Source organism: Thamnophis sirtalis, unplaced genomic scaffold (genome assembly GCF_051295495.1).
Source record: "Thamnophis sirtalis isolate CommonGarterSnake01/CBP01778 unplaced genomic scaffold, rThaSir2_p1.2 scaffold_11, whole genome shotgun sequence".
In the NCBI taxonomy this organism is placed as follows: domain Eukaryota; kingdom Metazoa; phylum Chordata; class Lepidosauria; order Squamata; family Natricidae; genus Thamnophis; species Thamnophis sirtalis.
In genome coordinates, this window is record NW_028261391.1 from 34,198,651 (window position 1) to 34,328,967 (window position 130,317).

At 36.7% G+C, this 130,317-nt stretch overlaps 1 protein-coding gene across 1 annotated transcript; it reads right to left on the reverse strand.

The window, feature by feature from the left end:
* Positions 1-50,677: 50,677 nt before the first annotated feature.
* PXYLP1 (2-phosphoxylose phosphatase 1) lies at positions 50,678-100,607 on the reverse strand. Its single transcript, XM_087725495.1, has 6 exons — positions 100,322-100,607; positions 86,141-86,267; positions 77,082-77,243; positions 75,067-75,193; positions 57,591-57,730; positions 50,678-53,099 (listed from the first exon to the last, which is right to left on the reverse strand). The coding sequence occupies exons 2-6, from the start codon at positions 86,217-86,219 to the stop codon at positions 52,168-52,170; spliced, it is 1,440 nt and encodes a 479-aa protein (XP_087581621.1). The 5' UTR covers positions 86,220-86,267; positions 100,322-100,607; the 3' UTR covers positions 50,678-52,167.
* Between the last annotated feature and the right edge of the window lie 29,710 nt (positions 100,608-130,317).

A 130,317-nucleotide genomic window follows, 5' to 3' on the forward strand; every position in this document is an offset into this window, starting at 1 on the left:
TAAGGCGGCCAAGGTTCATAAACACCCTGTGCTGTTCAGTTGTGTTTTCAGTGGTCTATAGAATCGATGCCTATTCTTGTCCCAGCTACATCTTTTTTTCAAATTGGGAAGTGTAGTCTACTAGATAGATTTATAATCATGAAAATAAATAAAAAACAACACTTAAGAATATTTTCAAGAGAATAGGCTCAAAAGATTTTTTTAAATTCTCAAAAGAATTAAAAACAAACCAGAAGCTTTTGCTTCAGCAAAAAATGCTTTCATAATTTGCAAAGCAGCATATTTTTTTAATTTATTCAATGTATATTTCACCCATCTCACTATCAAGTCTGGGCTAATAAATACAATATTAATTTAAAATTTAAAAAAGCAAATACAAGTTTGCTTCTGGAAACATAAATAATTTGTAGACATTGGGCTTCATTTCTATATTTTTTTCAAGAGCTGAGTTGGCTTTGAAGAAGATAGTGGGGAGGGGGGAGAAAGCTGGAGATTGTATGGGTAGATTACAGACAACTGGCCAGGAAATCTATGATCCCATTCATTTCATGCAACTTCTCCATTCCAGCTTCTATGGTATGTGTAATATCAAGTATTTTCATGCAATTCCATTTTAAGATATAGAATTCAAGGCTCTAATTTGTTAAGTCTTTGAAAAGTGCCTTTGTTTACTTCTCAATTAAAGAAATGTCTCTTAGTTTTCAGACAGCTAAAGCAATTTATACTGTTGTTGTTTTTTAAAAGAAAAAACTCTCCTGAGAAATTACCATCAAGGAAACAATCAGCCTATATAGAAGCAGAAAAAGACAACTTTTACTTGTTTTAGCAGAACATCATGGCTCATAAAAATCATATATATTTTGCTTTTAGTGGGCCAGTGAAAGGACTGGTTTTTGTGACTCTATTGAGTCTGTTGTTTTAATTTTAATTTGATACGCTATTTAAAAAGAAAAGAAAGAAAGGTCTAAACTAAAAGTTTAACACTATCAACCATCTATAATAACATTTTCACAAGTAACATTTTAGGACAATCAGAGTGATTTGCCTCAAATAAGATCAATGGTTAATGAAATGAAATAATGAAATGAAATGAAATTTCATTTGATTTAGCTAAACTGAATAAAGAACAGAAACTGACCATTTAAATAATTTTCAACGCATTTTCTTTTGTATTCATACTCTTCTATTACAATATTTCTTGTATTTAATTGGTCATGGACCACCAAAATATGTATTGCAGTTTTCTTTTTTACTTTGGCCATTATCATAGATTCATCGAGCTTTATTGACCTTGGCATGAAGGAAGTTACATGAAAGCGAAGGAAGCGTTTATATTTTACTGCTTCCAACCATGTACATTATCCTAAATTATAGAAAGATAGCCTCAGTAAAAGCTGAAAGAGAGAAGCTAAAAATATCAGATGACACTTTATGTAACGCACCTCTTCCCCAAATTAAATTATTTTCACTGAGAGTGTTATTAGGTTATTTCAAGAGGCTTTAATATCTGGCCTAGACATGATATTAAGCAAAGCATTTTGTTAAGTCACTATTCATCTTCACTAATGGCCTTAGCCTATGATTCTTTTTCAGATGGATGCACTATTCATATTGTGATAAGTGAGATGCCTTGGACCTGCTGGGACAAGCAAAACCATCAGGTTTAAAATATAGTTACAAAAGACAAAATAAAAATAAAGTTGAACTGGAAATCTATTGATTAAAACCTACCAGAACTACCTTTAAAGAATGTAGACTGTAAACATTTTAGGTAAATAAACACTTTTTGAATTTATATGACAAACTTTTGAATAACAGTATAACCATGGTGGCACAGTGATTAGAATGCAATATTGCAATATCCTGCAATATCCTGACTGGCTCAAGGTTAACTCATCTTTCCAAGATCGATAAAATGAGGACCCATATTGTTGGAGCTGAGTCTGTAAACTGCTTATAGAGAACTTTAAAGCAGTGTGAAGAGTTACCGTATTTTCACGCATATAACCCGTGGGCAATGTGCGTTTTTACCTACCCCGCATGCCCCCCACGGGGTATAAAAGTGGGCATGCGGGGGCATACGAAAAATATTTTACATGAATATTTTCACATCAATATAAAACGTTGTCCAACTGTTGTGCGCGCTTAGAAACCCGTCTTCATGAATGGAACTTCCCCTCCTCCTCCCTTGTGTGGGCGAGCTCATTCCGTTCATCACCGGGGTCCTTTTTCTCATCGGTGGGGGGGCGGAGGCGGCGCAAAATGGTTTCTTCTCCACGGCGCAGTGTTGTTTTTCCTGGAACTGCACCGGCCGTGTAAAAGGGCTGCGCACGGCCGGAGCCCCTCGGGTTCCGCTTGAGATCATCTCGAAGCAACGCTCCCTTCGCGTCGCTTCTCCTCCTCCTCCTTTTCCTGGGGTGGGCGGGAGCGGCGAGAAAACGGGAGCCGCTGTGCAGTTTGCAGCAATGGCAGAGCTAGAGGAGGGGGAGGGACGCAGCTCGGGCCGTGTAAAAGGGCTGCACATGGCCTGCGCGCCTCGGGTTCCGCTTGAGATCATCTCGAAGCAACGCTCCCTTCGCGCCACTTCTCCTCCTCCTCCTTTTCCTGGGGCGGGCGGGAACAGCGAGAAAATGGGGGCCGCTGTGCAGTTTGCAGCAATGGCAGAGCTAGAGGAGAGGGAGGGACGCAGCTCGGGTCAGAGCGGGCTCCCTTCACTTTGCCTCCAGCAGATGGTCATCGTTCCTCGCTAGCTGGTCAGACCGCCGCTGCGGGTTATATAAGAAGGCGGGGTGTATAAAAACTTTTTGGCATAAATCTTGAAAGCCTGCGGGTTATTTGCGTGGGCGGGTTATTTGCGTGGGCGGGATATATGCGTGAAAATACGGTATTTAAATTTTATGTATGTGCTATTGCTATTCTATAATATTATTTATATTAATATAGTACAAGCCTAGTGCCATCTGTGGACAGCTATTGCTTTGTTATCTCTTCAACTTTGCTGCTTCTACCTTCTGTCTCACCTGATGTTGAGTTGGTTTTGATGATAAATACTTATAGATGAAAAATGGGATCCTTTGTCCCCTGTTTCTCTGCACATAATGAATGTCTATTAAAGATTAAAAATGGAGAGGAAGACAAAGATAAAAATTAGGATCTCCTGCTGAAATGACCATCATGAGTTGAACATCATGGTAAAGAGAAACATACCAAAGAATTTGACCTTAGTATCACAGTAATTTTAGTATTAGTGACAGAGCTGCAAGCTGTCGCATTTCAAGTTTATTTTTCAGCAACTATATTGCACAAATTTATCAAATGACTAGTTCTGGTCACAAGAAAGCAGAAAATGCAGACAATGAGATCCTGTAATGGACAGTTCCTTGGTGAAAGGTTAGTACACAGAGTCTTAAAAGGTTATTCCCTGTCATCCTGCTGATTTGTATCTGGCTTCATCAATGGTGTGTACACTATGTGTGTGTGCGCGTGTGTATTTATTCAGGATTTGATTCATTTCAAGTTCACAATCTGACATCTGACCACAAATCAATTTACTCTGCTTGAAATTCAATTTGGGGGGGAAAAAAACCAAATTCAGCCATTGACTACAAAGGGAAATGCCTGTGGCTGCTTCAGCTTGAAGTAAAATGGGTCAAAACAGCAGGGATGGTGGCCCCTTTAGAGAACATTAACCTTGCCTAAGTTTTAATCAGACACTTTCAAGAGTTTTGCCACAATAGATTTCCCCCTGCACCTCATTTAAGGTAAAGATAGCAGCAGGGATGAAGAAAGGACAGCACAGCAGCTTTCAAATTGTCTGCCAAAGAATCTAAGTTACAGAAATGACCTACTTCAACATAAAAAGGAAAACTTTCAAAAGCTATGTTTAAAAAATGTCTTACTTTACCACCTGCTTTTCTGCAGAACCAGGCTTTGGCTGACACTGAAGAAGGTTAATTGTGAGATGATCTCTGATCACATGATTTCATGGGGTTCCAGGAAAGCTAGCATGCTTACTTGGCTCCTCCTGAAAAAGAAGACCTAAACATGGGCTTTGAAGGGATATCCAAGTGTGCAAGACATATTAGGAAAGGTTAACATTTTCCTGGACATGACTTAGTCATGTCAGGATTGTAGTTTATCTGCAATGCTCTCATCTCAGATGCAGTTAGGATGAGGTAGCAGAAATAAATTGGCACAGCAAAGTTCAATGTCACAGAAGTAGATTGGCTACCAGTAAAGAAACTAACACTGAGATTTGTGGCATTTGTAGCATTTTCTATCCTGTTGTTAACCAAGACATTGACTGCTGCATGATACCTTATCTGCTTGTGTTTTAAAACTCTCCTCATCCAAAATCTTACAAGGGATGCGAAAGCTGACCTGGAATACAGATCTAAAATCTGAGTGGTAATTGAGGGTAGGCAGCTTCTGTCAAGGATGTGTTCATTTAGATGTGAAGTGCCACTAGATGTAACACATAGTAGGCACGATGGAGTGACTAATGCCAGAGACATTTGAAATTTCATGTTTTGAAAATAGATAGACCTATTTGTAGACTTGAGACAAGGACTAGGTAAAATGCTGCTGTACTAGCTGCATTGTACCAGCCCTCTTGTTTTATAGTGGCCTTCTGCCCAGTTCACGCAATACTGTAATTAGATTGGTAATGGAATTTTCCACATGTATAATATTGGAAGACTTCAACCTGCCTTTCCTAGTCATGGATTGTAAAGTGGCTTGGGAATTCATGTTTATCATGGTTACCATAGAATTATCTTAGAACGTCGAGGACCTGACATTTCTGTGAGATTACATATTAGATCTGGCTTTTGCCTCACAGCAAAGGTAGCATGAACTGGTTTGGAGAATACTGACACCGCACCTGTCGTTTGTCACATCAGCCTGATTGCTGTGGATTTTTTTTTCATGCTACTTACCCCTGCAGCGAGACTGTATCTATTAAGCTATCTGATGGACAAAATTAGTTCTCAGAGGAAGTTTGGAGAAATACCTAAGGATCTATGTGATAGTTTGGTCTAGTCAGGTTTCAAGCTAGTAATAAGAGGCATTGAACATACTTGTGGAAAACCTAAGATGGACCAGGATGCAGGAAGTAAATCTGTCCTGGCCTTTCTTGACTTCTCAGTTTTTCCAATACTATTGATCATTATATTTTTCTGGATATATTTCAGGGGTAAAAGTGAAAAGCACAATGCAGTGGTTCTTTTTCTTCCTATACTGCTGGTTCTGATTGGAGGGATATGCTTTTGCTTCCTGGGTGCAATAGATAATAAACATTTAGAGGAAAAATAACTGTATTCTAACAGTAAAAGCTTTTGCTGTCCATTGTCACAATAACTTTCTACAGTCAAGATCCTTCAGGGACAGGCATTAAAATAATTTCCTTCTACATATCCTATATAATGATATTGATGACATAAATATATTTCCTTTTAATTCTAATTCAACTTCGAATGCCAATTAGCTCTCATTGATAAGAACTCTGCATTAATAATAGCAGTATAACAGAAGAGACCTTGGAGATCTTCTAGTCCAACACCTTATTCCATCAGGAGACCCTATACTCATAATGGCAAATCTATGGCACATGTGCCACAGGTGGCATGAAGAGCCCTCTTGGGGCATGCAAGCCATTGCCCAACCTCAGCTGCACTGCGCATGGGGACACGCCTGCTGATGCATGGGGGAAGAGTCACATGCAGGAGGCATGCATGCATTCATGGGTGGAGGGAAGGGGGATTGCCTGTGCATGCAGGGGGATGCAGGACATTCCTATGGACTGTTTTTCATCCCAGGAGGCTGCAGGGAGACCTGCTAGGCCAAAAATGGGGTGCAAGGGGTTGTGCGTACATGCGTGGGGGAAGTGCGGGGAAGTTCACGCATGCACTGAATTATAGGTATGGGCACCCAATGCAAAAAGGTTAACAATCACTGCCCTATACCATTCCGGAAATATGGCTGTCCTATCTCAAAACCTCCAGTGATGGGGAACCCACAACTTCCAGAGCCATTCCACTAATTAATTGTTTTCTATGTCAGGAATTTTTTCCTTAATTCTACATATGATCCCTCTTTGATAAGTTTCTAACTGTTACCTCTTGTCCTACTCTCCAAATGTGTTTTGTAGAATAGGTTGAATCCTTTCTCTTTGTAGAAGCCCTTTAGACAAGATACACACTTTAACTCTATCAATACACGTGGCTCAGATAACACATTTTGTAACTAACAAAGGTGTTTGCTACTCATACAGCAGATTTAAATGTGCTTTGCTGATAAAGGATTGACTCAGAAAAATATCAAAATACAGAGCTAAAATTTAAAAACAACTGATTCAGAGAAACAACAGCCAGAAGAAACTACAACCCAGGAAGAGCAAAGCTAAACAGTAGAAATTATCAGTTACAAAAGTTTAACATGCATATGCTGATCTCTGAGGATGACCTATAGGAAGTAATTAAACAGATAATCCAGCAAAAATTCCTGAATTTGGGAGAAGATGGCTAATTGAGCTGCAGCATCTATAGAGCATTACCAGCTCATAAAAAGGAAAAATACAGCTGGAGGAAGGATGAGATATTTACGGAGAGTGCATGAGTAGACTGATTTTAATACTAAGCTGAATCAACTCCAGAAATACAAGAACACTTGAATTTGGTAATATCCACTGTAGAATAAGCATGAGAAAGGAAAGGAAAGGTAGTAATGTAGCTACTTTATTATAGTGTTCCTTGCCAGAAGTGTACACATCCCTTGCAGACAAGTTTTGAACATAAGCTCATGCTAGACTATGAGGTTATCTGCACTGCCTGGTTGCCCCTTCATCAGAACAAGCAAACAATGGTTTCCGGAAGGCAGAAAGAGATAATTTTGTCCTGTGTTAATCTCCACTCACTTCCAAGTGACCTCAGGGCACAGTTCCCAGCTCTGCTTCTAAATCTAAAGTGTTAGATTGCTTTGAGCACTTCTGTCCATTTGGGCTACACTATTCCAGTTTGTTGTTCAGCAACCTATTTGTTACTTTCCAAAGAAAAATTCTCCCTTCAAATGAGTCAGTGCTTGCTTATCATTAGTTCTAGCCCTTCTTAGATCTTTGCTTTACTTGGACTATTGCACTACCACTGTCAGTACATTGCCCTTTAAGTCTTTTTTTTAATTATTATTTTTCCTTCCACATTTTATCCTCTTTCTCTGTGTGCTTTGCTATTATTTTTAATAACTGTAGTTCTATGCAGAAAAGCACTTAATCAATTGCAGTCCAGGTATCAATGACGGGAGAAAAAGTTTAAGTAGTTTCTTTGTATCTTTATTTTGAAGTTGCCAGTGGATCAGAGGTGGTTAGGTTTGGTGGTAGAGGTGTGTGTTTTACCTTCAAAAGTTGCATAACATAAAGTTAGAAAATATGCCAAAATATTCAACCATCAACTGTGGTTCACAGAATGCTGTATTTTAAAGCACAGAGCAAGATGGTGGAAAGTTGCAAGCAACTTATTCAGATAATTTTATTTATGACCCAGTTGGTCAAGACCATCTAGTATGTGATTACCGGTATCTCAGAACTGGTATGTGTTACTTATAAGGAGTCCAGCACCATTTACTGGACCAGAATAGTACCATTGCTGGACTGATGTTAAATCACCCAGTTTAGTTCAGATTCACTAAAGTGGACGGAAAAGGCTGAGTTCCATGTGGTGAACATAATTTATAACTTCTACTTTTCTCCTATTTCTCCTATTTGATTCTGAATTAGATATCATCCTGGTTGGACTGCTACAACATGCTTAGCCAAGTTAAAGTTCTAGTGGTTACCTACACATAACATGTTAAATTTGGTTAGTTTTAACTTTGATATGCTTTGATTTTTGGTTGCTTTTCATATTTCAGCATACTTTGCAAATGTATAGAAATTGATTAATCCAGTATCTAGGCAGTTGTTTTGCCAAGTGACAGAGCAGTGATCAAGTGCCCCGGGAATTGGTCCTTTTGGATCCAGAGACAATAAGTACACCAATAAATAAAGAAACTTTAAGTACAACAACAGTAGTGTTGTGTCAAATTAGCTAATGTATAATCATCTTTCTTATTTTCTTTACCGTCTCCTAAACTGAGTCATAGAATTCTGTAATCGATTCTCTCAGCTTAGTTTATGTCACCATGCTATTATTAGATAAATGAACTAGGTGTGGGCCATGGGCTCAGGAAATTTATCACTTTTGTAGTGCCTGGATGTCCTAAGTCTAAAAAAGTAACTTTTATTTTTCACAATTCTTTTAGCCAGTAGCACAGCACTGTAAATTAATACAACTCCTCAGAGAGGTACAGAGGAGATTTCAAGCATCTTGAGACTCTGACTTTATCTCTATTTCTTTGGCACAACTGTGTTTGTTTCTTTTTTAATTTGGCAGCAGTGAGACTGAATGCTACTGAGATGAGAGGTGAGTCATCCACATCACACCTTTTTCCAGGTAATTAGCTGCAGCATCAAAGGTTGACTCTGCAGGGATCTTCAGGTAACCATGCAGATTGGGATACCTGCAGGTATTTCCCCCCCATGTCCTGATATGAAATTTCTGCTTTCACCTAGCTGTTTTCAAAAGCTGTTTTGAAGAATCATATCTATATATAATCTCAGTACCAAGAGAAATTGAGTTGTTATTTTTCCAGGTAATTATTTTGCCATATTTATTACTTAAACTGCTTCAAAAACACATGCTCTAAAATGCTGTGTTTCAACAGTAACTTGCTTGACAGCTTTTGTGATGGGGGAGGGGGAATTCAGAAGGTTTGTTGTTTTTTTTCCTTTAACAACACTGCTCTGACAGCCACAGAAGCTGCTTGACAAGTTTGATAGCTCTATTTATGATGCTGTGTTATCCTGCAACAGTCAGAATAGGATTTTTGCTAGACTGACTAGATAGGAATGAGAAAGACAGAAAGAACTCTTGGCATCTTTCTTATTTCTTTCAGACCAAAGACAATAAATAGGATAATTCTTACAGTATCTCAGATTTCCAGAACACACTTGCAAATATAAACTCTGAACCATTTTCTTGATGATGTTCATACCTCAGTAGTTACTTTATCAATGAGGTATCATGGACCACCATGATATTCAGATGGCAAACATACAAGAGGGGAAAAAGCAAGTAGAAACCGTGTTGGCTCAATGATTATGAGCTGTGCAGTGATTAGAATACAGTACTGCAAGCTACTTCTGCTGGCTGCAATTTGGCAGTTCAAATCTCACCAGGCTCAAGATTAACTCAGCCTTCCATCCTTCCAAGGTCAGTAAAATGCCCAGATTGTTGGGGGGGCAATATGCTGACTTTGTAAACATCTTAGAAAAGGCTATAAAACACTGTAAAGTGGTATATAAGTCTAAGTGCTATTGTTATTAGCAGTATTGAAGGCTAATTCTGTCCACTGCCAGGAGTTTGATCTTATATTTTTTCATTTGAAAATTGTATTAGTTTATCAGAATAAAAATACAAAGAAAATAAAACTAATGGGAAACAGGAAGGAAAAGGGAGAAGTAAAGAGGTTGGATGAGGAAAGGAAAATTCCTTCTGTTAGTAAGCTGAAAAAAGGCAATTCAGAAAGAAAAATATGTCTGTGTCAGTCATCCACCATGTTCACAAGAAATCCCCTAGCGCTTTGATCCTGACTAGCTCAAGGTTGAGTCAGCCTTCCATCCTGAGGTTAGTAAATTAAAAATCCAGATTGTTGGGGGCAATATGCTGACATTTGAAAACTGATCAGAGACAGCTGTAAACCACTATGGAACAATATATAAGTCTAAGTGTCATTGCTATTGCTATTGAAATACAATAGCTGGAGGTTTAATTATGAAGAGGTCATTGGATAGATTCTGTCAGGAAGCATCATTATGGGGGAGACTCTCAAAGAGATATAGTGATGGAACAGAACAGAAATTAATGTTAATATGCCCTGTTTTGAAAATTAAAGTCACTATGGACACAGTTATCCACAGGAACTAACAATTTCATCCAAATGAAATCACAAGGTTGGGGGCCTTATTTATTTTTTAAATTATAATAGCTCTGTTTTGGGGCTTAATGTATTATTGTCATATCTTTCCACTTCCCGAAGAGCGGGAAACCATTCTGTTACTTTCAGTGAAAGAAATCAGAAGGACTTCAGAAGTCACAGAAAGGATTAGGGGCCACCTGCAGTGTTACAACTCTGAATTACCCAACCCTTTTTTATACTGTAGCTACTTTGACTTGTTCAGAAAGAAGTAAGATGCTGATTAGTCCTCTGAGAGAGAAAAGGGCAGAAATCCAAATGTGGCCATAATCCTGTGGGAAAATAACTAAGCAAGCCATCACTTGTCATGTGCTATTCCACTTTATAAACTACCGCAGCAGCTGGAATACTAGTTTAACTTCAAAGAATAAACAGAGAAAGAAGAATAATGATGGTAAAGCACTGATATCATGATATATTATATGGCTGCAAAACTCACATATAGAAAAAGAAAGAAGTCTTGCTTCATAGTTGTTGCAGATATTATTTCAACTTGGCTAGTCTTAAAATGGCTTAACCAAAATCAGCAGTAATAATTTACTGTACTCGCAGCATTTTAGCATTCTTTTCATGTGAAATAATTTTAGCACCAGACATAAGTATCTGATATAAACCACAATTGAATACTGTACAGCATTATATGACACTGTGTAGATATTGTTATTTGTGTGGTGATGTCATTTACTTTCTCTTGCCCACTCTTGCAGATGCTCATATTTTACAAAAGATTTACATCAGAAATTTAGCCCATATAGTTACAAGAAGCAATGGCCTTGAACAAAGAATAAAGCAGTATTTTAGGTAGCTATACACTGAAAAGCTTTTCAAATGTTTGCTTTCAAATGAGAAAACAACTCATTGTAAGACACATACACCCCAAAATGGGAGGGGGTGGAAGTGTCATATGATAATTAAAATAATTTGATACCCATAAGACTCATTATGTTCTATTATTAGCTCTTCCTTCCATGAGATGGAAATGCATAATTTAATGCAAATCTGATAGTTCAATAGAACCTTAAATACCATCTACAAATTCCATCTAGTGATGACATAGAAAACTCCCATTCTCAATAAATGGCTTCCACTTCACCACAGTAGCAGATGTTTTTATGATGAGTGGCAAGCTGCATTGCTTCTGTTCAGCTCAGCCACAGTGCTGAATCTGCTCTTATCACTGTATACAAAAATGCTTGTGAGTTCAATTGGACCCACTTATTGTAAATATTGCAGATATTTATGCAGATATTTGCAACTAAAGTAGGAAGGAATAATTTCCCCAATATCTCTGTTTCCAATTGCTAGGTATATATTGAGATAGATGATAGATAGATAGATAGATAGATAGATAGATAGATAGATAGATAGATAGATAGATAGATAGATAGATAGATAGATAGATAGATACATACATACATACATACATACATACATACATACATACATACATACATACATAAACTATTTATTTAATGACCAACATTATTTTCTGGTTTTGCTGATATAAAGATAAAGGTTCCCCTTGCACATATGTGCTAGTTGTTCCTGACTCTAGTGAGAGGTGCTCATCTTGGTTTCAAAGCTGAAGACCTAGCGCTGTCTGAAAATGTCTCCGTGGTCATGTGGCCAGCATGACTAAATGCTGAACGTGGATGGAATACTGTCACCTTCCCACCAAAGGTGGTACCTATTTTTCCATTTGCATTTTTACATGCTTTTGAACTGCTAGGTTAACAGAAGCTGGGACAAGTAATGGGAGCTCACTCCATTATGCGGTGCTAGGGATTCGAACCACCAAACTGCTGACCTTTCTGATCGACAAGCTGAATGTTTTAGCCCCTGGCCACTGCGTCCCTATTTGCTGATATAAAGACTTCTCCAAATTGAGTACCCTCTGGATGTATTTCACTTTCCCAAATTTCATCACTGCATGATTTTTGTGAGAAACTTTGAAGGTTAAAATATATGTACTTTCATAAAACAGGGAAATAAATGTTGAAAGAACAAAAAACCTAATGGATTGATTGTGATCAATATGAATTTTGCTCACAAAATAATTATTTTACAAAAAACAGAGTATATACTGGTATTTACCTGCAACCTGAATATCTGCATAGAATCTGTTTTTTGTGAAATAATTATTATGTGTGTTAAATTCATATTGATTACAATCAATCTACTCTGGGTTTTTTTATCTCAAATTTGTTTCCTTATTTATGAAAGCTTTTGAGTCTGTTTTGAGTCCTTATTGACTCACTCAAATTATAAATCACCATATTTGCAATAAGCTATATCTCTGGAAAGCAATACATGGACTTTCGTTAAAGAACATCAGCTGTATCCCACCAATTTCCAAAACCAAAATATTTGTAAAGCATTGTCTTTACTATTGTTACTATGATAAGTATTAGGATAATGATAACTTGATAATTTTGTAATGTCACATAACATTCACTCAATAGAAAATAGAAAGTCTTTAACAGCTGTCAAAGAATAATTAAATTTCAAATAGTATTTGCTTTTTTAAAAAAAAGAAAATGTAAGTGGAGTTTGTAGTAATAGAACATAGTAATAGAATAAGAAGATACCTGTTGAAGAGTTACAATTCCACATTCTGATTTTACTTGTGTGTGAAAATTATTGTTATAAATATTGACTTTTGGGTATATAGTTTTCTGAAAATGAAAAGTGTCTAACACATTGCTTTCCAAATCTGGATTAATTACACATAATTTGGTAAAATATGTTTTTCTTGGGTAATGATATATGAACCCATTACTCAATCACAATAGGACCATTTAAATAAGGACTTTCTAATGTTGTTTTAGGTTATGAAGAGAAAAAATTGGGAAGCAATGATCTAACAATTTCTGCTTGGAATGGGTTCAAATGAAAAGCGGGGTTAAAATAGTTATTTACATGCATATGTATTGTTTCTGTACTGTTCATCTTCAAACTAATCAATGAAAAGGTTACCCCATTTAGATATTTTGGAAGTTTTACTCTTAACATATTCAGAGAGCACCATATTGAAAAGCCTGATCTACAATCCAACATAAATATTCAGAAGAGGTTGTTGTTGCTTGTGCCAAACCAACATTGTGACCCTATCTCAAAAGAGTCAAATACTAAGTTATGAAGCCAATTCAAATGACCATACTACATACTATAACAGAGACAATTATATTGTCATCAGTTTCATCACACACCTAGATCATTAGTAGCTTTGTTCTTGGTTTTTTAAAAAAAATCTACTTATCAAAGGAAATGAAGATATATTGCTTCCTGTCTTGTTGACATCAAAAGCCTAACAAACTGTAATAACATTTGGCAAGACACAGTCTCAGAGTTTTACCATCCTTCCTCTGGAATAGAATTTTAAATGTGTGAAGAAAGCTGATCTGTCCAGGAAATTAGTATCTCTTTTAACTTAGCATTTCAACATATCTTCACTTACCTTTGGATTCTGTGATGCAGCTACCAGTTTGGTGCCAGGTTTAGACTAAGACAATTTATTACCTGTGGTGAAAAACAAGTGGCAATCCTTCCTTTAAATGCATTGAAGTTAACCACATTGTTTATTTGTTTCTTTCTTTATTTTTTGTACAGCTCGACTTTCAGCAACTTTAGTAAAACCCTTTTTTTAAAAAAAATACAATAAATAAGAAACAAATATAAAAAATAAAAGGTAGCAAAAATAACAGAACCTGGACAGGAATAAAAAGAAAGAAACCTACACAATCCAAAGGAGCTCAACTCAATGTTGTTAAAGTCCTGGGGGGAAAAAACTAGCTATTCAAGTACTTTAGAATGCCAACAGGGTGCAGGGATCCAACTGAATCTCAGAGGATTCATTCCAGAAGACAGATGGAAGCCTTCTTGCAGGATCCTGATAAATGGGATTGTTTTATTTAAGGAACTCAGAGTGCACTAAACCCACCAGATTGAATTAGGTAGGCAGATATTATGGGAGATAGGTTGATTGAATCTTAATCAAGCTTTTCATGGGTCATTGATTTAGGATATTGTTGTGACCTTTCAACATTTTAAAAGCATGCAGCCAAAGTTCAACTACAAAACTGCCAAATTTTTAACGACATAATTTCTTAGGATTTTAAAATAATTTTAAACTTTGGAATTAGAATTGCTTCTCTCTTGGAGGCCTTGTCCCATTCCCAACCCCAATGCAAACTGACATGCAGTGGATTACCCCAAACCTCCCAGTCATGTTCTTCTGATTTCATTACAATGTCTTTGGAGAGCTTCACCACAGCTCTTCATAAGATTGGCAATATGAATTTCAGTATCTGACCACCTGTAATATCTGTTTAGGAGGCTCAGTAGCAGTGCATGTGGCCCATATGATAGCTTTATTTTCCAGGTATCATCCCTGCTTCCAGAATTTCAACATCTGCTGAGTGAAAAGAAAATGTTTCATTCCACCTTGTGGGAGGGCTAATTCTGTCTGGTCCTCTCTGACCACATTCCAAACCTCTGTCTCTAAGGAGTTTCAGGAAAAATTGCTGGTAGGTAAATGCAAGCATTAAACACCTATTCCTGTTAGAAAAGGGGTGCTGGAGATTGGTTTCATTGAGCCTGAACACTGAAGTGAGATCCAGGGAAGTACTTCTGTGCCAGAATAAATATGTCTGTATCTGAGCAGAGTTAACTGTTACTGAAAGAAATATAAAAATGTTCCAGATTTTGTTTTTGCTTTAAAAAAATACTACTGTACCAAAAGCCATGCCCTGCATAAATACAGCTTTTTATTTCAGAAGTCAGTTATATGTAATCTATCCAATCTAACAGAGTGGAAACAGTTCAGCTTCAGTGAGAAATTGTTTAATTCATTTCTCTACGTGACTACGGCAGCTCTTTAGAAAAGAAGAATGAAAGAAGAAGCTGCTACATCTAGAACAGACCAGGGGTCCATCTTAACTCAGCACTGGAAATCAAATTAAAGTCTTTGTAGTCATGGTCTTTCCCAGTCTTACCTAACACTAGGTTAGGGTGAAAGTAGGATCTTCTCCAAAAAAGCAATATATAATATTACTGAATTATGTTTCTCAGCTCCAAAACATTACAGAAAGATTAAGGTAATACTTCTAATCAATGGCACTCTAGAAGCTTTGTGAAAAGACCAATTTTACCATTTTTTTTAGCTGAGGCTTCTATCCCACTTTACTTTAAAAACTGCAACTTAAAGAAAGTGAATTATTTGATTTTGTAAGTCAAAGGGATTCAACAAAATGATTCTGTCATGGTTCCAAATAACATCCAAAATTAAATCAGAATCCAAGGCAAAGTATTGCTCAAAGTTCCAATTTATTAAGAGAGTCATGTTGGGACATCTGTGAAAACCGAATCTGAAAGCTTCCCGGTTTTCCCAACCCAGATGAAAGCTCAAGATCCTGCCCCCCCCCCCACTCATCACATGGCCCAATCTTCCACTGCTATGTTGCAGCTTCCACCCATCCAGTTCTAGCCAGGTGCAGAGCTGTAGAGACAAAGGATGATCTTGGCTTCTAGAAAGGAATTTTATTTTGACAACATCACATTCTACTCCTTACTATTCCCCCTCCCAATTTCCCCCTAATGAAACAGCATAGTAGAATAGAATATTAGTGTGTCAGGCCAAAGATCCCAAAAGGAACCAGCTGCAGGCCTGACAGATTCCTACCTAGGAAATAAATTAGAATGTGAGAGTTGAACCACATCTTTTCTCTTCTGAACTTTTTGTCTTGGCTTTTCATTGACTATACATAATAAAAGAAAAATGGAATGTCCCTTCTCTGCAGAAGAGATCTTCCCTCAAATTTTTCCATTGGTCTATGAATTCTGTGGCTTTTTTTATTGGTCCTTATTTCCAATCCTATCCAGCTAGATTCAGATTAGCAGTGCAGTACAGAATAACTTGTTTATAGTGGAAGGGAGTTGGAGTAGAATCATACCTTCAGTTTTGAAATTCTATCATAGTGACTATGATAGCATTTTGTTTGGGTTCCCCCCCCCCCCAAAAAAAAACATTCTCCCTGACCTTTTTTCCTCTTAGTGAACCCGAAGTCAATTTTTAAAGTGAGAACTATTTGGTGTTTTCCTTTGGGAAAAACCGAAGAAAAAATCTTTCTAAGAATACTTAAAATAAAGATGTACTATAGAAACCAGTGTGTAGAAATAAAGCTCAGTGACACACTGCAAAATAAATTCAAATCTTTAGCTTCCATTAGCTCAGATAAGAGAGAAATTCCAGGATTTTGGCAGCTGCTTTCCTGCCCCTCCCCCCTAATCCCACCCCATCTTTATCTTCCGCAGTCTCTTTTATCTAAATTATTAAAATTTAAGAAACAACATTTCTTAAGACATTTTAGTGACAATCTAGGAAGTTATGTCTATTCTAAACTGATCGGGGGGGAAATGACCTTTTGGAGTTCCAATCTAAGAAATATTGCAAATAGTAGGATACTTGTATCTTTTGTAAATTTGTATTATCCTATTCCTTTTCTAAATTCCATGAAATTTCCAGATTTCAACTTTGTTAATCCCTCTAGAGATTTTAAAAAGACAGTTAATGTTACTTATGATTTCACCTTTTCCATTCTACTTTGCTAAACAGACTAATAAAGTTAATTTTAATGAAGTATGTTATTTATTTCATTTTAAAGATTTATAGAATGTTCATTTCTGGGTTGACTTCTTTTCTCAGATGATCTCATTCTGCCATCTACTGTTGTGCAAAAAAATAACAACATGCTTAAATGAATGTTCCATTTTTTTTAAAATTAGAAGATTATAATTAAGTGTCCAATGTAAAAAAAAAACTTTTTCTTTGTTGAACTTGGAGCAAGTTTAAATCAAGCATGTAGCATTTCATTCCTTGTGTTTTTTTTAAAGAAATTTCATCTTTAAGTCTCCAAAAATGCTTTTTCTTTTCTTATTTATATATCATGGTAACCTGTTATGGAGAATGCCCATTCATAAAAAATCATGTAGGTGTTAAAGTTTTCATTTTTGCAATGCTATGCACAAACCAAAAACAAAAACAAAAAATTGTGTTTCAGGCAATTTGGAAAGAATTAGATCTCGCCAACAGTAATGATGTATTTAAACTGATTCTGTTGGGCATGGGCATGGCTACTTTTCATATGGAAACTAAGTAAGTAAATAATTTCTTGTTTTTAAGTATTTGCTGATAGTAAAACTTCTCATATTGTCTTCTAAGTTCTTCTTACAATAGCTATTGTCTAACTAGATCTTCCTGCCATAATTTTTATTGCTACCATAATTAGAATTTTGCTAATAATTGCCATGTTTTGTTCCAATTCAGAAGAATAGTTGGAACAATCATATCATAAATATGTGAAAAGTTCAAATGCAGGAAAAGCATGAAACTACAATAAGCAAGGATGTTTGTTTCCTTTTTTTCATCAGACTGTTCTGAAAATAAGGGGAGCCTAGGACACAACATTCTTTCTCCTCTTGCTGTTTTTGAAAATGATTTGTATCAGATAAACAAAAGGTATCATGCTATTTAAAAATACGATACATGCACTGCCTATTTTAAGGTTTGAGAGCATGTATGATGTGTTAACACTGAACATCTGCTGTAACTCCTCCACTCTTATGTAGGCAAGCATGACTACTCTCTAAATTCAAAATGACTCATCGTGTGTTTACCCAGTGCTTTAAAAATGTGATTCATGTAGAGACTATAGAGCATCTGCACATTGTGTGCAGCCAAAATCTAGCAAGGAGCTTACTGGACCAGTATATAACAAAATTGCAAAAAAGAAAGATAAAATTGAGCCCCAAATAATTCTGTGGATATGACATTTTGAATTACTACAAGATCTGAACTATCAACAAGCTATTGTTGATTATACTCACATGAAGATGGTTGTACATACTCTTCATTACTATTGATATCTTGAAACTGAAAGACGTCTAGGAAATGAAGAGCCTTCCCTTAAATGCTTCCCCAGTCATTTTGCATGAGGTGCAAACTAGCCTCTCCCCACTTTATTTATTTAGACATGCACCATGTGTACATGGAAATTTTCTCTAGTTTTCTCACCATAATCCTAAAACGCTATCTTGGGTTGCTATCATTATGTTTTAAAAAGCCTAACCATATAATAGTAACCATTTGGTCTAGTGATTAAGGAAACCAGCTATAAACTGGTTTACATAAAACTGGGATAGTGTGATTTCTAGTCCCATCTTAAACCTGAAAGCCAGCTTGGTGACTTTGGACCCATCACATTTCTCAGCCCAAGCCAACCCACTTAATAGGGTTGCTGTGGGGAAAATAGGAGTAGGAAAAAGTATTGCAAATGTTACTGACTTATTTATAAAAATAATAAATGTGTGATAAAAAATAAACACATAATAATAAATAACATACAATTTCTTAAATACACTAAATAAGTATACTGACCTCTGTTTTCAGAAATTGCAGGATTTTGCCAGCTTGTGGAAAGCATGAGAATCAGGGCCATTCTTGCAATAGAAGACAGGCTGTTCCATAGGAAAAGCTCTCCCATAGAAAATGTCCACTATCACACACACACACACACACACACACACACACATGCTAATGTTTCCTGGTATATAGAGACAATTAGTTTGTGCATCCAGGCTGCCTGGCAGAAAAAATATCTGAGAAAAATTAGAAGCCTGGGTATCCAGGCTTCTAATTCTAGACATAGAACTAGATCAGCAACTTGAACGATGCTCAGAAATATCCCTGCAAGTAGTCTTTCCATACCAGCTGAAGTTTCTGAATGATTTTCATTGGCAGCCCCATGTGGAAGAAACTGCTCAAAATCCAGTCACAAATACTTGTTTTTTAAAATATTTATTTATTCATCAAATATATACAGAATAATTTAAATAAATCAATTTATATCCTTCTTCCCCAACCTAATTCCTAATTCAGACCAATTTGAAATATTGAGATAAATAAATATCTATCTGGGACTGGATATTAAAAAAAACTATAGAATTCAAAGATATCTGCATTACATTCCAAATTTAGCCCAGAATTTCAAGAAAATTTATCCAATATTTCAGTGAAATAGAGGACATGATGAAACCAACCATATCATAGTTCTAGAATTAACTCTCAATAAAAATTTTAAACAGTGTCCTACAACAGTTCCCAATAGACATTTAAAAAATGTATCAAATTTAATTCTATCTGTGAAATATTCAGAAGGCACTTGTTTTCTATTTACCTCTTGATAAATAATATATTCTTCCTGCCTTCCAAATTGCCATGACACAATATATTTCAATTTCAGAACAAGACCATCAACTAATCTAAAATGAATCCAAATATTCGATTCAGTTGAGAAAGACACAAAGCTCAGATGTCTTCAGCTTGTTCAAATATGGGAGATTAGATACACAGTGGTAGCTAATAACTTTTCATCACTGTCTCCTTTGGAATTCATGACAGTTATTTCTAGTAATCTGGTGAAATTCAAGAAAACTAAGAAAGTAAATATAATTGAATAATGGAATTATTGTTGTGGAATTATACTAGAAATGAATATAGTAACAGCTATTGACTTTAAAGAGTAAAGATAAAAGTATATTTTTCACCACGGCAGAAAGAATCATAATTGAATTTTATTGCTGTTCTTGATACCTTTTTTATTGTTTTAACATCACATCACTTCTTATAAATGACAGAATATGAATCTTCAAATAAAATTTGAAGAGAATAGATATAAACAATGACTTTCAGGGATAAGAGCTTGTCTCTTCAGCGTTATTTTGTTTTTGTTTTAATAGAAATATGGTTTATATGACTACAAATGTAAGGTCCATTTTTAGGCGGTGATTGATAAACTGACTGACAAGCCTTAGTCAACAACCTGTAGTTTGTCCATTTAATTGAAGTCCCTAATGTAGAGATGGCTTAATCTACTCAAGATATGCTAGAAGTAATCCAAGCACTTGATATCTGGTTCCAAATCTTTATTCAGAGACATATGAATATATTCTATCAATGAACAAAATAAAGTTCTGTAGCCCCATAGATTGACTACAGTTAGCAATTTATTTGTCTTTTGATTGCTTGTTTGCCTGCCTGCTGCTAGATTAGAATGCAATTTCTAAGAAAACTAGATGTGTAGAGGAATACAAAGAGTACTGAATTACAATAAAATTGCAGCATTGATTTTAGAACTATACTTTGGTTTTTCCAAATACATTTCTTTAATGTTATTGTTTTAGAACAAAATGTACACAAAAATCCTACAATGTAAACCTTCTAAACCAAATTTTCCAGTAGATTGAAAGGGATTAGTGCAAAAAGGAGGAATCTTTGTAAGAAAATATGTTTCTTATTTTTGAATCTGTAGGAACTGATTATGTGCATTGAGACAGAACTGATATCATTAAATAATAAGCTAGATCAATTATCTAACAATATTTTTGTAGCATACCAAACAGTGTTAGTGGAGACTCAGAACTGGAGATAGAGAGATGCCCTAAAATGAAAACCCTGTTCCACTTTGATATCTTTAATTATGCAATTGCTGAATCACTCATGACTAAATCAAGCAGCACTGAATGTTATGTATTTCTCCAAACAAATTGGTTTTGATCTGTTTTTTGTCTTAAGACTGAAGCAGAAGTCTGAATTAAATTACCATTTTCACATGTAGTAGAAAGAACAAGAGAACAGAAAAAAGGCAAAGAAAAACCCTACTCCACACTTTCGATTAAAACAATAAAGTTGTTTTCCTTTTGCCAACAATAGCAAAATGTTACCCTGTTGTGATATTGCCTCTTTTTAGGAAGTCATGCCACAATAGCTGTGAAATAAAATTAAAAAGTGTATTTTTGTTTCTTAACTACATACTCATGAAATGAATTTGAGCCTTTTCTCCTACCCATTTCCCTCTTAATGGCTCTATGCCATCACCTTACAATGGATCAAACAAATATGGAATGACATTTGACCTATTTAAACATGCACTAATCACTTCAAGTATGCTAACTTTAACTACTGTTATCTATTGGGAAAAACATGTCAAAATATTAATGACATAGAAACCTTGCTAAAAATGCCACTATTCACCTGCTCATACTTTTTTCTTCCCATTCAACAGTCCCACATTTTACAAAATTCATTATACAGATTTCATTAATTGTATTAGTTTTGAAACTGGCAGCCGCTCAGCTCTGGCAGTTTTTCCATTCTAAGCATATGCTTCTTCTGGCTTTTTCTGTACAGAACTACCTGGTCTGGCCTATTAAATTTCTTTATATATGAAAGGTTTGAGTTTTTGCTTTGTCTTTTGCTTAAAGTATTTATGCATGAACTCAGATTATTTTTAAAAGTATAATTAGTTCAGCAAAAGATTTTTAAAAGCATCACATTTTAGAGACTAATGCAGATTTTAGAAGAAATAATCACTATAGACAATTACGATAAAAGCAACAAAATCTTATACAATCTTAAAGACTAATACATATATCATGTTGTCAACTTGTATGCACTAGACATCATTTTATCAGAGACCAAATGCCATCCTAGGAGTGCTGCCTACGTGCAGATATAATTTTCCATGCATATTGTCAAACCCAGTCTATTCATATAGGCGTAATGGGATATTTAAAAATATAAAACAGTTATAAGTAATGAGAACATACAGAAATGAAAAATAAAATTATGAGATTGTAATTACATTAAAGTTTACATGTATCTAAAATCAATTTAGCAACTATTTATGAAGGGTTAGCTTTAATCCTGTTGAGGGAAACAAATACCTCTATTTTTGTTAAGATACTTTTTGCATGTACCGTGATTAAAACCCATTATTTTGTTTAAGGCCAAATACCCTTTCTTTTAGAATTATAGGACAAGTCCACATATTCTTTTCAGATATAAGATCCACTGGTTCATTTAGACTCTTTCCCCAGTGAAGATAGTGTTACAAACTGAAACATTCAGCCTATCCTCTAAATGATTTTTCTTTCCAGCTTTTATTTGAAATATCTGATTTCTTTCTGTTTTTCAGGTTATTTTTCAACTGAGATGCCCCTGATCACATACCGTCAGCCCATTTAAGCTCAGTGCTGTTACACATCCTCAGACCTAGAACACTCTTGGGAGATGTCAGTTCTTTGTAAAATTATTGTTGCTTTAGATCAACTTCCTTATATTTCTGTTCTGTAATAAATCCTTGGTGCCCTTCTTTGCCACTCTTGAGATAGAAGAGGTTAATAGTACAGCCAAGAGTGTATTGATAAAACTGAGTTTTACAAAGGCTGGAATGGAAAGAAAAGCTGGCATAAAATAATATGGTGAAAGTAAGAAAGGCATTTTTGTAGACAAACTATATTTTGAAGATATTTAGCACTGGATATAGATTCAATTCGGACATATTCTAATCTTTCACATAAAGCAATTGATGACTAAATGTTTCTTAACCAAACATTCACTTAACTTTTGATGGTACCTAACCATTAAACATAACCAATATTGTACAGGCAGAGAAAACTTTCAACTTTCAAGATATGAAACCAGCCAATGCTTCCTTCACACACAGACAAAACCCTGGATAAATGGCCATTGTGGAAACTATTTAGTCAGAACACAGTGTTGTGTATTTTGACAATGTGCAACATGGCAACCTATTAGAAATATCTCTTGTGACCCGAAAACATATTGCTGAAAAATTTGAAGACTAGTGTCATGACAGCAGAGACACAATTCTGCTGGACAAATCTTATGTTTTGTTTAGATTGACAGAATAATAGAATGAAGTGGAAGTACTATAGACTTCAGTGCAGTATTTGATAAATATAGCCATATCTGTCTTCTTCTATACCAGATAGATGCATCATTGACCAAACAACTGCCCCCACCTATCATCTTTAATGGATCTATGTTTACAGGGCAGGAGGGATGTAGTAGGGCTACCCAAAGTTCTGTCCTAGCCTCAGTGCCCTTCACGTTTCATAAATGACTCAGATGAGAGGATAGAAATAATTTTTTGTAGGTGACAAATTTGTAGATGTAGATGGTAACCTCTCAGAACATACTGTAGGTCCAACTTCAAAAGGATACACTTGGAAACCAGGTTCCATACAGCAATATGAGGTTCAATTGTGAAAAATAAAAATTATACCCTTTGAACTTTGAACCAAAATCAGATGCATCAGCATTAGATATGTGGCACCTGGATTGGCAGCAATGCTTTTGAGAATGATCTAGGTGTCTTGTAAACTACAAATTATGTATGAATGCTGCCACTCTCCAAAAAAGCTAATGAAATATGAAACTGTATCAACAGTTGTATAGTGTCAAGCTTATAATAAATAATAATTCTGCTCTATCTTGACCTGGTTAGACAGTATCTGGAATATGATGTACATTTATTGTTGCCACAATGCAAGTATGATTTTAAAAAATGGTAGGGCTTTAAGGCAGAGCAACAAAGAGGTTAAGTGCTTGACAACTGAAGCCTACCAAGAACAGTAAAAGGAACTGGCTATCAAAGACTAAAGCAACAAAAGCTAAGGAGAGGCATTATAGCATTTTTCTGATTCTTTTGAACGCTTGTCACTGGATATGCATTTACTCTCCGAACCTTGAGGATAGTAGATGGTGAGAACCAATAGATGGAAATTTTACAGAAGAAAATCAAAACTTAAAAGAGGAATTTCTTGACTATGAGAGCTATTAAATATTGGATCCTTGGAACAGTGTGAAATTCAATTTTTTTAACTACCGGTTCTGTGGGCGTGGCTTGGTGGTCTGGCAGGGGAGAGATAACTCAAAATCCCCATTCCCTTCCCACCCCTAGGGGAAGGATATTGCAAAATCTCCATTCCCACCCCACTCTGGGGCCAGCCAGACGTGGTATTTGCCAGTTCTCTGAACTACTCAAAATTTCCGCTACCAGTTCTCCAGAACCTGTCAGAACTTTCTGAATTTCACTCCTGCCTTGGAGTCATGAGTCACTAGATGATGAGTTATCCCTAGATATTTTCTGACAGGATAGCCATTTGTCTGGAATAGTCTGAGCATTTGTATCTTAGGTAAAGACCTCCACAGTCCTTTCTAACCCTGTAATTTTATGAATAGAGGAACAGTTGTTTTATTGGGGAGATGGGCAACATATACATTAAACAAACAAATATTCTGATATATTGTTGTATTTTCACCTGTGTGAATTTAGGTTTGGTTTTGGTTTTGTCTGCTTTTATTCATTGTGTTTCATTTTTTGGAAAAGTTTTGAAAACTTAAAACCACTTGAAATAATTTAGTTCAATTGATGGCTACCTGTTGCTATAACTTACCAAGGATTTATTAATTTACTATTTTTTCAGACATCAGGCATGCTATATAAGAATAAAACCCAAAAAATGTAAAGGAAAATATATTCCTGATTTCTCTGCTTAGTCAGCCAATTTTTTCATAATCATTTACTCAGTAAAAATCTGAGTTCCATTTACAATTTAATATAATTTTCTAATCAAAAATGAAAACATTCTTCTGTGATAATGTTAAAATTAATGTTCTTTTCCATTCTTTCAGGGATTTATCATTTGTTTTAAATCATTTAGCCAATGCTATCCAGAACAGTTCTGTCAGTTAATTCACTTAATCCTGGTTATACAAAAACTAATGCAGGGAATGATTTTTCTCTTTCTAAATCTTTATCCTTGGTCAAATTATAGTTTTATATCATTGTCTTACATAGCCCAATAATGTGTTTTTCAATGTGTAGTCCTTAAAAATGTAATTTACTAGATATAATCCAGATGCACACTAAATGTATATGGCAGGAAATTCTTTGCAGTCCTGTTTCGCATGTACTATTAGTTTATAATTACTGCTATTCATCTTATTTTTTACTATCAAGGTTTCCCTTTTTTTCACAGAGTATTTTACAGGTGTGTAGATTAAGCTAAAGCCAGGTAGTTGTTAAGTTCTCTGATCAACATGAGCTCTATCTTGCATTATATATAACTATAGTAGATACCAAAGAGAACTACTTCTCAAAACAACTACCAAAACAAGCAAGTACTGGACATTTTTATTAATCTATATATTTTAATAATGTGTTTTCTTCTGGGGCATTTGGATAATATACTATATGTTAGACTGTGAAGCATAAATAACTAGACTCAATTTTAGTGCTTCATGCTTAAGACTTTTTCTGGAAAAAACCTATCTCTTTGAAGAAGAATTCTGGAAAAGGAAAGGAAAGATAAGAGGAAAAGCAACAGCAGAGTGAATTGAGTCAATTATAATTTCAATGGGTGTAACATTTGAAGACATGAAGGACCAGGTTAGGGTCAGATTATCATAAAGGAAATCTATGTAGCACTAGGAGTCAACAGTGACCTGATGACACATAATCAATCAATTCTCATCAGATCTAATTGGATCAATGGTCAGGGAAAATGGATTATAGTTCAACAAATAGTGTTGTCTTCCTGGAAGGCACCCAAACAGACAAGAGTGTGAGAGACCACAGTAAAAGCCAAAAAATATGCCATGAGAATATGTCATCACAAATAGTATATGTAGCTCAATGAAATGAATGCTATTATGCTGTGATTTTTTTAAAGAGTGTACAGTATATGAATAATATGACATGACAAAATACACCATATTCTTATTCTGATTGAATAATCTATGTTCTATGTTCTAAGTCTCTAGTAGACTAAAGGACTGGCTTGTGTAATTGTATCATTACTTAATTATATAATGAAGGCTGACCTAGAAATAAATATTTCTAACTTATTGCAGGTGTACGTAACACAAACATAGGCTATAGACATATTACCTTTAAATGACAGCTAGTTTTGTTACTGCATGCTAGAAGAAATGTGTCATAGCTTAGGCTCTTTTGCACATGTATGATGAATTAAAATGCAAATAGTTCTTCTATTAAATATTTTTAATTTCATTTTAATCAAGTGGTTGTAAATGAGTACTAACAACTACTCAACTATTAGACTCAGAAAGATTTTTCCAGTGAAGCATAATATGTTTACATAACTCACAATTTTGCAATCATTTCAGTATATTATTATCTTGATGTCAATTCTTTTTAAACCTAATCCAATATTTTAATAAGAAAATTCATCTTACTTGAAAATCAAAATAGGTACCAGAACATAAACAGAGGAAGAATTAATATTAAGGCAACATATTAGTGCAAAGTCAACATATAAAGTGCACAAAATATAATTTGAACCCAATTGCTTTGGGCTTGACTGAGAACTCTGAATTGATTGCAGGGCCATGAAAGTTCTTCAAAATATGATTTGCAATATGTGAAAGTATGAATAAAGCTCCTGGGTTCAAATTAACAAATCAAACACTTTTGCCCATGATTTCATAAATTGCTTAAGCTTTATAAATTCTTCCCCAATACACAGGCATGCTATATAGAAAGCAGCATACAAAGCCGCTGTAGGAGAATATAAAAAGGTAGGGCTGATTTAATGATTCAAGGAGAAATGCTATGAGTATATTCCTACCATTGCGAATATTTTGCTAGTTTTGTATTTTGCTCATCCTTTCTCATTCTACTCTTCTATTAATCACACATTGCTATCTAGGAACACTATAGGAACTCATCTATTTTTTATTTTTAAACATGCAGACTTGATTTAATCTTCTCAAGCCAATAGGTATTTTAGAATACAATAATCCTTGTCTTTCACATTGCTTCAAACGTGTAGTTCTAAGTTCAATAAATTATATACAAAATTATGCGTTCCTGCACTGTTCTGGCTGCTCATCTGTAAAAACATGCAGATTTTGAAAAAGTTGTGTCAATGTTCTGTCTGGGCTTTTTTTTTTTAAGAAAAAAAATAAGATGCTAAAATTTGGTTTAATTTGTTTATTATTTGGAGAGGGGAGGGGAGAAGAGGAGAGGGGAAGGGAGGGCACGGGATGGGACAGGACAGGAGAGAAGGATGTTTGGAATAAGCTGATAGCAGTTGTCAATATGATGATCAAAAGATTGCTTATCAGTAAGGGAGAAGTAGAACAAAGGAAACATGAGATGGTTTTCCTGAAGCACTCTGCCCAGCTGGGATTCCTTTCTTTACAGCTCATAGGGAGGCAAAAACTGTGGGAAGGATGAGAGATGGAAAAGATTCTAGGTATTACTAAATAAATTCATAAAGAAAGAGAGGGAGTAAGCTTTATCAACTTCGAAATTGCCCAGTATCTGGAAAGGGATGAAGGGTTAAAAAGCTAAAAAGAAGAGAAGCAAATTGGAAACACAACCCAAAACAGGGATAAGACAGTCAGAAAAAGCTGGAATTTGCAGTGACCACTTTGCCAAAGAGGAGAGAGTTGGTTTAAGTATCTGCTTAAGGGTGCATTGTACCTTTAAGGAGATTGCTCTATTATGTGAGGGAAAGAAAAGGCCATAGTTCTCAGCAGGCTTCTCTGCAGGATACAGAGAGATTCATGTCATTGAGTTTAAGAGCTTACATTAAAGTTACCACTTTTCCAGTCTGCTACTGTCTATATATCTGAATGGTTATTTTTCTCTAACGCCAATAGTGAAGTCCTAAGTTTTTCATACCAGAGGTTTAGTACTGAGTGTCCCAGAATGGATACAGCCCTGCTCCCAGAAGATTTGATATCTTTGGCTTTTTGAAATAAATTACACAGGAGCTGAATTAAATCCTGCTTAAGAGAACTTTTGGGGAAATAGCTCCTTGCTTCTTAAAACCAGTTTCTGTGATATGTTGACCAAACATTAACAAAAATCATCCATCCATATCTGAAAACTTTGAGCTGGCACAAAGAAAAGTTAATGAGAACTTATATCCAGAGGTGGGCTGCTCCCTGTTCGGACCAGTTCGCCTGAACCAGTTATTCCGATTCTGCATGGTTCAGAGAACCAGGAAATTGGCCCACCAGCTGGTCCTGCCCCACCTGTTTTTCACACTGTTTGGGGGCCATTTTCAGGCTGTTTCTCTGGCCAAAATAAGCCTAAAGATGGCTCAAAAGATGCCCCAAAAACAAGCCATTTGGGGACCATTTCTAGGCCATTTTCAAGTTATTTTTACAGCCCAAATCAATCTAAAAATGCCTGAAAGCAGCCTGAAAAGTAGGCTGAAAATGGGTTGAAAAATGGCCAAAAAACAACTTCAAAATAGCCATTTTAGGGCTGTTTTCCAGCTTTTGGGGGGCCAAAATCACCTACTGCTCTGCATCACACGCAGATTTGCAATAGCAAAAGATGGCACGATATATCGTAATATGTCACGTGACACAATTGAGTTTGACACCTGCGATTTATGGGATTCTGTCCTTATTTTTGATATTATCAGCAAGAAAACACGACGGCTTTGGAATTAGAAAAAAAAATCATTCGCCTGACAAAATGTATTGCATATAAATGATAGAGTGAAATCAATGTTCGCTTATAATTCATCTTATTTTTCCTGTAGGATTATGATGTTGCTCATACTGAGCTCACTTCATGCCAAGTTATCATGGGTCCTTCTGACATAAATAATAAAATGCATAATAAATAATATGTGTTTATCATTTAGTAAATGGCCTCAATGCTGAGGAAGTAGTCAATCAGCAGCAGCTATCACCTATCTTTCAATTGTTCTTTTTTTTTTTAAGTTGAAGCTCTGAATCTAGAAGAAAGTAGGTTATTTTGAATAATGAAATATAATACAGCTTTCTGCTCTCCTGACTGCTGTGCCAAATGAAACATGAAGCATAATCTGTGAGAAGGTTTTTACTCTGCTGATCCTGTGATGGAGACTGCAGCAGATTCTTTTAGCCATTCGCAACAGCACTATATTAGAAAACGGGGAATGGAGGATGTCACCTATCTGCATTATAAGAATCACAAGCATTATGAAGAGGAAGGTGCCTGTGTAAGGGGCAGAGGTTTGCAAAAAGTGTAATGAAGCATGAAGGGGGTCTAAATTGCCATTTGGACACTCTGAATCCAGAAATATATCACAAAAACAATGAGTACACATATGGGCTCATAAAATGAGCTACATGTAATAATGTATCTCTTTTTCTGTTTTTCTTAGTTATCTCAGAATCCATATGCTATTGATTCATTGTTTCATTTCCCTTTGTAAGCTTGCAATGAATTATTACAAAGAAACAGGTGTGCAATTAAACTAGGTGACCTTATCATTTAGTGGGTAGTAAGTCCAAAGAGAGAGGACACTATTTTATGTGTTGACACTGTAATATTTTTGTTTAACTCTATCTCTTGGGAATTGCAGATTGATTATTTCATACACTGATTTCAAAATCCTGTGGGGGGGGGGGTAGATATAGAGATAGATTGTGTGTGTGTGTGTGTTGTGTGTCAGAGGTGGTTTCCTACCAGTTCGCACCTATTCGGTAGAACCGGTTCGTCAAATCTACCGAACCAGTTAGAAGAGGTTCCACCAGTGGACCCGGAAAGCAGGCCACACCTACAGAAGAGGTTCCAAAAACTTTTGAAACCTACCACTGGTCCTTGGATATGATTATTCTACACTGTCATGCTCATATTTATAAAACTCAGTGACTCTGTGAAATGTAAGGATGACTACTGTGTTTGTGGTGCAATCAGAACATTGCGTGTGTTGAAGTTGTTTTAACGCAAACCAAAGATGCCTTTTAAAAATCAAGTTTGCATCATATTCTTATGCATGCCAGTGCTTTGTGTGAGGTTATTTAAGGTGGTTCTGACAAGTGTCGTCGGCATCTTCATATCCAGACACATGGGTGGCAAGCCACTCCCATTCGGTCACATGGGCGGCAAGCCACTCCCACAAAGGAGGCCACACACACAGAGTAGGTTTGAACAATTTTTGAGACCTACCACTGGTGTGTGTGTGTGTGTGTGTGTGTGTTTGTGTAGGTAGGTAGGTAGGTAGGTAGGTAGGTAGGTAGGTAGGTAGGTAGGTAGGTGGATGAATGTATGGATGATTGATAGATAGATAGATAGATAGATAGATAGATAGATAGATAGATAGATAGATAGATAGATAGATAATGCCAAATATAAGATGCAAAATATATAAAGTAAATTCTACTGACATTATATCTTGATGCACCCTGAAATAATAAAAATATATCCAGTTTTATTATGTGAAAGAAAGATATTTTGGCACATAACTGAGGAAGTAGGACAAAATCACTACCCCCTTTTTTGGCTTATCAACTGTTAATAGATTGATAATTCCCAGTGCTAAGCTATTGATTTAAAAAAGAAAAGTATTGACTTGTAGTTTTTTCAATGGACAAATAAGCTTGTTTTAAAAATGAAAAAAAAAAAAACCTCAACAGCAACTTTTCAGAGAAACTTCACACTTCAGGAAAAGATGGGTAGCATCTGGAGGCAGACAAGATTAATTTGTTTTTAGTGGATAATATAATACTTATCTTTTCTAGTTAGGCAAATTTTATAGTAATGAGCAAGGAAACATTGTGTATCAAGAATATTGTTTAAATTTACCTACCCTCAAGAAGTAGGTACAGTTCATTGGCTGATAGTCACTAGTCACTGTTCTCTCAACACAGTCTTTCTCAAAGAGTTGCAAGAGAAAATTTGTAGAAGATTTAAAAGCTACTAAATGGACTCCCTGGAGAAAAGAATTAATAAAGGAGGCATAGGAAGACAAGGCATTACATTAAAAAGAATAGCAGGGAAAGCAGATAATAACAAGCCCTAGCAATGGCTAAGAGCAGGAAAGTTGAAAAAAGAGGGGCTAATGCTGGCTGCACCAAACCTTAAGAACAAATGTATACATAGCCGGAAATGAGAATGCAGCAACAAATAGCAAGTACCACCTCTGCAAAGAAGCTGAAGAAACAGTGGGCCACCTGGTTAGCTGATGGAAATAGATTGCACAGACTGACTACAAACAATGGCATGACAAAGTAGCAGCCAACATCAGCTGTCCTTTGCATTCAAAGATCTGCAAGAAAAATCATTTGCCTGCAAGCAAGAACTTGTGAGATCTTAAATTAGAGAAAGTCATAGAAAATCAAGATACTATAGTGCTCTGATACTTTAGTCTTTCAAATGGAAAGACCTGACAAGTAACATTTGGATGGTAGACATCTCAAACTCAACAATTGTCAATAGGAAAGACAGAATTCTGAATAATGGACATTGCAATACCTGGAGATAACAGAATAGAAGAGAAACAACTGGAGAAGATAACAAAATAAAAAGATCTACATGAATGATTGTAGCAAAAGAAAGCAAAGATAGTACCAATAGTCATAGGAACTTGGATGAAATCCCAACATCTGGCGCACCACTTTAACACCATCAGCATTAATAAATTCACCATCAGTCAATTGCAAAAGGGAGTTTTACTTGGAATAGTTTACATCCAATGAACACACACACACACACACACACACACACACACACACACACACACATATGGAAATATGTTTTCATAGACAATCTCAATCATACATACATACATACATACATACATACATACATACATACATACATACATCAAATATTGACTTTCACTTATCTCAGATCCTTGGAAAGAATTAAAAAGATGGACAAAAATACCAGTCTGGACATCTGACTGACTATGAGATATTAACATCCCATGTAATTAATAGATAACAACTCTAACTAAAAAAACAAAAAATATTACTTAAAATGCCAAAGTGATTAAAAATCTTCTAACTCATGACAAGCAAATTCCCTTGGAGTAGAATTCCAGAATTAGGAGACTAACACTAAAAAAGACCTATTCTCTTTGATCCATCTAAATCATTAACATGTTTAAATGACATTATACTGCAGTGAGAATGACTTTCTCCAACTGAATTATTTCCATATATTAGATTAAGCATCCTTCCCCATATATAGATATAGTCTGCCTACAATCATCTCCTTTGGTACTTTCTAATCTTCCTGTTCCTTTGTAGCAGCCATTTTGTGAAAAGTAAATTCCTTCCCTAATGATAGGCCAAAAAAACATGGCATGCTTTCAAATTCCAAATATATTTACCAATCAAAAGGGCTAGATGATTTTAGTAAATAGAAATTCTCAGTATGTGGTATACTGGTGAGTAAGTAAGTAAGATCTTTATTATGGTCAAAGACTAGCAATATACATTAGTTTTTACACTATATTAAAAAATACTAACATTAAAATATAATTAAAAAGTATTGACATTCAAAGTGGATAATAACATAATGGTCCAAAGATTCTTAAAGGTATGTCCAGATAATTGGTACAAGATGGTACTATACTTCTGTAACCAATTTTTTTCTTATGGACATTGCAGCAGCACAGAACTTTGCCACTGCATACATGGTAACCAGGTTAGTGTCCTGGAGGAGAAAGCCTAGATAAAAATTGTCTGCCCTTCCTGGCAATCTCTCTAATAAGGGGAGAATATGTGCAGACCTACAAGCTCTATATAGCTCGCAGTGTAATAGTACGTGTGAATTATCTTCCACTTCTCCTTTACGGTATACTGGTGAATTTTCCTTAGTTATCAAATAATTAGGCAAAAAGAAATAATAATACAGTGTATTATTGGCCTATAATATGCCAACAACTACACCTACTATGGTAGTTTTTCTCTTTGGTTAATACCTAGTGTCTGATAGTTAGATGTACATTGGGCTAGAGAAATTACAAAACAAAAACAGATCAGAGTGACTGAATAATAGGACGATATAATATAAACGATAGTCTAAAGGGAGAAAACAACTCTGCTAGGATCACTAGGAATTTTCATTTTAGGGATTTTTGTACTTCTATATCTATTTTAGAATTTAGTCATGAGAGTCGTATGATATTGATTCAATTTGAAAATACATACTGAGCAGGGAATTAAAATTTGATTTATGTTAACCATCTGCACCTAAATGTTGTGCCTAGTAGAATCTTTTTTTTTAATGTGCCCAAAGAAAGCATTTTCGACAAAAGGACTATTCTGAGCTTCTGATTCCTCAGAAAGGGGAGATCACAAGATGAATGACGGAAAATAACCATACTTAACAATCAGAAGATCCTTGGGAAATGTTTTTTTAAAGGATTATTTTATAGTTTTTGAAATAATCACAGTGCTATTCCATAAGATCAGGATATATTTTTGTATCTAAAATCCAGCATCTTATTATCGTTGTTGTTGTTGTTGTTGTTGTTATGTGGTTAATCTTTGGTGAGTTCACAACCTTTGGGGCTGGTTGGTAGATCAACAGCTCGAGTCCTAACCAAGGACCTAGGAACTGTTAAGGTAACGTCAGAGAATATAAGCTGTTCCAAGTAGGGTGGTTTTTTGTAGAATCAGAATGTTCAAGTCTGATAAATTTAAAATTTCCAAATAGCGAGGTAGCCATTTAGGTATTGCTCCAAGGGCTCCAATTACAATCAGGACAACACATAATTTCTTTTTCCACAGTCACTCAACTTCAATTTGCAAGTCCCGGTACTTTGTGATTTTTTCTTGCTGTTTATGTTCAATTCATGCATCTCCAGGTATTGCAATGTCAATGAACTGTACTTTTTTCTTTTCAACTATTGTTATGTCAAGTGTGTTGTAGGCCAAGTGCCTGTCAGTCTGGATTCTGAAGTCCCACAAGAGCTTGATTTTCTCATTCTCTAAAACCTTCTAAACCTGATGTTCCCAGTGGTTTTTGCTGTACTCAAATCCATATTATTATTGTTGTTGTTGTAGTTATTGTTGTTGTTATATCATAATAATATGATATAATAAGGTAATTTTATTACAACAAATGTTTTATAAAGAATATATATACTCATGCACACAAAATACGTAAATAAAGAAAACACCTTTAAAATGAAAGACTACATAATGGGACAACTGATATAGGGAAATTATATTTCAATTGTACTTTTGATTCTTCTACCACTCAATAGCAATCTAATCCTGAATTTAATGGACGTAATCAAAATTGTTGGTGGGGAAGGTATTGGTATATGAGTTCAAATTCCTTAAATGCATGTTACTATGGCTTGATTGCTTAATTTTTCTTGCATATGATGTTTTGAGGTAAACAACTTTATTTTATGTCAAATCCTGGGGAAGTGACTGGTGGGGACAGGAAGGTAATCAGGAAAGAATAACATGCTATTTAAAATCACAAGTCTTCATAAATGCCTCTTTTTATTTATTTCAAGGTTGCTGGAACAGCTGGAAATTTGTGCCTCCAATTTGGCACTAGCAGCAGTATAATTTTGAACATCAGCAAGCCTTCTAACCTCATCTTTTTTCAGACATTTTTTTACAGAGGGAGAAATCAAAAGTACACTTTTTCCTCTAGAGCAAATGTTATTGGTGTCATAAAGTGTGTGTAAAATAAAACAGAAAAGCAGGCACTGGGGTTTTTATATACAGATGAATCACTCATGTTTAAGGTCAATGGATGCCTCTGAGAGAACATTATCATACACTCCACATAATACACCATTACATTCAGGGACAGGAGGTTGGGCTGAATGAGTGCAAACAGCTCTTCATAAAAGGCAGCATTATCACTACAGTAATGAATTGACTGATGAACTTTCATCTGACTTGCCAACCACAGAAACAGAAATTATTCTATTCAACAGAGCTTATGATCCATATACAATGATTATGCCAAGGCCAGTCATATTGGACAGAGTTTGTTTTTGTTTTTTAAAGAACTGACTTATAATTTATGGCTATATTTTAACCATGAATAGACTTTTGAATTATTGTAAAAGACAAGGTATCAATAGCTATGCAGGGGAGAAAATGTTACTATCTCCCATTATTGCAGCCCTACTAATCAGATGGTGGAAGTGGATTTTTTGATGTCAGGTCTAATTGGATTACAGCTATTTGCTTTATGCCAAAACAAAATGAGGCTAGTCCTATACAAGGACTATGCTCCATTCTATAAATGACTATGTGCCATGGACACATAGATCCAATGTTCTTTTTCACAGTGTCACCAACCTTCTCACATTATCAAACTAAATATTATTAACTTCTTCTCAAACACAGTTCAGGTTGGAACTGCAGAATTATATCAGTGCTATGAATAGTATTTGCTCAATATACTTTTGTAGTTTACCTTTTCCTATGCAGAGGTGGTCTGGGCATACATTCACAAGTGTTTCGCTGGTTGTGAGCATGTGTGTGCATCCGTGTGTGCGAGCTTTGCTCGCACACACCCCTTTGGGAGTAAAACAGAGCTTCAAAAAAGCAGGTAATCAACTCAGGCAGCTTCAATGAGTAAAGCAAGGGTGATGCAAAACTCCATTGGGCAAAGAGGGTGGAGGGAATGAACCAGAAAGTTAGTTATAAATGGATAGCTTAGCACAAGGATGAGTGGGCGGGCCCAGCCAGCGATCAAAGCTAAGGATTCACCTGAACCCGCGTGACTACCACTGTCCCTATGCTAAGGAGTGGGTAAAAAAATTAAAGTAAAGCTTAAAAGGCTTTTTCCCATTCGCTAGATGTGCTTTCAATGCACAGAGAGAAATTCCTAGAGAAATATGCTAATATTATAAGTTCATAAATTTTAAAGATGAAATTATATGAATCAGTGAAACCAGAGATCAAGATTGACTCTAGATTCATTTACCAACAACATAGATTTGTTTTGGGGAGTTGCATTCTTTTTTAGTTCAGAGTATCTTAGGCTGCTCACTGATGTCTATGTGTATTTATTTGTGATCAGTTTTTTTGACATACATGGATTATTACAACTTATAGAAGAGTGTACAAAAAGTGATTATACAAATTACAATTACAAGATTACAATCACCTTTCTGCAGTGAATTTGTGATCAGCGTAACACAGATATAATTATAATTAAATAGTATTTCTTGTTGCTTTGTTTCTTCATTCTTTTTTATTTTTTCCAGAAATGGAAAATAGATTTAAAAAGAATAAGAAAATTATATTGGTAATCTTTGAATATATTATGCTTAGCTCATCAAGTCATTCCTTTCAAGATATCAACTATAATGATTCCATGGAAACTTCAGATTGACATATTAACAGAGTTGGAAGGGACCTTGCAGGTTATCTAGTCCAACCCCCTGCCCAAGCAGAGACTCTTACATCTGCCTCTACCTAAGATTGAACTCACCACTTCTTGATTGTGAGGCAATAGCTCCCCCTCTAGGCCACGGCAGGTAATTCTTTATTATATTTTGGATGATATTTACTTATTTACTGTATGGTTATATTACTGTTATATTAGCTAGGAAACTACAATGCTAAAGCAGAGTAGTAGTTTGGCTGCCTGTTTACCAGTTCTGCTAGGTACATGCATGCACACTTCTTAAGGCATGCCACAGGAGGGTGAGCTAGCTTTGCACCAGAAAGATGAAAGTTTCTTGCAGCAGCATCGAAAGCTTTCTTTCTCCAGTGAAGCAATAGACATCGCAACCAGAAAGATTCAATGCCAACAAAATTCTAACTGCTGTGTGAAATGCCAGCTCATCTCTCCATCAAAGTGGTATCTATTTATCTACTAGCATATAACATGCTTTCAAACTGCTAGGGGACAGAGGCTGAGCCATGTGATGGGAGCTCACACCTCCACGCAAAGCTAGAACTTGAACTAGTGGACCAGAGACTACTTCCAGCATCATTAAGCCTCCTAGCCACCACACCTGATTTTGGATGCTATATCTGCTTCAATATAAGAACCATACAATTAAAAGAAAGGGAGAAACAGGGAAAAAGAGATTATCTATTTATTGCAATGTTTTAGTTAAATGACACAGAACATAAAGAATTTAAAGGAAAATTATAAAATTGAAAGAAACTTTTCACTTGCTGCAAATAAGATAGTGTGCTGTTTGTAGCAGTTTAAACTACTGCCTCTTTTGTCTGATAGAAGCACACAAAGACTAATATTTATTTCTGCCCTGGATAATAATGTCTGATTATCTGATTCTTAACAATGGAAAAGAGATGTAGGTGAATATTAACATGCTTAGAGTTAGGGTTAAATTTATTTTGAGAGCACAACTATATTTGTACCATTTTAGAATGTCCTTATTAATCAGGGCTTTAATTATTGATGTTAGATTTCTGCTTCGAAATTAATGGTCAGCCTTGACGGGCTTCATTCAACATGCAGTTTAACTTACAATTATTCAGGCCAGGTAACTACTAAAAGGCGCAAAGCACAGAATCATGCTTCCTTCTGATCAAAAGCATTAGATTCCTTAGAGGTTTAACTAGACTTTGCTCTCTGTGTACCTTCAGGCATAGATGGAAAAGAAAGGAAGGGGGACAGGGCTGTCAGCTGCTCTAGGAAGTAACTCTTTATCTGAACATTGTTAGCATTGCTAGAGGCCAATTTTAAAAAGTTATCATCTCCTTCTCCAGCCATAGCCTAATTCATTGCCTAGGGATCAAATGTGCTCAGAAACAAACACTGCCATATGTTTTAGTCCCGCTGACAGAGCTTAATTATTTAGGTATTGCTTAATCCATTTTTGGCTGTTTGTTTCTACAATTATTTCTGTAGAAATACTTCTCAGATTACTACAGGAGACAACATTCGCAAATTATATATAAAAACATTATAAATAATATTACATCCACAATCACTAAACAGAAAAGATAATACTGACAATAGAACACATATTGAGACTAAAAGTTACAAGGCTTGGGGAATCCAGACACCGTTTATACAATGCTGGAAAACACTAGATCTATGATGGCAAACCTATGGCACGCGTGCCCGAAATAGCACAAGAGCCATCATGCCTGGCATGCGTGGCAGTGTCTGCTCCTCTTCTGGGTTTCTGTCACGCATGCACATGCAATGATTAGTTGGGCTTTGTGCATGCGGCAGTGACAGAAATAGGAACAGCTGCTCTTCCATTTTCCAGCATGTGATGGCCAGCTGATCGTCATGCACGCATGCATGCCAGTAACCAAAAAACTACCTGACTGGTGTGCATGCATATGCCGGAAACCATAAGTTCTATTCCAGCAGATACAGGTCCCCTGTGCAGCTCCTCTTCTGGGTTGCAGCCCGACGAGCATGCATGCTCCCTTTCCAGCACTCGATGACAAAAAGTTTCATCACCACTGCACTAGAAGATTAACAACTGCAGTGCAGCCTTGCCAATAATGGATCATAGGACAAAACACTGTTTAATATAGTATTTTATTCCTTACTCGAAAAGGGGGATGGAGGAAGATGCCAGACGTAGAGCTGGTTTCTAAAAAGGGTGACTTGTATTATTAGTATGTCAATGTAGCCTCTTTTGTTCTGATATACATCATCCATGCCATTAGTACTACCCCAGTGAATCACATCCAAGGTCAGAGCAGGTGTTCATAGCAGGATCCCTTACCTTCAGGTTGTACCTACTGCATTCATGTGATTGCTAACAACCTGAATCTTTGTAATTAGATCATCAGCCGACCTTAATTGACTGAACCAAGGAATAACTTTATTAAGCCCAATATGTTCCATTATTTAGCCACGGCACCCTAATTAAAACAAACTGCTATGTTTGTTCCCTCTCCCTCCCCCCCACCCCCCACCGCTCCTGCAACTTTAAACTCAAGGTACCACCTGCAGAAGTAACACTTTCAGGCAAAATCTGAATACCTAGAAGAATTAATACATAGTATTTTTTATTTCCATTTCATTCTATACAATCACATGTTTACTGTGCATAACCGGGGCATATAACATTGAGTAATAAATACAGCCTTCACTTATATAGAAAATGCCCCCTACAATACAAACCGAATATACCACCTTGGCCCACCATACACCCTCTTTCAACCCCCTCCAACTTTCATTCTTCCTTCTTACGTACCCCTCTACTACCTACTTCCCCTCCCCCTCTATCAATCCCTCTCTTCATCCATTCCCTCCCTTCCTTCTCCTCCTCCTCTCTCTCACCCTCTCCACCCTCCTTCTTCTTTCACTCAACTCCTCCCTTCGGTGTACTTCTATTGCCTTCCAATATATTCAGCTTGTTCTATTTTAACACTAACATTAAAAAGCCACAGTATACAAGTGCAATCATGTACTTTAGAATTTAACACATATTATATTTTCCTCCTCCCCCTAGAACCCCACCTCCCTTCCCTCCCCCCGACTTCCCAGAGCCCATACACGGTATAACTTTTTAACAATCACAGTCTAGAATGTCTCTACATTGAGCTCAGCTTCTTACTGTTACCCAAATTTTAAACAGTTTAAGTTATTACTGATGTTAAGCATAAGCTATCTGGAGTTTCTTAGTCCCATATTTACTTTGTGTATAATCAATCCATTTTTTCCAGTCTCGTTTATATCTCTCGTTTGAATGTTCTTTGAGATATGCTGAAATTTTTGCCATTTCGGCTAAGTTTATAATACCTAGAAGAATTAGAGTTGAGTGGATAATCAAGTTCTGAAAATCAAATTGAAAATGATAACATAAATCGTGCTATCACCACACTGGGTGCCTTATCAAAAAATCTTGCATGGCGCTTAGAAAATATGCACATTGACAAAGTTTCCATCTGACATTTACAAAAGACAAAGAAAGCACAGATAGAGCCAATACTAATAAGTGTCTTGGGTGCAATTCCAAAACATCTGGGGTAACACTTGAACACTATCAGCATTGACAAATCCAGTCTAAATATCTGGCTTACTATGTGACCATCCATAGTAATAAATCTAAATATCTAAGCAAAGTGACATCTATATATGCCACTTACATGGCATTGCCAAATGGTGTCTAAAGAAAGACAGGAAAAAGAAGATCTCTATTTATTTCTTATACATGGACAGCACTACCACATGAACGTAGATTCTCCACATGTGAATACGTGCGCTGAATAGCTGCTGCTGGATACAATATTGTACTCTCTTTGAAATATCCAAAAAGCCAACAAGTTTCCTACTCCTGTGTCAAACAATAGCTGAATTTTAGCAGATCAGAGATATTTTAATCATTAAGAACAAATGGCATATGCAAAATAATTTAGATGGTTTCAGAACATTGCTTCAGGTTTGCAAATGAAGTGAGAAGAAAAGGCAGAATTATTTTTTGACCTATGCAATTTACTAATTTATTCATTTACTTAATCTGTATATACAGATCTTTTAAAATATTTAGGCCACAAATTTGTTACATCTTTGTTGACATAGAGTTGCTCTTTTCCTGCAGTTTTAAATAGCTCAATATTTTTAGCCTTGTGTAGTTCTTTAAATTCAAATGTAAAAGTTACTTCAAAGCTTTGTTCGATAGTAATGTACTATCTGTTGGAAAATCACTTCTTAAAGCCAGTGGTATATTTTTCCTACTTTCATATAGTTGCTTTCCACAGCAGGAATGCAATGCTGTTAAAAAGAAATGTTTGCTTTAAAAGACATGCGTGCTGACAGGTGTTAGGTGTACTTAGAATGTATGCTCCAAAGCACCTTTTCCCTTGGCATCTGAGTTGCTGTACAGTTCCAGTATTTCATCAGTGCTTAGTACTTTCTTACTTGACAGATGGTCTATTGCTTGTTGTATCTTTCTTTATAGCAGTGTCAGTTTATAAACATATTTTCTTTGTGAAAATCTTTCTGTCATTCTATAATTCTAAGAAATGGTTTTGCTATAGTCTTTCTAACTTTTAAAAACTTCGTGTACCTCTGACAAATCTTTTCTTTGGGGTATTACTACAGGAATACAGGTATATGTTTCTCAATGATTTATCTGATCTTTTTAAAGCAATGTTTATTTTACTTTTCTTCATACTTTGTTCTGTTTTGGGGGATTCTGGATTGTAATATCCTTCTTTATTCTCACTTGCTTGACATTGAAATTTTGAATTCAGTTATTCAGTGTCATTCTTATCCAAGACTTTCATCTTCATCTACCTTTGACTATTATAATAGCTGGTTCTGAAAGCTTAAATCTTTTTCTCTGAAATAGGGGAAAGTTCTTTCTTGCTCTAAATGTCACAATATCTCTTACTTTTTCAGGTATTTCCATCTGTTCTCTTTGTCTTTCATATAAGTTTAGTATACCAAATTTGTTAATTCCATTGGTAAATGAAAGTGATAATTGCTCCCTAACTCAAATGTTCTGACATACCTGCTTAGTTCGACTTCCAAAATTTAACCCGTATATTTCATATGATCTGTTTCAATCTATAGTTGGAAATGTCCAGACTGACTGCATTGTAAATCTTCATGTACTGACTGACATTGTTATTGATTTGATTGCACTGTTGTCTATACCCAGGTGTTGTGTCTGTGTGTTTACTATTGAAACAATTGCGCACTGAATCATATTCCTCTCAAAACTCTTATCTCCCAATCCATGTCTTCTTGCAATTCCAATCTCACATTTTTACATACCTATCATTAAAAACTTACATTAACATCTAGTTTGGCATTGAAACTGTTTGACTAAAACATTTTTGTTCTTTATATGAACTACATATCAAAATCTGTATAGACTATCTGTAAATATTGTGGGGGGGTTTCATGAGTTAGAGTGCTAAGGAGTAGTCTGGTATCTTATTTTAATGTGTAAATTGTTTGAGTGTATGTATGTGTGTTTCTTTTAACCTCAGATAGACAAAATGGCCATAGGATGGTCATAACTTTTACATAACCTTAAAACATTGTTGAAATAGACAGTATCCAGGATAATTCGATGAAGATTTCAATTAAGATTGGTTTGGAATGTACATTCATTGTGATAATCACCAAATAAGCATTCAATGCTGCATTGGTTATCTCAATACAAATTTTCCCTCTCCTTTTCTTAACAATCATAAATCTTTTCAATAGATGTAATTGATCACTCATGAATGCAAAAATACATCTCAAATTTATATCCAAACATTCCTTTTAATATGAGCTTTACTAAGTTACCCCAGTTACCAGTGTACAGGAAATCTATCTCAATCTTTTTGGGAAACAGGAAAAGAAAGAATGAAAAATAACAAATTCATATTCCCTTGATTTCTCCCAAAATATATTTATAGCAGGAAACCGTGAAGAAAAATGCAGACCTAAATCCCTTTGAGGACAGTTAGGCTGGAAAGAAATGTGAAGACTGCCTAATTCTGTGTTTCTGTTTTGACAGATGAACAGTTTGAATACAGCAGTCTGTGACTTGCTTTTCATTTCTTTAGGAAACTTTGAAGAAAATGAATATATGTCTTGGCAATAGGTTGTCACAAAGGAATCTTAGCTAAACTACAGTAAGAAGGAAAGTTATGAAGGACCAAAAAAAATCTCATTATCTTACCCAAAATCTAATAGCATACAACTGGAGAATATACTGCTATTTTATGCAGCTTTTGTTTTAAAATAAGATCTAACCTTGCAAAATAAACTATACCATAACATATCCACTGACAATAAATCATTATTAAAACATTCTTAGATTAAATATCAAGGAGAAATAAAACAAACATTAAGGAAAATACTCTAAATAGCAGATTGCCAATCAAAAGTAACTTACACTTATTATATAATTGTACCTTTGTGGCTTTTTCATTATGACCATTATTTAGAAAGACTACTGTAAAAAAGATGGGAAAGTGAGAGAATGGTGAATATCCACAGGGGAAAAAATCTGTACTTAAGATTAGAAGTAAACAGGCAGTTAGTCTGTAGAGATTCTCAGTATCCATGTCATGGTTGTCCTAAAGGTGCTTTTTCAGGAAGCAACTTAGTGGTGGGATTCAATTTTTTTTTACTATCAGTTCTGTGGGTAGGCAGAGGCTTGGTAGGCGTGGAAGGGGAAGGATACTGGAAAATCCCCATTCCCTCCCCACTTCACCTCCCCAGCTCCGTTCTCCTATTCAAGGCAACAAAAGAATATCAGTTGGGAGGCAGTAGGGGTGCGCCAGCCAATTTACTGGTTCTACGAACTACTCAAATTTTCCACTACTGTTCTCCAGAACCTGTCAGAACTGACTAAATACCATCTCTGATGCAACTGGACTTTCTGTTTTTTTTTTTTTTAAGCCATTTCACTTCTCATGAGGTGGCGCCGTGGTTAAATGCAGCACTGCAGTCTACTTCAGCTGACTGCAATTCTGCAGTTCGGGTGTTCAAATCTCACCGGCTCAGGGTTGACTCAGCCTTCCATCCTTCCAAGGTGGGTAAAATGAGGACCCGGATTGTTGTTGGGGGCAATATGCTGACTCTGTAAACCACTTAGAGAGGGCTGAAAGTCCTATGAAGTGGTATATAAGTCTAACTGCTATTGCTATTGCTATTCATCCAAGAAGCTTCTTCAGATCTGACTCTCTAAAAGGATGCAGATTACTAGCTGTCTGCAAGGAATATACATCTTTATATTCCCGCTATCCTGTCAGACCTGAAGAAGCTTCTTGGATGAAAAGTGAAACATTTTCAAAAGAAAAAAAAAATAAGAAAGTCCAGTTGCTTTCTGAAAAAGTACCTTTGGGATAGGCAGTTAATGGTCATGTATGAAAACAATAGAAGTAAACCAATTACAAATTCTAGGTTTATTCATGAAGAATCAGTTTCAATGAGAACAACATTGAGTATATTTGCAATATTATACTTCAAACTATTTTTGAGTTTCCAAAAGCATACTTCCTTTGAAAGGGATCTTATAAAGGCAGTATGTGATGGAAGCAAGAATGGCTTCCAACACTAGAAATATAACAATAAGCATAGTGAATGGCACTGGTGCAAATTAAACCTAGTTTGTTTTCTTTTCTTTTTCTCATGTTTTTAATTTTTTTGGCTTACTATTTCTTAACTCTTTTCTATGTTGCCTACACTGAAAGTAAATGTGTTGTGGGTTCTTTTTTCTTACACCCTGCCTTTAATTTATTTCATATTTTCTACTTTTGCTTTTTTTGGATTTTCCATAACAATCGCATAATATTATCTAAAAGAAACATGTGTACATATTGTTATTATCACCAACATCTGGAATGACAGATAGGGATAGACTTCATCTTTTTGAATATTTAACTTCTTGTTCTTGAAGGATATGACAATGAAGACAACACATCTTTTCAAGTTAATTGAGAGGAAATGATGTACTTTAGATTCAAAAGTAGAAAAAGTTATATATACGCAACATGCATATAGCCGAGTACAGAATTTATACACATGTTTGCCGTCCATACTGAAAGCTTGGAATACATCTGGTATTGTTTTTGTTCGCTTTCATCCAAGAAAGATTTCTGTCTCTTAGTGTTTCTGTTTCTCAATTAATCTTCATATAAAGCTATGAGAATAATTCAAGTTTGACTTGTTTTATGGTAAAATTTATTTCTTCAGTGATGCTCTATAGAAAAGAAAGAAAGAAAACGATTAACATATTTTGCTTCAAGGACAACTATTTTAAGCAGAACATTTTTCAAATGAGTTAATCCATGTTTGACATTTGCAAATTATCCACAAGGAGATTTTGACTTAATAGGTTTGTTTATTTGCAAATATTCACTGTGACAGATGTTAGCCCTAGGCATCTCTGCATACAGCTCATTGTTTTCCTAGCTATGGATTGATACTGTTTCTAATTGGTGCTTTTTGTGAACTAAATCTTAAGGAAGAACCACTTTTGCATGTGCTGTAATTTGGTGCCCAAGGGGTACCAGATTTCTTAAAAATCTTCATGAGAAATAAATATATGGCTGAGTAATTACTAGCTGCCATTTTATGTGCATCAGAGTCTAGTCAATACATGCACTTTTGAAGCAGCATCTTCACAATATTTGACCAGAAGATATCTTTTGCTAATGTTAGATTACATTGATCCAAGATCATGAGCCACGGAGGCGCAGTGGTTAGAGGGCAGTACTGCAGGCTACTTCTGTTGACTGCCAGCTGCCTCCAATTTGGCAGTTCAAATCTCACCAGGTTTAAGATTAATTCAGCCTTCCATCCTTCCGAAGTGGGTAAAATGAAGACACAGATTGTTGGAGCAATATGAGAACTTTGTAAACCACTTAGAGACGGCTATAAAGCACTGTAAAGCAACATATAAGAGCTGTTGCTATTTGAGGCAACAGACTCATCAGTCTGCTTCTAGGAGGAGATGGCATGTAACCCTGGGCCAAGCTTAATCTAGTTTCAGAAGAGATATCGCTTGGATAAATTGTATCTCTATAAATTTCAGTTAAAAGCAGTGCACTGATTTTCAGAATATCTTATATATACATGCTTTCTAGTTATAAACTGTGTTACTATAAAAATATGTTTTCATTGAAAAAAAGGACTATATACTACTATTTAATTTGCAGTCAGTGGTCTGCTTATGTCTACTATTTCCAAGCTAAGAGACTGGTAATGGAATGGAAGTATCTTGAGAGAGGGGTCAACCCTGTGCCTGTGGCTGCTATTGGATTGAAGCAATAGCCACCTTGTCAATTTTGGACCATGTCTATTTAAAGAGTTCACATCTGCAAGTTATTGAGCTTTTGAATAGATGGTGGATAGACATGAAGGTGGGGTATTGTTATTTATTTTCCACAGGGTAGGACACAGGGATGTAGGGGTGAGACAGGGTTGTAAGGATGCTCCTTGGCTACCTTACTGTATAAAAGTCCTCATAAACTCCCTTTCTCCCCTGCTGAGTGAAAGTAGAATAGTTAGGAGATGGGGTGATATAGGCTGGATGTGTTCAGTGGCTTGGAGAACTGCATAATTAGTATTGCTGATTAAGAGGCAATGCTGGCAGCGAGTCAGAAGTATCCTCAAAGTTGGTACCAGCAGCTACGGTAGGTATAGTTATAGATTTGGTCTGTCAGGTGGTGCCTTTAATCTAGAAGGATAAATATGTGGTCAAGGAAGTTTAGGACTGAGGAGTCAGCAGGTAAGCTTATTTATGGTCATTTAACATTTCTTGTTATGTCATGTTGTGTATTTGTCAAATTAAGAGAAATGAAATAGAAAGTACAGGTGTGACAGAAAGTGAGCTGAACTTGGGGAATGGAGTAATTGGTTTGTTCCTGAAAATGGAAAGAGTGGAATATTGAAAGAGGAATTAAATGGACAGGAAATCTATTCCAAAGGTCAAGATATAGAAGAAGATAAAATTAAAGAATCTATGGATTTAAAGAAAGAAATTCTATTAGCAAAAGCATTGATAACACTGCTGACAATCAAAGATAACCTGAATAAGAAAACAGAAAGAGGGCATAAAGATTATATGAGAGATCTTATAAGCAAGGAGTTGCCAAGAGAAGTCCATACAAAGCTGATTAAGATGATTAGAGGATTGGTACCACAAATAGCAGAAGATATGAGATTGTTTTGTTATTGGAAAGATACAGTTTGATAGATGGAAGAATATAACTTAAAACTAGTTAAACTTAGTGAAATTTAGTGATAATAGATATAGTTAAATAAATAATTGATATTGATAATAATGTATGTGTAGTGTTATGATAATAATTGGATCTGAATATTGAATGGTACCCATGAAAGGAAGATTAGAAATCCTTTAGGTTTATATACAAAGATTAATAAAAAGAACTAAGTTAGATACAGTTAAGTTTTGATTATTAGGGGAAAAATGTTATGATACAGGATATAGTCAATTAAAGGAGGGATAATGATGACAGCTTATATATGTATATATGTCTGGGTACAACATAAGGAAACTGCATGAAAATTGCAAACAGTGATTTGGAAAGGAGCATTAGAAAATTTTTGTTATTAAATATTATGAATGTTTAGCTAAAATAGGACCTAAGGGTTCAGTGTTATTGGAGGATTTTAGAAATATTAAATGAAATGCCAGTATGTGGTTATGTATTAAATCTTGGAATATTTTATGATGAAGGACGTTTAAACAATTATAGTCAAATAAAAATGGAGGTACGATAAGTGTAACATGTATAAATATCTGAGTTAAAATACTTGAGTTAATATGAATTATGCTTGATGACTGTGGAAGAGATGCACAAAAGCCTTTTTGTAACCAACTGATACACTTTTTACAGTACGTAAAGAAGGAAGATTTTATGTGTTATGTTTGTTTTGAAAATAAAAAATAAAAAAAATTATAAGAAAAATATAGTGAAGAGTAGTTGCTATTTTATAAACAAGATTTATATTTATTTTTGATTTTCTATTTTTAATTTTCCTTCTTCTCCTTCACTTTCTTCCAAAAGGAAATCATGGAATTTATTTAAAAAACAAAAAAATTAACTAGAACTATTTAATAATTGTAAATATTGTGCATGTTAGTCTTTTGAAATAAGATATTAAAAAGTGAAAAGTAAGGTATTAAAAAGCAGAAAAGAGTTTCATGGCATCTTAAGTCGTAACCCATCCTTTGCCATATAAAAGCTTACCTAATAATAAATTTGGTTAGTCTTTAAAGTAGAGATGTTCTTTATAATAAATATGATGGTTGACCACTAGAGGGGAATCTTAGCCTTTGCAGTTTCAGAATGAATATTCAGTACATTTCAGCAACAATGTTACCTTTACTTTTTTTTAAAAAAAATAATCTTTTTTTGAAGTTTAAAAACACTTTTAAACAATGCATTTGAGCCAGGAAGTGTTATGTGAAACTGAAATATGCTTAACACAAAACAGTGAAAATAGCATGACTTTCCTTGGTCTGTAATTTTTGAATTGTTAACTTTATTTCTGCCTTAATTTGAATATTTTTAAAATCTACATAAAAACTCCTGAATGCATCTAGCACCAACATTCACAAATACTGCTGTGTTTTTTATATGCATTTGTCCTAAAGCATACATTTTAGAAATACATTGTTATAAATATTGTACTGAATCTGAAATTATTTTCACCAATATAAAGTTTATTGAGACCTCTGGGAAATGTGAATATTAAAAGCAAAATGCCTTTTATGTTATATATTAATATATATTATATAAGTGCAAATTACAATTTAAAGCAGGTTGATATTCAGTCTTCTTAGTAGAAAATAAGTTTCTCTGTTTAGGTCAAATAAGAAAATAAGTTTCTCTGTTTAGGTCAATATGGAAATTGCTAACTCAATCTCCATATTCTTTTCATAGCTTGATATGCATTAAAACATATGGAAATTACTAAATTCCTCTAAATATTTGAAAATTACAAAATATATGAAAACATTTGCATTTTGGTTTCAAAGTGGTATATTTTTATTCAACAGAATCTCTCTAAAAGTCAATATAATCAGTATACTTTATTTTTTTCAAAAAAGCCATGTCCTATTTCCATGGTCCTTATAGTATTGTGAATTTCTATCCATTTACAAATAACATTTTTGCAATTGCTATCCAATTTATTTCAATAATTTTAAGTTGCGTCTTCTTGCAGCTTCCATGGTAGTTAATGTTAAGACAAGTAAGTTTATTTTACAAAATCTTTTGATATGAAAAATATAGTCTTCTTCAAATTGAGTTCAAATCCTGATGACTGTTAAGAACGCATACATGGGATTTTTTTTGCAACAAACTGAAAGTAGTTTGGCACTGTCTTCTTCAAGGATATCTTATCTATCACTCATCTGCATAGGTTATATGATCCTAGATATTCCTAGTAGTCTCCCAGCTAAGTATTAATTAGGTCTAACAGAGGTCTTTATTAAATCAGGCGGTCTCGAATTTGATTCATCTTGAATCACATTGTTTTTTTAAAAAATCATTGAAATAATTCTAAACTATTTTATATACATACAGTACACGTACTTTGGATCACAACGCATATGCAAATGTATTTTTTATGAAAATATATATAGTTCAAGATGTGAACTAATTAACATAGGAAATGAGTAAAACGAATAGTATTTCTATACTGTTAGAAATTATATCATCCTTCTGTTTTTAATTGCAATATAGGTTCATCTCTTTGCTTTGTTATTTTGTCAAACCTGAACAGATCTTGAGTATAAGCACATAAAGTAAATAAAGAAGGTATTCCAGCAGAAATCCTACTCAAACATTATAAAACAAAACAAAAATCACTAGGTGAGCAGTAGTGAGAAGTTCTTCCAAAGCCAAGGTTTTATTATCAGTGAAGAGACAGAACAATCATCTGCACTTCATAAAAACTATGTTACCAGGATTTAAGATTTCATAGAAAACTTCAATAATTCAGACAATTGTCCTGTACATTGGTGAATTACTATTCAGTGACATCATAGCACAAACTCTGGTATATTACTATGTGCTAAGTTCTGCCATTTTCATATACCTATTTAGGCATAGACTAACCTAATTCTCCTTCTTTCCTGATGTTGTTATAAAGTTTTGTTAAACAGTAAAGTTCTCTCTCTAGGATCCCCTCCCACTATTCAATCAGAAATAGGATTGTCAATGAGACTTTTGTGGTGGAATATTGGTTTGTTTTGTAAGTTTCCAATTTATATATCACTCTGAATTAAAATCAGAAAGTATCTAATTTCCTGTAATTCAGGCTATATATCTTTAGCAGGTTGACTATACCATAACCAATCATGTCAATGTTTCATTCTCCAGATGTATTTAGTGCATTACTGGGTCACATAGAATTATTCACAATCTTTGAATCGCTTCAGTAGCTGGTTTTCTCTCTAATGGTACCCCACAGTCACTATTTGAATTAATTCCAACTCTATGCATGTATAATCTGTGCTGCTTGTAGCTTTTGCTCATGTAATATCTATATGCAACATTTGATTTGACTTATATTTTAAAAGTTATTCTAGTTTCATGGTACCTATCTGAATTTGAATCAATGTACTTACTTCCAAGTATCTTCCCAAGAATCTTAAGTGCACTGGAAGTCCTGCACAGAGGTTCAAGTTAGAAATTCATAAAGGAAATACAGATCCCTGGACATCTCAATAATAATTTCTAAAAGACATGTACATTCCTTCCTTTTACCTTTGAGAAACCCAAGTGAAATTTCTCTATGTTATTCTTTTAGATGAATTATAAATAGCTTCAACTTTCTAACTTTTTAATTTGTGTCATTTTATGCATTATGAGAATTTAAAGCAGGAAATATTCAGGTATGTTTGCCACGAGTGAAATAGGGCTTGGAGAGGAGGAATTTTCAATTTTCTGCAATTTGCTTGAAAAGCTTTATATGACATGAATGATATACATTTTATGAAATGTGAATTATAAATTCTATGAAATGTCAAACAGTTTTTATTTGTTTTATTTTTCTATCTGTCACTCTTGATTCCTAGCAACTACCTAAACAAGTCTTTGCAGTTTTCACGGCAACAGTTCAAGAAGTAGTTTGACACTGTTGTCTTTCCAGGAACGAAATAACGTAACTAGTCCAGTCACTCAGATGGCTTCATGCCTAAGGTAGGTAGAATCAGTCTTCAACTTCTAATCCAAAACCTTTAACCATTAGATCAAATTATATTTTTAAGTATGTTTAGTGTTGTAATAAAAGACGTATAGTTTGATGGGTCATTTTCTGCAGGCTGTTAGTTACCTAACTGCCACAAATCTTGGTAATAATCACATTTGGAACTTTTTATGCAGTTACACTTTTTCTTAAAATGCATATTAAATTAAGTACAAATAGAGTAGGTTACACACCTATAGGGATAGAATGAACATGTAATATTCCTGCAAAAGAATCAATATTTTTACTTAAAAAACAAAAAAACCCAGCACTACTACATAAAGAAAGAACGACTTAAAGAAGCATTAAAGAACGACAACCACTAAAAATTCTTCAAAATTTTATTTATAGAAACATCTAAACGGATCGTCAAAATGATGCCAAAAAGCGAGTAAAGCTTGAATAGAAATCACAGTTTTAACTGCTAGCACCATTTTATCTTAAAACATACACTAAATTATGATTCTGGGTATATACAAGCTACTTAAAATACAAAATGTAGCATTACTATAGTTTTAAAAAACATTGTACTGTATGATGAAAACATTTTGAAATGGAATTGTTCATTTTCGCATTATGAATTTCTCAAGTTAGATTATTCATAAGATTTTTCTGCATGGATCTAAGTACCTAGAGTAAAAGATAGTTTGAAACACTAGTTTTGTCATTCTTTTACAAAGAAAGTAGAAAACAGTTATGTCACTATAATGTAAAAAAGGTGTTTTACTTTATAAAATGTATTCCCTAGTCTATAAAAGTACTAATGGGACTACAAAATTAAGCATTGTGTTAAGTTGTCTTTTGGTCATATGCAGCCAAATGGTAAACACATTGTTGTTGTTTTTTACAGCATAAATTATTTCAACATATAGATTCTAAAGAAGTGGAATAAAGATGTAAAAACTTTTTTCTCCATGTCTATCCCCTCTATATTTTCTTTTGAATCCTTTTCTAGCATCTGGCACAACTTGTAATTAGTGTTCAAAGTACACATAAAGTGCTAAAAGTGCAAAAACAGTGTTTTTCTTTCAATATAATCTGCGGGTTGTTTTGTATATGGCATGATGATTTCTAACGAAAATTGCTTCCATATGTTTGGGATTCTAGAAGGCGGCTGCAATATTGTAAATGGAGTCTTATGTAGCTTCTGTGTAAGTTGATCCACATTGGTCATGTACAAGATATTTTTAACAATGCTGGTGCTCCTCAACAAGTCACTGATTACAGGCATTGAGATTGTCCACATGTTCAATAGAGTAGCTTTGAAATAATACTGCCCCATCTTGAACAATCTTTACTCAATCTATAGTGTAAGTGAAACACATAGCTTAAGATCAAGTGTATCCAGAACCTGATGTGCAAAGAACATTTGAATCAAACACCTTTTTCTTTTTTCTAATGGCTGCTTTTTTTTAACTCTTTAAAAATAACAGATTATAAGTACGGGCTGGTGAAATGAAGAAATACTTTCTGCTTTGACATCTACTGGGGTTATTAATATTTGCTTTCATGTTTAAATCTTTGCAGTAGAATACTAAGTAATCAGAATATATGCATTTAGTTACTCAAGTAATATCTGTTTTACATCAATTATGCAACAAATCATGTTGATCATAAAGAAAATAGCTTTTATACTGCTGGGTTAATAGTGGGATATGGCATTTTAAATTAATCTAGAATGAATTTTGGCAAAATTAAAATAATTTCAAGCTATATGCATTTGCACTTAGGCATACGAGACTTTGACAATATCAAACTTCCTCAAAGACAAACTTTTAACAATGCAAAATGAAATACTTTATTCCTCTTCCGTTTAGAACGGTCTTCTCCGACATGCATCATAGTAACTAGTGGTATTAAAAGGTGAAAACATGTCCTGCTTAACAAAATGGACAAATTTCTCTAAAGGACACATTATCATGCCAAAATGCTTGTTAAGATCCCGGCAGAAGGAAGTTTGGAATGTAACATCAATCCCATTGTAAAGGATACGAATAAAGTTTTCGTTATATTTTTTTTCATCTTTCCATAACTCAAAGACTAGTCTAGCAGCAAACCTTGGAAACTTGGCCCCAGTGATGCCTAAGGCACTAAGAACAGGTGACAACGTAACATCATGAGCAGAGTAAAGCACAAATAATTCTTCTTTCTTGCCTTCTGCAATCCTTAGCATCCGATTGACTGTTTGGTTCAGGATTGGATGAGTTGCTAGTAGTGCATACAAGTAATAGTATTTCTTTTTTTGCCTCTCCTTTTCATCTTCAAGTTGATGTTTCTTGATTACTTTAAAGTGCTCGATGTCTATGCAACCATTCTTAGTACAGGGAAAGCTAGCATTATGGCAGAAGTGGCACAACATAGAATCAATGGGATTAGAAGCTCTTAACTGCCGGGTGGGAATGCCAACTATTCTGGCCATATCTGCATATGTCTTTTCCAAATCTATTTTTTTCACTCTGAGACTATACTGGCGACGTTGCTCTTCCTCCAAGTAATGGTTTCTTCTCTGGCATTCACAGTGTCCAGAACAAAAAATTGTGCTCCATTGGTTCCTAAAATTAATTTTCTTCCAATCAAAGTCTGGCAGAAAAGAATAGAGCAATGCTAGTCCACTTTGTAGAGTCCGACTCTTTCCAGTGGTCTCCAAATACAGATGTTTATTTGTCCAATCAATTGGTAACAAGTTATGCTTCTTTATATATATGTCACGTAACAGTTGTCCATTTTGTAGGTGTTGTACAATCCCTTTAAAAAGAAAGAAACAAGGTAAGCCTTCTTTCAAGTAAAATCTAGGAAACTTTAGCCATGTCATTTATTTACTTTTGTTTAATAGTAATAGCACTTAGACTTATATATCGCTTCACGGTGCTTTAAATCCCTCTCTAAGCGGTTTACACAATCAGCATATTGCCCTCAACAATCTAGGTCCTCATTTTACCAACTTCGGAAGGATAGAAGGCTGAGTCAACCTTGAGCCTGCTGAGATTTGATCTGCCAAACTGCTGGCAGCTAGTAATCAGTAGAAGTAGCCTGCAGTACTGCATTCTAACCATTGCACCACCATGGTTAATAATTTACATAACAATAAGTCCTAAAGAGATATCAAATAAACATAAGCTTCTTCTGGTGCTGTTGCTAGCTGACTGGAAAAGAGTAAGCTTTTGCACATGTAGAAGCTTCCTTACATTATTAGAGATGCTAGATGAGGCTTCATGGTAAAGTGAATTAAAGCAATGCAGATGCTTCCTTTTTAAAAAGTGGTGTGCATTTATGGCGTGGTTTTAAACTCACATAGCATTAAGGCATAATATTTAAGGTGCTAGTAACCAGGAAACCAAGAAACTGTTCCAGCCCCACCTTAGGCATAAAAGACAGCTGAGTAACTTTGGGACAGTCACTCTTTCTCAGCCCCTCGCTTATGGAACTAGATGTTACCGAGAAAATAGGAAGAGGAAAGAATATTACATATATTTGCCATGTTTGGTTACTTAAAACTTAGATAAAAATCAGGTAGGTAGATAGGTAGATAGTTGTGTGGCAAAATAAGATGTACATAATGAGTAAAAGTATATTATTTTCTTGTCAATATGCCTCCCATTCCCTCCCTCCCAAAATCCATGAAAATTATTACACAGAAGTTGTTTCCCATCAAATGAGTATAATAATAATATATAAAAAGATAATGTAGATTTATGTTTTTTGAGAATTTTCACAAGAAACTGAGAAATCCCAGAACCTCTGATCAGGTAGAAAGTAGAAAATTGATACCGATAGTATAACAAACTTTGTGCTAAATGAAGCCTTTTCCTAACAAAAAGACTAATTAAGCATTTTTCCTCAAAGAAAAGCCCCGATCTGAAACTAACTGACTTTGTTTGACAGAATGGCAGGCATGCACCAAAATGGTCATGGTGGGGTTTTTTGAAGAATGCCACATTTGCCAGAAAATGCCTTAATGCTCATTTTTGCCTTTTCCATTGTACTTTATAAAAATTGCTAGGGACGCTCTGGGCTGCATTTAATGAACCACTCATGCCTTAAGCCCACCCAGTTCTGCAGTGGTGGGTTGCTCTTACTGTAACTACAGGTAAGCTGATTGCACGCTCACGCGTTCTGTTCACACACACGCCTGACTTGCACTGTGCACTTGCGCAGGCACCGCACGCTGTGTGCACATGCACACTTTGCCCTTTGCAATAAAAACAGGTATAGAGCATGGGTGGGGGTGAGCCAAAAGAGGCACTGTACTGGTATGCTCTCAGCTGCTCCGGGCCACTAACGGTAAGGCTGTACCGGGCCGTACCCACAGCAATCCACCTTTGCAGTTCTTGCAGAACCTTAGGACATAGACTATCTTGGTATGTTCCTGTTTGCAGATTTATTAACAAAACTCCTATATAGTTTATTATAGAATGATTATCAAAACATCCAACACTATTTCTTTTTTCTTGTTTTATATAGCAACATTATTTTCTTTTACTTTCTTTCCTTTTAGCTTATCCTACTCTCCGCTCCGACTCTTCTGTTAATCTTCCTTTAAACTTTCTACATTTATTTATTTCTGTCTCCCTTATAATAAAGGAGACAATTAACATTTATGTAGATTTTAGCAGAATGCAAGTAATGTACCATTTCAACACAGGATGCTTGCATTAGCCATCATCAGAGGTAAAAACACTTCTGAAATTTACGCAACACTAATTAACAAGCACCAAACCCACCATTTATTATTCTGAAGAATAACAAAATGAACCTTCAGGTTACATAACCATATAATCAACACTTAGATATAAATAATATTTTAGGAACTATTGAAAGACTAATTTATTTTGACAAATTATGAAGTAAAATTTCAATTATTTTATTTCTTCACAAATGATTACTACAGCAGCTTAGCTCTAAAGGCAATTCTGTTTTAAAAAAATATAGTCCAGAAAAACACAAAGACTCACCAAAATCACAATGTATTAATCAATGTAACAATAACAATACATTTATAAAAATATGAAAAAAATTACTGATGGAAACCCAAGTTCTAAGATAAATCCAAATTTTTCTGATAATGTCAGGCCAAAACAACATAGTCCAAAGGAGGCCATACTAGTGCTCCCTACTTATTGTTTATTTATATTTATAGCAAGTACAGCTAGGGGAAAGGAGAGAGCTAATGCTATTTGTAAACTGTAGTACAATAAAAACAGCTCATTATTTTAAAGAACTTTGCTAAGAAAACTACAATTAAGTGAACCTCACCAAAGTCTAATATCTATTAGACTTTTAGGCTATCAATTAGACTATTATGCTATTCCGGAACGGGCCAGGGAAGCCAATCTTTGCCGCTTGTCCACAATCTTTAAACCATAGCGCTAATATTAAATCTGAGTGTAGGAGAGTCCAAGAAGTCCAAATTGCATTTCCTGAGTGACCAGTCAATAAGCCAATTCTGACACATTTCTCTAGGGTCAAAACTGAGTCAAAAACTGGGCCAGAGAAAGAGGTAATGGGGTGTTGCTGCAGGAAGAACACTGAGCAGAAAGGACAAGTCAACCCATTCTTGACTCTCCCACAAACACACTGAAGAATTAAGGGAACCCCACCAAAGTCTAATGTCTTTAAAGCATGAATTTAGGAATTTAGGAATTTATTGGGATTTATATGCCGCCCTTTTCCCTGAGGGGACTCAGGGCGGCTTACAACCACAAGGAAGGGGAGGTGCAAGGTCAAAACAAAACAATATGTGAACAACAGAAAAGTAATAAAAACCCAACTTTCATTCAGCAGTCAAACACTCGGGCGGGTAATTAGGAGCCTATCCCCAGGCCTGCTGGGAGAGCCAGATCTTGAGGGCTGCGCGGAAGGTCTGGATAGTGGTGAGGGTGCGGATCTCCATGGGGAGCTCGTTCCACAGGGTCGGGGCAGCAACAGAAAAGGCTCTCCTCCGCGTGGTCGCCAGTCGGTATTGACTGGCAGATGGAATTCGGAGGAGGCCCAGTCTGTGCGATCTAATTGGTCGATTTAGGGAGGTAATCGGCAGAAGGCGGTCTCTCAAGTACCCAGATCCACTACCATGGAGCGCTTTAAAGATGGTCATCAGTATCCTGAAGCGCACCCGGAGACCAACAGGTAGCCAGTGCAGCTCGCGGAGGACAGGTGTAACGTGGGCGAACCGTGGTGCGCCCACTATCACTCGCGCGGCTGCATTTTGGACTAACTGTAGTCGCCGGATGCACTTCAGGGGCAACCCCATGTAGAGCCCATTGCAGTATTCCAGTCTAGAGATCACAAGGGCTCGAGTGACTGCTGTGAGAGCCCCCCGATCTAAGTAGGGCCGCAACTGGCGGACCAGGCGAACCTGGGCAAATGCCCCCCTGGTCACAGCCGACAGCTGGTGATCAAAAGTCAGCTGTGGATCCAGGAGGACTCCTAAGTTGCGGACCCTATCTGAGGGGTATAGAATTTGACCCCCCAGCCTAAGCGTTGGTGTAGTAGCCAAATTATTGGGGGGGAAACACAACAGCCACTCGGTCTTATCCGGGTTGAGTACCAGTTTGTTAGCACTCATCCAGTTCTTAACGGCCTCCAGACCCTGGTTCATCACGTCCACCGCTTCATTGAGTTGGCACGGGGCGGACAGATACAATTGTGTATCGTCCGCATATTGGTGGTATTTTATCCCGTGCCTCCGAATGATCTCGCCCAGCGGTTTCATGTATATGTTAAATAGTAGGGGTGATAGGACCGAACCCTGGGGTACCCCACATGTTAGGGGCCTCAGGGACGATCTCTGCCCCCCAACTAACACCGACTGTTAGTAACGAGCAGACGATCTCTGCCCCCCAACTAACACCGACTGTTAGAAAATTTGATGCTGTTAACTTTTTCTCTTAAATCCCTTTTTCCTTTAGCATTGTATTTGTAGATTACAAACCAAATGGAAGGTTTGTCTTTTTTTATATATCAGTAACTTTCAACTGACCAGTCAAATACAAAATGGCTTAAAAATGGATACCATGCTAGTTTTAAAGAGTTATTCAGACAAGGAAGGAGAAATGAGAATTTCTTACAGAAACTATATTATGCTGGGGATCAATATGCTCCCGAAAAGGCATTTAAAATATTTTTGAAGTCTTTTCAAAAACTTTTAAGAAAAAAAATAAAAGCATCTCCTCCATACTGATTTTTTGGGGGGGTGGGGGGGGGTGGGAATGAAAATAAAAACCAGTTTTACATAGTTACCTGTCTGTGTAAGTTCTCCCATTTCACACAGAGAATGGCTTGGGTATCGAGGCAGGCTGTTCAAAGATCCATCCATTTGGGCTTCTGATCCTTTAGACATATGGCTAATAAAAGCTTCAAGCAAAGGATGGGAAGGCTTTCTAAAAGAGATTAACCAAAACAGCTATTTAAGGGTATAAAAGAAACTGTAAAGATTAATGTGTTCTAATTAAGAGACTTCAGAGAATTTCATGACAAAAGCATACTTTCTACTAAAAAAAAATACTCTTTATGAAAATGAAATACAGAACCATGTAGATGAACACCTGTGCACCTAAATAACTTTGATATTCATATTTTTTAATCTATTAATTTGTAGGGAATTTTAAAATACTTTAAAAAAGTAAACTTTATGTTATAAAATAAGAAAAGTTATATAGTTCTAGTGCTGTACATTCAAAAGTTAATTTTTTTAAAAAAATAATTTAATTTACATGTCATCTTATTTTAAAGTTTTGAAATTACAAGAAACACTTAAAACAAGTAGGTCTAGTGTTTAGTTTTTTATCTGAATTTTTAAAATACTTACTGTATACCACAAGGTGGTGCCAAACTGCTTTCATTTAACTTCAGATACTATTACACATAATTACAATTTAAATAAATCATTTACTTAACTAAAAAGTGGTTTCAGTTTTGCTTTATTACCATATTGGCCAAGAACTCATGTATATTGAACAACCATAAAATATAACCATGCAAAATGATTTAAACAATACTGAAATAAACATATACAGGTGAAACTCGAAAAATTAGGATATCGTGCAAAAGTTCATTTATTTCAGTAATGCAACTTAAAAGGTGAAACTAATATTTGAGATAGACTCGTTACATGCAAAGCAAGATAGTTCAAGCTATGATTTGTCATAATTGTGATAATTATGGCTTACAGCTCATGAAAACTTCAAATCCACAATCTCAGAAAATTAGAATATTACATGCAATCAATAAAACAAGGATTTTATTGTACATAGAACAATATCAGATCTCTAAAAAGTATATGCATGCATATGTACTCAGTACTTGGTTTGGGCCCCTTTTGCAACAATTACTGCCTCAATGTGGCATGACATGGAAGCTATCAGCCTGTGGCACTGCTGAGGTGTTATGGAAGACCAGGATGCTTCAATAGCGGCATTCAGCTCTTCTACATTGTTCGGTCTCATGTCTCTCATCTTTCTCTTGGCAATGCCCCATAGATTCTCTATGGGGTTCAGGTCAGGCGAGTTTTCTGGCCAATCAAGCACAGTAATCCCATGGTTATTGAACCAGGTTTTAGTGCTTTTGGCAGTATGGGCAGGTGCCAAGTCCTGATGGAAAATCAAGTCAGCATCCCCATAAAGATCGTCTGTGGAAGGAAGCATGAAGTGCTCCAAAATCTCCTGGTAGACTGCTGAGTTGACCCTGGATTTAATGAAGCACAGTGGACCAACACCAACAGATGACATAGCTCCCCAAATCATCACAGACTGTGGAAACTTCACACTGGACTTCAAGCATCTTACAGTTTGTGTCTCTCCAGTCATTCTCCATACTCTAGGTCCTTGGTTTCCAAATGAGATGCAAAAGTTGTTTCATCAGAAAAGAGGACTTTGGACCATTGAGCAACAGACCAGGTCTGTTTTTCTTTAGCCCAGGTAAGACGCTTCTGAAGTTGTTTGTTTTTCAGGAGTGGCTTGACAAGAGGAATACGACATTTGAAGCCCATGTCCAGGATCCGTCTGTGTGTGGTGGCTCTTGATGCACTGACTCCAGCCTCAGTCCACTCCTTGTGAAAGTCCCCAACACTTTTGAATGGCCTTTTCCTGACAATCCTCTCCAGGCTGCGGTCATCCCTGCTGCTTGTGCACCTTTTTCTTCCACACTTTTCCCTTCCACATAACTTTCTATTAATGTGCTTCGATACAGCACTTTGGGAACATACAACTTCTTTTGCAATTACCTTTTGAGGCTTTCTCTCCTTATGGAGGGTGTCAATGATGGTTTTCTGCACAACTGTCAGGTCAGCAGTCTTTCCCATGATTGTGATTCCTACTGAAACAGACTGAGAGACCATTTAAAGGCTCAGGAACCCTTTGCAGGTGTTATGACTTAATTAGCTGATTAGAGTGGGACACTTTGAGCCTAGAATATTGCACCTTTTCACAACATTCTAATTTTCTGAGATTGTGGATTTGGGGTTTTCATGAACTGTAAGCCATAATCATCAGAATTATGACAAATCACAGCTTGAACTATCTTGCTTTGCATGTAATGAGTCTATCTCATATATTAGTTTCACCTTTTAAGTTGCATTACTGAAATAAATGAACTTTTGCACGATATTCTAATTTTTTGATTTTCACCTGTATGTTAGCCTTATTAAAATGGTTTCTAGACGCTAAAGAAAAGTATTTTGCAAACATATATACCATATTGGGCTCCTGGCAACTAAAAATTAATATTTATAAAATGTGTCAGAGTTGCCAGGTATTTTCACTATTACCGGTTGGTTTAACCTTATTTAACATATATTTATTTATTTCATCTATAGGCCACCCAACTTTTAAATGCCTCTTTAGTTTTACAACTAAAAAACAAACCCAACCTATAAAAATATAAAGTAATATTATGCATTTAAGAATATATGCTCTAATGATTCATCGTCCCCCGACTGATATACGCAAAGCTTCTCTATGGATGAGCAATTTCTTAATGTTTATAAGATAGCTGATGGAAGAGCATTCAAGCAGGCTGGAAAAGGCCTGATGACACAGGTAGTCCTAAATTTGCAACCATTCATTTAATAATCATCCAAGGTTACAACAGCACTGAAAAAGTGACTTATGACTGTCCCCATGGTCATATGATCACAATTCAGGTGCTTGGCAATTGGCATGTATTTACAACAGTTAACAGTATCATGACATCAGATAATCACCATTTAAGACCTTCCCAGCTGGATTCACTTATGACTTCATGAGTCACAACCTCAGTGATTCACACAAATGATAAAAAGATCATAAAATCAGGTGTGACTTGTTCAACAACTGCTTCCCATAGAACAGAAGTTCAGACCCAATTGTGATTGTAAGTCAAAGACTACCTGCGTTTAGAATAACACACAGCTTTAGGTAAATTGCAGGGTAGTATCTTGAATGTTTGCTACTAGATCAATAAAACCTGATAGTTTGACCAGGTTCCTTTGTAATTCTATATCCCCAATCTACTACTTAGTCACCACTTTGATTTTATTGTTGAAGCAAGGATCTTGGAAACTATTCACAGGAAAGGCCACAGGTGTGCAATTTGTTTATAACATTTCTCCACTACTTGAATCTATAGTATACCTGTCTGAAACAATTACTAAGAAAAGCATCATAGTCATCAAGCTGAGCCTTAGCCAGTGAAAAATATTATTTGCCAGACTTCGGCTTCTATCCTAAGGAGAGAAGCTTCTAATCTCAGCAATATAGTGGAAAACACATCTGGATATCTACGAAAAGGCTATTTTAAAGCTACCGTATACGTAGTATAAGATGCACCAGAGTATAAGACGCAGCAAAGTTTTGAAGAGGAAAATAAAAAATAAGGTTTTGCCCTCTGCAATCCTCCCCAAAATGATATTTACAGTTTACACAGTTTACACTTTGTGTCCCACTGGCTAACAAGAATGGAACGTATGGGTTCAAACGGTGATTTGTCAGCGCCCGCAGGACAAGCAAAAGATCCCATGAAGGAAACCTGTGAATTACAGGCGGATGCAGATTGGCGGTGCCCTTGATGAAGCTTTTCACCCGACGATGCTGTGTCAACGATACCGATGAATGTCTCATCAAAATGGTAGCGAGAGCTGCAACCTGGCGACGAAGTGTACTGGGGGATAACCCTTTATCCAACCCTTACAGCAAAAAGTCTAGCAGTTGCGGAATGGTCACCAGGACGGTGTCTACATTATGTGCCCTGCACCAAGTAGCAAAGGCGGCCCAAGTGGCGTCGTAAATCCTAGTCGTGGATGGATGGTGCGGATGACCTTGTCTGAAAAATTGCCCTTCTTCAGGAGTTTCCCTCAAGTGCCTGACAGCCAGCTGGAGCCAACTGGGATTTGGATGAACTATTGCCCCCTGACTGAGGGAGAGAAGCTCCTGAGGTGTCTTCCATGGTCTGCAAATGGAAAGGCTGATCAAGTCCGCGTACCAGGATCTCTTGGGCCATGTCCGCCTGCCAGTGTGGAGCCACAGCAGATGGAGTGAAGTAACATTGGAAGCTAATGCCTGGGAGGCGTTGATGGAAGCATCAGCTGAATATTTGACAGGTGCGATTATTTTATTGAGATCATGCTTCCATCTTGAACCCTCCTTGGGAGGATTCAACTTCAACTGCTAAAGCCAAAACAATGAGGTCTTAGTAAAGAAGGATGCCGAGGTGGATGCCCTAATTGACCAGGCAGCCACCTGGTAGGTTTTCTGGCATGCCTTCTCCGCTTTCTTATCTTCGGCCTTAAGGCCTTCGAGAAGGTCAGTTAGTAGGGCAGAGTGGGAGGTTAGAGAAATAACCAGGGCATCTACCCATGACAGCTTCAATAAATCCTCTAGGTTGCTTTCAACCGAATAGAGGTTTTAATCAGCCCCACTGCAATTTGTTAGTAAACCAGGCTGCGCCCACTGGCGCTAAACAACGTTCATGAACAGCTCTGGTACAGGCACCAGTTCCTGCACAGGAACGTTCTCCTTGAAGAGCCACTCCTTCATATCCTGAGATCCATAGGTAGTTGCTGTTCCCTGGCTGGGAGTGCCTAATTCAGTGAAAGTCTTAGCTTTGCACAGGATTGATTTGAAAAGAGAGGAAGAGAACAAGTCAGTGAAGGCAGGTTTGTCAGGGGAAGGATTTTCATCCTCTGATAACTCCTTTTCCCCTATATCATCCTCCTCGAAGACAGATTCCTCTGTGGTGATGGAAGTGCCCAGAGAGGGGTCCCTGAGCCCAGTCCCATGGTTGGCCTTCTGGGGCAGTTTGGTAGAAGAACCTTTGAGAGCTGCGAGCCTCTTGTGGAAGCCAGCCTCAATGCCCCTTTCAATGGCCTGCTCTATGACCTTTTGCATTGCAGGAGACAGATCGGGCTCTTGAACTTCGGTGGATCCTTGCACCGCCTGCAACTCCTCTGTCCTGATGCCCTGAGGGCTCCTATTCTTCCTCATCAATGGAAAAAGCGAAGGGGCATAGCTCCTCCTGCAAGGAGGAGGATTCTGTGTAACCCAGGGAAGCTGCAGGAGAGGAGCCCTGGGATCCTTCATCCACCAGGGAAGGAGAAACGTCCCTTCGAAGAGAGGGATGGGTATGGGCCACCTGTGGATGTGGTAAGGGACTTGAACCCCGGGATTGGTGCCCAGAAGAAAGAGGCAGTCTCTTTCAAAGATTTTTTCCAAAGACCTATGCCTGCGGGCCTCAGCCTTAGACAAGGCCTTGCCCCCTCTGGGATTGGGTGTTCCCTTTCCCTTGGTGTCCTTACTGCCACCCTCCCTGTCAGGGGGCTGTGGCCTACTGCGTTTAGACGCGGATTCAATCTGCTTCTCTGGTGCTTTTAGATTACTGTCAGCCATGGTGTTAACAGGCAGCAGAATGGGAGGCGAACTTGCTTCTTGTGGCGGAAGGCGACTTCACAGATGAGCAGTAGGACATTGGCACCGGTGCGAGCTGCAAGCTCCGCTGCACCCTTCAGATAGTCCTACGGGACAGGAGTATGACCAGTGGGGCCAAAGATCTCCTAAGCCGCTCTGCGATGGTCTTCTGTGGGGAGGAGGCCTTGCCAGAGCCCTGAATGAAGGCTAAGCACTCCTCAGAGGCGATCTCCACTCTGTGAGGCAAAGTGCGGCAAATGGAAAACGGTCCGGCTGAAAAGCACGCGAAAAACCATTCCAACATGGCGGCCATGATCTTTGGGTAATGAGGGAGCTGTCAAAGGCAAGCAAAAGCCTCCGATGTCTCCGGTACAAACAGTCAATTGAATAGACAGCTGGGGGAAAGGAAGCCTCCTACCGCCCCCGCACCTGCCAGCAGCAGCTGGATAAGCACTCCAGCAACAGCAAGCTCTGCGGAGAAAAGCGGACCCGCAAAGCCCCGAAGTCTTCACATTCACTTTCAACACAAGAGAAGCAGGAAAGAAACTGCTAGCTAACTACAGAAAAAAAACAATTACAAAAATAACAAACTCTATACTAATTAAGAAGAATTCCAGTCTATTCGCACAAAAACTGAAGAACTCTCCAAAACATGTCTGAACTGGGCTGGACGGAGTTTTTAAACTGACCTCAATGAGGTCCTTGGGCGACTAGACTAAATTTAACCCTTGCTTGGACTCTCCAAACAGTGCACAGAAGAACAGGGCCATTCATTAAAAGGGGGGGGGGCATGGATAGCCTTTAGGAAGCTTATAGAGTTCTCCTGGGGGCTGGGGGGGGGGGTAAAATTGAGCAAAAAATGGGTCATTTTTTGCTCATTTCTGCCCTCCCCAGCCCCCAGCAGCTTTCTAAAAGCTTCCTACAAGCTATCCACGGCCATTTTGGTGAAGGGGGAGCAGGGTTTTGGGAGGCAAAAAATGCTGTATTCAGTGTATAAGACGCACCCAGATTTTCAGCCTCTTTTTTTGAGATAAGAGGTGCATCTTATACTCCGAAAAATACGGTAACTTGTTTTATCAGGCTGTTGGAAAGTGGCCCTAATTTTACCCCATAAAGAGTTGAGAAAATTTGAAGCAAAAAACTTAATTGCAACAGCAATATAGTTCATTCCTTTTTTCTAGGGGCATTTGAAAAAAAATCTGTCATAATTTTTGCGGTTATAAAGGAAACATTATTTAGTTGTCCTAAATTATGTGATCAACTGCTGACAAGCAAAGTTAATGGAGAAACCAGAATCAATTAACCACCATGTGACCAACTTATCAACTGCAGTGATTCATTTAACTGTGATAAGAAAGGTCGTAAAATGGGGCAAAAACATTACTTAACAAATGTCTCATTTAACAACAGAAAAATGGGATTCAATTGTGGTCGTAAGTCAAGGACTACCTGTATTTGAAATCAATGACTTCTCTGCTTGGTTGACTATATACTATTCCTCAAAAATAGAAATGAAACCAATCTAATGTAGTAGTCCAAATATATAAACCAAGTCCTGACTGATATTGCAGTCAGCAATATCAAAAGTTTCTAACAGATCCAGCAAGATTAACAGTCACATGATTTCCTATCTGTTAACAAAGTGATCCATACATGTAATCAAATTTCACTTTGTCTCCAAACTAGGTCTAAGAATAAAGAAACATTTTGCACTTCATATCAAGCTCCATCCAAGTAAAGTTGTAACTGCATTCTTAGCCAGAAAAATGTCAGAGATAATTTGAAACAAATAGGAATATAACAAACTTTATTTTCTTCTCATTGTTTATACACAACATTTCAGAATTTGTTATGCATTTGACTATAATTCATCGCTTGTAAGAATATTCTTCAATGTTCTTTATAAAATATCTGCTCACACAAATCATACTGCATAATCTGTATACTTTTGTATGAAGTACAATAAAACAACAAGAATTTACAACAAATTTTCTAAAAACTATATTAAAAACAACTGAAAAGGCTTTTTAATTTCCAATTAAATATTACATTAAAATGTATTTTTTTAAAAAACCTGAAGCTCTTTTAAGAAGCACTTCATTATTATGTATATCCTAAACACTAGCATTTACAATTCATGAAAAACCAGTACTGCTTTGGTTAGAAAGCATTCTGATTATGTCTCAATAAATCTAAGCTAATGCTAACATACATATAGTCATGAAAAACTACTCCTCAAAGGCAATATGTGGAAGCATTTGTACTTCAAGAAATTATTCCTGCACTCCCATATTCTAGAAGTTTCATTAGGCATGCTAGTATTCACAAGAAAAGAATAGAGTTGAAGAAATGCAAAGAAAGAAATGCAAAGCAGCTAAAAGTACATTCATTGGTTAATTACGTTTCCATTAAAAAAAAACATATTAAGAATCTTTCTTTTGAATGGCCAATTAACAGTATCCAGGCAACAGTGTGGAGATTGATGATGCTATCTACGCACAATGAGAAAAGTATTTTGTTAGTTTGCTTGAGCCTCCAGAAAGACTCTTCAGTTTTAAATTCCATAAAATAGGATAATGTGAAAGTTATTAAATATGCAATCTTACCCTTTAATTCATAAATATATAACTTGAGAGGTAACCAAAGTGCCCCTAAGTTGAATCTGACTTCTGACTCCTATTTATCCTATGTAGATAAATATATTCTGATGTATCGCCATCCTGATATATCATCGACCATGGTATCCTACTGCAACGACTCGAGGGGTTGGGAATGGGGGGCACCGTTTTACGGTGGTTCTCCTCCTACCTGTCGGATCGGTCGCAGTTTGTGTTGACAGGAGGGCAGAGATCGACCCCGAGGCGCGTCACTTGTGGGGTGCCCCAGGGGTCGGTTCTCTCACCCTTCCTGTTCAACATATATATGAAACCACTGGGTGAGATCATCTGTGGTTTTGGGGTACGGTATCATCAATATGCTGATGATACCCAACTTTTCATCTCTACCCCAAACCACCCAAACGATGCCCTCGACGTGATGTCCCGATGCCTGGAGGCAGTGCGGATCTGGATGGGGCGGAACAGGCTCAAGCTCAATCCCTCCAAGACGGAGTGGATGTGGTTTCCATCATCCCGATTTGTGCATCGTGTTCCATCGTTGATGATAGGGGGAGAAATTTTAGCCCCCTCAGAGAGGGCCCGCAATCTGGGCATCCTCCTGGATACGCGGCTTAGTTTAGAAGAACACCTGACGGCTGTGACCAGGGGGGCTTTTTACCAGGTTTGCCTGGTATGTCAGTTGCGCCCCTTTTTGGATCGGGATGTTTGTGCAGTCACTCATGCCCTTGTCCTTTCTTGTCTGGACTATTGTAACACTCTCTACATGGGGCTGCCCTTGAAGAGCACCCGGAAACTTCAATTGGTCCAGAATGCGGCTGCACGGGTTGTCATGGGGATACCCAGGTACTCCCATGTTACACTCCTTTTAGGCGGCCTGCACTGGTTGCCGGTTGTCTTCCGGGTGCGATTCAAGGTACTAATTATGACCTTTAAAGCGCTCCATGGCTTAGGCCCAGGGTACCTGCGAGACCACCTACTGCCATCGGTAGCCTCCCATCATCCAGTGCGATCCCACAGAGTTGGCCTCCTCAGGGTTCCATCAGCCAGACAGTGTCGACTGGTGACCCCCAGGGGGAGAGCCTTCTCTGTGGGAGCGCCTTACCTCTGGAATGAGCTGCCCCTGGAGCTTTGTATAATCCCCGACTTCCAGTCCTTCCGACGCGCCCTAAAAAGTTGGCTTTTCCAGCAAGCCAGACTGGCCTGAACAAAACAAATCAAAGTATTGATTATTGTTAATTTTAATTTTAATTCTTTTAAAAAAATGTGTCATTGTTAATTTTAATTGGGTTTGGGGATATCCTATTTAATTTCTTTTTAACTTTTGTAGTATGTGTTTCTTTTAATGTTGTATGCCGCCCTGAGTCCTTGGGAGAAAGGCGGCATATATATCGAATAAACCTCTAAACCTCTAACCTCTGATATATCTCCAGCAGAAATCTACAGATGTTCTGAAGTCATTCCAATTATCACTTTTATCCTCATATTCACTGGTCACCTGTCTTTCTATTTCTTACAATTTTGCCAAACACAAAGTTTGCTTTTTTTTTTTTTTTTGGTTCATAATTCTTTGCATTACATGTCCCCAGTTTGTGAAGTTCTGCTTTTTTGATGAAATCCTATTCTAGTCTTTATTTAAAACAGAATGGATTGACTGGTGTCTCTTGAAGTCCACTTGTTTTCTTAGTTATTATTTCCAAGGTCATAATCCAAAGGTATCTATCTTCGCTCTGTCTTTTCTTTCGTACTCACTGTTCAGTTTTTAAAGCCATTCATTACTGGCAAAAACAGTGTTTCAAGTATTCTGGCTGTGTTGTCATAGAAATAGATAACATGATCTTGTCTAAGTTCATTATTATTTTCCTCCCTAAAATTAAACTCCTTTTTACTTCTCTAGCATACTATGCATCTTCATTTATTTTTGAGGGTCAGAGAATAAAACTTTATATTATTTCAGTTCACTTCATCGCTGTCCATTGTTATCTGTGGTATTTAGCATTCTTACCAATTATGAATCTTTTTCTAATTTAAGAACTCCACAGATGTCTGTGTGCTTGAAGTCTTTGATCTATATGAGTTATATGTAACCTTGAAACTTCCAACAATTCTAGGCAGCACACAACTATCAAAACATGGTAATTACAATATATTTTTAAAAGGAAAATGAATAAAAGATTACAAGAACAACAAGCTAAATGAAATAAAATACTCTCCCTCTCTCTCTTCTCCTAGATGAACGTAATAACAAACCCAAAACCTATTGTCAGACCTTTTTCATTGCTCTACCAGGTGCTCCCAAAATGCATATCCCCCCAAATTCCTTAAATAATCTATCCACCCCCTGTACCAAACCTGGAGCTGTAATGTCTGCTGACTATCCTGTCCTTTTTCCTACAACATACATTAATTAAAAGTTGATATAGTCAATCCAACCAATGCTGCTCTGCAAACCAACTAAACCAGTGATAGCTAACCTTTTTCCCAAAAATGTGAGCGTGCGCATGCAATAGCACACAAGCATGCAGACACCCATAATGTAAAACATGCCCCCACATGCACGCACAATCCCCCCCATATGCATCGCACTGCTCACCTCCAAGCTAAACTTTCTATTTCCGCCGGGGAAGGGCGTTTTCGCACTGCCCAGGCTCCAGGAAAGCTTCTGGAGCTTGAGGAGGGCAACAAAGGGGCCCAATGGACCTACCGGAAGTTCAGAAATGATCCATTTCTGGCTTCCAGAGGGTCTCCGTTTTCACCTCCCCTGCTCCCAAGCCTCTGGAGCCTTGGGAAACATCCAGAAACAGATCATTTCTGAACTTCCGGTAGGCCCATTGGTCCGTTTTTCACCCTCCCCTGGCTCCAGAGGCTTTCTTGAAGCCTCGAAGGGCAAAAACAGCCTCCCCTGGCCCTCTAAAAGGCTGAAAATCAGCTGGCCGGCACACGCATGTGCGCTGGAGCTGACAGTTCACGTGCCAGTAGATATGGCTTCATGTGCCACCTGTGGCATGCATGCCATAGGTTTGCCATCACGGAACTAGACCATTTAATCAGTATCCACTAGGAGCACACTTCCATCATAAAATCAGGAATTTTCTGCCCAGTAAACTTTATCCCACAAAAGCTCCTCATATTCCAGGAGAGAGTTAAGCTTTTCCCTTTCCTCATTTTATGCTTCTCATCCACTTGTTAGTCAAATCCTCGCTGAATTCATCCACAGGACTGTCAAGTGTTTATCACACAAGGTTTTCCACCTTGAAAAAAAAATTCTCAGAATCTTGGAAATTACTAGTTACTGTATAACGAATTATTGGTGATAGTGGACTGAATTAGGAAAAGTAGACACAATTTCTAAATAATTAATAACCAGTGAATGCAATCCAAACCCTAGGAATTTTACTTTCTCTCTCTCTTTTTTTTTTTTGTGCCTTTCCGCTTCCCCCAACATTGGCAATGATAAAGGAAGTTGCTGTCTTCTTCTGGTTTCCTTTCTCAGCTTATTCTATTCTCACCAACTCCAAAACTTTCTCTTCCATGTTGATGGAGAAAGTAGAGTAAAAGAAGTCATATACAATATATAAATGGCAAAAATAAGAGCAAGCATACTATCTAAAGTTGGGGAAACTGATGTATGTACACCCATAAGTTAGCATAGAGCTTGTGGAAAAAAAAATTTTAAAAGGGAAAATGGTTGTTTCTACCTACTTTGTTAAATGAAAATGACAATCTGTTATGTAAGGAGAAACTCTTCGGAGTGTAATGTATTTAAGAAATGTGTATGGTAGGACTTCCTGGGGGCGTGGCCTGTTGCCGAGGAGGGCTCCACCGAGCTCCTCAGAGATCTGGTTTGTATATCTAAATAAGATCATAGATAGCACCCCTTTTTGGCTAAGAAAGGGGCAGGGAGTAGCTCCGTAGACTAGGGTCTATTCGTAAGCCACAGCCTTTTTCTTTTTTTTTTGGCTGTGGAAAGAGATTAGATCCAGCCGGAGCGGAGCTTTTATCTCCAGCCAGTTCTTCTCAGCTGCCTTTTTTTTTTTTGGCAGCCCCAGACAGGCTAGCCCCCCCCCCCCAGGACAAAACAAAGTTTTTTCAAGCTAGAATTGATACGGGAGGGTCCCACCCCTGTGAGATTTATGCTTTTATTACTATCTTAAATACCAGCACCATTCGTCTTAGAGACTTCTTTGTCTAAATAGACCTCAAAATGGCGATTTCTCTCCGTGGATGATTGATACTGGATGTACTTAGCCGGTTTTATCTTCCTGCAGACCGCTCCTTAACAAAATAAACTCTTCTTCTTTGGAAATAGAGGGGAGCGAAGCGCTGCTTACTTGTTTATTTATTATGGCACCCAGGTCAAAGAAGCGTCTTGCTACAAATGTGTCTAAAGAATTTAAAGAATTTTTACTGGAAACACAGCCTTTGTCTCCTATGCCCTCTACTGGAGAATTTTTAACACAGGAATATCTCTTTAAAATGTTTAATGCCTTTAAGCAAGAAATTAAGGAATTTGTATTGGAACTATATGATGATTTAAAATCTAAAGTTAATGAAATGAAGGCGAATACGTTTGCAGCCGTGTCTGCCCTGTCAGATTACTCTGCTGAAATAGAGAACAAATTGGAAAGTCTGGAGAAGGCTAATTTTAATTTGACTACCAATATTCAAATTTTACAACAAAAAATTAGAGATAACGAAGAACAGCTTATGATGATAAATTTTAATAGGAAGGCATTTGCAATAAGAGTCAGAGGATTCCGTGAAAAGGAGCAAGAGAATTTGAAACAGACCTTTGCTGAAGCCTTCAGCCATGCGCTGGGGAGCCCGGGACTTAACTTTGATTGGCAGATTCGGAAAATCTATCGCCAGAACTCATTGATAGCGGAACAGCGACAGCTCCCGAGGGACATAATTATACATTTCTCTACAAAAGAATCTAGAAATGCGATTGTGCAAAAGTTTCATAATAACAGTTTCCGAGTTGACGGCCAGGACCTGATTGTTTTCAAAGATATTCCTTTTCAGATGCTGAAAGCAAGAAGGGACTACACCTTTTTAACTAAGGAGCTTAGGAGTCAACAGATTCGATACAGATGGGAGGCCCCTGCCGGTATCACGGTTACATTTGAGAATCAAAGATTTCGTCTTAACTCTGTTTCGGAGGCTCAAGATTTCTATTGTAGGATTCTGAAGGCGGGACTTCCTGACGCGCTTGGAAGAGAGGAGAGACAAGCGGAAGGAGAAGGCAAGCGGCTGGCCATGTGGCTGCAAGATGGAGGGGGTAGCCCCTCCTCCCTCGGAGAAGCAGAAAAACGGAGATCGAGAATTTAGACATTTCAAAATGCTTGCTAAAGTTGAGGACTGAATGGGGGTTTGAGACCTCTCTCCGGTAGAAAAAGCGGACTAATTTTTATCAGAAGGGAAAGCTGGGTGAAACTACTTTGAGCTAGATTCTAAATTAACGTTAGCATAAATTTGATAGAGGTAAACATCAGACAAGCAAGGGATGAGGGTAAAATTTACGTTGTTTAAAGCTTATTAGAACAGAAAGCCGGTTGGGATTATCTTAAGATAAGTGTAAAAAGAATGCGGAATGATTTATGTTGTTTAAACTTTGTTAGAAGGGACTACTTTAAAATAGAAGGTTAACTGACTCTTGCTGAAAGTATTATTTGAATATGTGGAATGATCCATGCTATTTAACTTTTATTTGAAGGGAAAGTTGGTTGAAATCGCTCTGAGTTACATTTTAAACAAATGCTAGTATAAATTTGATAGTGGTAAATATCAGACAAGTAAGGGATGAGGGTAAAATGCATGTGGAATGAACTACGTTATTTAAATCCTATTAGAAGAGGAAGTCGGTTGGAATTATCTTAAGATAGAAATTGATTCCTGTGTAAAGTAATATTTGATCTACGCTGCTTAATTTTACTAAGAAGGGGAAGCTTGGCTAGATTATTTTGAATTACTGTTTGAAAAGGGGGTAAAGAAAGATCATTTACGCTGTTTAAATTTTACTAGAAGGGAAAGTTTGATTACTTGTCTGTAAAGTTATATTTGAATATATGGCATGAACCACGTTGCTTAAATTTTATCGGAAGGGATCATGAGGTTTAGGAAGAGGAACGGGAGAATCTACAGAAGGTTGGGGTAAATAGCAAAGAAGTAAGAGACGAGAATAAAATATAGATAGAATGATTTATACTATTTAAGCATAGATAAAGATGGGGGGCTGAGATCAACACAAAGAGTGGTTTCTTTTTTTTTCTTTTTTTTCTTTTTTTTCTTTTCTCTTTTCTTTTCTCCCTTTTTTTTTCTTTCTCTGTTTTTTTTTTCTTTTGATATATTACTTTTATTTTTTAATCCATATGTATACAAGATATTTTAGACAGAAGGTAGTGCCAGGTGTGGGCCCTGGGAAGTCGGGAGGATTAGGGATGGGGATTTGTGGGGTGGGGGGGTGTTAACATAGTCTTAATAAGAACAAGAATGTATTTATATATGGTGGTTCCTTTTTTTTTCTTTTTTCTTTTTTTTTTCTTTTTTTCCTTGGTTCATTTTACTTTTATCAGATCAAACAACACTCGAATAAAGGCATACACCAAGGAGGGAGGTAGAGGGAAAGAAGAGGGAGGAGTAAGGAAGGAGTAAGGGGAATGTAAGGAGGGTGTCCGGGGAGTAAGGGGAGAAGGAAGGTTTGAGGGGAAAGGGAAGTAGGAGGGGAGTGTTAGAGGGAGAAAGGAAAGTTGGAGGGGGTAGATGGGGTGTATGGAGGATGGAAGGGTTAGGTGGGGTTGTGAATGATGAGTTGTGTTTCCTTTTTATTTGTTCGTTTTATTCCCTTTTTCTTTTTTTTTCTTTTCTTATAGTAAATACCCTGTATATAAATGATTGCAAATGGAATGTGAAAATTGAATAAAATATATTTAAAAAAAAAAAAAGAAATGTGTATGGTATAAAACATGAGATAAGGTCAAGAACAAATGGTGCTGAATTAATGTGGACTGACTGCAAATATGACTAAAACAAAACAAAACTGTAAGTGGTCGGCACATACATAGAATAAAGATCAAATTAAAAACAAATAAAAATAAGTAAAGGGTTAAAAGCAAGTCATTTGCTGTTGTACAGGAAAGCCTCAAAAAAGTGGGATATAAATGAATACATGAAGCAGTGTATAGATATAGTGACTGAAAGGATATCATGCAAGGGACAAAGTAAATGTTGTAGATTTCTATCCCTTTTTTCTGCTTTGCATAACATAGCTTATTCTGCATGATAAGCATATAAGTATGAATGAAAAAAGGTTAATGAATGAACAAAGAAAACACTGCCAAAATATCCAAACTCACTTAACATACAATACTTTTAGAATGGCTAAATGTTTCATAAACCACAGGTTACATGGACAGCACTCATCTAATCTTGCACAACTGCACTGTCAGAATAGCAACTGCATGGGGATAACAGCTAAATTAGGGGATATAAACTCAATCTTGTTTTGTAACTAGCTTTACATAGAACAAAAGAATTTTGTATAAATAATAGCTACAGTTTAAGTCTCTACAGTGTGGTTTGCTGCTTTGGCTTTGTTACTTTTCAACTTCATAGAAGAATTAAAATAGTGATTTAATCAATATTATCAAAGAATGCCTTTGACAACTTTGGACTTTTTTCTAGTACTATTGTACCAGATATTTTTAGAACTATAGTTGTCATGTCCTATAAAATGTCCAAATGGCTTTGAATTATCTCTCTTTAATTAATATTTCATTCCCTAAAGTAAGTTCATTAAAAATCCAATCAGTGCAATTAACAACTTATTCATCACTTATCTTATTACAAAATGTAATTGCTTACTAGAGCCAATTCAATTTACTTCTATTCAAGGCTATTCTAGAAAAATGCATTATGCATGACTCACTTCAGCACAGTAGCGTTCTATTTGAGAAAATGTGTTTATCACAAAAGGTTACTGAGTTCTGGTTCTCTGTTAAATGATTTTAGTTTACAATTGTATGGAAAAGTTGAGATGCTTGTGAATTCTGACTCATTGATTGAAACAGAAGGGACAGAAACAGACACAATATTTATATGTTACAGAGTTAAACACAACATTCTTCAAATTTTAATGCATTCTATTTATGAACAGTTATTTATAGATTCAAGGTAAGAAAACAGTATAAATATGTCAGGTGCAATGTTTGGGCTTTCTTTCAATCAGTACTTGGTATTATCTCCTTTGACATAAATAATAGCTTCTATTATCAGATAAGAATATTTATATTCTTGCCTTTGTAATTATTTTCCCACTCTTCCTTGCAGAATCCTTCTAGTTTGGAAATAATCTTAGTTTATTTGCAATTGTCATTCTGCTGAAATATCCAGCTTCTTTATAACTTGAAATGAATATTTTTCTACAGAATTGGCATAATATACTACCTTAAAAATGAAAAAGTCTAGTAAAATGGATGAGTAAACGAATGATTAAATGATTGGCTTTTATCTCTTAAAACAACCTTTTTACTTTTTTAATTTTTACTTTTTAATGTGTTATTCTTCATCAACTTCTCTTATATTCACTCTTATATTCAATGTAATAATGCAACCTCTTTTAACCATTTATGAAAATCTAAGATGTTGCAATTGATAATACAGATATTTTTTTTCTTTTCCTCTTCAGTACTGCATCTTTAAATTGTAAGCCTAATTGTAAGCTCATCTCTACTTATGTATAAAATAACTAGAATATAAAACCAGTATAATATGATTAAGTACTAACAAATCATCCGCTCAACAACACGTGCTTTTAGCGCTGATTGGAGGAAAACCAGAAAAGCAGCTTTCTGCTTTCCAATCAGCTGAAATTCCAGTGCTTTCAGTAAAGGATTAAAATGTTTTCTACAGCTGTGAGTCACCTCTGTTAAAAATTCTACCAATTTTGGAGTAAGTGGCAGAAAAGAGATTAATGACAGAAAGCGAAAGGAAGATAAGAATATAAGATTATCAATATTGTGTAAATAAAAGTCTAGTATTGTGTGAACAAATATGCAGAACACTATAGAGGTGAAGCATGAAAGAATCCTTTTAGAAAAAGTTTGTAGGTCTGAGCTTTGATGACATTCTATTAAAAATTATTATGAATTTTGATCAGGGACTAACATTATTTGTGCAGAAATAAAATATAAAAAGCATTAATATACGGTAATACCGAAATGTTACCTGTTAGGCATTAATGTACAGTCAATGTCTGGCCGTTTTGTTCTGGGAATGGCATACAGAGGATATCGGTCTCCATGGCGAATTAGTACATGAACAGATATCAGTTTAAAATAGTGAGGTCCATGACCTATAAGAAAAAGAGCAAGAATAGACTCATAATGGGGAACCCTTTTAGAATTCCAATTGCACTCCAAAAATTTATAATACATTTACACCTTTAGTTAAACATACAACATTGGCACTGAACAATTGAAACAGTTGAGATCGTTTTCCACAAAAGGTGACTAAAGGTGGATTATAAAACTCTTTGTGTGAGAGACATATTGCAAACAAGGGAGATGAAATGACTCAGTAGGTATTTAAGCTAGATCAAGAACTCTCCAAATAAACTCTTCTGAGTAGGTTTGACAGTATGATAGAGAAATAACTGCTGCACTCTTATACTCACTCACTGGATACAATTCGCTCTAAGTTCAGTCAGTAGGATTTGGAACCTTTTTTTAACTTTTTTTAGCCATTTCATGAACATGAACTGGCATCCTTCTTTTGCTGCCAAGTCCCCATAATATTGCCTTCATCTTTTTCCCAACCTATTCCTCAGTTTTACTTAGCATTTTCCTCCTATGGCAGCCAACAAGCTGCCATAGGAGGAAAGGGCCATTCAGTCCCGAATACAAGAAAGTTATTTCAAACGAGGTTCTCCCCCTAAAATGATCAGGTCTCCAAACTGATCCCAAATAGCAGTTGACAAGCATGTGTAGTGGGGAGATATAAGAATTTTATTTATATATGGGTTATAATATGAAAATAATGATCTGTATTAGATGATTATATATAGAATAGGAATTGCTCATGGTTTGGCATATTTATGCTTTAATTTTTTTCTGTTGCATTTATTTTCACTTATTTCTTTAAACATCTGTTATTGTTCTTGTTTGTTTTTTTTGGATAATGTTTTAATTCTTGTGTTTTATTTCTTTTGCTTTTCTTATTATTATTTTAAAAGCAATAAAACTATTTTTTTTAAGTATTTGTGGTGGTGCTGTGTATGGTGAAGGAGAGAGAGAACCTTTTTCTCTGTGGTTTCAAGCACAATGACTCCAGGATGCCTGTCAGCTTCATCAACTTTGATTATCATATAAAAAGCAGCTAATAAGGGTACTGGGTATTGAAATAGCATGCATTTCATGCAAGCCCTACTTATATTCTTTCTGTCAGCTGCGCTTCAGAGTGTCAATAATTTGGGCTGATGCAGGTCATTGCTCTGCATGAAAAGCTCCTTTTCCCTGCCATCTTCTTTCTTTTGCACCAGACAGCTGGTGCCCGGGAAAAGAGAGGGGGATGGGTGAAAGGAGGAGGGGGTGAATTCTGACAAGCCAATGGACAGAGCTATTGATTGGTTGCCTGGTGATACTGAGAAGATCCTCTGGCTGTAAGACAGAACAGAGGTAATTGGTAGTGATGATGGGGCAGCAAAATGTATACCCATTTTACTTTTCGGCTGGACCAGACATTTTAACTGATTTAGGGGGGGAAACCCTGCTTCGAACACAGGGAACAACAATGGAAAAGTTTTGGAGTAATCAAATAGGAAATCAAATAACCTACTTCCCATGACTGCATGGAACATCTGTATGAGGTACAGATCTAATGGAAACTACTGCTGTACTACGTATAAATAATAGTGCTAATTGGGCTATTTTTAAAAAAATCCATTTTCTAATTCTTGCAGCTCAGATTCAGAAGCTGCATGCTTTTCTATAAAAACCATTCATTCTACTTAAAGCCTCTAAGGATTTTAAATGCAAAGCATGACTAGATCAGTCCTGTGGGGGAGGGACAAAATTATATTTGAGCAGCTGTTCCAGTTTAAGCTAGTAGGTAATGTCTTTACTTTTATGTTAAATGCTGCTTTCTGTTTGGAATTTGAGAGCATTCTATTAGCAAGGTTTCAGAACTGCAATAGAATTAAGCAAATAAATGTGAAGAGCAATCAATAACAAAATTGCAGTTACCTTCCATACTGCGTTCAGAGATGCTGGGAACATTACAATAAAACTGGGCTTCATAAATAGGATCAATAGCAGGTGGCTCTGTTAGTGGATTAGGCATTATTCTCTTTCGATTCTTGGAATGCAGACCATCATCTTTAATTGGCTTAACAGGAATCAAATGTACTAAAATATAAATAACCAACATCAATTGATAGTGATTAGTCTAATGCTAAATTATTTATTTGCATAATTCAAAATTCAAAATGCATAAATAAATATGGAATAAATATGGAAATAGGAAATAGACTTCCATAATTTTCTTATACTAGACTTCTGGTATAAAATCTATTTCTACATCACATTAATTAATGATTTCTTAGTAGGTGGTATGTAATATAATTATACAGTTTCCCCAAAAATATGACAGGGTCTTATATTTTTTTGATCCATGAAATATGGCCTTGGCCTTATTAAAGGAGAAGGCTTACTATTTTTGGGTTGCTGGGTGGCTGTTCCCTTTTGACCGGGGTCCCGAAGAGCCAGGCACAGCCTCAGGGTCGGATGGCCATGTTGCACTGTCGTAGCAGCAACACAGCAGCCATGAGGTGGCCATGTTTGTGAGCAGCCGCCCGACAACCCCCCTTTCCAGCCGGGGACAGTGCCGCTGACCGATCTAGCGGTACCCGGAAGGCACCAAGCAATGCGAGCGCCTGTTTACCGCTTTCCGCCTCCTGCGGCTCAGCGCCTTTGGAATGCTCCTAGTCAATGGGGCTCTGCATGGCTGGAGAGGCTTTTCCGCTCCCCACTCGCACGACTCGCAGGCTCATGATGCCCTTGACTAACTCTACAGTACCTGCAGAGCCAGGGCATCTTCGCTGCTTGGGGTTTGTTTGTTTTTTTGGCTTTCAAAACATGGCGGATGGATGCCGCTTTGGAAGTATGCTCTATGGTTGTATGCTCTGCAGCCCACAACCATGCAGCCCACAACTCTCTCCAGCCATGCAGAGCCCCATTCACTCTAGGAGCATTCGGAAGGTGCCCAGCTGCAGGAGGCGGAGAGCGGCAAAAAGGCACTCGCGTTGCTTGGTGCCTTCTGGGTACCACTAGATCGGTCAGCGGCACTGTGCTCGGCTGGAAAGGGGGGTTGCTGGGTGGCTGCTTGCGAGCATGGCCCCCTCATGGCTGCTGTGTTGCTGCTGCGACATTGCAACACAACCATTCGACCCTGAAGCTGGGCCCAGGTCTTCAGGAGCCTGGTCGTAAGGGAGCAGCCGCCCGGCAACCCCCACTTCAGCTGGGCACAGCACTGCTGACCAACCTAGCGATACTCCGAAAACACCAAGCACCATGAGTGCCTTTGCCCCCACCTCATTCCCACGGCTTGGCGCCTTCAGGATACCACTAGGTAGGCGAGCGGTGCTCTGCCTGGCTGGAGGGGGTGATTGTATAGGGGGCTTATTTTCAGGGGTGGACTTATATTTTTGCCCACGAAAAAAATGTGGCAAGGCTTTAGTTTCAGGACAGGTTGTATTTTCAGTGATACATGGTATAATTTTGCTGATGGAATGGTATTCATTAGTAAAACAATTTCTATCTTTTCATTATGCATTGCTTTGATCTTTATAACAGATGCAGACAGTGTAAGAGAAATAGTATCCAAACAAAATCCTGTTGACAAAAGGAACCAGTAAAATAAAATCACAAGGTTTTAATTAAAAGCATAAGCAATAAATAAATTGTTTAGGGCTCTAATATTGCTATTTTATGTAGAGTGAATTATGTTTTCTTAGAAAATATAGTTTTCAATGACAATCCATGTCAGCTTCCTTAAATATGTTTAAATACTGCCTAAAAAAGAAAATCCTTTGAAATAAATGTTTTTTCCAGGATTATCTTTACTACCTACAGCATATTCTATATACAACATAATATGAAGTAAGATAAATATGCCCATCTCCTAGTTTAGCCTAATAAATATTCTTCTTTGAGTAACTATTACTACTGAAAACAGCATTTTGTCATAGATTTTATATTTATCCTATTTTTGCCCACTTTACATGATTATGCATCCAATATGTGTACTACTGCTTTCAGTATAATCACTTTTGGAAAACAAAAGGAACAATATAAAATAAAGATAGAATCTCTTGAATTGTACTATATCTGTTCATCTTTTTTATCCATTCAGAAGGCTCATTTTTGTTTTAATTAAGAATACAGTTATTAGAATAGCAAATACTATTAATACTAAAATAACTAAAAGGAAGATACAGAGGAAAAATAATAAATATTTACCCCAAAAAATCAGACATGGAAGCAAATCCATTCTTTTTTTTCTTTCAACTTTTAAACGTTGACTGTATTTTTTTCTGAATATCAGCCTTAAACACAGTAGGTCCTTTCAGTATTGCACAACCAAACTATTTGAAAGCACTTTTACAAACTCAAGAAACCACATAGCAAACTTTCTTTAAAGGATCCATGGTAAATTTTCATTGGCTTTCAAGATAAAATAGATATACTAGAAAAGTTCTGCCAAGAATGAAAAAATAAATGTTAACTCATTCATCAGCAGTTATTTAGAAAAAGTGATGCTAAAATATTTTCCAACAGGATTATTCTCTTATGTGTAAACAGAGAAAAAAAGTGTACTGTTTGGCTCTAATTCTGGACTACCTCTTTTGCTAAGCTATGAAATTGAGCAATGTCACAGAAAGGCATGCTCAGACTATTATACTGAGCATGATGATGAGTATAGGAAATTTTCTGGAATGAACTATGTGGAAATGTAGTCTGCTGTTTCCCAATCTGGCATCATATATTAGATGTATTTGATTGGGGTAAATCAGCTTTTCCCAAACTCGTACTTTTCATGTTTGGAAGGTACAACGTTGGGGAATAGTGGGCTAAAAAGGGGGTACTCCCTTTTTGACTACTCAGCTCACTGAATCATTGCTCATATTCTTTCCATAAATCTGATAGAAATGAACATGGGCATTTGGAAAAGTAGCATTGTTTCTAACAGGAGACAATATCTTAAGAATTACCTAAATTGTTACTGAGTGGTTCTTTAAGTACATGTCAAATTTCCGTTACTTCCATTATCCTATGAAGAAGAAAAAGTGCCATAGAAAGAACAGACTAAGTGCAACAGAAGAGATAAGGAACAAGACAAATTATGCAATAACTGATATAGCATGAGAAGAAAAAGCTTTGGAAATATAACAGAGGCAGGCAAACATGGTATATTTATGCATTCTAACATCTGCACTCAAATTTCACAGATTTTTTTTTTACAGTAAAAAAAATCCAGGAAATCTATTATTGCTTATTTCAAAATGTGTTTCTTGAGTTATCAAAGTCTCCCCCCCCCCCCCAGATTAAAATAAGGTATTGTTGTTATATTTCATATTAAATCTATTCATGGAAATATAAAAATCCACAAGCAGGACTCTCAATCCTCAACATGTATTAACAAGAAAACTAACAAACAACAGAAAACTCCAAATCACATTCCAGCCATTCCTTTTAATAACCTCTATAACATTTGTCCTAGGGTCTACGTTGATTGTACATTATACAATGATACCAGTTAACAATCACAGGGTTTCACGTTTAAAATTGTCCTTTTCAATGAACTTATGTCTGTACCAGTGAAATTGACTAGTAAGATTGAAAAATAATTATATAGCTCTAAGTCTAAGACTCTCATTAAACATTTGAAAAGCTTAAAAATGATGAATCTACTGCAACAATATTAGTAAACTGGAATATTTTGTACTTTGAGAACTAATATTATTTTCCTGTTTACCCTGGTGCAAGAAAAGAGTACTAGTTCTTGATTAAATTGGATTCAAAAACCCTTCAAACCACTGGCTTTTAAGACTGAATTATTACCTATTGGACCACAGCTGTGTTTCATTTATGAGTACAACAGTAAGTATTGATTTTAGTCTGCGAACAGAGGTGTCTGAAATGGCCTAAGGTAAACAGCATTAAGGTTTGACTTTTAAAGGCCTTCAACTATAACATATTTGGCAGTGTTTCCAAAGAAACAATACCTGTAACCTTGTCATCTGTTGTCTTAGGGTGATCTTTCTCCCTTGGGAAAAGAACTTGTCACTATGAACTCCTCAAGGGAATATGCCCACACTGTATGTGCACACACCTCACATTCCTTCCAGAATAAGAAATGTTATGTAGAGCACAAAAAGAAATAAGAAATAGTAAGCTAAAGAAAAGGAAACATAGCTATATCTAGTTTACAACGACACTATTAATACCTTTCTAGCCTTGAAAATCTTTACTTCCTCTACATCCCATATATTCAAAAACTGCTTTTGTGTCCTTTAAAATTCTCATCTTTGCCTTTGAGAATTGAATCTCGATCAAATCACATCTTTCTAGGTTGGTTCCGACTTACTCACTTTGCCTTCATGTATTAGTTTTGTTATTTGTCCTCTTTAATTTTCTCTATATAATCAAAGTACCTCAATGCTATCAAAGCTTTCAGAAAATCCAAACAAATAATTATAGTAACAAAGTGTCTGTTTCAGTACTAATAATGTTTCTTCAGATTTATTTTTTCCTCTATGAACATCATCATACCACCTAGATTACAATGGCTCCTAAACCTAAATTAGTATATAATCTTTCACCTGAATAATGACAAAAAGTTCCTTTATACGCCTTTTGTCAAGAGCTTAATTTTGTCCTGAACAGATGCTTTATATTATGAGGAATGCATGATGGTATATACATGAAGAAATCTAAACATTTATTCAAAAGTTAAATAATTCCATTCTTTGTGGACAAAAAAAAATCACCCCAGACATTAAAACAATCCAAATGATTTAATCACACCCTCTCCCCCCGTCTCCCTCTCTCTCGCACAGACAGATACACATACACACAAAAGTCATAGGTAACAATATTTGAGTTTATATACTTATTTTGTGCATAACTCTTACGTTTGCAAGGATGGCACGTATTTTACAATAACTTAAAAGCACATATATACATTACAACTCAATCATGCTATCTTATCTAATACAGGCTTCTTAAAATTAATATGTAATGGACATTTAAACAAAAGACTATTAATTTTTTTAATAGATAAGTATCAGCTGAACTAATTCATAAATTAACATTCCCAAAAGAATAGCCCATGTTATAAGAATATTTTGCTATGAGTAAAAGTTATTGCTACCCTGTTTCCCTGAAAATAAGACTTCCCCGGATAAATAAGCCCAATTGGGCTTTTGAGCGCATGGACTAAAATAAGCCCTCTCCCGAAAATAAGCCCTCCCTGAAAATATTGCAACACAGCAGCAGCCATGAGGTGATCACGCTCGCCCACCTCCTGAACTTAAAAAATAATAAGACCTCCCCTAAAATAAATGGATCAAAAAAAATAAAATAAGAGCCTGTCTTATTTTTGGGAAAACAGGGTAGTTATTCTGAAACACTACTTTCCTCTTGTCTTGAAGAGAGCTCTGCAATATGCCACTTGACATTTTAATCCAGTTTAATAGAAGTCACTAAAGTATATTTGTTTGGTACAATGGTAAAATCACGTGCATATCCTTATAATATTTGCATGTATACAACCCACATTTTACCATCTTCACTATACCCTTTTATATGGTTCATTGAACAGTACTTTATCAAAAGGAGACCCAATTCTTTTGAACAACTTTTCCTTGATAAATTCATGCTGGCTTCTGCCAAACAATGCATTCTTTACTAAATGCTCACAAACCACCCGCTTAATAGCCTGTACTAGAAGTTTGCAAAGGACTGATACTAAGCTGACATCTGTTTTTTATCCAGGTCCTTTTTTATTCTCCTCTTTTTGAAGATAGGAACATGCACCCTACACCAATCATTTGGCACTATATGGTTTCTCAAAGCACTCCACAATGGTATCTATTAGTTTCTTCAAGGTCTTCAGACATTTCTGAAACCTTAAATTTATTCATGGTAGTAAGACTCTCCTCACCATGTATTCACTTGGGTTACCACTCCCTCTTTCTTCAGCTGAGCTTTTCTCTGTCACTATCTTATTATTTTCTCCAAGAAGCAAACCCATGTCTTCATCATCCCCACCTACCCATCCCCACCTACCCATCATTATTAATACGATAGCCAAAATAAGCTCTCTTTTTTGCATTTACTTTCTTTTGTTGCGCTTCTGTTTTGCCAACTTTCTACGGATATTAGCTATAGATTTTTACATGTAGAATTTTTTATGTATCGTGCACATTGAAATTAGGTCTCCATTTTTGTTTATTCAAATTTTCCATTTTGTGTACTTTGAAGCACAAACTGATGTGTTATGTAGAGAACAAAAAGAAATAAGAAATAGTAAGCTAAAGAAAAGGAAACATAGCTATATCTAGTTTACAACGACACTATTAATAACTTTCTAACCTTGAAAATCTTTACTTCGTCTACATCCCATATATTTATAAACTGCTTTTGTGTCCTTTAAAACTCTCATCTTTGCCTTTGAGAATTGAATCTCGATCAAATCACAACTTTCTAGGTTGGTTCAGACTTACTCACTTTTCCTTCATGTATTAGTTTTGTTATTTGTCCTCTTTAATTTTCTCTATATAATCAAAGTACCTCAATGCTATCAAAGCTTTCAAACAAATAATTATAGTAACGAAGTGTCTGTTTCGGTACTAATAATGTTTCTTCAGATTTATTTTTTCCTCTATGAACATCATCATACACCTAGATTACAACGGCTCCTAAACCTAAAATAGTATATAATCTTTCATCTGAATAATGACAAAAAGCTCCTTTCTTTATACGTTTATAAGTCGACTTTTGTCAAGAGATTCTTCCAAAGTTTCCAACTGTTTAGCCTCTTCAATCTGATCCACCTGATTGATTAAGATTAGGCCTAGAAAAGCTTTGTGTCTACTTCAATATTTTGGAAAATAAAACAGTCTGAAAGAACACTTGAAAAATGTATGGGGCTATGCAGTTGGGGCTATACCAACTAACCAAGATGGTTTTTCAACAGCTGTCTTTTGGTATTAAGCCATTGAATTGAACAACTAACTTAGAGCCTAAAAAGCACCACCACCATCAGCCACCCTAAGCAGCCCTCCCATTGTATGTTGGAAACTTTCAACTGGTCACTTTTATGACTGGTTGCAGCATTCTGCAGTCATGTGACTACAATTTGACACCTTTTTTTGCTAGTTTCTGGCATTCAAATAAATGGATTCCCTTAATGATCACTTTTATTTAATGACCACCTTGTTCATTTAACAACCACAGCACTTCCAGTCATATGTATGCTTCAATTTATATCCATAACAACATTATTATATTTATTATATTTCTGGTTCCAATTGTAGTAGTAAGTTGAGGGCTACCTGCAAAATTCTAATAGCATATTCCACTATTATGCCATAGATTAGGGAAGTGGCAACCTACTCCCATAAAGGTTTGTGGTTTAAATTTCAATCTAGAACAGGCTTGTTAATGACAATGACTGATCAGCTGAAGGACGCTCCTGATTGGCTGAGCGTTTGACAGCCGGAGTGGAATAATGGAGCGTCCTTACTTCGGCACATTGGCGAAACCACAGACACAACAGTATTTGCTTGATATCTATCAAAATGCTATGATTTATTTACATTATAGAAATATAAACAAAAGTTCATTTTACCAATCATTTAGCATGAATAATTTTTAAACAACATCCCTTATCTCACAAATGTTTCTCATTAGTTGACATTAAAGCCAAAACTTCTGAAGGAAAGACACAACCTCAATAGAAAAAGCAAGCTTTCCGGGTACGACCTATTAAGATGCTGAACAGACTGAAAGAACTATAGCTACAATCAAATTTTAAGTACATAACTTTCTACCCGAACCTGGCATCAAGACCATATGTTTGTGTCAGAACCCTAGTTGTTTCCAGATGTATGAGAATGTTATGTTAGATAAAGGTTAAATAGTGTTATTATGTGACAAGATGATTGGCAGAAGTGTTGTGTAAACAGACTAAAAATAGTGGGGTGGCCAAGATTTGTTCCCTGTGAAAGTATGGATAGTTTTCAAGTCTTTTTATCTTTGCACTTATATTTAAGAGCTACATGACAGCATCAGTGACATCATCTATCAGCATGGGATCAAGTATCAGTAGTGTGCTGGTGATAGGTATATGTTTTTGCCTCAAGACCATCCAAGAGTTGCCATCAAGATATTTTCCCAGTGCCTCAAAGTTGTATAGGGAAGAGCAGATTTTGGCTATTGGTTCTATCAAAGTTGAGTGGCTATGAATTTGGGCTATTCATATGTAATGATCTTCCATTGCTAACTATGATGTGGTAACAGTCTGTGGAATGTAAAGACGATGACATTGAGATACCTGTTATCAAAGCATTGAGGAGAAAAACACTGCTTAAGCTCAAACAATGAAAAAGGAATTAGGTTATGTGCAAACACTGCAGATAGACACAGCTATACAAACACATTCACATTAGTGAGAGAAAAGGAATAGGTAAAACATGAAACAACGTCAGCCTTAAGAGATAGATTAGACCAAGAAATCAACTGTACATCAAGATTAAAATATTGATTACGATTGGATTTTGTAACAGAACCTTGCAAATCTAATTATGCTAATCTCTTTCCTTTTTTAAAATTATGTTCATGTGTTTGAGAATTAGTCTGATGCTCATGTTATAATTATTCAAAAATTTTAATATGATAAAACTAATAGTTAATTTGCATTTGTTTTTCAAATCTATTCATATGAAATAAACAAAATATTTTGCAGAAAGTAAGGGGGGAAAGAATTATCTTTCCTCATTTGTCATTACACATCAAACAGATCAATCATTTTCAGCCCGCACAGTCATAATTAATATCAGTTTCTTTGAAATATGTTCAAAATTATGTCATCTGTGTCATTTAAAAAGCAGAAAACGAGTCCTCATGTTGTACACACAATCATTCTGACATTTTGATTTTACTTCCTACACATACATTAAAATTCAATAAAAAGAACATGGTATTTACAGATCTTAGCTATGATATAAAATTATACTTACAGAATTGGAGGCTAAGGCTCAAAAAGGCTAATAAGGCAGCTAAAGCCAACAGAAACAGAAAACGATTTCGGAAAAACATTATTCTTCTTTCCACTACTTCTTCATGGTTTTACCTCCAGCATACTCCCTGCAAACATAAATATAAAATATTAATTTAAAATAGTTCTAATATAATAGTCATACTTATGAAAAATATATAAAAATCTTAAGAATTCTTCAGGAAACTTCCCTACATGTTGCTATGTTTTATAATTTTCTTAATAATATTTGCAAGGTATCTTTGTTACCTGGAATGTTACGCTTCATTATTAATAAATGCTTTATTAAAGCATATTAAAATGTAAAGCATTATTAAAAATTAAAATTTAATAAAGGTGACATTAGCATGGTATTCATGCTTCCTTTTGAAGTAGAGGAAACTGAGTTTTCTTTTCAATCAAAGACATTTCTTTTTTACTTGCAAAAACTACCTTAAATCATAAAATAAACAATAGGGGTTATATTCTAGACCAGGGGGTGTTAAACTCAAGGCCTGGGGGCAGAATCCGGCTCGTAGGGTGCCTAGATCTGATTCGGAGAGCCACTCCGGAAACAGCCCATTTTCACTGGTAGAGCTCTCGAGCCACCACAGGCACCCCTGACACAAGTGACATATAGCTGGTCACTCCCACCCTGCCTCCTGAGGTCAAACACAATGCTGATGTGATGAATGAAATCGAGTTTGACGCCCCTGTTCTAGACGAACTTGAAACACTTGCAAGTATAAAGATACAAACTTAACTGGGAAAGGAGGTGATGTAACCCCAGGGGTGGGTTTCAACCGGTTCGCGGCGGTCCCCGCAAACCGGTTGGTCGGCGAACCCGGAAGTAAGTAACTTCCGGGAACGGCAAAGGGCCCACCCACCCGCCCGCACTCCTTACCGGTCTTTGAAGGCTTCTGCGCTTCCACGCAGGTGCATGGCACATACAGCCCCTGCGCGATTCTCCGCAAGCAGCTGGATGGCACATACAGCGCCTGCGTGAGTCTCCGCGAGCAGCTGGAGCATCGCGCAGGGGCTAAGACGCATGCGTGAACTGTGCGCGTGCACAAGGACGCCGCCGGCCCCATTCCAACCGAACTGATTGGAACGGGATTAGCAACCCACCCCTGTATAACCCATACATTTGCCACCATATTGGCAAATACCAAGTATTTATTACTTTCTCACACATCATATATATAGAATGTATGCATCATTTGTTTCTGTACCCTATATAATGTCTTATCCTTCATGAATAAATGCTTTTCGCTTTCTCTGAAGTACTGGTGATATGTGTTGTGAGGCTGGGGGAAGCGGTGAAAAAGCCACTTTGCAAAAGTAAACTCAAGAACTGATTTTTTTAATCAGTTCCACACTAAACTCTGCTGCCTAAATTTTAAAGACAACACAATGAGAACTGCAGGAAGGAACTGAACAATAAAAATGTTATGCATAATGGTTATCATAATGGTACATTTAAAGTGACAATAAACATTTTATTCTATTCTATTTGTATAAATATTTGCAAATATACGTATTTAACTATTGAGTTCTTTCAACATTTTTCCAAATCATTCTAACTACATGAACCTGAACATTAACAACCATACAATGAGTGCAAAACATACATTTTTGTTAAAACAGATAGGTGAAACTTTATTTAAGTCTGTTATAAGGAAGTTTTCCAGAAGAGAAAAACCTACAAAAACAGATTATGTAATTATCCAAATGTACAAATTTAAAGAAGATAATATTACTAGAGAAATTCAATTATGTGATTGAACAGTTTACACAAATGATTTTCAACTTGATACCTTCTAATATATGTTAGCTGGATAATACAGAATTTTAAATGCAATACATGCTGACAGCAACAATTTGGAAAACACTAAATTATAAAAAGAAGAGTGGTTATTTTTTCAAGCATATTGTGGGGGAAGATGAGGAAATATGAAGAATATTATATATTCAATATATGAAGAATGCAAGTCTATGATCTTTAGAAAAATATATCAAGATGCATCAATGCTCATCATCCCTCATCACTTGTAATTAAAAGCTTCCTCTATCCCAACCTAGTAATTGTAAACTAGAGGTATAAAAAGGAACTCACAAGGATGGCAGGCACTTCTTCAAGTGAACTGGTCTCATGAAGCTAAGTGGGTGGCCCTAACAAAGGTTGTCTTTTGCTACTTACACATATACGTGTATGCACAAACTCCTCTTCAGCTGCTACAAGAAAACTAAACACACATGTAAAAACACTTCTTCCCTCACACACAGAATCAGAAATGCTTTCTCAAGCACAATATGGCTCCTTTAATACTTCATCCATTTTACAAAGTTGCTACTTTTAACACTTTTTAATTGAAACAACAGCCTAGATCCATGATGGCGAACCTGTGGCACGCGGAGACATTTGTCAGGGCATGAAAGGTATTGCCCTGTCAGCTGGCCAGTGCGCATGTGTGCGCTGGCTAGCTGACTTCGGCCTTCTTTTGAAGCCATTTTTCTTCACTGAAGCCTCCAAAGTGCAAAAAAACGGCCCTACAGGCAAATCGGAAATTCAGGAACGGACTTCCGGTTTGCTTGTAGGACCATTTTTCTCCCTTCGGAGCCATCAAGAGGCTTCCCTGAAGGCTCCGAAGGGTGAAAAACAGCCCTATGGGGAATCCAAAAGTTCGGTAATGGTGACTTCCAGTTTGTCCGTAGGGTCGCATTTTACCTCCGAAGCCTTCAAGGACCTTCATGAAGCCTCCTGAAGGCGAAAAATGAACCTAAGGATAAACCGGAAGTCACCATTCATGAACGTCCAGATTCCCCAGAGGGCTGTTATTTTCCCTCCGGAAGGGGTTTGCCAGGCGGCTGCTCGTGAGCGTGGTTACCTCATGGCTGCTGTGTTACGCTGCTGCACCCCTGAGGATGTGCCTGGCTGTTTGGGAGCCCGCTCGCAAGAGAGCAGCCACCCAGCAACCCCAAAACAATAAGCCTTCCCCTGATAATAACGCCCAAGCCATATTTTGGTGGTCAAGAGGAAATAAGAAAATAAGACTCTGTCTTATTTTTGGAGAAACATGGTATGTTCTCCTAGACTGAAGTACACAGGCGTGGAAAATTACTATGCTAATTAACAACTCCCACTTTCAATCATGTAAAAACAGTATTTGACATTTCCAAAGAGCCCATTCATTGTACAACCTCTTTATAATATCAACTGCTGGTCTCGAACAAAAGTTAAACACATTATTACAGTGAATCATTGCAATAACTTTAATTAGTTCCAAAATAATCATTTTTTCAGTCTACCTTCTGAAATAATTATACTTATCAGGGATGAGAGCTCAAAATGTGTTTCCAGGATTATTGGAGTGTAAAAAGATGATGCTAGTGCACTACTATGTACTGAAACTCTTTTGGAAAGTACACACAATTGTTTTATATACATAGTACCTAAAAAAATATTTTAAAAACTTTAGGAAGGATTCAGACAGCTCCTGAATTCTCCACCCTCATGACAGGCAAGTATGATAAACAATGTACAGTAATCTTTTGCTGACACAGTAGGACTGTTTTATTTCATAAGCTTATATAGTGGGGTAGGAAAGAAAAGTGAAATATGACCAGATAACATTTTTTTCCAGGATGCTCTCATATATACTAGTCTGATTACTAAAGGGGAAAATGTAGAAGTAATACAAAAAAAGTTATCACAGTCCAAGCATGAATATGAAGACTAATTCAAATATTTGATTCGTAAAATGTGCATTATTGTTAGTATGAAGCGACACGATATGTAAAATTGTAGCCCCATTGCCAGTCTAGATGCCAGCAGAATCTGAATTTGATGAGACATCTTGTTTCAAGCATGGACTTTAGCACATATCCTCTCCTCCCCTTTTTAAAGAGAGAAAAACAGATATGTTTCTTTAAAGCTCCAAAGCAAAATTCTGGAGAAAGGGTGCGAAAGCTTGCTGGTACCTGACCTGGTAAAGCAAGTGGGAGTACTGTTGTGACTCAGCAGAAGTTTGCTGTGAGTTGAGTCGGGATGCAAGATTAACAACGCAGCCCAAGCTCATTAGTGGCGTCTTCTGGTGATAAAAGGACGGATGGTGCCATGCCCTGGCTGCAGGAGTCAATGTTCATCATTCATCAGTCGTGGTTTGTATGTGAGAGACACTTGGAGAAGTGATTTGCTTTCTGTAACCCTGATTCAAGGAGACACTTGGAGAAGTGAATTGTTTTGTAAGAGTTTTGTTTTGCATTCTGTTATCTTCTTGCCAGAGACTTTATTTATGTTTATTTTTGGGCTCGCAGCCAGTCTGAGCCGAGGACTGATAAAGTTCTTTCCTTTTAAGTTTGTCTGCCTGTCGTCTGTTAACAAGCGAAGAAGGGGGGACAGAACAGAGTACTATCAAGAAACTAGGGGAGTCCAGGGAAAAGAAGCAGAGGACTTTAATTTGGGATTTAGGCTACCTCTAAAATTTAAATGGCATAGTGGTTAGAAAACAGTATTGCAGGCTAATTCTGCCAGAGCCAGTAGTTCAATCCTATTCAGCTCAAGGTTGACTTAGCCTTCCATCCTTCCAAGGGCCCACATATGCTGACATTGTAAACTGCTCAGAGAGTGCTATAAAGCACTACGAAGAAGTATATAAGTCTAAGTGTTATTGCTATTTTATTGCTACGTTACATACATTTTTATTTTTTTTAATCTCCGTGTGCAGCATTATTCTTAGTCTGATTTTTCTGCACATGTATGGCATTCTATGAGAGTTCACTTTTCTCTTTTGGGGGAACTGATATATAACTTAAAAAGTTCTATTCCTCCCAAGCTCCTAATTATAACAAAGTATCATCATTTTGTGGTCTGCACATATTTTATAAATTAGGCTTCATATACATTTTGAGTTTATTAAAGTTTTATTTTATATACACTTTGATTAACAAAGTGGATGTAAGGACTGAAATGCCCTGTCACATATATTTACACTATAAGAACAGGAACTGCATTATAGAAATTATTTTTTCCATGTTTTATGCTTGATTTTCCAGAAAGGCAATATATGATGTAGAATTCCTTTCTCTAAACTAAGATTAGTGGAGAATGCTAGAGGAATTATTCATCAACATATGTGGTTGCAGCAATAACTGCTGGAGGCAAGCTTAGTTTTTAGACCCAGTTTAGCTTCTGGAAAAGGATATATGAAATAAATAGAATTAACTCTTAAATATTAATATGCCATAATGATTTATCCTATATGAAATCAGCATACTAATTGTTATTGCTTTTAAAGGATATCCTTTTGGTTCAATGCATTTATTGTAACTGTTCCCCAGAGTATCATTGACTATTCCAGAAATGCAGTATATCCATTCCACTACCACCCATATAATTTTATTTTAATCGTCACATTTAGAAAGACAATTAATATACTAAAGGCATCATACTTGCAATTGCCAACAGAACACATAAATGTTATACATAGGTGACTGTAGATATATGAATCAAGTCAAGTATAGGATCATTATAATTTCTGTATTCATATAGAAGAAAATATTAATGACTATAGATGAAGGAAATAAAATGAGAGTCAGTTTGGTCCAGTAAATAAGGTACTGAATTAGAAGTGGGAAAGTCCTTGTTCTAGTCCCAAAAAAGACAACTGCAGGATTTGGGGCCAATTGCCCAGATGCAATGGCACACTATTTCTGAAAATGTTACGTAGAAAAACTGCATGATCCTTGTAGTTGCCAGGAGTGTGACTTGCAAGCAAAAAATGAAAGATTTTTTTTCTAGTTAGACATTAACAATTTAATTTTTTTTCCTACTGCAATTTAACTTTGTGCTCCATGTCATCATTTTGGTTCTATGCCAATATTACCTACTCATCTTAAAATACATTTTAAGACACCTGTAGTCAGAAATGTATTTTATTCCAGTTGTTTCTATTATTGCATGCTATCATAGGAGGATTCTTATAAATATAATTCATTGTTCTAGCTGGGGGAACTCGGGTGGAAGGAAAAGGACTGAGGCTAGCCAGTTCTCTCAATGCTCAGAGTTTATTGCTAACAGGTTGCCAACACGGTACTTCGCTAAGTGCTCATCTCAGCGAACGGTAACAGCTGAAACCCTGCTTGACAGCTTTTTATATATGCCGGCTGTCAAGCAGGTAACCAATCAGAACCAAGTAAGGCACCCCCCTAGTCGAACCAGGGAGCTGCCATACACAATACCCCTTCACAAATACCCCTTCACACTTAAGACAGCGCATGCGTAATCAGCCAAATATGCTGGGTGGCTTCGGACCAGCCCAGATATTCTTGATATGCTGGCGGCTTTTAAAGATGCAGGTGGGCTCATCCGAGCTTCTGGATTACTTGGCTGTGTTGACACTTCTGCTGGCTGGGCCCTCTTCAGACTTGGACTCTTTGCCGCTGGAGGCACTTGTGGAATACCCAGTAAGTCCCCTGGCTGGTCACTTTCTTCTGTGGCTGGGGTTTCGATGGCTCGCGGTTGGTCTCTTCAGGGCTCCTGGTTGGCTGATTTCGTACTGACATCTGCCGTGATCTGGTTAATATGTCTCCTCCAGACCCTGCCATCCTCTAAAACTATTTCATAGTAGCAGGGTCCTGTGATTCCCATGACTTTCCCTGGTAGCCATAAGGGGTGACCTGCATTATTTCTAGCCTATACCCAATCATCTAGGCCAAACCCTTTAGACTGCCTACAGGACCCAGGCGGCTTTTCAGGGGCATACTCGGGATATAAAAGGTCCAGGGTAGTTCTAATTCTCCGGGCATGGGGTGGCATGCTGCCAGAGGAGGTATTTGTATATTTTCTACTGCCAGTATGCCCCTTCCAACCTTCCCAGGGCTTCCTTAGTGGTGAGAACAGCTCGATCGACCATCCATTGGCCACAGAGTTGAATGGGGCCACAAACGCATGGCGGATTCCTAATTCCGCTAGAAAATCAGCAAACTGAGTGGCCCTTAGCTGTGGCCCAGATACCAATTATCAGATACCAATACATCCAGTATCCCATGTGTTGCGGATAATCACCTAAGGGCTGCTATTTGTAGATGACATTGACACTTCGACTCATTTAGAGAACGCATCGACTGCCACTAGGAAAGTTTGACCTTTATAAGGGCCAGCAAAATCTAGGTGAATCCTAGACCATGGTGCTTTCAGCACATCCCAGCCTTGAACCGGAGCCCTTGGGTGAGTGGTCTTGATGATTGGCAGGCTGGCAACTGGCTACCCAGCAGGCAATATCACTGTCCATTTTGGACCACCAGGTGTAACTATGGCCCAAAGCTTCATACGCATCACGCCCGGGTGCCCCTCATGTAGGATAGCCAGCACAGAGTGACCTAACAGTTCTGGGATTACCACCCTGCTTCCCCATAACAAACGCCCCTTTTGTGAAGACAATTTGTTTTGGCGGAGTAAACAGGGGTGGAACTCTGAGTTCAGTTCCCCCACTGGCCACCCATTTTCCTTTCTCATACTATTATTTGTATTTGCATTTCTCATTGTTAGTCACAATGTCCCAGAAATAAATCCCCTGTAGATTCAAAACCTTATAAAATACCTTGTTATGCACCAGGCACCTTCAATCTCATCCCTCTGACCCCCAAAACACACCTTCTATGTAGCAGTCCCCACCTTCTGGAATTAGGTTCATTCTGAGATCCAGATAATGCCCATTCTACCATTGTTTAGAACAGCTGTGGAGATATTTTCATCCTTCAGTGTGAGATATGTTAGACCTCTCACTTCATTGTGCTTGCAGTTTTTAAAAAAATACAGTTTCTTCTTTGTTGAAAGCTCATGAGAGTCATTAAACATGTACTTATTTATCATCATGTTATTATGGTTATTATCATTATCTCTTTTTATGTAATAGAAATAGTAAAATACCCAGTTGCAAAAGGACAAAAAGCTTTTTTTCTGCAGATAAAAATTCAAAAGCTATGATACAAAGGGCTAAAATAACAAAAATGAAGCAACCTAGAGAACATTCTTTGGACCATATTATACTTTTCCATAGTACATTTTCTATCGTTTTGGAATCGAACTTTCATGGATCTTTGAAATTTAGTCTAATGCAAATTGTATTTCCAATTTTGAGAAAAGTTTCGATACACAACAAATAGAAGAAATTTTCTTATGGTGAAAACATGTAAAATGTGTGGTCTTTTAATATAGCTGAAGAGTAGCCATATTTCTTTTAATGACAAAGCAACATAAGGATTCTATAATAGCTTGAAAATAGTATTTAGTAACCAGATTCTTTAAATACCTAGCTTTAAATCTTTCTGTTAAAGTGTTTCTGTTTTTTGTCAGCTGCCAATACAGTGAAGTAACTTGTTCAAGCTGGCCTTCCCATCTTACATCTGAAATTCAGAATCCTGAATTCCTCCTACATTCAAATATAAGCATGTCATAAATCTCTTGAAAAGCTGCTTTTAAAATCTAGTGTAACATATTTTCAATCTTCATTTCCAAAGCCTCTTTTGTGATTTCCTTTCATCTTCATTTTATAAGCTACTGATTAAGATCCATTGTTTCATTTACACTATGGGGAGCTGCTTTATTAGGGGAAAAGTTGGACGATAACAGAGAAAAGTTGGGAGTTGGCCATTTCATCTAATAAAATAAAAAATATTTGCAGGTTTTGCCTAGAAAAAATAATGTAGTTTATGTAATTCATCTTCATTTTAAATCCTGAAGACGTCACAGGTATAAAATTTAAGGGATTTTGTTGTTATGTCAATAATAAAAGGACTTAAATAAGATTAAAAATGAGAACGTTATTTGTTTTTTCTGCTACTTTGATAAAACATAATAAACATATTATCCAGGAAATGAGAAAATAATTAGGTGGTTCCTTTTCCATGCTTTGAAAAACTATTTTATCTTTTAATGATTAAAAGGACAAAACCATTATGTCATTCTAAGGTGTAACTCTAGGGGAGGGGGAAATCCTCCAAATAGGTTACTAACATAATCTACTATGAATCACTGTTGAACAAAAATAATGTATAGGAATGTCAATAATTTTATATCACACAACAGAAATTTAAAGAGTTCTATATGCATTATGTGAACCACTTAAAGGCTTAAAAATTGCCCAAACTAAAGGAGAATACCTAAACAAATTAATCTAAGAGGAAAGGAATGGAATAGAACGTTTGATAGACATCAAGCAAAAACTGATAAATAAGAAAAGAATTGTGCCCATTATAATTGTAGTAAAACAATTTGTCAATCTATGTTTGATTTAGAACCTTATACTCATAAAATCTTCATCAAAGGAGCAGTCTGTGAAAAAATAATGTACAATACATGTTCAATTTACCATTGCAGCTGTTAATATCACTCAACATATATCTGGGATAGAATGTTCCTTCCTTTTTTCTTTGTCACGCTGCCAAGACAAACACAATCTTAGGAAACATCAGGTATTAATCAAGGTTCCAGTTTGTGCTCTTCGGGTGAAACTGGTAAGAACTAAGTAATTCAAAGTAAAGCTTTCAAGTTATTCTCAATTCCTGGTAAATTTATGGGCACATCCACATAATTTGCTTGGCAACAATACAGAAGAGATTTACCATGGCTTTCTACCATTTTCTTTCAAATTCAGCCTGTGGATTCCTAGTGGTTTCCCATTTAAGAAACAACCAACCTTAACACAGATTGCCTTACAAGTTGTGATGGAACATGTACAAGGAGGAGAGGGGAAATTCTGGCAAGAGCACCAAGGTTATTCAGACAGTATACAATCCAGAGAAAAGACCAGATTAAGAAATTGAGCAATCTGGATTAAGGAGGCAGGAAGCGGTTAGAAAGTTATATCTTTACTGTGACAAGATTCTATCCACTAGGTATAAGCAAATAAAGAATCCAATCATTTGGATTGCACCATGTTGTCTTTGGACCTAGGCATGACACAAGCCCCACTGCATAGAATTCTCCTTCTTGAAATAGTAAATACAATTATAATATAAGGGCTAATATGGAAATTAATCAAGCAGCAAGATCAAAAAATATTTTATTTACAAAGGGAAAGCCAAATGAAGAAATACAAATATAAATCTGGTTCTTGGTTTACTATCCAATGCCTTTAAGATTTATTGAAATTCATTTCCTATTAGTCCCAGCTATCATGATTGAAGGAAAGAAATTGTGTAAGTGGTAGTTAACATCTAGATGACACTGTATTTTGCATCGTAAGATGTCAAATAACTTGATGCTGATTTAAGAAATTCAGATTTAATAAAGGAACAGCATTTAAGTGTTATATGAAATTAGTGCTGAACACACACACATTTTAAATTACTAAAATGTTATGATTATCTGAATGATAATCTCAAATAAATGAAACAATTATGTTTAGATTTTGTGAAAGGAATTACCACAGTTAACTTGCTATTGCAATGCATTTCTAAGATATGCTTTGTAAATCATTTTAAGCATATATTCACAAGTATGCTCAACAACGTCAAAGGCCTAATAACTACACATAATTATACATACTGTATATCTCCTTGAGAGCATTAGGACACTTCCAGGAGAATCTTCTAGCATTAATTGTTCAAAAAACATTGGAAAGAAATTCTGTATTTCCTTCATGAGGAAACATGAAAAGATATAAATGGAGAACATTGCCTGAAACTGATACTGATATTTATGAATAAAGAATAAAGAAGAGTGACTGAAAAATAATAGTACCATATTTTTCGGACTATAAGACACTCTGGAGTGTAAGATGCACATTAGCTTCAGAGGAGGAAAACAAGAAAAAAAAATCTGCCTCTGTCTCTACCATCAATTCGCGGTAGCCCATTTGCCGCTGCCACCATGGCCTGTTCGCCACCGCCACCACGGCCTATTTGCACACAGCCTGTTTGCAACCACCTGTTCACCACCACCACCCATTCGCTGCCGTCACAGCCCATTCGCTACTGGCCTTTCACTATAGCCAGCTGCAGTGGCAATCCCTGTCATCTAGAGCAGCTGATCTGTGCCACACCAATCCCCTTCCCCCAGCTGCAATATTCACTCTATAAGACGCACAGACATTTCCACCCTTTTTTGGGTTGGAGAACTGCATCTTAGAATCTGAAAAATATGGTATTAAGTGATTTTCTTGGGTAAATGTGATTTATTACAGAATTCACAGTTTTAGTATCACAATGAATAAATGTAAATGAATAGGAAAACACATTAGTCCAGAGATGCGGGCTGGATGCATCACTCACAGGCCATACCCATCCAGCTCCGCAAAGGCAAAAAACATTGTGATATGTCACATGACACAATCACATTTTCCACCTGTACATTATTCTCTATTTAAAAAGAGAATATATGAAATATGTTATCCTGTAGTGGCTTCTACATACTTACCTACTTTGTAAGTATTATAATGTATATATAAAGTAATTATAATGATTTAGACTTGGCTTGCTATCCAGTAAAACCTACTCACTTTTTACCCTAATCCTCCTTTCAAAGTTATTGAATGAGACATTAAGAATAGAGACATTCATCAAGTCTATTGTAGACATGAATTTGTAGACATGAAGCAGAACAAGAAAGGAAATTAGATGATAGTATGGTCTGAATTATTTCAAATTACAGCACCACAATGATATCATATTTTAAAAAATGTTTCCAGGGCTCATTAAAAAAGAAAAACAGCACATTTTGTTGTTCCTGTTCTGAGATGGAAACTGTATGAATGCTTTGAATGTTATGCCATACAGCTTCTTTTATATAGAGCCCAAATCATCAAGACGAATGTTAAATCCGAACAGATATAGTCTAGAGTCTAGACCATTCCCTGCAGTAGAAAATAACCAATCCATAATCCCATCATTCTTGTTCAGCATAAATATATATAATAGTTCTTAGACGCACTGCCTGACAGAAAGTGTTACTCATATATTCAGCACAATAATTTTTATCAATTGCAATGCTGTTTACTTTCATTATTACATCCACTTAGTTCATTGATTTCTTCTAAGACCAATAAAGGTTTTGAAACATGAAGCAAAGCTAAAAGCAGGAGCCATACAGTCTCTTTTCTAAAGAGCAGTATAACCTGAACTATGTCACTCAACTTTTAAGTACTTCCAAAAGCCATTTTGGACTTTTGCACCAAGTCCACAGATATATGAAAGGTGTCACTGGTAATGGATTGTAATTGTAAGGGCTGAAACTTGAAATCAAAGAGCCTAGGAAGAGAATGCCATGATCAAAATACTGTACACGTGCCTACTTTAAATCTCTAGATCTGATAAAAAAATATAATTTAATTCCCAGCTCTTACAGTAAATGTAAATCTTATTTCCTAATTTTAGATTCTTATCTAGCCTAGTTTTATCCTAGTCTTAACACAGCTGCTACCAACTGCATGGACTTCTAGAAAGTTTATACTTTTGACTTTAGTGAAACTTAGTCACTGATTAAGGAGATCTTTGTATGATTCAAAATAACAAAAGCTTTATAATATCTTGGAGTAGCAACTTCTAGAAAATCCATCTATCCATCCATCCATCCATCCATTTCTTTGTTGATAAGAAAATGAAAGGGTGATTTATGTTCTCATTTTTATACATTATTTTTCTATTTTATCTATCAATCCTATATTTCAGGTATTAATGAAGGTTGTTTTGAATAATTTGATATTTAAAAAAAACAGTTTTCTCTGTGGCAGTGAAAAAAATTGCTCCTGGAATCAAAGCAAGCCCTCTTCTTATTAAGTTTTAGGAAAAACCTAAAAGTTTGGGAGCAGCTTAAAATTTTGCCACAATCTTTAATATTGTTATGTATTAATAATATTCAAACACACTGTTTCAGTTTTCTTGTTTTACATCTCTTTTTTTATGAGTGATATCTTTACTATCCTTTACAAGCTGTCCAGAACCATTCAGAGTGGGTGACATACATATTTTCTATATATTCTCTATATATTTAAATAAACACAATTTTATATAGAAACAATTTATGTGTGATAGATGGCAATAGAAATTATATTCTGAAACTTCGGAACCCAGAACACCAACCACCTAGAAGAGTCAACTGAGGCATGAAAACACAACTAGGCTATGGAAAAAGCATCCTTATCATGAAAGTTACTCATCCCAGTTAAAACAAGAATCCTTCTGATACTATCAATAATAAAGTATTCATTAAAACATAAATATAAAAATAAACTACAATGCTATACCTTACAGCTTAAATGGTTTCTCTAAAAGAGACAAAGTCTTCTGCAGAGTCCTGATGGGACTGAATAAATATTTGCTCCCTATCTGATTGCATAATATCCCTTGGCAAATAATCTCATATACTACTGTACATCAGGAAATGCACAATAACCTGGACATGATACAGCTGCAGGGCATAGCAATTAAATACTAATTTGATTATTTTAGATTCAATTGGGTTACCTATACCCAACTTGAATGTAAGTTACATTTCTTGATTACTTTTTACTACAATTGTAGTAAAATGTGAACATATTTCATGGTGGCTTTTATAGCATGGTAAGGCAATATGGGATATGCAGAGGGTAGCAGACAAAGAGGTGTTCAGTGCAGGCGACGGTAAAGTCCACCCGCAGTGATCCGATAGTCTACGAAGTCTCATCAGAAGTGCGAAAGGATGCGCTTTTCTTGGGGGGTTTTCTCCACCCAATCAGTAGTACCTGTGGAAGGAGATCCTAACCGGGTAAGAGATGAAGATGAGCTAGGTGGGAGAGACGGATCTGCAGAAAAGAAACTGAGGCGGTTTGGATGGTGCACGAGAGGGCATGCCAGGGGCTCTTAGTCAGAAAACGAACGCGATCGGAAGCAAAGGAACGCGTAGCCGCAGCTTGGCACGGCAGACAGAAACCAGCTGCCTCCGGAGGCGTGGGAAAGAAGGACGGGACTGCCGCCACGCTGGAGCCCAAACAGAGTGGCTGCCTTTGCGCTCAGCTGGGACGGAATTGGCCAAGCTGCCCTGCTTCGTGGCTGCGGTGGGACGGGCGATGGGAAAAGCCGTCGATGAAACGTCTCGCCGAGGCAGGGGATGGCGGGCACCGGCTGTTCTCATTCCAAGCAGCCGAAAGGACCTCGGCTTTCTGCTTAAGCTTCGGCTCCTACCTACCTCTTATAGGTGCCTTCCCTGCTCAAGGCTAGGATCCCGCGCCGCTCGGCCAGCGCCGCCGTTTCCACCAGGCAGCTGCTCGTTCCCGCCCTCCCTTCCCGGCTCGTGGTTTTCGGCTTTCTGTTCCGCCGCCGCGGCGCGAGCATTAACTTGAGCCAGCCTCGTTGACTCGCACGGCGAGCTTCGCTTCTTCCTCCCTTCCATTGGTCGTTTCCCAAAGTCCTCGACAGCGCCCCCTAGGCTTCATCCACGCCCGTGGCAAAGAATGACGTATTCCCCCGCGATTCCCTTTCTCTTGATTTTGTCGGAGATTCCCCGCGCGGACGAAAGGGGAGGCGTGTTACGCCTAGATTGGTCCGCACGGGGCCTTGTCTGCTAAGGCTAAAGTTCCTGCCTTACGACTCGTCATTGCTGAGGACGCTGGCGTTTTTTTTTAAATTGAATATTTTTGCATACAGTACTTTCATCTTTGACTCAGGCCGCCCTGCGCTGAAGAAGTGGGCGGAGAAAGAAAGATGAAAACGTGGACAAAAATTGGATGACAAAAACCTGGCGCTAAACGGTTCAAATTTTATTAAGATTGTCAAAATACAAAATACAAAAATGCAAACAGACATGAAAATAATGGGAAAATAGGGGACGAAAAGGAAGAGGAAAAGGTGTGGAGAAAAGGGGAAAGGAAAAATAAAAGCACTTTTGGTGCAATAAAATAAAGTAATAGTAATAACATACAACCTCAACTTTTTACTTTCACATATAAAAGCCATTTCTACCTATAACAACAGACCTATCCAGTCAGCAAAACCCAAAACCAAAGCTTCGTTTTCATTTAAGTATAATCTTTATTGTCATTGTACTTAAATACAAAGGAATTTCAAGCACAATGTCCAAAAGAGTTGCCAAGTAAAAACAAAATTAATTGTATTTTTTTCCTTAAAGCAATCAATTTCACCATCTCTGATAAATTCCAACTTTTGCAGACATTGTGGGAATCGAGTATCCTTCCATTTTTGTGCATGGAGTATTCTTGCTGCTATCAGAATATATAACATCAAAAGTTCTTTTTCCCCCAAGTTCTTTATCCACTAAGCCCAAAAGGAAAATTTCAGCTTTTACCTTTATATTCACTTTAAGAATCTTCTTTATTAAGAGTGACTACTTTGGTTTATATAAATGGTAAAATGTTTCTTCCTTACATTAACATTTCCAACATTCATTTTAAGGTAGGACATAAAGTGAGATTTGGACAAAAGAGTGAGATGAACAGTATAGGGTTTCCTGCCTAGGCAGGGGGTTGGACAGTAGGACCACCAGGGTCCCTTCCAACTCTACTATTGTATTGCATTGTAAAGTAAAATACATTTTCTGAGTCTTGTAGAAAAACAGAAAGCTTAAACCCACACCTTCAGTCAACCACATATTCTTTGCCGGAAACTTAGAACAGCTTCTTTGCAAGTTGTCTGCAACCTCAATCTACAAAGGGGATGTTTATCCGCTTCTCTGCAAAGTAACAGCAGCCTAAATTAAATGACCAATTAACACTGGAATAGCATATTTCCGTGTTTTGCTGTTTTTGAGAAACTTATAAGAGAGTGCTTCTTCACAAGAGGATGTTCAAATGGCTGTCTCAGTGCCTATCTTGCACTGAAGCTTGGTACAATAAATAATTTCCTGCAACATCTAGAAGTCTTTATACATTCTTAACCATTTATCCAGTGTTAGGTAACAATGATACGTCAAATTATTTAAAAATTCTTATAAATTATAATTTAATTTACATTTAAAATATTTTGTCCACGTGTTTTCTTGTTCAAGCATTATATCAAAAATTATTTGCCCACTGAATTATATATTGCTTCACATACTGATTTTCCAAGTTCAATTTTAATAACAATTTATAAACCTTAGAGATAATAAGTTCATTTTACCACACAATAGTTTCCAGTTCATTTTTTTTTACAAAATCAAATCCATAGCTTTTTTAAAATCTAACTTAAACCTTTCTTTCAATTGTAAATATGTAAACCAATGACAAACACATCCTTCTAATTCCCTCTTTTGGATAGGGTCACCATAATTTTAAAAAATATTTGACTATAAACCCACTAATCTAGCCTTGTCACCATTTCTATTTTTTTTTTAAAGCTTCCGGGGATGACGCCCAAAGAACATCTTTGCAAAGAAAAGTACATTACATTTATTCCAAACTCTATTTATTCCAAAGTCTTAGAATGGCATGTCTAACAAAGTGGTTGGTTGAAATCAATATTTACTTTAATCTTATTATATTATAAATAGGGATGCCATTCAACTCTTAATTAATGGCCCTCCTGCTCAAGTAATATCTTATTTTGGAGAGTCACCCATTCTTTGTTTTAGCCAGGCGAAACAACAAGTATCAAAGTACAATTTCAAATCTTGTAAACCCAAACCTCCTCTTTCCTTAGCATATTGCAATAATTTGTATCTAATTCTTGTTTTTTCCATTGCCATATAAACTTAGAGATGTTCGTTTGCCATTGTTTAAATGGAATATAAGTTATAAGTAATGGTAAAGCTTCAAATAGGAATAGCATCTTTGATAAAGCATTCATCTTAATTAGAGCTTTTACCTAATAAAGATAGTTGCAATTTATCGCATCTTAATAGATCTTTGTTTTTTCCATTGTAAACATTTTATTAAGTTATAAGATAACATACAAAAGTAAATAGGAAAGCAGTGGGGGGAAGAGAAGTGAGAGAAAGGTGGGGAAAAGAAAAAAAGTGCTGACTTACTATGTCCTCTATTGCAGTAGAATAAGACATCAACATCAAACCAAAACTTTTTGCTTTTTCATAATATTATAAACTAGCCATTTCTATAAGCAGAGGTGGTATTCAGCAGGTTCTCACCAGTTCTGGAGAACTGGTAGCAGAAATGTTAAGTAGTTCAGAGAACCAGTAAATACCACCTCTGACTGGCCCTGCACCCCATCTATTCTCTGCCTCCCGAGTCCCAGCTGATGGGAAGAGAATGGGGATTTTACGTATCCTTTCTCTGACATGTCCACCAAGCCACACCCACAGAACTGGTAGTAAATATTTTTTGAACCCCACCACTGTCTATAAGCATCTATCAATCTGATCGATAAAACCCAAAATCAGAGTTTCATTTTTGTTTAACCTCAAGCACAAGTTCAGAAGCGGTCTTCATGTGGAAACAAAAGTACTTATATTCTTTTCTTTAATAAAAATAGTCAATTTAGTCATTTCTACCAATTCCAGCAGCTTCTGCAACCATTCATCCATAGTGGGAATCGAAGCTTAATAGACGTTAATATCACTCCAAAGAGGCACAAAATTATTTTGAAATAGTTTAGAATTTGTATTTGTCAGTGTAACTCCCACTATTTTACCTTTTTCTCCTTTTTAAAACCTGACTTTTTTGCCAATATTTCATGATTCTGAGAGGTCGTATTCTTAACAAGAAACATCATTTTTGTTTATTTATTTAAAACTTGCTAAAGCTCCATACTCATTTTCTTTCTTCATGAAATATTCTATGCTGGTTTTGGGGCATCCTTGCCTCATGCATTTTTGTATTTCACATAGTTTAGTTAATTCTCCATTAATACTAATCTTTGCTTGCTTGTAACATGTAGAACACTTTAACCTTTTGAATAAATTTTACCCCCAAAGCCTTGTCTTCCAGAACTTTGAACATAAAAATCCAATTTAAGTTATCAAATGCCTTCTCTGCATCCAAAAATATTAAAGCTGCTTGTTTCTCATTGTAAATATTCAATAATTCTCAGAACAGTCCTTATATTGTCTCAACTGTCTTTTTGGCAAAAAGCCAGATTGAACTTCATGAATATATGATTATAAAACTTTCTTCAATCTTTGTCCCAAAATTGCAACAAAAGGTTTGTAGCCATTATTTAATAATGAAATTATAGTTTTTCAGGACATCTTGACTCTCTTTTAGTAATAAAGCAATATTGGCTTCTTTCCAAGTTTGAGGCATCTTTGTTCCCTATAATACTCCATTCATTATATCTTTTATTGTTGATCGTCCTAACATTTATAATATTGACTTGTAAGACCATCTGGACTTGGAGCTTTTCCTATTTTCATTTTTTAATAGCTTCTGATATTTTAAAAGAAGTTACTAAATAATCTAAGTGATCTCTGAGCTTTTGAAAGTTTGGGGAAATGTTATTTTTGCAGATAATTATCTATTTTATACATATCAATTTCCTGTTTCTTGTAAAGATTGGCATAAAAATTGTGAAATAACTTTTTAATAAGATCATTAACTGTTATTACATTGTCATCTTCATGGATTTTCTCAGTTATTGTGTTTTCTCTTTCATTTCTTAATTTATATTCCAGTCATCTTCCTGGTTTATTTGCAAACTCAAAATGTTTTTGTTTTATATAATTCAGTTTAATTTCTATTTCTTGAACTGTTAACCTAGACAATTGTTGATGTAACAGTTTAATTTAATGTAAGGCAAGGTGACCAGACGTCCCGATTTCAGCAGGACAGTCACTATTTATAACAATTTGTCCCGTGTCCTGGGGCGTTTTTAAAAAGTCCCGATTTTCTTCATGTTCATGTTGAAAGCCCAGTGGATTTGCTTAAGAAATCCTAAACGGGGCAAGACAAAAGACACTCTATCTAACCTCTCTCTCTCTGTCTCAGTACTTTCATTGAAGATATTAAAACTTTAAAGCAAGAAAACGGACACCCCCTGCCCCTTTTACTCACTTTTATAAGAAAAGATGACCCAGTACCATAGAGCTCCAGGAAATACTTGGCTAGAGGGGTAGCGAGTGTTCCTTCCTGGATTTTCCAGAGGGGAGGGGCACGGAGGTTGGAGGTCGGCTCGTGTGGAAAAAATGGTGGCAAAGTTTCTTTGAAAAATATTTCCCTGACTAATTTCACCATTTTAATTTGCTCAGTTCTACATCTACATCATTCTGGATTGACTTGGAGTGCTCACTTGTGCCTGCTGGTAAGTGAGCTGGGTTTTTTTCTTTTATTTTTTTAATGTATTTTAAAATAATATTTTATTTATTGTGCATAGGATTTTTTAAAATAGTTTTATTCTGTGTGGATTCTTTTTTAAAATTGTCTTAGACTATTTAAAAAAAGATTCTATCCAAAATAAATTGAAGTGAAACCATTTTTAAAAATTCTATGCACAATACTTTGAAATGTTTTACTTCAATTTATTCTGTGTGGATTCTTTTTTTAAATTGTCTTAGACTATTTAAAAAAAGATTCTATCCAAAATACAAAATACCAGCTGCAGTTATTCACTTAAGAACTGTGGCAAGAAAGGTGGTATAGTGACCAAAGTTACAATGGCATTGAAAAAAGTGACTGATGACCAGTTTTCACACTTAGCAACCATTTCCACACTTAGCGACGGTTGCAGCATCCTCATGGCCACGTGATCAAAATTTTGATGTTTAGCAACAGTTACAATTTTTATTTGCAAGACTTAGACATACCATATCAATTCTTGAAAAAGATGTATGTTACTTCTTAGATACAATTTTTTCTACATTTACCTTTTTTCTCTATCACAGCTTGATTCCCCTGCCTTTGTCTTTTTTTGAAACAACATTATTTGTGAAGCTCTGTGACTTTAAGATGGCAATGAGGGAAGGTGTTCCTGTAACTGAGCTAAAGTAAGGAAGCTGGAAACTACTATGGAAACCACTTCAAAAATTTAAGGACTTAAGTGTCTTAGAGGTTTTATTTATTTTAAGCTCTCTTTGTTGAACCTCTTCCGTTTTAGAATAAAGACTCATTAAATGGTGCTTTTAAAATGTGAGGAAGGTAAAAAAGTTCCAATTTTACTTGCTGCTGATTGAATAAGAATTAACATCAGACTTAAAGTTATTTGACTTTGAAAGGATATTTGACCACAAGAGGGATCATAGAATCTGACCTTTACTTATAAATTATATTGTAGTTCTGTAGTGGTGCTAATTGGCCACCCAGCCAGACTGTAATATTATTAATATTACTAAATTAAATGGATTTTCTTTTTTAATCTTTAAACCTTAGTGTTATCTTGGGAGATCTGACAATGACAACTTTAAAAAAAGAGAAGAGGATCAGGGAATTGGAACCCCTAAGAGCTTTTTGGAATAATATAAAAGTAAAACAAATGAAGCAATCCAGGGAGCAAAGCTTGAACTAAAAATTGAGGCACTCTGTAAAGAGATACATCACTTAACTGGAGATGTTAAACAGATAAAGGATAGAGTAAACTTCCTGGGACATAAATTGGAGAAGAAGGATGTCCAGTATGAAGCTGAATAGGATGAAATAACTCTCTTGGAACTACTTAAGTTGTTACCAGAGTTGCTGGTTAAGCAATTCCAGTTAAGATTTTGAATGGTTTGTGAAATGTCTAGGGAGGATATTCGATAAAAATGATTAAATCTTTGGCTCATTTAATTAATTGAAAAGAAAACAAATTAGAATCCAAAGTGGACAAAATATATAAACTTCAGATATGTCACCACGAGAAAACCAGCAAGAGATGTTTTACTTACTTTATAAGAACGAGAGATTACATTTTGGATTGCCACACTAAATTAAGAATGGAAAATGTGGATATAATTGTTTTAAAGGCAATTTCTGTCAAAATTTTGGGGAAGAGAAAAGATTACTTTTTCCTATTAGATATCTTGAAGAAGAGAAAAATTCCATTTTACTGAGACAAACTTGAAATAATGATATTTTCATACCAAGAAGAGTCAGATTAAACTCCACAGAGAAACCCCCAGGAGTTCTTGATTAAACATAAACTAATATTGGACCCAGCTGAAGAATGGATGCAGTCAAGCAATTGGAGGCAGATCAATTTCAAAAATCTGATAAAGAAAGGCTGTAGAGAAGACTGTACAGGAACTTGCTACAATTCCAAAGATGGAGGCTAAGTACATAACATAATTACTCTGCCTTAAAGCGGCATGGTGGATCAACAGTTAAGATACTGGGCTTGTCAGCTGAAAAGCTGGCAGCCCAGGTTCGAAACCTGAGTGCCACATGATGGGCTGAACTCCCTTCCTCGCCCTAGCTCCTGCCAGCCTAGCAGTTAGAAAACATGCAAATGTGCGTATATAAATAGGTACCACTTTGGTGGGAAGGTAACTGTGTTTTGGGACATCATGCTATCCACATGATTGTGGAAATGTCTTTCGACAGCACTGGCTCAGTAGACTTGAAACAGATGAGTACTGCCCCCTATAGCTGGCAACCACAAGCGGAGTAAAATCTGCAGGGACTCCTTTATTTTTTACTTTTACTGTACCTTACCTTCATTTTGATACAGGAGAAATTCACAGGTTGCACACCATATGCAGGCAGTTATGTCATCGTTATCTGCCATGGCAAATTTTATGATGCCTCTAGACCATTTGTTCTTTGATAAAATATGTTAGCCAATGAATAAACCCCTGCTGGCAGCAATATCAATAAGACTCATCATCTCTTTTACTGGCACTACAAAAATAGCTCTCGGAAAATAATGGAATGTTACACGATTGCAGAACCTGATTGAAAAGAACCAATAGCAACCTGAGAGCTGTTTGTGAGCAAACCATGCAGAAGTGAATGTTGAAAAAGACAGTTCCGGGGCACTACCACCTGGGGAATACTGCTGTTTGGTCTGTGTGTATGTGTAGGCATAAATATATGCATTTTCTGGAATATAAATTAACTGCTTCTTATGCTTCATCCCAGAGTCTACAGTGTCTGCCATGGGCCAGTTAATGATTGGAAAATCCTAGCCTGACATGGTGACCTTATATAATGGTATCACTGCAGGAAATCAAATAACGTAAGCAGGCTTTGTCATCAACATAGATAACAGGGCTAAAGGAAATGCAAATATCTTCTTCTGAAATGGCAGCATTGCAAGAGAATGAAGGATAAAATTTTGAAATACATTTCCTTGCATTCAGTCAGCTATTAAGAATTGTTTTCCTGAAATAAAAGGTATAGTTTCTATCCATATTCCTTTTCTCTTCGGATGCTAAATAGACCCAAATATTATTTGTCAGAATTTGCTACATATTAATGTCAACCTGATCACCTATGCAATTATCTCTCATACTACATGGATGAAATAATATATCAAAATGAGCAGCTTCTGCATGAAAAGAGCAGGTGCTTAATGGTCTGACCTGGGTTAAGAGAATTATAACAGCTGAATAGAAAATGTTTCAGTTTTGTTTCTCTCAAAGAACTACAATAGGTTTGTTGTTTTTGAGTGTTTTGGCTAAGATTAAGTGTAGTAAAAGTGATCAATACCTTACGGAAAGTTCTCTGTTGGAAAGCCAGAGTCAGTTATTTATAGCAGAAATCAGTTATTTCACAGCGAGTATTGACCAACATTGTTATGGATGGCTCTGTAATTCCTGCTTAGGCAGATTGTAAAAAAGATCATTATGTACACAAAATGAAAACTATTTTTTGAGGTGCCTTTGTAGGTGAAAAGTACTACCTGCAAAACAAACTCTTTAGCAATAACAAAAGTTAAACTTCCACAGTTTGTTCCCCAAAGTCTGGATAAAACTCTCTCATTTAACAACAGAAATGTTGGGCTCAATCATGGTCGTAAGTCGAAGACTAACTGTACTGTAGTTGGTTGGTTGTTCATAGTCTTCAGTACACTTTTTCTTTTTTGTCTCATGTTAGCATATTTGTTTTCTTGATTCACATATTTAAATTTCTTCTCATCTTCATTTCTTGTTCACAGGTAGTTTTAGGGGACTGACTTTTGCCAGTTGGGGACTTCCAAATGTTCCTTTTCTCTCTTTCATCTCCCCTTCCTTTCCCCTTTTCCTACACTCCATGATAGAATCAATTTTTAAAGAAACATTTCCTTACCTAAACAGAGAATCAGAATGGCTAGGCAAAATAAGCAGTGGGAGCAGGAGCAACTTCCAACTTCCTGCCAAATTTCTTATTGAGTTTCCTTGTGGGACATTGGCAGGGAGCATTAGAAATTCCTTCCTTCCTTCCTTCCTTCCTTCCTTCCTTCCTTCCTTCCTTCCCCAATAGGAAGAAATGACTGCTGGGTGGGACAGAGACCAATGGGTAGGAAGACTAGATGGAAAACTGTCACAGAATGTTTAAAGTGAAGATCACATGACCACACCACCAACCCAGCAGTGCTGCATCAGTTGGTAGCACAGAAGCAGTGACAACTTCCCCAAATTTGATTTCCTCGGGAGTTATGGACCCAGATTTTGTACGCATTCAGTAAATTAGCCATTTGAGGTACGAGACAGCACACCATTCAAAGTGGCCAGAACATACCAGTTCGGAGTTGCCACACAAGCATAGAGGGAAGGAGGTGCAAAATTTCATAAATATATTGGTTGTGATATGTACATTATCAAGCACTTTTCCTTCCTTTCCTATATCCTGTGCCCTGTCAAGCCTTGAAGAAGAGATATAAGAATTCACTTTCATTTTCAACAGATGGTGCTTTTTAATTTGACTTTATACCTGTCATGCTAATATTTATGGGTGAGGCCTGCAGCAGTTTCTTTTCATATAAATGGCCATGAGTTTTCATTGTAACCAAAGATAAATTTGCCTCAAGTTTTTCTCCACTATGCTGTGTTGTTTTGCTTGGCATCAATAATGGAAATAGTTTTCCATTGTCTCCTTCTCCAAGCCTATAACTCTGGGTTTTCTATGAGGTTTTCAATGTGGTCTGATGTTGCTTTTTCTTTTTTAAATCAGCCTAGATGCTGGCCAAGATGCTGCCACCTGATTGACCAAAAGTTTCTGAACTGAGGTACATTTTGCTGGCTGCAATATATTGCATTATTTTGCTATAGCACTTTATTAAAGAATAATGTTGTTGCATTGTAGAAGAAGTCATTATCTCTTTATTATTATTATTATTTATATATATATATATATATATATATATATATATATATATATATATATATATATATATATATATATATATATATATATACATACATACATACATACATACATACATACATACATATACATATACATATACATATACATATACATATACATATACATATACACATACATACATACATACATACATACATATACATATACATATACATACATACATACATACATATATATCCACTCATCTTATAGAATATAATCCTAGGCAACTAGCAATAATGATACCACTATAAATATATAAAAATAAATAAAAACAAAAACCATAAACTAATATTTTCTTTAAAAAATAATATTGTGACTGTATTTAATATTTTGGGACATTCATATTCTTTACAACTACATTCCTATAATTTGGAAACCAATAGCTGGCTTAAAATGCATTTATTAATATTGGCCCGAGTGAATTGAAGACCTGATATTAGTTGCAATTTTTGAATGAGATGCTTATAGTACATGCATAGATTAGGTAAATTATTATTTACTTCAATAATAATTTACACACAAAGATGTTTATGACATTTACAACACGAAGTTTTAAATGTGTTTGTGTGCATGTGTTTTGTTTCCATGTTTCCTTTTGTTCTTTTTTTGTTTGTTTGTTCAGTGCAATACAGCCCAGATAAATAAATACCAGAAAGGATAAATGTAGGAAGGCAAACAGGTAGGGACAGGTGATGGAACAAGTGAGAACATAGACTGAGGAAGCAAAAGCAGGGAAGTAGCCCCTGAGTCAGGGACAGAAAAATACTGTTTGCAGTAGAGAAGGGATAAATTGAGAGGGCAGAGAGAAACAAATGTTAGGGAAATGGAAATGAAATGGATCATTGCACATTTCCCATACATGTTGTTTGCAAACTCAACCAATTGTGGAGGGTTTTTAGAAGAAAAAAAACCTATGACCTGAAACAGTGTTAAAATCAGCATGTATATTTACTGTAGTCTCAATGACCAAATGCATAGGAATGTACCCAAAGTGATCTCTCTGAAAAATTGAAAAACAAAAAGGGAAAGTACAAAAAATGGAAAGAGGAACACACAACTAAGACAGAATATCAGCAGATAGCCAGAATCTGCAAAGATGAAGTCAGGAAAGCAAAAGATCAGAATGAACAAAAACTTGCAACAAAAGTCAAAGATAATTAAAAAAAAGTTTCTTCCAACATATAAATAACAAGAAAAAAAAAAATCAAGGAAACAGTCAGTCCACTAAAGAGAGAAGATGGCAAGGAAGTAACAGGCAACAGAGAGAAACTAGCAGCCAGCATAGGTTTGTTAAAAACAGATCATGCCGAACCAGTTATTTCATTCTTCAACATAATGACTAAATTAGTAGACAGTGAAATACTATGGACATAAAATGCTTAGACTTGAGCAAGGCATTCGACAAAGTAGACCACAACCTACTTCTTAGTATGCTAGAAAAAAGTGAGATATATAGTATCACCCCCAGATGGATTCGCAACTGGCTGACAAACTGTACTAAACGAGTAGTCCTTAATGGGTCTAAGTCTACATGGAGTAAAGTAAGCAGTGGGGTACCACAAGGTTCTCTCTTAGGCCCAGTGCTCTTCAATATCTTCAAAGGACCAAGGGAGACATCATAACAGTGTTCCAATATTTGAGGGGCTACCACAGAGAGGAGGCGGTCAAGCTATTTTCCAAATTATATGAAGGTCAGATAAGGAATAATGGATGGAACAAGGAGAGGGTCAACGTGGAAATAAGGAGAAATGTTCTGATAGTGAGAACAACCAACCAATGGAACAGCTTGCATTCAGAAGTTGTGGGAGTTTCATCACTTGAGACTTTCAAGAAGAGATTGGACTGCCATTTGTCAGAAATGGTGTAGGGTCTCCTGTTAATTTGTAATCTTATCTGTAAATTTAAATAGAAAAGCTGCTAGCTTTGAATGCTTTTTGCAGATAGCAGAATATTTTGCTGCAAGGCTGGCCATTTAGGTATAGATAGTTTATATAATTTGGCTTGCTGTTGGCTGATTAATATACAGAGATGCAATTTCCAGGCTCCAGTTTGAAAAATTAACAAATGTATTTGGAATAGAAAGGAGATATTATGAAATGCATCTCCTTTTAAGATGAGCTCTTCCTTTTAGTTTTTGAAAGGCATCAAAATGAAGGCTGCAGCATCACTTAATGCAGTGATTAAATGAGAAAATTATATCTGTCTCAGTAGGTTAAATGGGAGGCTGCAGAATGCCATTTAATTGAAGTGGGATTTGGGTGCACATCAATCTGAAAAAGAATGACCCTGAATATAGAGCCTTGCAGAAGAGGTTTCTTTCTTTCTTCTCTGAAAGGCCACATAGGAATACTCCAGAATATGCAAAGTCTGCAACCCGTGGCTTAATGAAACTGGGAGACAATCAAAAGATGTTTACCCATCATCCTTGTGTTATTCACGAGTTCACAAGCCTGTCAAACACCAAGTTAATTTGCAATCTCCCCCATGTACTTTTGTCCCAAGGAAAGATTAAATTTAGATCTGTATCCTAGCACCAAGCATTACTAGGGGTTGTGAGCAGCTGCCCCAGAGTGAAGAAAATGGAACTCTTTGCTTGCACTTCATTGACATTCATTAAGGTGAACAGAAACCATAGTAGGAACCCATCTCTTTTTGACATTTCAAGCCTTTTACTCAGTCTTCTCTCTGTCATGGAATTTTTGCTGAAGAAAGGAGCACAAGGTATGGAGAAATGGCCAGCTCTTTATTCAACAATCTTTGGGTGTCTGTTTTTCAAGAAAGAGGGACCTGAACAATAGAAAGGCAGATATTCTTATACAGTCCACTAAGAGGTTGAGAGACAGGAAAATGAAGGCATCTGAAAAGGGAGCAAGATTTGGCGACATGAGATAGAAAAATAGAAGAAAATATTTGTAGTTCATGGTTGAACTGTGGGATCCTTTCATGTTCCAAGGAGCTTAGTTGTTTTCTTGCAGAAGTTTCATAACCAAGTTAGTAACATCATCAGTGCTAGTGCTGATAATGTTGCATAGTTTGGTAATGAAACATCTGCAAGAAAATATTGAAGCTTAGAGAGCCCCAAGGACCTCACAAATAAATGTTAAACAAAAGGAAAAAGTATTTTATATTGTACAACAAAAGCCACACTTTTGTAACAAGACAGGCAAGTTAAGGATTCCAGAGTTAAGAAGGATAGAATGGTGAGATAAGCAGGTACATCATTTGATTAGAGTAAACTGCCCATAATTTCCTCATTTACAAGACTTCCTCTTGGAAGCTGCTGCCCCTTGGACAAATCCTTAGACAGACAAATGAGGACATTCAATCTGGGTTGGTCACTGGGACCAAAGGTTTAGTCTTCCAAGCTTTCAGATTTGGGCTGGAGCCTATTCTCAGGGAACTTGTCTCTCACCAAAGAGAGAGAGAGAGAGAGTACTTTCTCTTGCAGTAACAAAATGATGTTTCTCATCAAGATTTTTGCCTTCTAGAACCTGCTTTGATAATTTCCCAGCAGAATAAGGGCTTATAGCTATGTGGAGCAAACTAACATAGCTGCTCTGGTTTTAGAAGCAGTGGTGAGCAGTCCCTTGCACAGATCTAATTGAAAAGGTAGAGCACCTGCCTTCAAAAATGGCTGACAAATTATTTTAGGTCTGTTTTCTGAGAAATAAATTATACTGGGTTCAATGAAATCAGTTACAGCCTCAATTTCTGAATAAACAGCATTAAAAGAAAAAATAAACTTAAGACCCAATATTGATTTGTTTTTCTACAAATGCCATCCATTTCTACAACATGGTCCTTCAATTGCTACAACAGCAAAGAAAAGCAGCACATATTTTTTTTAAAAAAAATCTGCCTTAACATAATAATTTTAACTGATATAAATTATCTTAGTAATTGGAACTATGGATTTTTTAAAAAATTGAAAGGAGGAAACATGACTGGTCATTAAGGGAAATGAATGTAAGAATAAATGAATGTTGCAGAAACATGTATTTATTCTTGTTTATATATCAAACAAGAAAAGGTTTAAGAAATATATGTCAAAATCAAATTCTACAGAAACTAAGCCACAAAATTTTTATTTAAAGTAAGTAAAGCTCCATAAGCTGAATCTAAATCACTTTACTCTGGGAAATATATTCACCTACAGACATTACAATAGCAGCAATAGCATCAGATCTTATAAAATTTTCAACCAAAATTATTGCGAAAAACTGAATTACTGAAACACAGTCTAGTTCCTGTTAAGGGTGCAACCGTGTTGTGATTCGCCAGCAGCCAGTGGAGCCAGCAGCAGATTTGGATAGTGAGGAGGTTGGGGAGTCATATGCCAGTTATCAGCTGCCTTCAGAGTCAGACATCAGTGAGGCAGATGAACAGCTGGAAGCTGTTCCCAGTGCACAGAGTTGCCAGACGAAAGGAACAGCTAAAGAAAAGGGGTCGACTTGGGAGTAAGGCCACAATGAATGTCCCTCCTGGAGGAAATACAAGAGGAGCGAAAGGGAAGTGGAGTTTGCAGGAGACAATTAGTTTGCTTAATTGGTTCGTGACTCTCCCAGACTCCTTGCCAAGTTTTGCAGATATCATCCTGGCAGCTCTCCCAGCCAAATAAGGTCTGTGACTGTAAATCCGCCCTTGAAAGACTTTGCTGGATGTGAATGAGCAGAATTCACAGTAAATTAATAAAAAGGGTTTTTGGTGGGACAAAGAGTTGGCTTCATGCTCTTGGGAAGCCTCAGTCAGAACAATCAGCCACATGCTAATGTTCATCTCAAAGTCAACATTTTTCGCAGACACAAAAAGAATTGATTATAATGTTATAACGAATTGATTATAACATTATAATAGAATAAAATTGCTTCCATCTTGGGACCCAGGAATAAGCTTTTATTTACATTAGTTTAAAACATGTTCTTGGTGAAGAAAATTTATTTCATTATTTTTAAAGAAATCAACCTACTTAGAGTTCCATTTCTGATGGAAATCAGCCACATCTCAGTACATTTCCAGATGGGATCTTTGAAAGGGTCACACATTTGAAGTATGAAAGCCACACGACAGAATCCTTCATCATGGTTCCTTATTTCATTTTCTTTTTTTTAAATAAACACAATTCTAAAACAAAAACAAAAAAGTCTTGTTTTCTACAGTATTTTAAGATTAATTTTTATCCATTTCCATTTGTGTCGATCAGTGCTTACCAAAGAATAACAAGAAAAGTTTTAAAAATAATTCAGTATAAGTATATTATTTAAGAACAATTGAGAACAAAAATATAAGGTAGCTCTTCTTTAAATTCATGATTGCTTTGCTAAATAAAAAAGGGAAACATTAAATACAGAAAGTTGCAAACAGTCACTGAATCTTAAAATCCTAATTGTTCAATATATACTTTAATTGCTGCATGTGATTATTTCAAAGGGAAATTTTAAAATACGTATCAGAGATTTTTATATCCTTTTAACATAACAAGAAATGTAATGACACCATGTGGAATAATGATATTCTAAAAGTGTCTCCTACATTGCAGGCTCTGCATTATTTTTCATATTACGTTTTTTGGCACTATAAAAACCTGTGTGAATAAAACAATTGTATTCATGAAAGATTCATTGTGTTTTCCCTCTTCCCAAGGCGAAATCATTCCTTCTTTTGCTCCGAGATGTAGACTCTGGGCTTTGAATAATTATTCAGGTATGATATGGAAACAAACTTGTATCTTTCTTAAATTAATAATACTAGCAACCAGTGACATGTGGTGAGCTTCATGGCCAGTGAGGCAAGCGCAAAAGCCCCGGCGCAGCCCCGGCGCCACGTCCGCCATAGAGCGGGACCCTCACTGGCCATGAAGCTCACCGCACGTCACTGATCTATAACCACCCTTGGCAGGACTTCCTGCCACCCTCCCTCCACCCAGGACCTCCTGCCATGTCCCTCCACAAGCCCCACCCCGCCCTGCCCCCCTGGGCACCCCTCCCCTGCCCCCAGCCCCAAAGCCCCCCACCCTCCTGGGGGGAGCGCTCACCTGCTGCCAGGGCTGGGGGGCCGCCGCCGCCTCCCTCCGAGCCTGCCACCATGGCCGCCGCATCCACGTGGAACCCCTGAGGCAGCACTGAACGAGCGCCGCTTGAGCTACGTCGGCCAGAGGAGCGCCGAGCCGCCGATGGGTGGAGGCGACGGGCTCCTGAGTGTGTGCAGAGCACCTTTGGGATTGCCGGGGAAGAAGTTGGGGAGCGAGGGTCGCCCGGACCTCGCAGCCTCCCCACAATCGCTCCCGCAGCATCTGCTACTGCTTGGGGACTCTAGCAAAGGAGGAATACAATCAGCGTTTTAGAGTGCCGGCAGGGCTCGGCCACCATTCAACGAAACATGTTTCGCTGAATGGCGACCGAGCTCTAAAGTGCCGGCATGCCTTCCGGGTGGCATGCTGGCACTTTAGACTCTAAAGTACCGGCATGCCTTTAAAGTGCCGGTTTGCCTTCGGGCCAGCCGGCCCAGAAGGCAAGCCAGCACTTTAAAGGCATGCCGGCACTTTAGAGTGCCGGCAGGCAGGGCTCGGCTGCCATTCAGCGAAACATGTTTCGCTGAATGGCGGCCGAGCTCTAAAGTGCCGGCATGCCTTCCGGGCCGGCCGGCCATTCAGCGAAACATGTCCTGGTTTGTGGCCGGGCGGCACACTTGCACTTTAAAGTGCATGCCGCCCGGCCACAAGCCAGGGCATGTTTCGTTCTATGGCACGCCGAGGTGGCATGGCTTTAAAAAATAAAAAAATAATAAAAAAAAAAAAAAATGAAAAATAAAAATAGATGTGCCAGCCCGCACGCCAGCAGAGGCAGGTAAAACACACACACACACTCACACACACACACACAATAAAAACAAATTACAATTACTTACATTACAAATAAATTAAATTCCTCCCCCCCTGCCCCCTCCCTCTAACCTAGATACCTTCCAGCTGCGTGAAAAATGCTAGATTTGGTCTAGCCAGGGCCAGGCAGGCTAGGATAGTTGCTGCTAGAGTCACCACGTGGATGACTCTGCTTAAATGTTTTAAAATAGGCTCTAAACAAAGTGCCCTCTGCAGGAGGAGGCGGGAGAATCACGTGCCTCATTTGCATACAGAATTTTTTGCTTTTTAACCCTTGGTTAACTCTTAAAAGGCGAAAAATTCCTTATGCAAAGGAGGCCCTAACTGCACTAAGGAGACTCAGAGTCACTGTGACTTAGAGTCTGGGAGCAACTACCTTGGCCTTTTTAATTATTTTAAAAATAGTTTCCTTTTCCTCAGGAGACTGGTGAGGCCCCGCCTCCCCTGCCTTAGTGACTGCACATCACTGCTAGCAATGTGTAATTCTTGTCAGGGATACTTTGCTTTGCAGCATGCATGCTGATACTGGTAGGTCAGAAGCTAAGTGACAGACAGAGGTTTGTTGCTCTCCTATATAGTTTTCTTTCCAATTTAATCTACTATTTAAAAGATTATCAGTCTATCTTAGTAGAAATATAAACTGGTTCTTTGCACAGAGTTTTTCTTTTTAAAAAAAAAATAGGCATGCAGTCCTAGGATCACTAGTTGCCTATTCCTGGATTATATTTAAAATAATCAACTATTTAAATAAATGTATTATACTTCAGAAGGATAACACTGCTTGCAAAATAGTAGCTAAACATATTTCACATTTTTTAATTATTTTAAGACTCCTTGGGTGTTTATCCCAATGAAAGGTTGGGTAATTGATAATACACACACACACACACACACACACACACACACACACACACAGTTACACTTACAAGAAGGGAACAAAACACTTGAAATTAACTTGTTATAATTGGATCCTGAATTGGGCAGGCTATATAAGCAGCCATCCATTTTATCTTCTTTAGTCTTTGCTTATTTTATTTTATTATAAAGTGTTTCCAGTTATTCTTCAGCCTTTCAAATGCACATAATGATTAGGTGCATTACTATGATCAGAATAATCATGAAATGTGAAGTGAAAATCATTTTAAAAACCTACATCTAAGTCCTTCTCCACTCCAAAAACAGCAAATGAAATAAACAAGGCAATATAGTAGCCAGTTGAAATGCCCAGATAATCAGCAATAGACTGGGCTGGAAATATCAAAGGACCCATGGTGCCTGTGCCAGCCAAAACGGGCCATGTGCATCCCCCCATCTTTAATCCATTTTGGCCTCCCTGGCTCCCCGAACCCCATTTTAGCCAGTAAAGTGCTGCAGGAGGCTGTTCAGGTCAAAAACGGGGCAGAGAAGGCCGCACATCCCCTATGCCCCATTTTGGCCAACTGGGTGCTGCAGAAGGCATCCGTCCCATATACCTCCCTGCTCTACGCCACTCTACCACCAGCAGCCCATGGAAAACTACAATGCTGATCTGGCCCTTAAAGAAATCCAGCTTGATACCTCTGTTCTACAAGTAAGTATCATGAGATACACAAGCAGATAAAGAACAGATTCTCCCAAAGAATCAAAGACATCAGAAGACACTCATCTTCACTTGCTGACTACCAGGAGTATAATTCTATTTAAAACATAGTAATTATTCCTAGTTGTATACTTCTAACATATCACTGACACTTGATAATATTGTGCAAATGTGGGTTTCCTTTTTCTTTTATAACAAACATTTCTTTCTATGGGTAATATAAAAGTGGCTACATATGATAAGCTTTTTTTCTATAGGTAGGCAGATTTATTGGAATGGAAGTATAATAGTTTGCACTATGCTAGAAAAATGGCTCTTGAACACGTACAGTAGCATCAAGGTAAACAGTTTTTCTTTTCAGGCTCATACAAAACACTGAAGTTTCAGCTTCATGTTTTCCATTACTTTCTATAGATATGAATTATTTAGGTATAATGCATTCATTCTGAATTATAGAATTGACCATTTGAATTCAACTATGTTCATTATCTGTATTATTTATGCAGTTATAATTTCTATTTTATTACTATTATTACATGCATTATTAACTATGCCAGCAGCAGGACATCACAAAATGCAGAATATGTGTTAAGAACCATCTCTGTTATCAGCAGGGAATAATTAAACATATCTTTCAATAACATTTAGCATCCTAATAAATAAAAGATCACTCACGTTAGCAGTTCAGAAGTCTGAATAATGTTCTCTAAGGTGTTAAAAAAAAAAAGCAGAAGTTCATAATTCAAACGGAACTGCTACTCAGCACTATAGTTTGGTGTCAGCAGGCAAATAAAGTTTGGGAAATATATAATTAAGAACCACACCTAAAAGAAAGAAAAGCTTCTAAATATATAGGACAGGGTTATTTAAAGGACACTCCAACATAGAAAATCACCTGTTTGTTAAACTTTATAACAGCAAGCTACAGAGATAACTCTCATGGAAACATGATTATTTTTTTTTGTAAAAGTGAACATTCTTGTGTATTCTGTAATTTGGTAGCTATCCATCAGGAGAAGGCCTAAATAATAACAGTTTATTCACAGTCTGGTAACTATACATTTCATAACCTCTCTAGAATTTCTATAGAACCCATCTAACATACAAAAAAGCCACCTGGTAAAACAAGGAGATATTCTCTTTTCAGTAAATTACATGTCTGGTGTTACATATACACTATTTTGGTAACGGGAAATCCCATGGTACATTCCCAAATCAGTTATTTGCAAATGACACCAACACAGCCTAAGGCCATAATGGCAAACGTATGGCAGATGGAGCCATTTGTCAGGGCACGCGAGGCTTGTCCTGTTAGCTGGCCAGCCCGCATGTGCGCGCTGGCCAGCTGACTTCGGCCTTTTGAGGTCATTTTTCACCCTCTAGAGGCTTCCCTGAAGCCTCAGGAGTGCAAAATACTGTCCCTACAGACAAACCAGAAGTTTGGGAATGGACTTCCGGTTTGCTCGTAGGGCTGGTTTTAGTCCTCCAGAGCGTTCAGGAGCCCTCAGGAGGCTTACCTGAAGGCTCCGGAGGGCGAAAAACAACCCTACGAGCAAACCGGAAGTCATTTCTGGATTGCCCATCGGGCTGGTTTTAGCCCCGTGGAGGCTTCAGGGGCCTCCAGGAGGATTCCCTGAAGACTCTGGAGGACGAAAAACAGCCCTACGGACAAAGCCTCCAGGTGGGAGGCTGTTTTTAACCCTCCCCAGGCTCCTATAAAGCCTCTGGAGCTTGGGGAGGGCGAAAAAAGCATGCAAAAAATTGGGGAGAACACTGGTCGTGCGCACATGCATGCTGTGGTCGTGCGCATAGCATTATGGGTGTGACACACCCGCGTATGACCCCCTCTGTGCTCCCCCTGCTTTTGGCACACAAGGCAAAAAAGGTTCACCATCACAGGCCTAAGATCAAAGCCTTCTTTACTTTGGAGCCTCTAGTTACAGTATGTTACTAGTAACAGATACAGACTTTTGTTAAATGGGCACTTATCTCCATGTCAAGCAAATCGAGTTCTTATAGACTTGCATTAACTTTATATCTAACAACAAGTTTCTAGCATGGCTAAAAAAGAAATGCAGCTTTGTGGATGTCTGTAGGAGTTTATGATGAACATCAAAGAATGTCAAGAAGAGGAAAGTTGAGTTTAGCTAATGAAAGTCATTATCCTAGGAACTAAGCCATCAGTAGTTTTGGAAATGTGAATGAAAGGGAAAGGGAAACAGTAAAAATAAATAGGCTGATTATAAATAAATTAAAGAATTTAACTATCACTAATACTCTCCAGATAGTTCCTGGAAAGTTACCTCTACACAGCCAGAAAGGCAAATGGGTGTCATCTTTTCTTTTATTGCATTGGAATCCAGATTGATCATAGAAAGGCTACCAACTTCCATTATTATAAGAAACCTCTCCCAATATAATTTGTTTTTCTTATTCAGAAAATCCGTGTTGTTGTTATTAGCAGGAATTCTTCCCTCATCCTATCCATCGACCATGGTATCCTTCTGCGACGACTGCGGGAGGTGGGAGTGGGAGGCACCGTGTTGCGGTGGTTCTCCTCCTACCTCTCGGACAGGTCGCAGTCGGTGTTAGTGGGGGGGGCAGAGATCGACCCCTAGGCCCCTAACATATGGGGTGCCTCAGGGTTCAGTCTTATCCCCCCTACTATTCAACATCTACATGAAACCGCTGGGAGAGATCATCCGCAGGCACGGGATAAGATACCATCAATATGCGGACGATACACAGTTGTATCTGTCCGCCCCGTGCCAACTCAATGAAGCGACAGACGTGATGAACCGAGGCCTTGAGGCCGTTATGGACTGGATGAGGGCTAACAAGCTTGTACTCAACCCAGAAAAGACCGAGTGGCTGTTGTGCTTCCCTCCCAAAGATTCGACCAATATTCCATCACTCAGGCTGGGGGGTCAAATTTTACACCCCTCAGAGAGGGTTCGCAACTTGGGTGTCCTCCTGGATCCACAGCTATCCTTTGACCACCACCTGACGGCTGTGACCAGGGGGGCATTTGCCTAGGTTCGCCTGGTGCGCCAGTTGCGACCCTACCTGAATCGGGAGGCTCTCACAACAGTCACTCGGGCCCTTGTGACCTCTAGGCTGGAATACTGCAATGTGCTCTACATGGGGCTGCCCTTGAAGAGCATCCGGCGACTTCAGCTAGTCCAGAACGCGGCCGCGCGAGTGATTGTGGGTGCACCTCGGTTCACCCACATAACACCTATCCTCCGCGAGCTGCGCTGGCTACCTGTCGATCTCCGGGTGCGCTTCAAGGTGCTATTAGTCACCCATAAAGCCCTTCATGGTAGTGGATCTGCGTACTTGAGAGACCGCCTTCTGCCAATTACCTCCCTGCGACCAATTAGATCTCATAGATTAGGCCTCCTCCGAATTCCATCTGCCAGCCAGTGCCGGCTGGCAACTACAAGGAGGAGGGCCTTTTCAGTAGTAGCTCCGACCCTTTGGAACGAGCTCCCCGTGGAGATTCGTACTCTCACCACCGTCCAGGCCTTCCGCATAGCCCTTAAGACCTGGCTAGCCCGTCAGGCCTGGGGACAAAGATAGCCGCCCCTCCCGAATGATGAATGAATGTTGCCTATTATTTTTACTTATGTGTGTCTACGTTATTGTTTGTATTCCCCTTCCTGATTTTATTGTGAGCCGCCCTCAGTCCCCTCAGGGAAAAGGGCGGCCTATAAATGTTAATAAACTCAAACTCAAACTCAAACTAAAGAATTGATTAAATACTTAACAATAGCTCTGCTTATTGGTTTATGTCTATGGAGAGTCTCAGTCATCCAGGTAATGGTTCGGTGGTGGGATTCAAATTTTTTTACTGCTGGTTCTATGGTCGTGGCTTGGTGGGCGTGGTATGGTTTGGTGGGCGTGGCTTGGTGGGCATGGCAGGGGAAGGATATTGTAAAATCTTCATTCCCTCTTCACTCCAGGGAAAGGTTCCCATTCCCTCCCGATCAGCTGGGTCTCAGGAGGCAGAGAATAGATGGGAACGGAGCCAGTCAGAGGTGGTATTTACTGGTTCTCTGAACTGCTCAAAATTTCCGCTACTGGTTCTCCAGTACTGGTCAGAATCTGCTGAATACCACCTCTGTAATGATTGTCTTAAAGGTGCTTTTTTCAGAAAGCAACTAGACTTTGTTTTTTGAAGATGTTCCACTTCTGATCCAAGAAGCTTCTTGGATGAGAAGCGAAACATCCTCAAGGAAAAATATAGTTGCCTTTTGAAAAAGCATCTTTGAGTTTTACATATGTAACTGGTGGTTTAGCCCAATATCACACACTGTATTATGAGAACTCCGACAGTTCCTAACTAGAAAGGCATGCTGACCAGGAATTCTGAAAATTTTACTTTAGTACATTCATTTTTATATAAATAAGATTTAAGGTAAATATACTGACCATGTTTAGATTCTCTACTTAGAGAGTGTAATTATAATCTGGAGGGGGGGGGAAAACAACTTCAAGAAAACATTTTACATTTTAAATCTCTTTCTCTTTATATTTTTCTCTGATTTATCCTACTTTACTTTAGTCTCTTCTTATTTAATACAAGCAAGCCAGAAATTGAAATAAACCACCTTTGTATTGCAACATCTGTTTAGATTTAGTGCAATTTGAAAGTAGAAATATTAACAGTTTAGATAAGCAACATTGTATCATACATTTAGTAAAGGAACACAAGCTCCCTCTGGCAGCAATATGTAGTATTGATCAAGATTGCTCTTCCAAGGAAAAATTAATGCTGTAAGAGCTACAAAAGCTATGAAAGAAATACTGAAAATCCATTGATGTACTGGAAAATATGAAGATTTCATAAACTTTTCATTGACAAAGCAAGCTCCTTTATTTCCAAACAAGAAACTCTCTTTCAAATGGCCACCTCATTAAAAAAATACGTCCTCTTTAGTGATGAACGTAGTTTTCTATTCTCTATATAGTGAAAAAATAAATCAGTAAAAAGTAGTGAACCATTGTTTTTTAAATTGCTATTACTGTTACTATCATTATTTCTTAGGCAAAGGAGATCGACATATTTCAATTCATCCCCAAAGAATCTACATTTACAAACCCCACACTACAGAATATCTTCTGTTTCAGTCTGTTTCAGCATCTTCTATGGAGCAGGGAGGGTTTGCCAGCACAATTAGGTTCATGATTATCCATTTGATTTCTGAAAAGAACAAAGTAAGGAGATGCGGTAGACTAATATGTTTGAAAATACCGGTACATTCCATAACTAAAATGTGGATAATATGTTTTTTTTTCTTTCACTGATGTCTAAATGAATTACACTGAATTACTGGGTGAAAATTAGATTATATAAATTTCACTAGAGAATAACCAAATGACAATGGGGGGAAAAACACATCCCAGATATCAGTTTCCCTAAAAAGCTTGCAAGCAAGAAAAGCTAACATTTTTAAATGATGAAACAGTTCATCAAACACACAAGAATAAAAAAAATATTAATTATTTAAATATATAAAAGATTTTAGTTCAAAATTGGACTATATGTGAACAGAACATGATAGCAAGTAGAGATTATAACAATCCACCAATTAAAAAAATGTCAATTTTGCAGTGCCCATTTCTTCAATTACAAGATATGTGTCCATCTTGTAAATAGAGATAGTACGGAATTGTATTATGCTGTTTGCCATGTATGTATTCATCAGCAATTGTATTTCCCCAAATTACTGCCATTAATATGCTATATTGTGCATGCAAAGGGCTGCAGTAAAGATCCTTCCCATTTTCCTTTTATATTAGTAACTTATACAATTTTCAGTCATGTAATTTGGACTAGTTTATTTTTACATTTCATGTAGAGAAGTGGAGCAGATGTAGCACTGCTGAGGAAATAATTCCATTTTATTTTATTCATAAGTAGCAATGTTATTAAAGTGTGTTAGCTTGTCAGGCAAACAGTGGTCTTAGTGACTAGCGCATTGCAAGACAACAATACATTGTTTGTTACATATTGTATGATGTATAAATCACAAATACGCCTGTACAGGGAAATGAGAATAAATTTGAGGGAGAGTTGGAGGAGTTGTAACCAAGACAATAGTCAGATAAAAGAAATCTCATTTGAAAGCAGGAATGGAGTTTTATAAAATATCTCAGACTTCACCCTATCTAGTTCTTCTTAGGAAAAGAGCAGCAAGGTCCATTCAAACTTACAAGGTTTTGTTATTGTAACCCTATAATAAAGTAGTTTTAGTATTCATGACTTTGGTGTTCAAGTCTGAAATGCATCTATATCAAAGATGAAAGTATGCTGAAGAGCTTTGGTGGTGAGGGGTGGACAGGTTAAAAAATAAAAGAATAGCAGCAGCAGCAAGCAACGAGGCAGAGATTGAGTTATGTTGAACAAAGCACAACAACACTATACTGGAGGTTCACAGTTGTTTAAAAACTGAAATGTATTATTTTCATTCACTTCTCCTTTTTTTAATTCCTTCTTGATCACTTATGTCCATTAATATTTGTTTTATTTTTATTGCTTTACAACTTGTCTCTTACACTTCTACTTTTACCACCTCTGCTTTCACTTTCTATCTCTATCCCTCTCCCCTTTCCAAAATCACTTGTTCTGCTTTCTGCTTTCTCTTTTTAACTATCTGACTATTAGTTTTCTTAATAGAACAGCAGTTTTTCAGTTGATGCAATACTATTCCTTTCAGCCTTCATTTTTCTTCCAATGGCTACTCTAGAAATTCTTCTCTGAGTGAATGCAACATATATCTGTTGCAAAACTACTTCTTGAGTTGGTCCATCTATGGATTCCATGCAACTGATTTTTTACTGCTTATAATGTTCATAAATGGCTAGTACATTTGGTGACAGGCAAGCAAAGTCACCATCTCAAAAATGATAAAAGGTTTCATTTATTACAAAGAAGTTGAACTGATTTCATCTCCAGTTGTGAATTTTGCTTCATGACTTGCTAAAGATGGTCAATCATATCATTTCTGTAGCTTAATGAAAAAGCAGCTTTAAATAATAAAACAATTAAATACAAATGTCTTTTGTGAAAGTATATGTTATTTGAAGATAGATCTGTTTAAAATTAAAAAAATTTGCCATATGCTTGTGGTATACCTTGATTGAAATGGCTGTGTAAAAAAATAGCTTCAAATAGCTGTAGGAGTACAATTCAAAACAATAGTACTCCCATTTGTGTGGTTGAATCTAATTAAAATATAAGGCATGTATTGGAATATCTCTGCCAAAATTATTTTACACTAGCTTTTTTTAAAAACAGTTATTAATGCATAACAAACAGTATATAATAATCAATAAATATCTCGTTATAATAAACATGGAAAAGATTTCTCCTCTTAACTGGGATTTCTACCATTGCCATGAAATCATACAGGTTAATCTGTCTGGAACCGAATGTTGGTTGGAGAACTTGTTCTGCAAAGTCAAACGCAAACAGCCTGAAGCCATATGTCTCAATCAATTTATTGCATAAACATTACATAACAAGGGACTAGTTCCTATCCTTCCTCCCAGCCAAAAGCAAGAGGTCTGATCCCATTGCACAACATAAGTACAAGATAAAGGTGCAAGAATTGGCTGCAAAGGCTGTTGCTAAAATTTCTTCTTAAAGACTATAATTATTGCAATAAACTTACTTATCAAAGGCCTGTGTGAGTCGCACTTTTAATATTAGCCAAGCAAATGATAGTTGGAAAACTAGATTTAACCAAAGGTAAAATTATATTTAAACAGTTCCTGAAAGGAAAGTTAATGTGGTTATTATTTCATATCAGAATATTTTATCCTTAATTGTCAGTTAGTGATAGTCCTCATGTGTGTTTCCTGAAGTACTAGAACATCAACTGAATAATTTGTAAGGATCTTAGCCAAGTATTCACTTTTGGCTCTGCTAATGCCTTCAATATTAGTCCATCACAAGATTAAAATCCTGTAAGCCAGAATGGAAAACAACTTTCAACAACTATTAACATTATCACATGTTAACATCTACCCAGTTTAACCCGAAGAATGCCTGGAAAGAGGAATGGTCCAAGGTATCTTCGTGTGATCTGACCAGTAGTTATCCCTCTACCAAACCACCTGATTTTAACCCGACTCATTTCTCCTGGACAAAACTGAACAGAATGAAATGTGACATTGGAACAATTAAGAATTGCCTCTGCCATGTATTAGTGGGAATGGAAAGATTTCTCTTATTGTGGCTGTAGTGCTGATATGCAAACTATTAAACATATTTTGCAAGATTTTCCCCAACGTGCATTCTCTTGTTCTCTAGGAAAAACTGCATCAAGCAATGTCAGAGGTGATAATCTGGATAGCTGAATTGGACATCCAGTTAAAGGACTACTGGTGTAGTCCATAGAAGTTTTGCATATAATCAAGTGGTCTATGTGTATATGTTTACTTGTATTTTGTAATTTGGTGTAATTTATTTATTATATTGTATAAGAAACCAAATAAATAATAATGGAAAGTTTACCATTGTAGCTTCTATCACATCAGCTTGTCAGAAATTAATAGCACTTAAGAGGTCATTTTATTTTTAATTTGAAATATTAATTATGGATTAATTTATTAATTTCCATTAATTTTCCATGCTGCAGCCTTAATCTCCTCAATTCCCATGTGTAAATTGATTAGAAATTAAAGGATAATTTTCCAGATTTCAACTACTTACCTGTTCCCATGATAATCATAATCATCCCTAACTGTATATTTATATGAATGGATGGATGAAAGGAAAGAAGGTAAATAGAAAGTTAAATATTAATTATGGATTAATTTATTAATTTCCATTAATTTTCCACGTTGCAGCCTTAATCTCCTTAATTCCCATTTTCAATACTACAGAAAGAAAAAAAAAGGAGGAGGAGGAGGAGGAAGACTATTTACAATTTGTAAAACAAGAAAGTAATTACCAGTGCCAGTGCCCATGAGGCACAATGAACTGTAGACAATTACAATGGACATGATTGTCTGTCATGGCATTAAGAATAGTACATGAAGTGGACAGTATCACTTGTGATGACAAAAAAAAGAAAAAGAGCATCAGAAACTGCTTTCACAGAGGGATGGAAAGAGACTATTGCTATATGTTCCTGCCCTCAAAAATAATCAATGCCCTGGACTTACAAGACTGCAAGGTGAACAAACAAGTCAGTCCTAGAGGAGATCAACCCTGATTGTTCTTTAGAAGGCCAGATCCTGGAAGCGTTGCTGCAAGACTGTGTGGAAAATAGCAGGCTCTGATGAGCACAGCGAAAAGCCAGCGAGACAAACCGCTGTTAGGGAATCTTCGGATCGAAACCATCTTGGAGGGACAGTGAAGAAGAAATTGAGTCTCAGACGACCAAGAAGAACCAGCAAGTTCCTCAGTAGGTCAGAGAAAAGCTCTCTGAATGGACAGTGGGGGTGACTGCCATATTCAATGACTGTTTTAAAGCGGGGACACCGGACCAAGTTTTTTGAGCAGGAGCAGTGTCATAACAGAGTGTTGGAACCAAGTGAGTGAATGGCTAACTCACACCTGAAAAGAAACTTTAAATTTGGATTTTAAAAGGATCCTGGAACTGAATTAGCAGCTAATTGGCAATTTGGGAAATTCTATGAAGGAAGAAAGATAAAGTGGAAGCACAAGCCTCAGAAGATTTATATTTTTATATTTGGATTTTAAGATACTAAAAACAATAAAAATAAAGAACCTGAGGGTAAATTTCCTTTTTTGTTATTTTTTTTCTTTTTTGTGGATTAAGGTGGTTTTGAACAGTTGTTGATAACTAGCGGGTCGGAGTGTATTGCAGAGAGAGGCCATCTGTTGGCAAAAAGAGAATACTACAGTACTTAGAGTTGGGAAAAGGGAAAGTGCAGCTTCAGAACCTGACCTTGGTTACAGAATAGATACCGTGGAGTGGTGAGAATTTTTAAGAAGTGCTTGTTTTCACAACAGTGTTTGGCTTTGACCGTCTACAACTGCGGAAGAAAATGCTAGACTGGAGTAAAATTAAAATTGGACTTTGGAATTTGGAAAATGAACGAAAAAGAAAAGAAAAAGGGACTACATGGACTTAAATCTTTAATTACATGATATAAACTTAAAACTTCAAAAAAATTGTTAAATTGTTAAATTAATTAAATTGGCACTATGGCACTATGGATGTATGAAGAATTATTTGAGATGCTAAAAAAATTGCATAAAACCGTAAATGGTAAGAACAAATCAGAAACGCAGACAGAGCACATAGACCAGGGCAGAAGGTTGCAAATAGGAACAGGGGTAAAAGAAGCCTCAAATGGAGAACAAGAAGAGAGCATGAAAGAAAAAGGGATTCAAAATCAAAAACAGTTAGATCAGTGTTTTTCAACCACTGTGCCGCGGCACACTAGTGTGCCGTGACATAGTGTAAGGTGTGCCGTGGGAAAATTACTTTATATATAGTCAATATAGGCACAGAGTTAATTTTTTTTAACATTTTCTAATGGTGGTGTGCCTCGTGATTTTTTTCATGAAAAAAGTGTGCCTTTGCACAAAAAAGGTTGAAAAACACTGAGCTAGATGATTTCACTAGGATTTACAGTGGCATAAAAGAAACAAATAAGAGAGAATATCCTCCAAAAAAGAAACAATTAAAAAGCAAAGAAATTCAAAATAAAAACCATCTAGATGTTTCAACTGGAATTTATAGTGGCACCAAAAAAAGGAATACTCCCCACCCCCCAAAAAAAAAGAAAAATAGCAAACAAAGGGAAAGTGGGAAAAGGTGAGGGAAAACCCTGGGGGAAATTATTAGAATAATAAAACCACAAGTGAGAGAAAGTACTTGGAAGAAAGGAGATAACAATTATAAAAAGAAGAAAAAGAAGAAGATAGGAGAATGGGAGAAAAGAAGAAAACAAGAAAGAAGCTTTTGAGAGGCTTAGAGAAAATGGGTAGAGGAAAAGGGAAGGAAAGAACGATGTATTAGTAGATTAAAGGGAATTGCATTCATACTGTTAATGATATGTAGTTGATTAAGTTATAAGGGAATTATAACAATATTATTAATTTTGGATAATTAATTAAGCTAAATATTTTTATGAAAAAAATTGAATTAGATGTATGTACCGTATTTTTCAGAGTATAAGACGTACAGGAGTATAAGGCACACCCAGGTTTTGAAAAGGCATTTTTTTAAAAAGTAGGTAGGTAGAGTGATAGGGAGGGAGAGAAAGAGAGACAAATACAGTAGGTAGGTAGGGAGAGAGTGTGTGTGTGTAAATAGGTAGGTAGAAGGAGGGATAGAGAGAGAAAAATGGAGAAAGAGAGAGAAATACAGTAGATAGGTAGGGAGAGAGAGTAGGTAGTTTAGTAGGTAGCGGGATAGAGAAAAAAAATAGAGATAAAGAAATACAGTAGGTAAGTAGGGGGAGAGAGAGAGAAAGAGTAAGTAGGTAGATAGGTAGATGTTTCCAAGTGTATTTATCCATGTGCTGGAGAAGGAAATAGCTGACATCCTGTAGCACCTAAAACTTTTGTTTCTGCTGGGCCAGCACTTGAT

Excerpts from the sequence above, each read along its gene's own strand:
- PXYLP1 (XM_087725495.1), bottom strand. The coding sequence starts at position 86,219 with ATGTTTTTCCGAAATCGTTTTCTGTTTCTGTTGGCTTTAGCTGCCTTA. Across the intron at positions 57,731-75,066 it reads TGTACATTAATGCCTAACAG|AAAGCCTTCCCATCCTTTGC; the intron begins GTAACATTTCGG and ends AATCTCTTTTAG. Across the intron at positions 53,100-57,590 it reads GGGAGAACTTACACAGACAG|GGATTGTACAACACCTACAA; the intron begins GTAACTATGTAA and ends TTCTTTTTAAAG.